The 139,985-nt window shown below is 49.5% G+C and overlaps 5 protein-coding genes across 14 annotated transcripts; all 5 read right to left on the bottom strand.

Moving 5' to 3' along the window:
* Positions 1–1,178: 1,178 nt before the first annotated feature.
* MEIS3 (Meis homeobox 3) lies at positions 1,179–11,439 on the bottom strand. Of its 5 annotated transcripts, none has more exons than XM_051989280.1 (13): positions 10,654–11,437; positions 6,151–6,344; positions 5,816–5,987; positions 5,624–5,674; positions 5,287–5,337; positions 4,994–5,164; positions 4,598–4,709; positions 4,341–4,489; positions 3,956–4,032; positions 3,477–3,535; positions 3,113–3,208; positions 2,816–2,891; positions 1,179–2,269 (listed from the first exon to the last, which is right to left on the bottom strand). In XM_051989280.1, the coding sequence occupies exons 1-12, from the start codon at positions 10,663–10,665 to the stop codon at positions 2,842–2,844; spliced, it is 1,194 nt and encodes a 397-aa protein (XP_051845240.1). In that variant the 5' UTR covers positions 10,666–11,437; the 3' UTR covers positions 1,179–2,269; positions 2,816–2,841. The 5 variants fall into 5 exon arrangements, with proteins under 5 accessions (XP_051845240.1, XP_051845239.1, XP_051845237.1 ...); XM_051989279.1 differs by having other exon boundaries at positions 1,757–2,273; positions 10,654–11,436; XM_051989277.1 differs by having other exon boundaries at positions 1,759–2,379; positions 10,654–11,436.
* Positions 11,440–45,493: 34,054 nt separating this feature from the next.
* SLC8A2 (solute carrier family 8 member A2) lies at positions 45,494–65,304 on the bottom strand. Its single transcript, XM_051989271.1, has 10 exons — positions 65,180–65,304; positions 61,166–61,868; positions 59,726–60,393; positions 57,880–58,302; positions 49,649–49,752; positions 49,201–49,218; positions 47,801–47,925; positions 47,459–47,558; positions 46,106–46,384; positions 45,494–45,994 (listed from the first exon to the last, which is right to left on the bottom strand). The coding sequence occupies exons 2-10, from the start codon at positions 61,838–61,840 to the stop codon at positions 45,618–45,620; spliced, it is 2,769 nt and encodes a 922-aa protein (XP_051845231.1). The 5' UTR covers positions 61,841–61,868; positions 65,180–65,304; the 3' UTR covers positions 45,494–45,617.
* Positions 65,305–67,745: 2,441 nt separating this feature from the next.
* KPTN (kaptin, actin binding protein) lies at positions 67,746–73,033 on the bottom strand. Of its 3 annotated transcripts, none has more exons than XM_051989272.1 (12): positions 72,447–73,032; positions 71,726–71,808; positions 71,203–71,287; positions 71,020–71,074; positions 70,615–70,690; positions 70,465–70,538; positions 70,122–70,231; positions 69,905–70,006; positions 69,632–69,710; positions 69,285–69,420; positions 68,460–68,657; positions 67,746–68,237 (listed from the first exon to the last, which is right to left on the bottom strand). In XM_051989272.1, the coding sequence occupies exons 1-12, from the start codon at positions 72,670–72,672 to the stop codon at positions 67,998–68,000; spliced, it is 1,464 nt and encodes a 487-aa protein (XP_051845232.1). In that variant the 5' UTR covers positions 72,673–73,032; the 3' UTR covers positions 67,746–67,997. The 3 variants fall into 3 exon arrangements, with proteins under 3 accessions (XP_051845232.1, XP_051845234.1, XP_051845233.1); XM_051989274.1 differs by lacking the exon at positions 72,447–73,032 and adding an exon at positions 71,970–72,440; XM_051989273.1 differs by having other exon boundaries at positions 68,030–68,242; positions 72,447–73,033.
* Positions 73,034–73,092: 59 nt separating this feature from the next.
* On the bottom strand, positions 73,093–90,844 carry NAPA (NSF attachment protein alpha). Its single transcript, XM_051989275.1, has 11 exons — positions 90,636–90,844; positions 84,055–84,134; positions 82,452–82,568; positions 76,572–76,618; positions 75,745–75,822; positions 75,589–75,644; positions 75,424–75,508; positions 74,679–74,783; positions 74,223–74,291; positions 73,719–73,769; positions 73,093–73,649 (listed from the first exon to the last, which is right to left on the bottom strand). Exons 1-11 carry the CDS (start codon positions 90,731–90,733, stop codon positions 73,548–73,550), a joined length of 888 nt encoding a protein of 295 aa, XP_051845235.1. The 5' UTR covers positions 90,734–90,844; the 3' UTR covers positions 73,093–73,547.
* Positions 90,845–93,003: 2,159 nt separating this feature from the next.
* ZNF541 (zinc finger protein 541) lies at positions 93,004–120,886 on the bottom strand. 4 transcript variants are annotated; one of them, XM_051989270.1, is made up of 16 exons: positions 119,550–120,886; positions 106,219–106,634; positions 104,726–104,969; positions 101,814–103,683; positions 100,938–100,996; positions 100,311–100,470; positions 99,755–99,928; positions 98,863–99,196; positions 98,382–98,445; positions 97,167–97,309; positions 96,713–96,816; positions 95,625–95,700; positions 95,331–95,419; positions 94,336–94,476; positions 93,890–94,071; positions 93,004–93,793 (listed from the first exon to the last, which is right to left on the bottom strand). In XM_051989270.1, exons 2-16 carry the CDS (start codon positions 106,523–106,525, stop codon positions 93,622–93,624), a joined length of 4,119 nt encoding a protein of 1,372 aa, XP_051845230.1. In that variant the 5' UTR covers positions 106,526–106,634; positions 119,550–120,886; the 3' UTR covers positions 93,004–93,621. The 4 variants fall into 4 exon arrangements, with proteins under 4 accessions (XP_051845230.1, XP_051845226.1, XP_051845227.1 ...); XM_051989266.1 differs by lacking the exon at positions 119,550–120,886 and having other exon boundaries at positions 106,219–107,074; XM_051989267.1 differs by lacking the exon at positions 119,550–120,886 and having other exon boundaries at positions 94,357–94,476; positions 106,219–107,074.
* Between the last annotated feature and the right edge of the window lie 19,099 nt (positions 120,887–139,985).

Genomic DNA, 139,985 nt, shown 5'->3' with positions numbered 1-139,985 from the left:
TCAGTGGGAACAGGCTGCATCCCGCGTGTAATGAAGGCCCGTTTGAGAGAAAGAAAGGAAGGGAGGGAGGGAGAAAGAAATAGAGAAAAAAGAAAGGAAGGAAGGAAAAAAGGAAAGAAAGAAAAATAGAAAAAGAGAGAGGGGGAAGGAGGGAAGAAGGAAGAAAGGAATAGAGAAAAAAAGAAAAAGGAGAAAAAGAGGAAGGGAGAAGTCAAAAGGATGTTACTAGAGACGTGGATGGCTGGCAAGAAGGGGCGCATCCTGTGGAGGAGAGACCTGGCTCCAGAGCCTTCCCCACCATGCCCTCAGATCTAGAGAAAGCTCCAATACAGCCTGCGTGGGGGCCCCTGCGATTAGTGCAAAGGTCAGAGTCTATATGCACAACATACACAGTCACACACAGAATCACACATACAGACAATCACACAGAATCACACACACTCACAATCACACACAGAATTGCAGACACAATCACAATCACACACACACAATCACACACAGAATCACAGACACACACACAATCACATGCTCACACACACAATCACACACATAATCACAGACACAATCACATGCTCACACTCACAATCACACACAGAATCACAGATACAATCACACAATCACATGATCACACAATCACGCACAGAATCATAGACACATACACTCACAATCACACACAGAATCACACAGAATCACAGACACAATCACACAATCACACACACTCACCATCACACACAGAATCACAGACACAATCACACAATCACATGCTCACACACACTCACAATCACACATTCTGAACCCGCTCTGTCTAGCTGACTCCAGCCCACCACCAAGAAGTCGGGGCTTCTCTTGCTGCCCCTGCCCCTCTTGCTCTGGACCCCGGCCTCTGGGTGAGAGCGGGCTCTGAGGGCTGGGACCCTGCCCTCCCGGCCTCCCTCTCCCTTTCCAGTGCCAGCAGCTTGAGAGAAGGGACTCGGGTCGCTGTCTCTAGCCCCACGTCCGGCTCCTGGCACACAGCAGGTGCTTAATAGAAATTTTTTCATTCTGTTTGTTCATTCCTCTATGAACCAGGCTCTAAGAGACAGCGTAGGATTCCACTAACTCACCCCCAACTTTTGAATCTGCCTCAGTTTCTCTTTCTAGAAAAGACCCCAAACTGCTCCTAAGAGAAACCCCACTGGTTCAGGGACCCCAAGTGTCTAGGGTGGGCCCGCAGGCGGATGGTGGAAAGAGCCCTGGCCTGGGAACTAGGCCCACTGATTTGCCAACGTCTCTCCCGAGCCTCAGTTTCCTTATCTGTCCAATAAAGGGGTGGGTTATTAATGGCCTGGGGAGACGTTGTGCTCTGGCATTCTGCCCCCCTTTACCCCAGTTCCCAGGTCCAGCTGAGAAGCCGATGAAGGGAAGAGACAGGGAGCAGGAGGTAGGGAAGAAGGAAAGGGGGGGTCAGCTTCCTTTGTTACCCTCTAACCTGGGCCCCCCCGTCCCACCCCGTCCCTCCAGGTCTGGGCCTCCCGGACCCAGTGGAGCCTCTCAGTCATCCCTGACTCCCCGGCCTCTCCCTCAGTTCTTGGGAGGCCTGGCCAAACACTGCTTGGGGGGGAGGGAGACCTCGAGAAGGGGCCGGGTACTGAGGCGGAGAAAGAGCCTCTGGGACAGAGGGGGGTGATACAGCCATGGGCCAGAGGCATCCATCCCCCTTATCCCCCTCCCCAGGGACCACCCCCCTCCGCCCCTTAGGCTGCTCTCCATTATTTACCAGAGAGACAAACACAGGGACAGACTGAAGAGGGAAAGAGGCTGAACAGAAGATTGGCTTTTTTTTTTTTTTTTAAGATTTTATCATTTTTAAAAAAAGTTTGAGAAAGAGACAGGCTAAGAGAGTAGGGGCAGAGGGGGAAGACAGGGAGAACCCCGGACCCCCGCCCTGTCTGTGCCCCAGACCTCTCTGGCCCAGGCCCGAGGAGGGGCCTGGACGTTCCCCCACCCCCGCCATTGGGCCCGCTCCCCGGAGTGGGGCACGAGGGGGGCCTGGGGCTCGGGGAGAAGCAGGGAAGGGGCCTGCAGGATGGAGAGGGTATCATCATCATCAGTGAGGGATGGATAGCTCAGTGTGCAGCGAGTCCCAGCCCAGGAGCCCGGAGAGCCCGGGGAGGTAGGCGTTGAGATGGGAGGGCGTCAGGCCCGGCCCGCATCAGGCGGGGCCCTGGCTGGGAGCCCCGGGGTGGGGGGCTCGGCTCCCAGGACCCCCCATGTCCATGGAGAAGGAGTCCTGGCTTTGGAGAAAGAAGGGTTTGCAGAGGGTCAGGAGATGGAGAGGAGCTTGGCGGTCCCAGATCTCCCTTCTTTGACTTTTCCTCCCTTCACGTTCTGTTGTCTTCCCTGATCCCGGGCATAGGAGCCGAGGACACAGAGAACGGGCGCAGAGAAAGAGAAGAAGCAGGGGGAGACAGTAAGAGATCATGGGGAGAGAGAGAGAGAGAGAGAGAGAGAGAGAGAGAGAGAGAGAGAGAGAGAGAGAGAGAGAGAAACAGAGAGAGAGAAGGGAGAGGGGGAAGGAGAAACAGGACGGGAAAGAGTCAGAAAGGGAAACTGAGAGACAGGGCACCAGGAGAGACCGAGGGGGGGAATGAGAAGCAGAGGTGGGCAGGGAAGGAGCCAGGCAGCCTGGGGGGGGGGAGGCTGAGGGGGACAATCCAGGCTCACCCCTCTCACTGGACCCTCCCAGACAGTGACCCAGAGACTGCCCCCAGCCTCCTCCCCTCCTTCCCTCCAAGGACTGGGGATACAAGGAGACCCGGGAGGGGGGGGCACTCACCATCAGTGGGCGAGGCTGCAGGTGCCTTACATGTAGTGCCACTGCCTGTCCAGGCTCACGCTCATGCCCATGGACCCTGGGGACGAGAGATGCGGGAAGGAGCCCCCCCAGCCCCCCTCATCAAGGAGGTGTGGGCCCTTTAAGAAGCGACAGTGGGTGGGACCAGGGTAGCGTGGCCTCCTGCATGCAAAGGAAGCTTATGCATTATTCATAAGCCTGGGCCCCCAAAGGAGGCTGGGGAAGTGGGGAGATCTCTGCAGTCTGGGAACGGGAGGAGCGGGTGGGGGGAGGGCTTACCGGTGGTCCTCATGGGGGGCCCGGGGCCCGGACTCTGGTCTGGCCCAAAGGCCCCCAGGGCTGCGCCGTGCTCGGGGCTGTAGGCGGTGCCGGGGCCTGTGGGGGGGACGACACCATTCCTTAGCGCGGGCCTCCAGCCCAGCAGTGACAGCCCAGGACCAGCGGGAGGTGAAGAAGGGGAAGGGGCTCCCGGCGCAGCCGTGGGCTTGGCGCCAATCACTCCCTTCCCCTTCTAGGACTCGGTTTCCCTCTCTGTCAAATAAGGAGACTGAGCTGGATGGTCCCTAAGGTCCCTCTCCTGCTCCAAGTCCTGTTTTTACACAGACAGACACACACACTCACACTCACACACACACATACACACCTGCCCTGTTGGACTGGTCAATCATGGGCTGCACAATCCGCCTCCTGGCATTAATGAACCTGTGGGAGAAGATTCACAGACAATAAACATGGGAGAAAGAGAAGGAGACCCGATGAAATCAGTGAGAGAAGCAGACATCCAGGTCTAGGGAAGCCCAGGGGACAGTGGGAGGGCCAGGCAAGAGCTGGGTGGGCAGGCAGGAGGTGAGGGGGGATGGGGGCAGAGAGAGTCAGAGGGAAGGGGAGACCCTAGGTACCTTCCCTTCTGTCCCTCAGGAACCCCCAGTTCCCTCACCTTCCTCTTCCTCAGGATCCCTTCAAGCCCCTTCCTCTTTTCTCCCCTCAGGAGCCCCCCAGCTCCCTCCCATTCTCTTCTTCAAGAACCCCTCAGCCCCTCCCTTTCTGCCCTCAGGAGCCCCCCTGCCCCCTCCCTTTCTCCCCTCAGGAGCCCCCCAGCCCCCTCCCTTTCTCGCTCCTCACCAGTTGTTGACCTGTAGGATGGTGAGACCGGTGTCCTGGGCCAGCTGCTTCTTCTGCTCCTCAGAGGGGTAGGGGTGCTGGGGGCAATACAGAGGGGGGAGAAGGACCGGGAGTCATCCCCACAGAGAGAAAGAGGAGCAGTGGCCAAGCTCAGGACCTCCCAGACATCTTTAGATTCCACCAGAGGAAGGGATGGAGGGCTTTTCTTTCCCCTGAGCCAAACCCAGAGGAGTGGGGGCTCCGGGAAGGGTCTGAGGCCGGGCCAAGCCTGGGGGGCACCTGAAGCGTGAGGAATACCTGGGGGGGAGCTCATGGGAGGCCCCCTTGCCAGATTCATTGTGGGCCTGGTGGCTGTGTCCCGCGCCTCCCTGGGGGCAGGGCTCACCGCCAGGTGCTGGAAGAGCCAGGCCCTCATGATGTTGGTGGCCACCTTGGGGAAGATGCCCCGCTTCTTACTCTGCCTCTGGTCGTGGTCGGGCTCGTCGTCTTCCGGCCCAGAGCTGGGGGAGGCTGCTCGGGTCTCCAGCCCGTCTCCTGAGGGGGGAGAAAGGCTGCTCACCTGAGCTGGAACCTGCCTGCTCCCCCAGGGCCCCGGCTCTTTCTGGGTCACTCCCCATCCCTGCCCTTGCGGCCCATCCTCACCCTGCTCGCTGGAGTTGTCCCCGCTCTGGGAGGCCAGGCCTCCGCTGGATGGACCTGGCGTGCCCAGGTGCACAGACCCGCTGTCACTGTGGTCCGGGACCCAAGAATGGTTCTGAAGGGGAGAGAATGAGGGGGGGCTGGAGCCTTGGGGTCCCCCCTAAAGCGGAGGAAGACACAAGGTGCTTCAGGCTCGCTGGCCCGTCCTTGCTGGGATCTCCAGCTCTCCCCAACCAGCTCCCGCGCTCCCTGGGGCTGAACGCGGCTGCGGGAGGAAGGAGGGCGACCACGGTTATCGGAGGGCGCCTGGTGGGCGGCTTTGTATGTGGCTGTTACCCGAGTGTGCGGCTGTGGGCGAGCTTGTGGCTGCACTGTGTTGGGGGGGGGAGGGGGCAGCACCTGGTGGGGCAGGCCGGGGCCGGGGGGCGGGAAGTCGTCCAGGTCGGCCTTGCAGGGCACGATGGGCTCGTCTCCGTCTCGGTCTCGGTCCTCGATGACCAGGTCGATGGGCATCTTCCCCTTGAGGCAGGTGATGTAGCGATGGCAGAAGTTGTCGCACAGGTCGTGTACCTGGGGGGAGAGGGGGCAGAGCAGAGGTGAGAGGGGGCGGGAGCAGATGGAGGAGGGGGCAGAGCAGAGGTGAGAGGGGGCGGGAGCGGCTGAGAGGGGGCAGGGGCGGGGCGGGCGCTCACCTTCTCCAGCTCCAGCAGATGAAACCGAAGCACCTGGATGGCCTGGATCATCTGAGGGGAGACACAGAGACACAGAGACGGGGGCAGAGAGGGCGAGAGGGGGCAGGAGGCGGAGAGACAGAGGCAGACGAGGAGGAGGAGGAGGGCCAGAGAGAGACATGGAGACATACAGAGACGGAGATGGGGGCTGTGGAGGGAGATCTGGAGCCAGGGTTGGGGGGGAGGGGGCGGCAGGGGAAGAAGCCCCGTGACTGTCTTCCAGCCCCTCCCCCAGGGTTATTGGAGGGGGGGCTGCCGGAGGGGCTTTGGGGTCCGAGCGGCTGTGCTGAGCTCTCACCAGGTTGTCCAGTTCTGGGTTAGAGGAGAACAGCGGCCTCTCCATGCGGACCTGAGACGGAACGAGGAGAGCATGGCAGGAGAGAAGGGGGGGGGGCACGGAGGCCTCACGGCCCCCCGCCCGAGGGCGTCTCAGTCCCCACCCCAAGCCCGGCCCAGGCCCGCCCAGCGGCTCCCGCCCGAGGGGCCGCACCTGCTTGGCGAAGGCGGCGATGTCCTCGTTGAAGGAGTCCGAGGAGCAGACGTCGGCCCCCGCCCCCAAGCCCGGGCTGCCCCCGGGCCCCGGGCCGGCCCCGTCCCTCGGGGAGCACGTGGCCAGCTCGCACTTCTCAAACACCAGAGCCAGAAGCGGAAACAGCGGGTGCCTGCAAGGCGCGGGAAGAGGGGGGCTCAACAGGCGGGGCGCAGGCTGGGGGGGACCCCGAGTGAGGCAAGAGCAGAGGGACGGCGAGAGGGAGACCCCCAGACAGACTGCACGGGGGAGCCCCGAGGGACCCACCGAGGCAGGGACCCGACAGCCTCCCTCACCCGTAGATCTCATCTTTCTCGCTCTTCAGTCCGTCTCCTCCTCGGGCCCGGCTCCGGGCCGGCCCTGGGGGCGGGGCGGAGCCGTAGGAGGCCTGGGGCAGCACTGTGGGCCGCCCGCTCCCCCGGGGCGCGGCTTCCGAGAAGTTGGCCAGGCCTGCGCTGTCCACGCCGGGATACTGAGACAGATCATCATACTGTGGGAGGGGAGGGATAAAAACAGAGGATCAGAGGGGTCGCCTCGGGACCCGGCGGGTACCTCCCTGTACCCCAGCCGTCGGGGACGAGTGCAGGGAGCCATGGGACGGCTTTCTCTTCTTTTCCCCTGGCCACCCCAAAGCCCTTCCCTCTCTGTGCTGCGTGAGCTGCTGCCTCAGTATCTGCGCTTTGTCCATCGCTTCCTATCGCTGTCTCTGGTGCTGGGTCTCCGTCTGCCCTGGGTCTGGTTGTCTTTGTCCCTACTTCCGGGTGTGCTCCGGTCCCTCCGGCCGCTTCAGTCTGTCTCTGAGATGTTCTGGTCTGTCCTGCTGCCCTTCCACCTCCAGTCTCTGCTGCTGTGTCTCGGCCATATCACTGTCTCTATCAGTAAGGAGCTGTCTCTGTCTCTAGTGCTGTGTCTCTGCGTAGAGGCGGTCCTCTCCCCCCCCTCCCCCATCTCCACCTCTGCTCTGTTAAGTTAAGTCTCTCTCTGTGGAGCTAACCCTCCTTTCTGCCTCTAGTTGTGTCTCTGTGCCCTTCCTCCCCTTCCTTTCAAAGCGTTCATAGAGATTGATTCATTATCCCTTGGGGATGGCTCAGGAGGGATCAATCAGGCAGAGTTTGGAATCCCCAAGCTCAGGAATCCCCTGAACCCCCCCCCACACACACACACAGAGTCTCACACACACACACACACACACACACACATACACACACAGAGTCACACACACACATACACACACAGAGTCTCTCTCTCACACACACACACACACACACACACACAGAGTCACACACACACAGAAAGTACAATATGGGCAAGCCTCCAGAGACAGGTGTATGAATAAACACCTGGCTTCTGAATGTGCTTCCTAGTGTGTGCGGTCTGAAGTGCTTTTTTCTCATTACATAGGTTAGGGGGAGGGAGAAAAGAAAGACTTTCTCTCCATCCTCTTCATTTCAGTTCAGTTCAGTTCAGTAGACTGTGTGTCCCAAACAACTTGAGCGAAGGCCCCTCTACTGGCAGAACACGGATACCCCACGTACTGGTGGGGAGACATGGCCTGGGAGACACACTCAAACACACAGACATATTATGCTTTCTCCTTAAACACACACACACACACACACACACACACACACACACACACACACCCCTCTGCTCCAAACTTTTCCTTTGACACCGGGAGACCTCAAGGAGTCTATTTCACCCCAGCACTCCCACCCCAATTATTCAGCTGAAGAACCGTGTCTGTCCCCTCCCATCTTACAGGATGAGAGGGGCAAAGCCTGGGGACTCGGAAAGGACACTGACTGACAGTCATCTCCTTCAGGGAGCTGACCTTCTGCTCTTCCCTTCTCTCTTCCTCCCCTAGGTGTTCCAGAGCTCAACCTGAAGTCTTCTTCCTGTTACTTGTCTCCCCCCACACACTCTTCAAAATCAGGGACAAACATGGAACAAAGAGATGGGGACTGGAGCGGGGGAGGAGAAGATAGAATGAAGGCAGAAGGATGATGGGACAGAAGGACAGAAAGGAGAGGACAGAGACGAGGGGATAGAGGGAAGGAATAGGGAAGACAGAAGGATGTCAGAAGGATGAAGGGAACTGGGACCGAGACATGGGAGACAGAGGGAGTAAGTTCAGAGGGATGGGAGACAAAGGGATGGGGACAGAGGGTTGAGGAACAGAGAAATAAAGTACAGAGGGAGGGGGGACAGAGCGAGGGAACACTCTAGTTGGAGCAGAGAGAGGAGAGAAAATGAAGAGATAGTGATATGGGGAATAGAAGAGGGATGGGACAAGGAGATAAGGTATACAGGTTGAGTGGAGGACAACAGAAGGATGGAGATAGAGGGATGAGAGATAGACTGACAGAAAGAAATCCATTCAAGGGAAATTGTGCCAGAGAATTGAGGAATAGAGAGGTACAGACATATGGGGGAGGGAAAGGGGGCAGAATTTTAAAACTTGGAGGAACATCAGGAGGAGACAGAAGGATAATACAGAGAAAGCGAAAAATGAGAAGAAATGGGGAAAAGAATGGGAGAAAGGGCTGAGGATTTATAGAATAAAAGAATAGGGGGAAATGGGATAGAGAATTAGGGATCAGAAGGATGAAAACAGAGATGAAGTTCTAATAGAGGAGGGCAGCAATCAGCCATTGAAGAAGGATGGGGACCATAGGTAGAAAGATAAATAGACAGGGACCAGAGGAACGGGGCCAGAGGAATATGGTATGGTTAATGGTCAAGTGGATAGAGGGATAGGAGTATAAAAAGGAGAAATGGAGACCAGAGAGGTGGATGGAAATAAGGTTAGAGGAAAAGAAGAATGGGGAATGGCAATGGAAAACCAGAAGGACTGGGGGAACAGAGAGGTGGAGAAAAGTGAGGAAAGATGACTATGAGGGTTAGAAGTAATAGATTGATGGAGGGATGCAAGAAAAACGAGAAATAGGGGAACAGAAAATGGAGAATTAGAGGGATGTGATAAAGGAATTAGAATAGGGGAATGGGAACATAAGGCTCAGAGACAGGAATAATGGACAAATAGATGAAGAACAGAGAGATAGAGATGGCGGGAAAGAGAAATGAAGGTATAGAGAGATGGAAATGAAGAGCAAAGAGGGACAGAGAGATGAGGATTGAAGGATGGGAGAGAGAGATGGAGGCTAAAAGAATGAAAGGACAGATCAAAGACAAGTGAGAAACGGAGTGATGGAGAACAAGAGGGATGTAGGACTAAAGGATAGGACTAGGACACAGAGAGAAAGATGAGGAAGGAGGAATGGGAATAAAGGGATAAGAATTGAAGTAAATGAGGAAAAGCAGATGAGTGACAAAAAAAATGAGACAAATAGACCAATGGGGCAGAGGTGGAGAAATAGAAATGAGAGGGAGATAGGAACAGAGGGATTTATGGGACAGAAGTATGAGTGACAATTCAACAGGAGGTTGGAGAAAGAGATTTGGACAGAGGATTGAAACAGAAAGGAATGGAGCAGAAAGATGGGGGACAGAGGGAGTATATAGAGAAAACTGGAGACTCAGAGGAACAAGAGATAGATACGTGGGGGAGATGGAGAGACAGCCATGGGGGGGCAAATATGGAGAGAAAGAGGGATTGTTGGGGAGAGACAGGAGAGAGACATTTAGAGGGAAAGAAGGATGGGGCATGAATGGGAGAACAGGGGGAAGGTTATAAGACTGAGTAAACTTTGGGAAAGGGGACAGAAAGTGGAGAAAGTTTGGATAAAGATAGAGATGTAAGACAAAAGACAGGAAGACAGAGGGTAGATGGAAAGGATGGAGAAAGGAAGGGCAAGCATAGAAAGATCTGAGTCAACTGACGAGATTGGGATAGGGGACAGAGCCTGAAAAAGAAAAGGGTGAAGAAAAAGAGTTGAGAAAGATGGGGACAAAGTCAAATGGTGATGGAGATACTGGGAAGAGAATGATGAGCATGGAGAGATGGAGAGATAGGGGAGAAAATAACGAGCACAGAGGTGTGAGCTGGGAGAGAGAAACGGGCATAGGGACGATAACGTGAGCAAAAAAGGGCTGGGGGAGAGTTAGAAGACCTGAGGGGTTGGGCAAATGGGGTGGAGGGAGGGAGGGATGGGGACCAAAGGGGAGGAGAAGAGATGAAATTGGAGAGGCAGAGGGAGCAGGGACAGAGAAAAGGGGTCCTATAGAAAATGAGGGGGGCAGAGAAATATGAGACAGATCTGGAGGGGAAGGAGGTAGAAGGGTGGAAAAAGAGAGGGGGGGAAAGTGTTCAGGGATGGAGGATTAGGGAATAAATATGGCATGAAATTAGCCGGAGATGGAGGGATAGAGTGAGTCAGAAGGATGATAGATGGGAAGATGGGAGGACAGGGAAGGGGGCAAGATTTCAGTGGGTGATAGGAGGTGGGGAGTGAGATGGAGAAAAAGGAAAGAGGACAGATGAAAGACAGAGCTAGAGAGACAAGGATGGGAGAGAGAGGGATAGGGAGGAGAGGGGGAACAGACAGAAAGCTAGAGATGGGGGAACATTAGAATGAGGGATAGAGGGAAGGGGGAACAGTGGGATAGGGGACAGGAATGGAGGAGGGAGTGATAGGGGTAGATAGGCAAGAGTTGGAGAAGCAGAAATTAGGAATAGCTGGAAGAAAAGAGGGATAGAGAGAATGAAGGATGGAGATAGGAAGATGGGATCCGAGCGGGAACAAGGAGCTGGAGAGCCGGGGAACGGAGACTGGACGGGGAGGAACGAAGGGGAGGCTCTCGGTGGTGCTGGCTGACTGGGGACATGCATCCATACTTACTCTCTGTGCCATGGGCCCCCAGAGCTGGGGCCCACGTCAGGCAGCTCCAATGTCTGTCCCTCGCCAGATCCGGGCCTGGGGGCTGGGCTGTGGAGGGCGAGTGGGGACGCGGGTTGCCCCCCAGGCTCCCCCCACAGCCCAGGGCCCCCTCTTTCTGCTCAGTGGTGGGCGTAGTGTTCTGTCATGAGGACACCAGAGCACAGTTTCCTGGCCAGCCCCCAGGGGTCAGTGCCCTGGCCCCAGGGGCATCCCGGGCTGCTGGAGAGAGTTGGAGGGTGGATCTGGACCCCAGGGTGGGGGAGAAAAGGCTCTCCTGAGCCCCAGTCACCCTACGGCACCCCAGAACTGGAGTCTCAGGGAATCCAGTAAGAGACAGTGAAAGAGAAAGATTCAAGGAGAGACAGGAAGAATGAAAGAAAGAAAGATCAGAGAGGGAAGGAGGGAGAGAGGGAGGGAAGCTGAGAGGAAGGGACTGGTGTGGGGAGACCACTGGCAAGGGGCTGGGCTGGGCTGGGCCCCTGGGTCCCTGATGTGGGGGCTGGTAAGCAGCTGAGTGGATGCTCAGCTGTCTGCCTCTGTGTGTGTGTGTCTGTCTCCCTCTGTCTCCCTCCTCTCTCTCTCTGTGATCATATCCGGAAGTTCCCACATCACCCAATCCTTAACCCACTGTCCGCCGGCTGCCGGAGGGGCCAGAGCTGAAGCCAGAGGGCCGGGGCGGGCCCGGGGCCGGGGCTGCTGAGAGGGAAAAGAGGCCTCCTGGTCCCCGCCTGCTCCTCCGCCCCCTCACCCCCACCCCAAGAGGTTCAGCCCTTGTCTTTCTGTATCCTCTCCGAGTCTCTTGCTCTCTCCCTTAGCATTCTTTTCTCTCTTCTCTCTTGTCCTCTCTTCTCTCTTCTTCTCTCCTTTCCTCTCCTCTCTCCTCTCCTCTTCCTCTTCTGTCCTCATCCTCCTTCTTCTTTCTGTTTCTTCCTCCTCCTCCTCTTCTTCTTCCTCCTCCTCCTCCTCCTTTTTTCTTCCTCCTTTTCTCCTCCTCCTCTTCTTCTTCTTCTTCTTCTTTCTGGTCCTTTTTTCCCTCCTCCTCCTCCCCCTTTTCTCCTCTTCCCTTCTCCTGTTACTTCTCCTCCTCTTCCTCTTCTTCCTCCATCTTCTTGTCCCTCTCCTTCTTGGCTCCCTGCCTTACCCTCTTTTGAGGTCTGTCTCATTCTCTATCTTACTGGGCCTATTTTCCTAATCCTCCTATCTTTCTCTTTCTCCCTTCCCTCATCGATTTCTCTTTGTATCACTTAGCTTTCATTCTGGGTCTGATTCTCTCTTCTCTACCTGTAAGACACAGACGGAGCTGTCACTGTTCTGGGCCCTTAGGGTGATATTAGAATGCCTTCTCCGTCCTGATGTCCAGCAATGGCCAGGATGTTCATTTGGGCATCTCTAGCTGTGCATGTATGTACCTTTGCATATGTAGATGTATATGGGGGAGAGGAGAGGAGAGGAGAGGAGAGAGAGAGAGAGAGAGAGAGAGAGAGAGAGAGAGAGAGAGAGAGAGAAGAGAAGAGAAGAGAAGAGAAGAGAGAGAAGAGAAGAGAAGAGAGAGAAGAGAAGAGAAGAGAAGAGAGAGAAGAGAAGAGACAGAGAGAGGGAGGGAGGAGAGAGAGAAAAGGAGGGAAGGCGGGAGGGAGAAAGAGAGGGAAGGAGGGAAGGAGGAAGAGAGAGAGAGAAGAGAGACAGAAGGAGAGAGAGAGACAGAGAGAGAGAAGAAAGAAGGAGACAACAGAGACAGAGCACATCTCGTGTGTGTGTGTGTGTGTGTGTGTGTGTGTGTGTGTGTGTATGTGTGTGTGTGTGTGCAGGCAAGCTAAGGGAAGAGTGAGTTTGAGGATGGAGGGACAATGATCAGATTTCGTCCTAGAGACAACCCCACTGCACTCTCTCCCCTCCCCCCATCTGCAAGGGTCCCGAGGGCAGAGCAGGAGCAGTGAGTGACAGCTGCAGAGAAGCCGACTTTGGCTCAACACAAGTAAGAACTTTGGACTAGTAGCTATTTCAGAGTCGGATGGGAAGTGCTGAGCTCCCCATCAGGAGAAGGCTGCAAGTGGAGGCTGAGAAGACTGCCTGTCAGGGACATTGTGGAGGGAACGCCTCCTCTGTATGGGTTGCTTCCCTCTAGCTTGAAGACTTTGGGGTCTCTGGGAAATATGGTGAGAACTGAGGGAAGGAAGAGGAGCAGGTGACTGAATCTCCTGGGTCCTAGACAGTCTCCCAGACTGAAAACCAAGACAGCCCCTTCAGAGGAGGAGGGAGGCAAAGCTTTAAGAGTCTGGGAGGGAAGGCAGATCGCCTGCCTCTGCCTCCCCAGCTGCCTCTGCCTCCCCAGCTGCCTGCCTATTTATCTTCCGGTTTGTCCCTCTTAGCTGCTGTCCTTCCTTCCTTCTTTCTCTCTGCCTGCCCACCGGCTTCTCTGTCTGTTTGCTTCTTTGTCTTATATACCTTTCTGCCTGTTTACTTGTCCAGTACTGCTTCCGTACCTCCTAGCTCTCTGTCTCTGTCTCCCTATCTCTCCATCTGTCTTCATTTATCTCAAACCATGTCTGTCTATCTCTTCATCTGTCCCTATCTCTATCCATGTCTGTCTATTCATCTACGTCTTTCTCTCAGACTCTGTGCCTCCCCCTTCTTCTCCCTCTTTTCCTCTCTCCTCTCTCTCTCTCTCTCTCTCTCTCTCTCTCTCTCCTCTCTCTCTCTCTCTCCCCTTCCCCTTTCCCCCCTCCCCCTGTCTCTCTCTCTCTTTATGTCTCTCTTCCTCTCTGCCTCTGTCTCTGTCTTTATGTCTCTCTGTCTCTCTCTCTCTTCCTCTCTTTGTCTCTGTCTCTCTGTCTTTATGTCTCTGTCTCTGTCTCTCTCTCTTCCTCTCTCTGTCTCTCTGTCTTTATCTCTCTTCCTCTCTCTGTCTCTCTCTCTGTCTTTATGTCTCTCTGTTTCTGTCTCTCTCTCTCTCTTTTCCTCTCCCTGTCTCTGTCTCTCTGTCTTTATGTTTCTCTGTCTCTGTCTCTCTCTCTTCTTCTCTCTGTCTCTCTCTCTGTCTGTATTTCTCTCTGTCTCTCTCTCTTTTTTCCTGTCTCTGTCTCTGTCTGTCTCTCTGTCTTTATGTCTCTCTGTCTCTGTCTCTCCATCTTTCTCTATTCTCTTTCTGCTCCTTTATCTGCCTTCCCTCCCTCCCTCCTACTCATCTGCTTGTCTTTTGTCAGCCCCCTTGTCTGTCCATCTGTCCTCCTCCTTGCACCTTGCCCACTTTGGAAGGATGGCTGAACACAGGCAGCTTCACCAAGCTTAGAATCTGGCCACTTTGTGTCCGTGGGATCTTGGGAAAGTCATGTCTCTGAGCCTTGGTTCTAAACCCTTCACATGTGAGCGTGGAACCGGATGAGCTGTAAGGAACCTTTCAGCGGTTCAACCCTGGCGCTGGGCCCCAGATCTGCTCGTCTGCTTGCTTCTCCCAGGAGGCAGAAGCCTCTGGGGAATGGGGGGTGAGCCGCAGAAACACAGGAAGCCACAGAGGGCTAAAGACCCAGAGAGGCAGTAGCAGGAGTGAGAGATATGGGAGGGGGAGAGCCCCCTCCACCCCTGCCCCCATGCCCCCACCTCCCGCAGCGCACAGCTGTTGGCCTGTGTCCTTCTCTGGCCCGAGCACGGATCCCCGCTGTGAGTGTTAACGTGATAATTTCCCAGCCCTTAATCAGGGTCCCTGCTGAGCTCTGGCTTCTGCCTGTTGTCCCCTGTGCCCCTTCCTCCACCCAGCCAGGAATTCCTGCGGGGTCTCTGCAGAAGCCTCGGCAGGGGTGGGGGGGAGTAGTGCTCCTGAAGAAATGTGAGAAATGACCAAGCCAGGGCCCACAGAGAGGCAGAGGGAGGCAGGGGCATAGCGGCAATGACCTCTTTTCTTACCTGTCCTCCCAATATAGAAATCAATATGAAGTGAAGTGAAGAAATGCAACTACCCTTTCTTCTGTCTCTGTCTTTCTCTCCTCTTTCTCTCTCTTTCTCCTCTTTCTTCTTTCTGTCTTTCTTTCCCCATCACCCACTTTCTTTTTCTCTCCATCTCTTTGTCTGTCTTCCTCCTCTCTCTCTCTCTCTCTCTCTCTCTCTCTCTCTCTCTCTCTCTCTCTGTCTCTCTGTCTCTCTCTCTCTCTCTCTCTCTCTCTCTCTCTCTCTCTCTCTCTTCCCCGTCTGTCTCTTTCTCTTTGTCTGAACGTCTCTCTCTTTGTGTGTCTGTCTCTGGTCTTATCTCTCCCTTCCACCTCTCTTTGTTTCTCTACCTCTTCCCATATCTCTCCCTGTCTATTTTCTGCTTCTCTTTCTGCCGCCTCCCTCCCATCTCTCCCTGAGCCTCCTCTCCATGGAGAGAGCTCGATTCCTTTAAGAATGGCTGGCAGGACCTCCCCTCTTTCTCTGTCTCTCTCTGCATTCCCTCCCCAGCCCAAGGGCTCGAGAGCAGGAAATTAATTTCAATCAACTTTCAATGAAAACATAAAACTAGCCTCCTCACCACCCCTGTCTCCCTCCAGCCCAAGCCCTAGGGTCAAGGGAGCCAGAAGGCCAGGCTGCTAGACTGCTTTGCCTGCTGACCTGGGGTGGGTGGGGGGCAGGGAAGATGGATGGGACTTCATCTGGCTGCTGTAGCAACGTCCAGTGTGTGTGTGTGTGTGTGTGTGTGTGTTTACAGGACTCATCCATCACCTGTCAGAGGCTCCTAACAGCAGGTGGGGGAGGTATCTCCTACCTAGAGAGATGGCCACAGGGAGAAGGAGAGAGAGGGTCACAGAAAAGAAACGGAGTGAGGGAGGAAGAAATAGAAACAATGAGATGGAGAAAGCATTGGGAAGAGAGAGAGGGAAATGAAAGAGAGAGAAAGAAAGAGAGAGAGAAGGAGGGAGGGGGGAGAGAGAGAGAGAGAGAGAGAGAGAGAGAGAGAGAGAGAGAAAGAGAGAGAGAGAGAGAAAGAGACAGAAAGAAAGAGAGAGAGAAAAAGAGAGAGAGAGAAGGAGGGAGGGGGGAGAGAGAGACAGAGAGAGAGAAAGAAAGAAAGAGAGAGAGAGAGAGAAGGAGGGAGGGGGAGAGAGAGAGACAGAGAGAGAGAGAGAAACAGAGAGAGAGAGAGAGGAGAGAGAGAGAGACTGCTACAGAATCTAAGAAGAAAACAGGGAAAGTGTCCTATATTAGCAAATATTGATTTGCCTAGAAAGGTCTCACCGATCCCCTCTATCATAAGAGACTGGGGGTGGGGAAACACCCTCAAATGTTTCCCTCCTCTCCTCTCTATACAAAAGCCCTCCATCAGAGCCAGGAGACAAGGAGCAACAGTCTCTTCTCTGGGCCTCAGTTTATTTATCTGTAACATGGGGGCAATAATGACCTCTTTTGAGGTGGTATTGTGAGCAAAGAATTTTGTAAACTTTAAACCAGGGAAATGGGGAATGGTGTTATTATTGCCTCGTTCTCTTCGTCTTTTTCTGTGGGTTTCAGATGGAAATGGTCCTGGGAGCAGTTACTATTCTGAAAGTATCATTTTATAGTTAATGTTCTATGGCTTATTGCATTGATGGATAAAATAACTTGGATTTTTTGTTGTAATGGTTGAATAAAAGCGTGTGTGTCCTTTGGACTACATCAGCATTTTACAGGTTGCAGGCTGGGCCCTAGGGTTGGCCTAGGCTCAGGGTACTTTGTAATATATTCCTAAAACTATAGCCCATGAGCCCCCACGGGTGTGCTTCCCTTTAAGAATGAGCCGGTGGGAACAACTATTGCAAAATTGTGGGATATAAAATAAACCCACATAAATCACTGGCATTTCTATATATTACCCACAAAGCCCAGAAGCAAGAGATGGAAAGGGGAAGTTCATTTAAAATAACTGTAAGCAATATACAATTTTTGGGAGTCTACCTTCCAAGACAAACCCAGGAACTATAGAAACATAATTACAAATACTTTTCACACAAATAAAATCAAATCTAAATAGTGGGAAAATATCAATTGTTCATGGGTAGGCCGAGCTAATACAATAAAAATGGCAATTCTACCTAGATTAGTTTACTTATTCGATGCCATACCAATCAAACCACCAAAAAAACTTTTTATAGAATTTTTAAAATGATAAAATTTATCTGGAAAAAGAAAAAGTCAAGAATATCAAGGGAATTAATGGGAAAAATGCAAAGGAAGGTGGCCTAGCAATGCCAGACCTAAATAAAGTGGCAGTCATCAAAACCATTTAATATTGGCTAAGAAATAGAGTGATAAATCAGTGGAATAGGTTGGGTACACAAGACACAATAATCCATGACTATAGTTATTTACTGTTTGGTAAACCCAAAGACTCCAGTTTCTGGGATAAGAACTCACTATTTGACAAAAATTGCTGGGAAAAATGGAAAATAGTATGGCAGAAACTAAGCATAGACCAACATCTCACATCTTATACCAAGATAATGTTGAAATGGATATTGGAGAGCAAGGGATAGTTTATCTGTCGGATCTTTGGAAATGAGAAGAATTTATGACCAAACAAGAAAAAGAGAGCATTATGAAATGCAAAACGGACAATTTTGATTACATTAAATTTAAAAGTTTTTGCAAAAACAATGCATTCAAGATTAGAAGAGAAGCAGAAAATTGGGAAACAATTTTTATGGCCAGTCTTTCTGATAAAAGCCTCATTTTTAAAATATAGAGAGAACTAAGTCAAATTTATAAAAATACAAGTCATCTCCCAACTGATAAATAGTCAAAAAAATACAATTTTCAGATGAAAAAATTAAAGCTATCTATAATCATATGAGAAAATGCTCTAAATCACTGTTGATTAGAGAAATGAAAATTAAACAACTCTGAGATATCAGCTCACACTTACCAGATTGGCTAAAAAGATAATAGTAACTATTGGAGGGAATATGGGAAATCTGAGATTCTAATGCATTGTTGGTGGAGTTGCGAACTGATCTAACCATTCTACAGAACAATTTGAAACTATGTCCAAAGGGCTATCAAATTGTGCTTACCTTTTGATTCAGCCCTACCACCACTGGGTCAGTATCCCAAAGGATCATAAAAGAGGGAAAAGGACCCATATGTACAAAAATGTAACAACTCTTTTTGCGGTGACAAAGAATTGGAAAATAAGTGGATGCTCATCAGTTAGGAAAATGGCTGAATAAGTTGTAGCATATGAAAGTAATGGAATATTATTATTCTATAAGAAATGATGGACAGGCTGATTTAAGGAAAGCCTGGAAAGGCTTATATGACCTGATGCTGAATGAAACGAGCAGAACCAGGAAAACTGTACGCAGCAACAGCAAGATTGTGTGATGATCTACTGTGATGGACTTAATCCTTTTTAGCAATTGGATAATCCAAAGCAACTCAATAAACTTTGGCTGGAAAATGCCATCTGCATCTAGAGAGAGAGAACTATGGGTACTGAATATAAATCGAAGCATACTGTTTTCACCTTTTTTTTCCTTCTTTTTTTTCTTTCTCGAAGTTTTTTCCTTTTGTTCTGATTTTTCTCTGCCAACATGACTCATAGGGAAATATGTAAAAAAAAATCTACATGTATAACCTAAAATAAATTTTAAAAAGGAAGAATAAACCAGTAGGCATAATTATCTCAAAGCAAAATAATTTATAAAGATGGCATAAAAATTAGCTACAAAATATTCATTCCCCCCATAATCCTCAGGCACACTCTCTCACTAAATACACAAAATATCACTGGATAGATTAGATGCATACATAAAGCATATTAGTAATCAGGCAGACATGAACTGAATACATATGGCCAAGGCAACTCATGTCTCTCCGGCATTGCCAGGGCCCTGATATTCTTTCTCTTGTCATGATGTCTTCATGCTGCTTCCTCATGGGAAAAGTATCTCTACTGGACAAGCCACTCATCTGGGCTCTGTGGGGCCATCATCTCTGCGGCTCTTTCTCTATACCTGGGCTAATTTTTACTTGAAACATTTTTCTCTGCTGCCAGGGGTTACTTTTCAGCATTGACTCCCCTTCAAGAAAAGTTTTAGGGGTTTTTTTAAGAGGCCATCAGGGTTGGAACCCATCCTTGGCCATTCAGAAACCAAATGTTCTAATTCCATCAAGAATTCTTTCAGATTTCCTAAGTGAGTATCAAAATGAAATCTCTTCTCCGTTACCTTCTCTTTCTAAGATTTCATCAATGGGGATGACATGGGGGTAAGAAATCAATTGGCCAGGAATATCGTGATCCATCCCCCCCACTACTACAAAAGAAGTAAGCTATAAGACCATTTTCTGTGGGGTAATTGAATGTACCCCCCGTACAATTTCATTAGCCACGAGACGACACAGAAAATAGGTATCTCATCTTGTTTCTACAAGATTTTTATTTCTTCTGTATTTTGAAAGCTTTGCATTTCATATAGCTTTGAGAATATGAGTATTTAATATGGCAACATTTACTTAAAACATTGTTCTTAAGGGTTTTTTTTTTTTTTTTGGTATGTGTGTGAATGTTTCAATGTTTCATTCAGGGAATTATGGGCAAGAGCCAAGGAATGATAACAATCCAGTTTCTAAAAGTGTCCCAAAGATAATTTGAAATCTTTATCTGTAGCATGAAGATTTCTTATCTGATAGTGGATAAAATATAGTATGCTTCTGTTGCATAATTCTGGCTCCAGGTCATATCTTCCTAAGGATTTGATAGGTACTAAATTTTTGCAGCCTTCAGTGAAGTCAGCTTTTCTTTTCATAATCTACACTGATCAATAAGTCTGGAGTCCTTAACCCTAGCTTTTAAGTAATTTCTTATGGCAATGACTTAGTCACAAATTGCTATCATAAACTTGTTTGTTCATAACAACAAATCCATTTGTCTGATGCTTCTTTATCTGCATACTGGGTTCATGCAGTTATCTCCCATGGTGGGCCTTTTGATTCCATTCTTGGATTGTAGCCATTTCACAGGCTTTATTCAGAAGTAAATCGTCTTGTCTCCATTGGACAAATCCAATGGTATGTGCCTCTCGGCAGCTTTAATGAAATGATATCTACTTATTAAAATGAACTTCTCTAGATTTTTGATTTATTACTTTTTCTGAAAATATCTATTAATCTTTTCTCTATTTTTTGGTGTGGAAATATTCATTATTCTATAGCTACCTTAAGGTGGTTGGCCCTATCTTTCATTAATATTCTATGATTTAGGAGGATACTTCACAATCTGTTATAATTCTGGAAATTATTATTTAGATGGGTTCTATGTAGATATTAATTGCTTTAAATGCCTTCTTTCCCCTCAGCCTTGACTCCAGAATACATGTAATACATTCAGCTTTAACTTTCTCCTCCATACTTCTATGTTTAGTGTGTCTTGCTTTGGAGGAGAGCAAAGTAGCTGTAGGTCATTAGTTTGACAGAATTTCTGGATTCAAATTCAAACTCTCCAGTTCCCATCTTTCCTTAATGTTTGTTAAGAATTTATACTTGTGAGGAAAAGGGACCCACATGTGCAAAAATGTTTGTGGTGGCCCTTTTTTGTGGTGGCTAGAAACTGGAAACTGAGGTGGATGCCAATCATGGAATAGCTGAATAAATTATGGCATATGAATATTATGGAATATTATTGTTCTGTAAGAAATGAACAGCAGGATGATTTCAGAGAGGCCTGGAGAGACTTACATGGACTGATGCTGAGTGAAATAAGCAGGACCAGGAGATACACGGCAACAACAAGACTATATGGTGATCGATTCTGACAGATGTGGCTCTCTGCAACAATGAGATGATTCAAACCAGTTCCAATTGTTCATTGATGAAGAGAGCTGTCCACACCCGGAGAGAGAACTATGGGAACTGAGTGTGGACTGCAACATAGCATTCTCACTCTCTCTGTTGTTATTTGCTTGCATTTTGTTTTCTTTTGTAGTTTTTTCTTCCTTCTTTATCTAATTTTTCTTGTGCAACAAGATAACTGTATAAATATGTATACATATATTGGATTTAACATGTGTTAAATAATAATAATAAATTTAACATATTTAACATGTATTGGACTACCTGCCATCTAGGGGAGAGTGTGGGGAGAAGGAGGGGAAACTTTAGAACAGAAGGTTTTGCAAAGGTCACTGTTGAAAAATTACTCATGCATATGTTTTGTCAATAAAAAGCTTTAATTAAAAAAAAGATTAACTAAAAAAAAGAAAAGAAAATTATCCATGCATATATTTTGAAAATAAAAAGCTTTAATTAAAAAAAAGAATTTATACTTGTCAAGTCCAGATGTCATTTTTGTATTGCTGGAGAAATCTCCCGTGAATTGTTTTAATATATTTTTCAGTGAAGAAATAACCCTAATTACAAGGAGATATGATTTTATTCTCCCTTTAATTTTGAAGCCATTCTTGGTTCTATTTAGGAGAGAGAATCTGGGTGTAAGACTTGGCAGAGTCATAATGAACTTAAACTGTCCCTCTGAAAAATGCCATATTTTATATTAATTGTATTCGTATATGTAATTGTACTCATTATGTTGGTGCTGTGTTTTAAATAGAGAATGGATTTCCATGTAGACATAAATATTCTGGGATTCTCACTATATCGGAGGCCTATTTTGTATGTTGGCCATACTTGAATGAGCCCGTAACTGAGTCAAAGGCTCTATGATAATTAGCAAAGATAGGATAAATGGTATAAGGCTTTCAGGAAGGTTGATCAGTAATTACTATTGGGTTTTGGTGGTTGCTTTTTTTTTGGAGAATGTGTCTTGATTTTGTCTAGGACGAAAATGCAGTGACTATGAGCTCCTCTTCCTCTGCACTTGGGGGGCTCATTATTTTGGTGCTGTGCTTAGTGAATTCATCTTTAAAATGCTGCACTTCAGAACTCCTGAGCCTTTGATCCATCAGCCCTCAGTGTCTGCAGAATAATTGACTAGAGAATAAACTGCTCTTCTAGCCCTTGGAGTTTTGGACATAGTCTTTTTGGTCCTCAGTAAATATATTGTTTTCTTGTAGGTACTTTTTAGGGCTATAGGCTGTGAACGCCATGTACAAAGTGTATAGAGAGGATAAGGTGTGCTAGATTTGAAGTCACAGGACCTGGGCTCAGACTCTAGCTCTTTCACTTTCTACCCATGTGACTTTCACAAAACATCTTATCTCTGTTTCTCCATCTGTAAAATTCAAGGTGTTCTTTTTAAACTCAAAATCTACAATCCAATGACAAATATATCATTTACACAGAATCATAGGATTATAGATTTAGAATTGAAAGAGATCTAAGAGGAAGCTAAGAAGGGAGGAAGAAAAAAAAAGAAAGAAGTAAACAAGTAAAGGAGGGAAAGAAAGAAGGAAAGAGGGAGGAAATAGAGGAAGAAAGGAAGAAAAGAAGAGGGAGGAAATGAAGAAATAAAGAAATAAACATTTATTAAGGGCTATTATGTGCTAAACATTTTACAGATATCTCATTTGATCCTCAAAGCAACACTGGGAGATCAATCTGTTATTATCCCCATTTTACAGAAGATTAAACTGAGGCATAGAGAGAGTAAAGTGACTCCTGAGGTCACATAATTAATAAATATCTGAAGCTGGATTTGAACCATGTTTTTCTATTTCTAAGTTTCATTCTATTTGTTTTCTAGACAAAAAATCTGAGGCCCAGAGGAAAAAATGAATTGTGATTAAAGATATGTAAGAACTCATAACAGAGTAGGATTTGACTCCAGGTTCTCTGACCCCAAATTCCAAGCCCTTCCACTATGTCATGCTAGCGATCTCATTTTTGGCAATAGATATATAATGCTCTTTGTTTGGACTAAAGAACTATATGAATTCAACTATAAAACTACAAAACTTATTATGGTTTTAGTAGTTTCAGTCACGTGCAACTCTTTGTGATCCCATTTGGAGTTTTCTTGGCAAAGATACCGGAGTGATTTGCCATTTCCTTCTCCAGGTCATTTTATAGATGAGGACATTGGGGCAAACAGGATTAAGTGATTTATCCAGAATTACACAGTGTTTGAGGCTAGATTTGAAGTCAGGTCTTTGTGCCTCTAGACCCAGTGCTCTATACACTGTGACACTTACCTGTCCTCCACAAAAATAAAGACAAACAACTGATTGGAGCAATCTGTATTGCTCATGGATAGGTCACACCAATATAATTAAAATGACAATACTTTTAAAATTAATTTACTTGTTTGGTGCCATATCAATCAAATTATCAGAGGACCACTTTATAGCACTAGAGAACATCATAAAAGCTTTCATCTGAAAAATGAAAGGTCAAGAATTCCAAAGAAAATAAGGAAAGAAGTAGGAAGGAAGAAGGTCCAGAAGTATCATATATCAAACTATATGGGACACCATAATAATCAAAATAATTTGGTACAGGCTGAAAAGGAGAAACAGGTTGATCAATGGATTAAATTAGGTACATATAATATACAGAAGCAAATAAATACAGCAGCAGAGTGTTCGATGAGCCCCAGGACCCAAGTTTCTGGGGAAAGAATTCATAGCTTAACACAAACTGTTGAAAACCTGGAAACTTATGTGGAAGAAATTAAATATAGACCAACACCTCATAGACAAGCTTCATATGCCTAAATGATTTAGACATAAAGGTGATATCATAAGCAAATTAGAGGAGAAAGGAAGAAATTACCTTTCAGATCTCTGGTGAGGGAAAGACTTTTTTTAAAAACATCTTTCTAAAATGTCATAATATTCCTATACAACATTTTTCAAATTCACAAAGCAAAAGATTATAAGTATTATACTAACATAAAACAATGTCGTCATGCTTACATGAACTGATGCTAAGCGAAATGAGCAGAACCAGGAGATCATTGTACATGGCAACAAGAAGACTATCCGATGATCAATTCTGATGGACATTTTTCTTTCTAACAATGAGATGATCCAGGCCAGTTCCAGTGATCTGGTCCAGTGATGAAGAGAGCCATGTACACCCAGAGAGAGAACTGTGGGAACTGAGTATGGATCACAACATTGCATTTCACTTCCTTTGTGTTTGCTTGAATTTTATTTTCATTCTCATTTTTTTCATTTTTGATCTGATTTTTCTTGTGCAGCAATACAATACATAATTGTATAAATATGTCTGCCTATATTGGATTTAATGTATATTTTTACCATGTTTAACACATATTGGATTATTTACTATCTAGGGGAAGGGATGGGGGAAGGAAGGAAAAATTGGAACACACGGTTTTACAAGGGTCAGTGTTGAAAAATTATTCTTGCACATGTTTTGAAAATAAAAAACTTCAATTAAAAAATAAAATTTTAAAAGTCATGAACTTAAAACATGAAATATGAAACAAAACTTATTGCCAGTGAGATAATGTTAATCTGAGTTCATGTCCAAATCATTCCATTAATCTCTCAGTTTCAAAAATCTATTTTAGTTCCATTGAGAAACCAGGAGAGAATAGTTATAACCTTTCCTCTTATAAATGCAGTATGTTTTAAAGCAGTATTTTTCCTAATTACATGTCAAGACAATTCATTCCTTTTTAGAAGATTTGTTCCGAATCTCCCCCCTCCCTCCCTTCCTCCCTTTCCCCTCTTCCTAAAATAATAGATAATTTGATATACATTATACATGTATTATCATATAAAACATTTCCATTTTAGTCACAATTGTAAAGGAAGAAACAGAGCAGAAAGAAAAAAAGAGCCATAAAAAAATAAAGTAAGTGAAAAATATTTCCAGCTGCACTCAGTCTTTCAGTTCTTTATCTGGATATAAATAGCATTTTCCTTTATGACTCCTTTGTACTTGTCTTGGATCATTGTGTTTCTAAGAGTTGAGTCATTCCCAGTTGATTGGATACAATGTTGCTGCTACTGCGTACAGTGTTTTCCTGGCTCTGTTCATTTCACTTTGCATCAGTTTGTATAGTCTTTTCCAATTTTCCCGAAAGCTGCCTATTTATCATTTCTTATTGCACGAGTGTTTCATCATGCTCATATATCATAGCTTGTTCAAACATTCCCCAATTAATGGGCATCCCCACAATGTCCAATTCTTTACCACAACAAAAAGAGCTGCGATAAATATTTTGTATGTATGGGCTCTTCCCCATTTTTATGCTTTTTTGGGGGATATAGACCTAGTAGTGACATTGCTGGATCAAAGAGTATGCACAGTTTGCTTGTCCTGTGGGCAGAGTTCCAAATTGCTCTCCAAATAGTCTCCAAATTGTTTGAACCATTGCACAATTGCACCAACAATGCATCAGTGTACTAACTTTCCCACATCCTCGCCAACATTTATCCTTCCCTCTTCATATCTTTTTTTTTTGGTCATTATAGCCAATCTGATAGGTATGAAGTGATACCTCAGCTGTTTTAATTTGCATTTCTCTAATTAAAAGTGATTTACAGCACTTCTTCACATGCTTATAGCTTTTCTTTCTTCTTTCTTTCTTTCTTTCTTCCTTTTCCCCTTTCTTCCTTCCTTTCTTTCTTCCTTCCTTCACTCCCTCCCTCCCTCCCTTATTTCTTTCTTTTTTCTTCCTTCCTTCCTTTCTCTTTCTTCCTTTCTTCCTTCCTTCCTTCCTTTCCTCCCTCCCTCCCTCCCTTCTTTTTTCTTTCTTCTTTCTTCCTTCCTTCCTTTCTTTCTTTCTTTGTTTCTTTCTTTATTCCTTTTTTCTTTCCTTCTTTCTTCCTTCCTTCCTTCCTTCCTTCTTTTTTCTTTTTTCTTTCTTCCTTCCTTCCTTCTTTCTTTGTTTCTTTCTTTCTTTTTTCTTTTCTTTCCTTCCTTCCTTCTTTTTTCTTTCTTCTTTCTTTCTTTCTTCCTTCCTTCCTTCCCTCCTTCCCTCCCTTCTTCCTTCCTTTCTTTCTTTGTTTCTTTCTTTTTTCTTTTCTTTTTTCTTTCTTCCTTCCTTTCTTTCTTTCTTTCTTTCTTTCTTTCTTTCTTTCTTTCTTTCTTTTCTTTTCTTTCTTTCTTCCTTCCTTCTTTTTTCTTTCTTCTTTCTTTCTTTCCTTCTTCCTTTCTTTCTGTCCTCCTTTCTTTCTTTCCTTCTTTCTTTCTTGCTGCGGCAATTGGGGTTAAGTGATTTGCCCAGGGTCACACAGCTACAAAGTATTAAATGTCTAAGGCCGAATTTGAATTTATATCCTCCTGACTTCATGGCCAGCATTCTATCCACTGCATCATCTACCTGGCCAATAGATAGCTTTTATTTCTTTATTAAAAAAAACTTCCTGTTCATATACCTTGACAATTTAACAATTGGGGAATAGTTTGTATTCTTACAGATCTGACACAATTCTCTACATATTTGAGAAATGAGACCTTTTTCTTTTCTTTTTTCTTTTTAAAAAAATGAAGCCTTTTTCAGAGACACTTGCTGTAAAAATTGTTTTCCAGCTTTCTGCTTTCCTTCTAATGTTAATTGCATGGATTTTTGTTTGTGCAAAAGGCTTTTAATTTAATATAGTCAAAATGATATATTTTAGATTTTGCAGTGCTTTCTATCTCTTGCTGGTCATAAATTCTTTCCTTCTCCATAAAGAAGGTATTTTAGTATTGATATTACTTCACTGTCTATGGTACCTTTAAGAAAGATGTAGTTTCCTCCCTTATCTCTTTTAAATAGGTCTATTTTTCTTTTTGCTTTGTCTGAGATCAGAATTGTTACCCCTGCTTTTTCTTCCCTTAAATTTCAGCTGAGGGACGAGAGGAAGGGGTTTGGAAATTGGAACACAAGGTTTTTCAAAGGTCAATGTTGAAAAAATTATCCTTGCATATGTTTTGAAAATAAAAAAACTTCAATTAAAAAAAGAGAGAAAAAAAATTCAGCTGAAGCATAATATATTCTTTCATTTCATCTTTATGTGTGTTTCTCTGCTTCAAATGTGTTTACAAGAAACAACATATAGTACTATTATTCTGGTTTTTGTTCCCCTTTGCTATCTGCTTCTGTTTTATGGAAGAGTTCATCCCATTCATGTGGCTATGGTTACTAACTGTGTATTTCCCTCTATCCTATTTTTTCTCCTGTTTGTCCTCTCTCTCCTTTCATCTTTTCCTTCTCCATAGGGTTTTGTAGTCTGTGCTTTCTTCTGTGAGCCTCCCCATTCCTTTACTTAATTTCCTCCCCTCCTACTTTACTATCAAGTAAGATTGATTTCTATATCCAATTGATTGTGTAAATTATTCTCTCTTTGAGCCAGTATTGATGAGAGTAAGGTTCAAGCTATATCCATCGCTCATCCTCCCATCTTCCCCTTCATTGTAATAGGTTTTTAGCATCTCTTCATGTGAAATAATTTACTCTGTTCCACCTCTCCCTTCCTTCTGTACCAAGTGAATGCCTCTTTTTCATCCCTTAATTATTTTTATGTCATTCCCTCATATATATTCCTTCTAGCTGTACTATTAGTGGTACAGTTTTGAAGAATTATAAGTATCATCTTCTCATGTAGGGCTGTAAACAGTTCAGTTCCATTAAATCCCTTACAATTTGGGGTCCTGATATTGGAGGTCAGATTTTTTTTGTTCAATTTTGATCTTTTCCTTATGAAAGCTTGAAATCCTTCTATTTCATTGAATGATCTTTTTTCCCCTTGAAAGATCATGCTTAGTTTTACCGGATAGGTGATTCTTGGTGGTGATCCTACTTCTTTTACCTTTCAGAATATCATGTTCCCTGACCTCCAATCCTTTATTGTTGCAGCTGTTAAATCCTGCATAATCCTGATTCTGGTTTCCTGATACTTGAATTGTTTCTTTCTGGCCACTTGTAATACTTTTTCCTTCACCTGATAGTTCTGAAAATTGGCTATAATGCTCCTTGGAGTTTTTATTTGAGGATCTAGTTCCAGGATATTAGGTTCGTTTTCCCTGATACTTTCTTAAAATAGACTTCCTTGTGAATGTAACTTTTTGTTCTTCCTTTTTTATTGTGGCTTTCAGTTAGTCCACTCACTTTGATATTGCCTATTCTGAATCTATTTTCCAGGTTAGTTGTTTTTCTAATGAGGTATTTTACATTTTCTTCTTCTTTTTTTTTTTTTTTAATTCTTTTGAATTTGTTTCATTGATTGTTGATGTCTCATTCAGTCATTAGATGCCATTTGACCAATTCTAACTTTTAAGAAGTTATTTTCCCTGGGACACTAATACATTGTTGGTGGAGTTATGAACTGATTTAACCCTTCTGGAAAGCAATTTGGAACTATGTCCAAAAGGCTATAAAATGGGGTATATTCTTTGATCCAGCAGTGTCTTTACTGAGTCTGTATCTCAAAGACATCTTAAAAGAGGGAAAGGAACCTGTATATGCAAAAATGTTTATGGCAGACCTTTTTGTTGTGGCAAGAAACTGGAAACTGAATGGATGCCCATCAGTTGGAGAATAGCTGAATAAGTTATGGTATATGAATCTTATGGAATATTATTGTTCTATATGACACAATCAGATCAACAGGATGATTTCAGAGAGACCTGGAGAGACTTACATGAATTGATGCTGAGTGAATGAGCAGAATGAGATCATTGTAAATGACAACAACAAGATCATGTGATGATCAACTCTAATGGACATGGCTTCTTCAACAACGAGATGACTCAGATCACTTCCAATGATCTTGTGATGAAGAGGACCATCTGCACCCAGAGAGAGGATTGTGGGAACTAAATGTGGATCACAACATAGCATTCTCACTCTTTTTGTTGTTGTTTATTTTCATTTTGTTTTCTTTCTCATTGTTTTTCTTTTTGATCTGATTTTTCTTGTGCAACATGAAATTATGAAATTATGTATAGAAGAATTGCACATATTTAGCATATATTGGATTACTTGCCATCTAGGGGAGGGGTGGGGGAAAGAGAAGGAGAAAATTTTGCAATACAAAGATTTGTAAGGGTAAATGTCAAAAATTATCCATGCATATATTTTGAAAATAAAAGGCTTTAATTAAATTTTTTTAATTAAAAAAAAGAAGTTGTTTTCCTCAGTTTGCTTTTGCTACTTCCTTTTCCATTTGGCTAATTGTGCTTTTTAAGAAATTGTTTTCTTCAGTGGATTTTTGTATCTCCTTCTTGAATTGGCCAATACTATTTTTTAATAATTTTTTTGCTTTCTTTAGTTTTCTGGTTATATATTTACTTTATTTTTAAAAAAATACACATTTCTTGGGGCAGCTAGATGGCACAGTGGCTAAAGTATCAGCCTTGAAATCAGGAGGACCTGAGTTCAGATCTGGCCTCAGACATTTTACACTTCCTAGCTGTGTGACTCTAGGCAAGTCACTTAATTCCAATTACCTCAAAAAAAATACACATTTCTTTATGAATAATGTTGGGAGAAAAAAATCAGTACAAAAGGAAAAGCTACAAGAGAAAAAAAGCAGAAGACAAAGGGGAAAAATGAACATAACATATATTGATTTACATTCATTCTCCATAGTTCTTTCTCTGGGATGCAGATGATGTTTTCTATCCAAAGTTTATAGGGATTGCTTTGGATCACTGAACTGTTGAGGAAAAATCAAGTCTTTCTTAATTGATCATCACATCATCTTGTTGCTACAGTGTATACTATATTCCTGGTTCTACTTGTTCACTCAGCATCAGTTTGTGTAAAATTTTCCAGGCCTTTCTAAAATCAGTTTGTTTATAATTTTTAACACAACAATAATATTCCATTATTTTCATATACTATAACTTATTCAGCTATTCTCCAGTTGATGGATATCTACTCACTTTCTAATTCCTTGTCACCACAAAGAGAGCCAGAACAAACAGTTTTGTGTGTGGATCCTTTTCCCTCCTTTATGATTTCCTAGGGATGCAGATGTAGTATTATCACTGTTGGATTAAAGGGTATGCAGTTTTATAGCCCTTTGAGCATAATTTCCAAGTTATTCTCCTGAATGCCTGGATCATTTCACAACTCCACCAACAATGCATTAGTGTTGCAGTTTTCCACATTTCCCCTAATATTTGTCAATATATTTTCTGGACTCTGTGTATTTGTTATAAGGGCTTCCTTTTGTTGTGATGGTGGTTGTTCAACTGGAAGAAGTGGGAAAAGTGAAAATAAATGCTGATTAGATTTTTTTAAATGAAAGAAAGGTGAAATCAGGTTTCACCTGATAGGGAGTCGGCAAATTGCTTAGGCCAGTAATTATAGATCTTATCTAGCTATATGAGTTTTCGGAGAAGCTGGAGTTTCTATCATCTCCCTTGCTGCAATTGCTTTGTTTAAGATGTTAAGGGTAGAGGCAAAAACTTACTTGAACTCTCCCAAATTCCCCTCCAATCAATTTTAAAACAACACCTTGAATCTAATTCTAGAGCAGAAGAGACAACAAAAGGTCAGGACGGAATAATTTCCCAGCCTAAGACAACTTAGGAAGTTGGCAGGAAAAGTCTGTCTCAGTGAGATGGTGAGCAGGGCTAGGGCAGTGGTTGGCCTATGGCAATGTCAGCAGCAGACCTTGGAAGCAGCTGTAACTGCAACGACGGGAGTTCTTAGCCCACAGATGGTAAAAAGAAGAAAACAACTGGTCAAAAAGAAATTACAGGGAATCTTTTGTAGGTACTTGGTTCAGGACCATGTTCATTCCCCAGATGCAGTTCTGGGTTATAGTTTAGTGGTGAAGAGGAGCAGCCATGGAGAAGTTAGGGATCCTGGGCAGATTTCCATCCCACACTAGAAGAATAACAGAAGTTGTGGATGCAGGGGAATAAGGTCTTTTCCCAGGTGAGATGGGTCAGAAGAGCCATAACTACACCTTTCCTTGGATCATACCATCTTTGAAATACCAAAAAATTTAACAGACCCTCAGAACTAGCTCTGAAAACAACAGCACAAAAAAAGCCTGAAAGTTTGGGAAGTGCCTCCTCTTTCCTCGGTGAGGAAAGCCCGAATTGAACAAAAAGTTAAAAGTCAAGAAATAGACTAGAAAATGAACAAATAAAAACAACCACAACAAAGAATCCAACCATAAAAAGTGACTATGGTGACAGAGAAGATCAAGATACAAACTCAAGAGGGAATGACAACAAAATAGCTACAAAGCCTGAAATTAAAATGTTAATTGGAAAAAAGTTAAACAAGAATCCCCAAAAGAGTTTTTTAAAAGAATTTAAAAAATCAAAACAAATAAGCAGAAGAAAAATTGGGAAAAGAAATGAAAATGATGCAAGAAAATTTTGAAAGATAGTCAACAGCTTGGTAAAAGAAACACAAAAAACTCATAGAAAATAACATCTTTAAAACAGAATTGGCTAAATGGTAAAAGAGGTACAAAAACACATTGAGTAAAAGAACTCTTAAACTAATCAAATTAGTCAAGGAGGAAAAAAAGGTCCAAAACCTCTCTGAAGAAAACAATTTCTTAAAAATTAGAATTGTGCAGGTGGAAGTTAATGACTTCATTAACATCAAGAAATAATAAAACAAAGTCAAAACAAAAAAAAAAAGAAAATTTGAAATATATCAATGAAAATAAATTAAGGAAATATAATTTAGAAATTATTGGATTGCCTGAAAATTATGATTGAAAAACAACCTAGACATCATATCTGAAGAAGTTATCAAGGAAAACTTCTCTGATATCCTAGAACCAGAGGCTAAAATAAAAATGGAAATAATCCACAGATCATCCTCTGAAAAAAATCCAAATATTATAACCAAATTTCAGAGCTCACAGGTAAAGGAGAAAATATTGTAAGCAGCCAGAAAGAAACAATTCAAATATTGTGGAACCAATCAATATGACAAGAGATTTAGCAGCTTCTACCTTAAAGAAGTGGAGGGTTTAGAATAAGAGATTCCAGAAGGCAAAGGAACTGGGATTACAACCAAGAATAACCCATCCAGAAAAAAATCAAAAACCAAAAACCAGAATAATACTTCAGGGGAATATTTAATGAAATAAAGGAGTTCCAAAATTTCTAATGAGGGAGGATTCTAAGAAAATAGTGAAGTAGATTGCTAAATTTCAAGCTCTCCAGATTTATTACACAAATAGACCCCAGGCTAGGGATTAACCTGAATGAAGTGCAAACATCTCCAAACCAGTTCTACAGAAACATCAAATGAGGACTCCTGGGACTAGCTGGTTTGGCTGGAGACTCAGCAGGAACCCCAGAAACTTAAATCTCCTGGACTGTTTGTGGAATCAGGGTCTGAATCTGGGTAGAGTGAGGGAACCTCGACTGATTAGGAACTCCAAGTTCAGCTGCAGCGCTGGATAAGAAGAATCCAGTCCCAGTGAGTGCAGAAGAAGTGGGCAGGGATGTTGCTGGATGCAGGCACTTGCTGGGGGGTGCAGCTCTTGGTTTAAGGTTCCTGGTCAGAGGGAAGACTGAATTAAAACCAGAGTCACCCCCTACTCCAAAGTTAGAGGTGCTTACATTGATATGTCTTATTAAAAAAAGTTAACTGTCAAAGAAGAACCCCATCATAGAAACTTACTATGAGAACAGGAAGACAGGGGTTCCTCTTCAGAGGAGGATACTGAGGTAAAAAGAATATCTTCTACTCCAAAGAGTAATGTAAAATGGCTCCCTGCCCAGAAGAGAATCTACAGAAGTACTCAAAAAAGAATTTTAAAATCAAATGAGAGACATTGAGGAAAAACTAAAAACTAAAAAGAAAAAGAAGATTATGGTGGGGGGGAAGTTAACCACTAGAAAAGGGGAAACAAAGTCTCAAAGATGAAACTAAGTCTTTGAAAATTAGACTTGGGCAAGGGAAATCCAATGAAGCTATGAGAAACCAAGAAATAACAAAACTAGATTCTAAAGAATCTAACAGAATGTGAAGCATCTTACAAGAAAAATGACACATCTGGAAGACAGATCAAGAAGAGAAAATATAAGAATAATTGGACTGCCTGAAAGTTTGACCAAAAAGAGAATCTTGATATAATAATGCAAGAAATAATCCAAGAAAATTGTCCTGGTGTGATAGAACATGAGAGGAAAGTAGTAATAGAAAAAATCCACCGATTATCACTTCAAAGAGATCCTATGTAGAAAACACAAAGGAATATTACTGCCAAATTTCAAAACCCCCAGATTAAAGAGAAAATTTTGAAAAAAAAAAAAACCAACCCAATCTCAATGGAGCTACAATTAGAATTGTACAAGTCTTATGAGCAGCCACAATAAAAAAAACTGCAGGTCCTGGAATTATATCTACTGACAATCAAAAGAACTAGGTCTGCAGCCAAAAATATCATATCCAGCAAAATCATTTCTAATATTGAATGAGAAAAAAATGGACATTCGATGAACATGCAGATTTTCAGGACTTTTCTATCAACCAAACCCTAATAATAGAAAATTTCATAGATAAGAGCCAATATCAAAGACCAATTTCAAGAAACTCAACATGAACAAATTGTTTATGTTTGTTTATTTTTTTTAACATGGAAAATGTATACCATATGTTTAAGATTGACATCAACAAGAGGGTAGCTCAAAAGAAAGATTGGGGCAGAGTTAAAGTAAAAATAGTAATTATGTTGGACAAATGAGGTGCAAAGGAAGAATAGACACAGAAGCATTAGAGGGGGGAGAAGGGCTCATTGTTCTGAAAACCTGCTCACATCAGGAATGGGTTAAATGGGTAACACTACATATACATCATAAAGGGTATAATACCTTCCGAAATATATAAAGAAATAAAGGGGGAGGGATGGGCAGACTGGGAAGTGAAGTGTGTGGGGAAAAAGACAAGTGAGGTATCTTTGGGTGAGGGGAGGTTAAGTAATAGAAAGGCAAGTTAAGGAGCAGAATTAAAGCAAAATGTCAGCAGAGATAGGAAAGTGTGTGTGTGTGTGTGTGTGTGTGTGTGTGTGTGTGTGTGTGTGTGTGTTTTGGTATGTGTATCAAAATATATCCTTTCTTAACTATAGTGTGCTTGAGGATGGTGATGGGGATTAAAGGGAGGTAAATAAAGTAAAGAAGGTGCACAACAGAGAACAAGGAAGTAGAGAAAAGATGGACAGAGAAAAGATGGACACGCATGAATAAAATTTCTTCTACTACTATATATACTTTCTTAAACTGGTATTTGTTGTTATATATTTTGAATCCTCCCTGATATTCTCCTGTGCACAACATTCTGTTTTGTTTTGTTTTGCATTTCTTTTCTGTTTTTCTTTTTCCATATAGAAATAAATTTTAAGAGGAATAAATAGAAATTGATTATTAATTTTTTTAAGTTTTAAAATAAAAAAAAATTCTGATGAGAAGGCCAGAGTTGAATAAGAAATCTGACTTTCAAATATAAGATTCAAGAAAGGCATAAAAAGTAAACATGAAAGAAAAATCATAAGGGAATCTATAAGATTAAATTGTATACATTCCTATATGAGAAGATAATACTTATAGCTCCTGAGAAATTTATAATTATTACAGTAGATAGAAGGAGGGATGGGAGGAGAATTGAAAGGAGAGAGGGAGGGAGAGAATTGGAGAGAGGAAAGAATTAACAGAGGAAAAATAGGATGAAGTTAAATACATAGTAATCATAACTGGTTTTTTTTTGTTTGTTTTGTGATTTTTTTTAAATAATAGCTTTTTATTTACAAGTTATATGTATGGATAATTTTACAGCACTAACAACTGCCAAATCTTTTGTTCGAATTTTTTCCCTTATTCCCCCCACCTCCCCCTAGATGGCAGGATGACCAGTAGATGTTAAATATATTAAAGTATAAATTAGACACACCATAAGTATACATGACCAAGCCGTTATTTTTCTGTACAAAAAGAATCGGACTCTGAAATATTGTACAATTAGTCTGTGAAGGAAATCCAAAATGCAGGCAGGCAAAAATATAGAGATTGGGAATTCAATGTAATGGTTGTTAGTCATCTCCCAGAGTTCTTTCGCTGGGCGTAGCTGGTTCAGTTCATTATTGCTCCATTGGAACTGGTAATCATAACTGTTGATGTGAATGGGATGAACTTACCCATAAAATTAAATAGCAGAATGGAGTAAAAAAACAGATTCAACTATATGTTTAGAAGAAAACACACTTGAAATAGAAAGACACATAGATTGAAAAGAGAGGGCTGGAGCAGGATCTGTTATGCTTAAACTGAGATTTTAAAAAATCTCAATAAAACCAAGAGTAGCAATCATGATCTCAAATAAAGCAAAAGCAAAAATAGACCTAATTAAAAGAGATAAATCAGGGAAACTACATTTTGCCAAAAGATAGCTTACAGAATGATGTGATATTAATACTGAAAACATAAGCACCAAATAGCATAGCATCCAAATTTTGAAAGGAAAAGTTAAAGAAGTTATAGGAAGAAATACAGTAAAATTATACTAGTGAGAGATCTTAACTTTCTCCTCTCATACCTAGATAAATCTTTTAAATTTTATATATTATATATATATATTTAAATTTATTTTCCAGTTACATGTAAAAAACATTTTTGGGTTATATATATACCTTTAGTCATCCATTTATTTATTTGACATATTTGCTTAGGAATCATGTTGGGAGAGAAAAAATCAGAACAAAAGGGAAAGACCATGAGAGAGAAAAAAAAAAAAACACCACCAGAAGAAACAGGAAAAAAAAAAGTGAACCCAGCATTATTGATTTATATTCAATCTCCATAGTTCTCTCTCTTGATGCAGATGGTGCTTTTCATCCAAAATTTATTGGGGTTGCTTTGGATCACTGAACCACTGAGGAGAACCAAGTCTATCATAGTTGATCATCCACACAATCTTGCTGTTGCTGTGTGCAATGTTTTCTTGGTTTTGCTTTTTTTCATTCAGCATCAGGTCAGTAAATATTTCCAGGTCTTTCTAAAATCAGCCTGTTCATCATTTTTATAGAATAATATTCCATTATTTTCATATACCATAATTTATTTAGCTATTCCCCAACTGATGGGCATCTATTAGAAACATTTTTACACAGGTCCTTTTCCCTTTATTAGGATTTTTTGGGGATACATCTGGTAGTGGCCCTACTGTATCAAAGAATATGCAGTTTTGTAGCCCTTTGGGCACAGTTCCAAATTGCTCTCCAGAATGGTTAGATTATTTCACAACTCCACTAACGATACATTTATGTCTTAGTTTCCCCATATCCTCTCCAAAATTTATCATTATTGTTCCTGTCATTTTAATCAATCTGAGAGGTGTGAACTATACCTAGGTAAATCTAATCATAAAAGAAATAATGAAAAAAATAAGTAAAATTTTAGAAAAATCAGATATGATAGCCCCCTTGAGGAAACTGAATAATAATGAAAAGGAGTATGCCCTTTTCTCACCTATAAATGGCCCCTCCACAAAAATTGAACATTTATTAGGTTTTTATAAACCCAACCCAAATGCAGAAAAGCAGAAATATTAAATTCATCCTTTTCAGACCATAATGCAACAAAAAATTGTTATGGGATGTGGCCAAAGAAGTACTTAAGGGGAAATTTTATATCTCTTAAACATTTACAGCTATAAAATAGAGAAAAGAGTAGCGCAACAAATTAGGTATGCAGTTTAAGAAAAAAAATAGAAAAAAAGCAAATTTAAAATTTCCAATTAAACACCAAATTCAGAACCCTGATAGATAAATCAATAAAATTTTAAGTAGGAAAACTGATGAAGTTAGTGGCAGTGCAGAGAGTTGTGAGAACCCTTCTTTGGTCAGTGCAGGTCCACTGTGAAAGAATTCACAAACCCAAAATATTAGACTGGCAAAAGGAAGTTTATTGGCGCTGAGAAGTCAGCTTTTGTTAGGAGACTGACTTCTTCAGTGGCAAGGTTCTGACAGAGAGATAAAGGTCCTAGCAGAGAAATCCTGGCAGAGAGATAAAGAGGGGTTAACGCTGAGAACAGAATGTCTTCACAGTCCTGGCAGGCAGCTATGCCAAAGAGAGGTCCCTTGGCCTGGCGTGGTCCTGCTATTTGGCCTCTGCAAAGAAATGAACCCCTAAATTGCCCTTTAAATAGGAAATCTGAGACTGAAGTTTCAATTGAATGAACTTATTGCAAAACCGTTGAACTCATAGATAAAACTGGAAGCTGGCTTTATGGGGAAAAGCAATAAGATAAACAAATCGTTGATTAACCTGATTAAAAATGGGAAAGAAAACCAAATTTCTAACATCAAAGAGTCAAAAGGATGAATTCATTACCTATGAAGAAGAAATTAAAGCAATTATTAGGAGCTAATTGCTTAGAAATCTGAAAATCTAAGTGAAATGGCAGAATAGTTATAAAAATATAAACTGCCCCAAATAACAAAAAAAGAAATGGAATACCTTATCTTAGAAAAAGAAGTTGAAAGGCAGCTAGATGCCACATTGTATGCAGTGGCCCTGAAATCAGGAGGGTCTGAGTTCAAATCTGGCCTCAGACATTTTTCACTATGCAAGTCTCTTAACCCCAATTACTTCACAAAAAGAAAAAGAAGTTGAACAAATCATAAATGAATTCCCTAAGGAAAAAATCCCAGGATTAGATGAATTTACAAGTGAATTCTACTAAACATTTAAAGAACACTTAATTCCAATGCTATATAAACTATTTGGAAAAATAGGCAAAAAAGTCCTACCAAATTCTTTTTATGAAGCAACTATAATGCCAACACATGGAACCAGGAAAAGGAAAAACAGAAAAAGAAAACTATCGGCCAATTTCCCTAATGAATATTGATGCAAAATATTTAAATAAAATTCTATCAAGGAGATTATAACAATATATCACAAAGATCATACACTATGACCAGGTGAGATTTACATCAGGCAGGCAGAGTTGGTTCAATATTAGGAAAACTATCAGTATAATTGACCATAGTATAAGATTATCCCAATAGATACGGGAAAAGGTTTTGACAAAAAAAAAATAATAATAATAATAAAAAAGAAAAGAAAAGAAAAAAGGAAAAAGGTTTTGACAAAATACAACACTCATTTCTATTAAAAAAAACAATTAGAAAGCATAGAAATGAATAGAGCTTTCTTTAAAATGATAACTAATGTCTATCTAAAACCATCAGGAAGCGTTATCTGTCATAGGAAAAAGCTAGAAGCCTTTCCAATAAGGTCAGGGTGAAGCAAGGATACCCATTGACATCACTATAATTCAGTATTGTTCTAGAACTGCCAGCCACAGTAATGAGAAGTAAAAGAAATGGAAGGAAAATCAGTTTGTAGGTTATTTAGGCAACCTCTGAAAGACAGGGTTGATGATGAGATTAGATTAACATTCCTCTCAGTCTTGGGTGAGACTCAACACAGTTGAGAAAACTTTGAATTGCTAGTCATTCTTCAAATATAGAAGTGGTCTGGTTGAGGTAATTTCCCTCTGTCTAGATTGCCCGAGGGCAGCTAGATGGTGCAATGGATAGAGCAACGCTTTGCTGATATGATGGCATACTTAGAAAATTCCAGAGTCAATTTTTAAAAACTAGTTGAAATAATTAATAACATCAGCAAAGATGCAAGATAGAAAAGAAATCTGTGGAAATTATTAGCATGTTTACATATTATCAATCAACAAGGTCCAACAGCAAGAGAAAGAAAGAGAAATTCCTTTAAAGTAACCGTAGACAATATAAACTATTTGGAGGTCTACTTGCCAAGACACACCCAAGAACTATATGAACACAATTACAAAACTCCTTTTACACAAATGAAAAAATATCTCAACTTAGAGAATCCTAAAGTCAACTTAAAAATAAAATCCAGTTGAAATAAGTAACAATGTCAGCAAAGTTGCAAGATACAAAATAAACCTACAAAAATCATCAGTATTTCTAAATATTATCAACAAAGACCAGCAGCAAGAGAAAGAGAAATTCCTTTAAAGTAACTAGACAATATAAAATATTTGGATGTCTACTTGCCAAGACACGCTCGAGAGTTATATGAACACAATTACAAAACACTTTTTGCAGAAATAAAATAATATCTAAACAAGTGGAAAAAATCACAGATAGGTCAACTCAATAATTCTACCTAAATTAATTTATTTATTAAGTACCATGCCAATCAAACTATCAAAGAATTATTTTACAGTGCTAGAAAACAAATTAATCTGGAAGAACAAAAAGTCGAGAATATCAAGGGAATCAATGAAAAAATGTAAAAGAAAATAGCGTAGCAGCATCATATCTCAAACTGTATTACAAATCTCCAAATGATCTGGTACTGGCTATGAAGAAGAGTGGTGGACCAGTAGAATAGTTTAAGTACACATTACCCAATAGCAAATAACCATGGTAATCTAATGTTTGATAAATCCAAAGATTTAAGCTTTGGAGACAAGAATTCACCATTTGACGAAAACTTCTGGGAAAACTAGAAAGTAGTGTGGCAGAAACTAGGTAGAGAATTTCTCACAGCAATATACTGAAATGCACAAATGGGTGCATGATCTAGACATAAAAGGAGATATCATAAGCAAATTAGGACAGCATGGAATCATTTACCTGTCACATCTGTGGATGAGGGAAGAATTAATGACCAAACAAGAGATAGAGAACATTAAAAAATGTAAAATTTTGATTACATGAAATTAAAAAGTTTTTGTGCATAGAAAACTAAGGGAACCAAGATTGGAAGAAAAGCAGGAACCTGGATGAAGGGAGTGAAAAAATTTCTTCTCTGATAAAGGCCTCATTTCTCAAATATAGATAACTGAGTCAAATGTATAAGAATGCAAGTCATTCCCCAATTGATAAAAGTCAAAATATATGAACAGGTGGTTTTCAGAGGAAAAAAAAAAGCTATCTATAGTCACATGAAAAATTGCTCTAAGTCACAATTGATTAGAGAAATACAAATTAAAACAATCCTGAAGTACTACCCTACACCTATCAGATTGACTATCATGACAGAATGATATTTGAAGGGATGTGGAAAATGAAGGACACTAAGCTGTGAATCAACCCAACTATACCAAAGGGCTATCAAACTGTACATACTATTTGATCTAGCAATATCACGATGAGATCTATACCCCAAAGACATCAAAGAAAAAGAGAACAAAAGGTCTGTATGTGCAAAAATTTTATAGCAGCTTTTTGTGTTAGCAAAGAATTGGAAACTGAGGGGATGGCCATCAATTGGGGAATGGCTAAACAAGTTATGGTGTATGAATGTAATGGAATACTATTGTGCTATAAGAAATGAGGAGCAGGATAGTTTCAGGAAAAACTGAAAAGACTTGTATGAACTAACACAGAGTGAAGTGAGCAGAACCGGGAGAACACTGTACACAGTAAGAGCAAGTCTGTAAATGAGGGGTCCTCAAACTACGGCCCGCGGGCCAGATGTGGCAGCTGAGGACGATTATCCCCCTCATCCAGGGCTGTGAAGTTTCTTTATTTAAAGGCCCACAAAACAAAGTTTTTGTTTTTACTATAGTCTGGCCCGCCAACAGTCTGAGGGACAGTGAACTGGCCCCCTGTTTAAAAAGTTTGAGGACCCCTGCTAAAGATTCATCTCGTCTCAGTAATACATCTGAAGGATGCGATCTGAAGGAATTATAAAGAAAAATGCTATCTATCTCGATAGAAAGAATGGAAGATTCTAAATGAAGATCGAAGCTAACTTTTTTTTTTAACTTTCCTTATTATTCTTGGTTTTTGTTTGTTCTATGATATTTTTTATTTTTCTGCAACATGGCTCATGTGGAAATGTTTTGTGTGACTGCACGTGTATGATCTCTATAAAATAGCTCGGCTTCTCAAGGAAGGGAAAAGAGAGGGAGAGAGAAAGAAAATTTGGAACTCAAAAATGATTTTCAAAGAACGTTAAAAATTTTTTGTTCATCTGTAACAGAGAAAAAAATTAAAATAAGCAACATGTGTACCAAAAAGAGAGAAAAATTAGATGTGATAGACCTCTGAGGAAAACTGAATGGGAATAGCAAGTAGGATACCTTTGTCTCAGCTGTACATTGCACCTTCACAAAAGTTCACAAATTTAAGATGTAAAAACCTTACAACCAAATGCAGGAAAGCAGAAATAGTAAATTCATCCTTTTCAGACCATCATGCAATAAAAATTATACTTGACAAAGGAGCGTGGAAACATTAAAAATTAATTAGACACAACATCATATAAATCCTAAAGAATGAGTGGGTCAAAGAGCAACTCATAGAAACAAGATGTCATTTCATTAAAGAGAATGACAACAATGAGATAATGTGCCAAAACTTAGGATATGCAGCTAAAATAGTAGGTAAAGGAAAATTTATATCTCTAAACATTTACATCAATAAAATAGAGAAAGAGGGGCAGCTAGATGGTACAGTGGATGGCTAGAGCACCAGCCCTGAAGTCAGGAGGACCTGAGTTCAAATGCGGTCTCAGACACTTAACACTTCCTAGCTGTGTAACCCTGGCCAAGTCACTTAACCCAAATTGCCTCAGGGGGAAAAAATCAGAAAAAATAAAATAAAGCAACATTAAAACAATAAATTAGGCATACAATTAAAAAACTAGAAAAACATATTAATAATTTCCAATTAAACATCATATTGAATATCCTGAAGGCCAAAGAAAAGATCATTATAATTAAAAGTAGGAAAATCAATGAACTAATAAGTAAAACCAGGAGCTGGTGTTATGGGCGAAAAAAACCCAATGCTTCATTCTTCAATGGTCAAATGGTTTCTTTTAGGGCTGATCTTGCATTTTTATTTATTTATTTTTTTGGTTGGGGCTTCTTGAAAATCTAGAACTGTCTAGAGCTTTTTTCTCTTTTTTTCATCTCTGATTTCTTGATTTTTTTTTACATCACTGTATTAAATGGTTTGATTATTGATGAGATTGGAGATGGATTCTACTGTAGGAGGAAAAGCAAGGAATTCAGAATTTCTAAATCAGAAATTTTAAATCAAATTTGGAGGAGAGTAGTACGTAAGAAAACTGGAAAGGTAGGAAGAGGACAGGTAATGAAAGGCTTTGGAAGCCAATCAGACTATTTTATAATTGATGCTGGAATTTTTTTTTTTTTTAATGGAGGATATAGGGTCAGATGCACTTTGGAAAAATCAGTTTGACAGCTGATGGAGGAAGGAGTGGAGTGGGGAAAACAACCAGCAGGCTACTGTCGCAAGCCAGCCTCAGTGTCAGAGGAGAGAAGGCTGCTTATAGTGGGGTTATTACAAAGACAGAATCACAAGCCCTTGATGACTGCGGGAAGGTAGAGCTGAGGTGTTGGCGAGTAGATAAGCCTTCGATAACTAATGGGATATTGGAGGGGGTGGAGAGTCAAGGATAACATCTGGGTTTTGAATCTGGCTGACTAGAAAGATGGTGGTACCTTCAACAGTAACAAGAGAGTTGGGGAGCAGAGTTAAGTTTTGAGGGGAGACAATGGCTTCGGTTTTGGACGCGGTGAATTGAAGATGTCTATGGGACATCCAGATGGAGATTAGAAGTGGAGCTGGACGAATGAATCTAAGAGTCACCTTCATAGGGATGATCATTGTATCCATGGGAGCTGATGAGATCACCAAGTGAGATTATAGAAGAGAAATGGGCTCAGGATAGGGTCTTGGGAGACTCCCACAATTATTAGTGGACGCAAGGAAGTGTGGTCAGGCAGGCGGGACAACCGCGAGAGGAGAGTGTCACAAAATCCTTGAGAAGAGAGCATACCAGAGAAGATGGAGACCAACTGGGTTAAAGACAAAAAAGAAAGGAAAAGGAGTCATGAAAGAATCACAAATGGGACAACGTTGAAAGTTACAGGTCGGATTTATTATATCCTTTTTAAAAAGCAAGCTCCACATGATAAAGATTCACATATAATTTTCCACACATAATCCTCTGTTCTACTTTGTATATAGAAACTTTTTTAATGTTTGTTAAATTGAAAATGATAAAAAACAGTGGTGAACTGAGTCAGAAGCACAGTAGAGAACTCCACAAGGACGAGGATTGAGAAAAAGGCATGGGATGTCACAATGAACACACGGATCTCCCTGATTCTTGTGGTCCAAGTGCCCTCTTGTGGGCTGGGAGGGAATGCAGCCTTGGGAATGGAATCCCAGGGGGGCCCCGGGTTCTGCCCCCAACCTCCCTCCCTCCATCCCTCCCTCTGGGGAGGGCTTTCCTTGAATCTGACCTGAATCCGGCTCCCTGCAGAGTTCCGTCTGCCTTGATGCTGGGATGAAACTCCGGTTTCCAGCCCCAACTTGAGCACCAGTGGAGCCTCCCTTTCCCTACCCTAATTGAACCCCCAGTCCCGCAACTGCTGGCCCTATTTCAGAGAGAAATCAGGTAGAGGCAGGGGCATGAGTGGGCAGCAGGGATGTCTTGGAGTCTGCTTTTTTTCACTGCTGGTCCAGTTCCCTGGTTCAAAGGTAGAAGAATGGATGTGGGACTGGAGGAAATTCAATGGCCAGACAAAAACTCCCGGAGCCCCACTCTGGCCCAGGCCTCGAACTGGCCCTGGGGACTGAAGATAAAGTGCCTTTGAGGAGCTTTCATTCCACCTGGGGAGGCAATGTGCTCGCGGAGGAGTCTGAAAAATCTGAACAATAAATAGGTCATCGGGGCAGGGTCCTGGCAGCTGGAAGGGTCAACAATGGGCCTTGAAGCTGAACTTGGAGGCGAGCAGGAGAGCATTCCCATGATAGGAGTGGGGGGACGGAGGGGTGCCCGGAGTGCCAGGGCAGAGACACCAAGAATGGAGAGGGAGGAAAGCTGGGCAGCTCAGCCCACATCACAAGATGGGTGTGGGAAGGTGGGTTGGAGCCAGCTGTAAGCGCCAGATGGAGGGATGGAAGCCTGATCCTAGATTCGAGAGGGCCATGGAGTATGTGCGAGAGACACAACTAGAGCTGTGCCTTATTGGCCACCGTGAGAAGGATGGATGAAGGGGAGGGAAGCCAGGAGGCCAATTTGGAGGCCATCGCAGTAGTTGAGTTGAGGAGGGCTCGAATCAGGGTGATCCAGATTGCTCTTCCTCCCTGAATACCACCAGGTGCCTCTAGGAGCGCTGAGAGCAGATGGGAAATTTTGACATGTGGGCCCTTCTAATGGGCTGGCTGCAGCTAGTGAGATCTGAGTGCAAATAGCGATAGTGGTGCACCGGGTCAGAAGGTGGACATGGCTTCTAGAAGGCGGGGCGTCCGACTAAACTGTGGATGGGAGCAGGGATGGCTGGGGAAGGGGGTCTCTACGAGGGCTTTTAGCCTTGACTTGGACCTCCAGCTCCCTCTTTCCTGTCCAGCTGGTAAAGGTTAGGAGTGCGGCCAAAAGGGGCTCCTAGTCGTCCCTTCCTGATCCTTGCCCTCCTCATTCCCACCCCCCAAAGATGGCACCTCACAGGCAGAATTCCGAAGTTTTATGTCAACTTTTGCAGAAATCATAGAGACGGGGAGGGGGGGAGGAAGGGTGGGGCACAGGAGCAGAGAGAAGCCAGAGGCAGCCCTCTCTCCAGCCCCCTACTCTCCCCTCTCGCTACTTTGGGGCTACTCTGAGCCCGGAGTTCTTGGGGAGGGGGTTAGAACAAAATCCACAGTAAGAAAATGCAGACCAGACAGACATCGAGCCTCCAAGGTTAAAGTTAAAAACAGGATCTCCTCCCCACCCCCAGTAGCAGGGACATGGCAGCTCTGGCTGTATGGTAGCATTGGTCCCTTTTGGCCCTCTGATTTTTCTTTGAGGACAGTTGTCAGGGAGGGAGCCTCTATGTATATGAAAGTGGGGAGGGGTCTCCTCCAGTTGAAGCCCTGTCTTTGGGCTTCCTTGTCCCCTCCCCCTGCCCTGATTTACAAGGGAGAGGAGACAGTCCTGGAGGCCTCCCTCCCTCCCTCCCTCTGCAGCAATTCTGTCCCTCCCGATCATGCAGCCCTCCCACCCACCCCGCCCCACACTATATACACCCCCCACCCCTGCACCCCTCTCCCGTTCCCAGCCGGGCCCAGGGGGAGCAGGACAGGCAGAGGCCACTGGAATGTTCGAAGTCGCAGGCGCAAAGGGCATTCCACTCCCCGGGGTCAAGGGGCCTGAGTCATTCCTGCCCCGCCCTGGCCTGAGCAGGACAGGGGCCAGAGGAGGGGCTCCTCAATGCCCTCGAGGGGAAGAGAGACTTGTCCCAGATGGCACGTGGAGTCTGAGGGACCCGAGCCCGGACCTCCTGGTTCTGGGCGTGGGGCTCTGGGCACCCACGGGTTAAGGGAGTGGGAGGGAGCCCGAGGAGTCCCAAGGCGCAAGGAGCGGGGCAGACCCAGGACCGGGGAGCTCTGAAGAAGGCAGCCCAGGAGGGGGTCCCCCAAACCTTGGGGCTATGGCTGCTGAGAGGGGGGCCACGACTCTTTGGAAGAGGGGTCCTTGGGGAAAGGAGCTTCTCGTCCCTCCAGGAGTCATTAGATGCACTCTCTGAAGGTGAATCCCCAGAAGACTTGGGGGCGGCAGTAGATTCTTGGACGAAGAAAGGCGGCGGAGCTCCCCGGAGATGGCGGCTGGCAGGGGAGCAGGGCGTGGGGGAGGCGCTGGGAGCTGCGGGCGAGACACGAGATTGTCGGGAGGGAGAGGGCCAGAGGCCTCCGCGGGCCCGGCGGCCTGGCAGTATTCTGAGGGCAGGGAGGTCTCCCTGCGAGTGGCAGCCCTAGGGAGGGGCGGGGTGGGGGCGGGCAGGCTCCCCGGCCCAGGCGGGATTCCCGGGGACCGGGGCTGTCTCTGGCGCTTGGGGTGGAGGCCCCGGCAATGTCCCAGGAGGGAAGGCGGAGGGGGCCGCCTGGGAGAGGCCTGGGCCCCGGGGCGAGGGCAGAGCCTTCCGGGGGGTTCCAGAGGGGGTGGCAGTAACTACCTGGGCACGAGGGGAGAGCTCCCTGGGATGGGACTGGGCCACCCCCCAGGAGCGTGGGCGTGGTCATAGATCCTTAGGGTGGGCGGGGCCGGAGGGCCGCCCGGAGGCGGAGCATCTCCTAGAAGCCCCGGATGTGGCAGTAGGCCTCCAGGCTCGCAAAGAGGATGTAGAGGAGCCAGAGGCCCAGGAAGAGGGCGGCGGTGGCCAGTTTGGGCCCCCGCGGGCCCCCCAGCTCGCCCCCGATGTGCGGCCGCCGGCGATAGAGCAGGACGGACACGGCCACGAAAGCGAAAATGGTGAAGAGCGTGACGGAGAAGGCCAGCGCCCCGGCCTGCACCTCGAAGGCCCGGCCCTGCGCCGCCCAGTACACCGCGGCCACCGACCAGGCCACGCCGAGGCCCAGGAACACGTTCACGGCGTTCGAGCCCGTCACGTTGCCGATGGAGGCGTCGGCACACTGGTCCTGCAGGGCCGCCACCTTGCTGGCGAACGTGTCTGCGGGGGAGGGGAAGAGGGCGTCAGGTCTCCGGGGGAGCCCCGCCCCCGCCCTCCCCCACCTTCCTCTCGCTCCTCATCCCCCGGCCCCGCCCCCTCCGATCCCAGTACCCGGGATGGACGTCCCAAGGGCCACGAAGACCACGGCGTTGACGGAGTCCTTGAGGCCCACGGTGCAGCCGAAGTGGGAAGCCAGGTCGCCGATGAGGGCGGTCAGGAGCCCGATGACCAAGATGGACACCCCGAAGCAGGCCCAGCCGTGGCAGTACTCAGTGGGGGGCACGCAGGCGAACAGCACCTTCCAGAAGACCGTCAGGAAGTGCATCACGTAGTCGAAGCAGGAGGGCAGCCGCTCCTCCCTCGTCCCGTCCTCCTCCTCTTCCTCATCCCCTAGGCGGCGGGACAAGTCTCACCCGAGGCCGGGCTGCGGGGCGTCCCTCCTCCACCCGGGCCCTCCTCACCCCCTCCCTCCTGCCTAAACGCTCTGTCTCCGACCCTGCCTCGGAGCCCCTTCTGGGAGCGTCTCTTCGGCACGAGCCGGCCTCGTCCGCTCCCTCGTCCTTACTACCCTCCTCCCCTGCTCTCTGGTCCCCGGGACAGAGGGTGACACTGCCATTCTGAAGCCTTCCAGGGGAGGAGTGAGGGGGAGGAGGGACAAGCGGGAAGACCACCGATCCTGATGCTCCTGCCGCAGGCGGCCCCCTGTCCCTGACCAGGTGCTCCTGACTATCTCCAGGCTCTGGTCCTCAAGAAACCTTCCTAGGGATTTCCTTCCCCTTATCGTGGCTGCCCCCACTTTGGTCTCCCCCCCCCCAATTCTGTCTGTACTCACAGAATGTCAGATCCAGGAGGAGCCACCACCAAGTCCAGTCCCTCATTGCAGAGAGAGAAACCAAGGCCCACACATAGATCTGGACCAAAGGGAGGTCCCAGCACGTGTGGGTAACATCAGGCAAAGGCAGAGCTTCGGGAACCTCTAGGTCTCAGACTCTCCCCACACACACACACTCTTCCTGTCTCCTTTCTGCCTTCTCTCCCCTCTCTTTCCTGTATTTTTTCTTGCACCTCTATTTTTTTTGTCTTTATCAATCCCTGTTTCTCTCTCTTTGTTTCTCTGTTTCTCTTTCTCTAATTTTCTCTCTGTCTCTCTGTTTGTCTCTTTCTCTGTCTGTTCTCTCTTTTCTCTTCCTCTCTGTTTTTGTCTGTCTCTGTTCCTGTCTCTGTCTTCTCTTCTCTCTTTATCTTTCTATCTCTGTCACTTTCTGTTTCTCTGTGTCTCTGTCTGTCTCTTTATCTGTCACTCTGTCTCTATCTCTGTTCCTATCTGTCTTCTCTTCTCTTTCTCTGTCTTTCTGTCTGTCTGTCTCTGTCTTTGTCTCTCTCCCCCTTTCTCTCCATGTTTCTATCCACTTCCTGCTCTGGGGGATGGGGTGAAGGAAGCAGGGGAGGATGTGCAAGCGGTACCTGCGCTGACAGTGATAGCTTCTAGAAACTGCTCCCTCCAGGAATGGGTCCCAATCACGAGAGCCAGGTTTGTTTTCTTGATGAGCTTGTCCACTGTGTTCTGCGGGAAGGGAGGCACCCTGTTGGTCCCAGACAGCTCAGTCCCTCCCCACTCCCCCTCCCACTGCCCCCAGTTCTAGCTTGGACCAGAAGGGGAGTGACTCCGGGCACTCTCCGTGGTCCTGATAGAGGCAGCCAGGATGGTGGCCTCCCTTCCAGGTTCCCAACTCTTCTGCCCCTTCACCCCCAGGCCTCCCGGCTTTTCTACCCGTGTCCCCAGGCTCCAGCGCCTGCATCCATCACCTTAAAGTCATAAGATTCCTCTATGATGACTTCGAGGCGGCAGTTCTCCCCCAGGACCGGCTTTCCCATCTCCGCAATTCTCCGAGCCTCCTCTTCTTCTGCAGTCAGCTTGCGGTCTCCATCCCCTACGGGACAGGTCGCAGGGAGGGATGGGGGATTCGGTGGCAGTGTGAAGGATGAAGGTTAGATTCTGGGAAGGCATGTCTGCTTCAGGCCCCAGGGAGGAGTGATCAGGAAACTTCTGATAATCCCTTGGCCTGGCTGTCAGAGCCAACGGAGCCCAATCCTAACCTCAGTCTCTCAGCTCATTAACAGTGCTCCCTTCTGCTCCCTCGGGATGGCATCCAAATACCCCAGGCTCCATTCCTTCTTCCCCCTCCTCCTCTCCCTTTTTTTCTGTCCTTTGGGGCCTTTACTGGAATCTCTCCCCAAAGCCTCTAGCTCTTTCTGATCCCACAAAACCCTCTCCGGAGCTCTAATGGCTTCCCGAATGAATTCCACACTCAGCTCCTGGGGTCTCTCCAACTTGGAGGACTTTTGGCAAGGTGGGAAGGGGGAAGCCTCCTCTCCCCAACCAGATGGTGTCATGTCATAGGCCAAGGTTTCAAACCATCTCCAGATCCTCACCTGAAGGAGAGCCTAGACTGAGGCTGACCTCGAGCCTCCCACAAAGTGGCTCATCTTCACAACTAACATATATTCAACTTGAATCAGGACTCCCTCCGTAATCTAGATCAAATCTGAAACCTAACTTTAATACTGACATCTTAAATCTAAGTCTGACCTGAATGCCATCTTCACACAAATATAACCCTAATCTTGATCTGGACTCAAATCGATGCCCCTTTCAATTTCAATTAGCAAAGTTCTATAATTCATGCTCGATTAAGTCGATATAGTCTCTTTTGGAGACAATTGGGGTCAAGTGACTTGCCCAGGGTCACAAGCTATATCTGAGATAAAATTTGAACTCAGGTCCTCCTGACTCCAAGATTAGATGTGTTATCCACTGCACCTTGAACACAGAACTAATTCTAACCATGAATCTGACCTTGACCCCTGACAGTAGCTGAATGAAATACCAACCCTAAGTTTATCTGAATCCTAAAGCAAATTTTGATCTTCTAACTTGAAGTCAAAGTTTGACCCCAACATAGAACCTGGATTCAATCTCCTATTTTTTCTTAATCCTGAACTGGAAACTGACCCTAATTTTAGAGTAATCGGTCTGAGCACAAATCTTAAGTCTTACTATGACCCAATCCTACTATCTATCAGTTGTAAACCCAACACAGCCTTACGTTTAAGGACAATCTCATCTCCAAGAATCTGAAAAAAAAAATTTGTCCTAATACTGCCCTCCTCCCAGTCTCAGCCCTTTGTTACCCAAGCCAACATACCCTGATTGAGCAGGAGAGCTGGAAGGAAAGACAAAGAGACAGAGAAAGAAAGGGCATTAATTGGGTCTCATCTGAGACAATTCACTTTCTCAAACACTCCAGCCATTTATTCCACCCACTCTACCCAGAAGAGAACAGAGCTTTGGGCACTGTCCATGGTTCTGATCAGAAGCTACTGGACCTATATTTGTTACTTTGGTTCCACGATACCTTGATCCTTCCTCTTCCTCTCAGATTCCCATCCCCCTTCGTCTTTCCTTGATTCTTCACACCCCATTGAGATCCTTGCCCACTAATACTTATGCCCCATCTGGATCTCCTCTCCATCCTCCCAGGCCTGAGCCCTCTATGTCTTCCTTCACTCAGTTACTAAAGAGAACCCTGTCATCTCCTAACCCAGTCCCTTTGACCCTCCCCTACCCACCAGACCAGCCACAGCCACAGCCACCTGAGATCCCTCGCTTCAGCCACTGGGGTTGCCCCAGTTCAATGAAGAAGTTGTCTTTCTTCTCATACTCCTCATCATCCACTATCTTCACTTGGAGAGTTTTCCTGGTTGGAAAAGGGAGAGACAGAGGATGGACTCCCTGTTGACCATAAGTGGGGAATCTGAGTCCTCTTGGGGACTCCCTCCAAGTCTCTAGTGCTTCCTCCTAGGTGTTTACATCCTCACTCTGACCCACCCCTAATAGCTCCTGGGTTTCATGGGATTAATTGGACACTCGTTGGTTTCTTCAGTATCTCCATCACCATGGAAACAACTCAGATTTGGGAAGGGAGGGAAATAGATAGAAAGCTGCCTCATACAGGCCCCAATACAAACACTTCAGTCACACAGCTGCATCACACACAAGTGTATGACATACACAAAATCACAAAGCACATAAAACAGACACATGCTATCAGAAAACATTGACAACTCATAAACAAAAACTGCTACAACTACACATCCTTGACATCCAGTCATATAGTACTGGCACTAGTCAGTCATACAGTTGCTCATCACACAGTCACAAACAATAAAAGCTATAGGGAAAATAATGATGGACACGGTGCCAGCAAAGACTTAAAAGCTTTGAATCCTACATCCATAACTTATGAGCTTTGTGACCCTGGCCAATTGTAGTAAATGGAAAGAAAGTTGATTCTAGAATCCAAAGACCTGGTTTCAAATCCAGCCTTGATGATGCTGGGCAAATCATTTAAAAACTTAACTTTTTTTTTTTTTGGTAAGGCAATTGGGGTTAAGTGACTTGCACAGGGTCACACAGCTAGGGAGTATTAAGTGTCTGAGACTGGATTTGAACTCAGGATCTCCAACCACTATATCATCTAGCTACCTCAACAGCTTCTCTTGCCATCTGTAAAATGAGAGAGTTGGTCTAGATAATATCTGAGGTCCCTTCTACCTCCATGCCTGTGATCTTATGGAATCTATTCTCAGTTTCCTCCTATGTAAAATGGGCAAGGCACCTGTGAGACACCTGACTCACAGGACTATTAGAATGCTTAAATGAAGTTCTGTCTATAAAAGTGTCCTGGAGAATTTAGAGCTTGACAGAAATAGTTGTTGTTGCCAAGCATAGCCATACATCAGCACAGTCACACAGCAAGCACACTGCAGACAACGGCCTATATATACAGTAGATATACAGATCTATGTGAAGATATAACTCAAAGATATACTTATATAAATAGATCACTATGAAGTTATAACTCAAAGATATACAGTATATATATATACCTGAAGATATAACTCAAAGATATACACTGTATATATATAGATAGATCTATCAGAAGATGTAACTCAAAGATATACACTATATAAACAGATCTCTGTGAACATATAACTCAAAGATATACAGTGTATATACAGATTTATCTGAAGATATAACTCAAATATATAGAATGTATGTATATATATGAAGACATAACTGAAAGATATACTGTATACACAGATCCATCTGAAGATATATTTTCAAAGATATACAATATATCATCTATATAATATAGATCTATCTGAAGATATAACTCAAAGATATACAGTATATCTATATAATACAGATCTATCTGAAGATATAAAGTATGTATGTATGTATGTATATATATATATATACACACACATATATATCTGAAGATATAACTCAAAGATATACAGTATATCTATATATACCTATATCCATCCATCTATATATAGATCTGAAGATATACGTCAAAGATATACAGTATATATATACATATATATGAAGATATAAGTCAAAGATATACAATATATCTGTATAATATAGACCTATCTGAAGATATAAGTCAAAGATATACAGTATATATATGTGAAGATATAACTCAAAGATATATAGTATATCTATATAATATAGATCTATCTGAAGATATAACTCAAAGATATACAGTATATATACAGATCTATCTGAAGATATAAAGTATGTAAAGTATACACACACACACATACATCTGAAGATATAATTAAAAGATATACTATATAGATAGATATAGATTTATCTGAAGATATAATTCAAAGATATACAGTATATACACACACACACACACACACATATATATATATGAAGACATAATTGAAAGATATATACTGTATATGCAGATCTATCTGAAGATATATCTCAAAGATATAAATTGTATATATAGCTTTATCTGAAGATATAACTCAAAAGATATACAGTATATATATATACATCTGAAGATATGTCAAAAATATACATTATATATATGAAGATATGTCAAAGGTGTACAGTATATATATGTGTGTGTGTATATATATATACATACATACACATATACATGAAGATATAACTCAAAGATATACAGTGTGTGTATATATATATATATCTGAAGACATAACTGAAAGATATACACTGTATATACAGATCTATCTGAAGATATACCTCAAAGATAGACAGTATATATAATATAGATCTATTTGAAGATATAACTCAAAGATATACATTGTATATATAGCTCTATCTGAAGATATAACTTGAAAATATACAATCTATATCTATATCTATATGAAGATATAAGTCAAAGATATACAGTATATATATATACATATATATGAAGATATAACTCAAAGATATACAGTATATCTGTATAATATAGACCTCTCTGAAGATATAGCTCAAAGATATACAGTATATATATAAGAAGATATAACTCAAAGATATATAGTATATCTATATAATATAGATCTATCTGAAGATATAACTCAAAGATATACAGTATATATACAGATCTATCTGAAGATATAAAGTATGTAAAGTATACACACACACATACATCTGAAGATATAATTAAAAGATATACTATATAGATAGATATAGATTTATCTGAAGATATAATTCAAAGATATACCATATATATATATATACACACACACACATATATATATGAAGACATAACTGAAAGATATATGCTGTATATGCAGATCTATCTGAAGATATATCTCAAAGATATAAATTGTATATATAGCTTTATCTGAAGATATAACTCAAAAGATATACAGTATATATATATACATCTGAAGATATGTCAAAAATATACATTATATATATGAAGATATGTCAAAGGTGTACAGTATATATATGTGTGTGTGTATATATATATACATACATACACATATACATGAAGATATAACTCAAAGATATACAGTGTGTGTATATATATATATGTATGTATATATATATATATATATATATATCTGAAGACATAACTGAAATATACACTGTATATACAGATCTATCTGAAGATATACCTCAAAGATAGACAGTATATATAATATAGATCTATTTGAAGATATAACTCAAAGATATACATTGTATATATAGCTCTATCTGAAGATATAACTTGAAAATATACAATCTATATCTATATCTATATGAAGATATAAGTCAAAGATATACAATATATCTATATAATATAGAACTATCTGAAGATATAACTCAAAGATATACAGTATATCTGTATAATATAGACCTCTCTGAAGATATAGCTCAAAGATATACAGTATATATATAAGAAGATATAACTCAAAGATATATAGTATATCTATATAATATAGATCTATCTGAAGATATAACTCAAAGATATACAGTATATATACAGATCTATCTGAAGATATAAAGTATATATACATATATATATATACATACACACACACATATATATGAAGATATAATTCAAAGATATACTATATAGTTAGATATATAGATATATCTGAAGATATAATTCAAAGATATACAGTGTGTATATATATACACACATATATCTGAAGACATAACTGAAAGATATACACTGTATATGCAGATCTATCTGAAGATATATCTCAAAGATATACGTTGTATATATAGCTTTATCTGAAGATATAACTGAAAGATATACAGTATATATATTTCTGAAGATATAAGTCAATATACAGTATATATATGAAGATATGTCAAAGATATACAGTATATATATGTGTGTGTATATATATATACATACATACACATATACATGAAGATATAACTCAAAGATATACACTGTATATACATATATATATATATATCTGAAGACATAACTGAAAGATATACACTGTATATACAGATCTATCTGAAGATATTCCTCAAAGATAGACAGTATATATAATATAGAACTATCTGAAGATATAACTCAAAGATATACATTGTATATATAACTCTATCTGAAGATATAACTCAGATATACAGTATATATCTATATCTATATATATGTGAAGATATAAGTCAAAGATATACAGTATATATATATGAAGTTATAACTCAAAGATATACAGTGTATATATACATATATATGAAGATATAACAAAGATATACACTGTATATATACAGATCTATCTGAAGACATATCTCAAAGATAGACAGTATATCTATATAATATAGATCTATCTGAAGATAACTCAAAGATAGACTATATATATACATACATACACACACATACATATATATCTGAAGATAAAACTCAAAGATATACAATATATCTATATAATATACATCTATCTGAAGATATAACTCAAAGATATATAGTGTGTATATATATATATATATGAAAATATAACTGAAAGATATACACTGTATATACAGATCTATCGGAAGATATATTTCAAAGATACACAAACACACACACACATATATATGAAGATAAAACTCAAAGATATACAGTATATATATATATGAAGATATAACTCAAAAGATATACAGTATCTATCTATATATAGCTGAAGATATAACTCAAAAGATACACATTATCTATATATATATCTGAAGATATAACTCAAAAGATATACAGTATCTATATCTATATCTGAAGATATAACTCAAAAGATACACAGTATCTATCTATCTATCTGAAAATATAACTCAAAAGATACACAGTATCTATCTTTATGTATCTGAAGATATAACTCAAAAGATACACAGTATCTGTCTAAAGATATAACTCAAAAGATACACAATATCTATATCTTACATATATCTGAAGATATAACTCAAAAGATACACAGTATCTGTCTATCTGAAGATATAATTCAAAAGATACATAGTATCTATCTTAGGATATAACTCAAAAGATACACAGTATCTATCTGTCTAAAGACATAACTCAAAAGATACACAGTATCTATCTGTCTAGCTGAAGATATAACTCAAAAGATATACAGTATCTATATCTATATATCTGAAGATATAACTCAAAAGATACACAGTATCTGTCTATCTGAAGATATAATTCAAAAGATACACAGTATCTATCTGTATATATCTGAAGATATAACTCACAAGATATACAATATGTATCTATATATTTCTGAAGACATAACTCAAAGATATACAGTATATATTGTATATACATATGTATATATATATATACACACACACATACATATATTTGAAGATAAAATTCAAAGATATACTATATATATATATATATATATATAGCTCAAAGATATACAATGTATATACACATATATATGAAGATATAACTCAGATATACAGTATATATAAACACACACATATATATATATGAAGATATAACTCAAAGATATACAATATATACAGATGTATCTGAAGATATAACTGAGAGGTACACACTGTATATACAGATGCATCTTTGAGTTACACTTCAGCTATAACAGGACACAGCCACGCCTTCGCCACAGGATCACAGCCTTGTAAGAACAGGTCCGGGGCACTCAGCAACCCCATCACCAGAGCCGGCCCCTGCAGCCGCGCCTTCCTATCTGCTGGGTCAGCTCAACTAAACCAAAGTTAACAGTGTCCAGGGCTCTGTGCCGAGGAAGACCCAGCTGCCATCGCTTCACAGGAGCCGTGTGAGCACGCCCACGCACAAACCTCCACTTCCCCACCCCACTCCCCACTCGGACCTTCTCTTTCCACTCCTAAATATTTTAAACTCCTGTAGTGGGGGAGGGGGAGAGGGGCGAAGCTACCCCCAGAAATCACTCTTTAAGCCGGGGAGGGGCTATCCAAGGTGCTGAAGCCAGATTTCTGAAGCAGTTTGGATTCTCAGAGCTAAGGAGACTCATCTAATCCAAGGCCCTCATTTTGCAGAAGAGAAACCGAGGTTCTGAGAGGTCAAGGAGCTTGACCAGTCCCACAGCTGTTAAGGAGCAAACCCAAGTCCCTGGGCTCTCCTCTTAGATTCTGTTGCTTCTAACCATATATGTTTTGGGTTTACAGTCTCATTCTTATTCTCTCTCTCTCTCTGTCTCTCCTCTCTCTTCTGTCTCTGTCTCTCCTCTCTCTTCTGTCTCTCTCTCTGTCTCTCTTTGTCCCTTTCTCTTTCTCCCCCTTTCTTTCTCTGTTTCTCACTTACACACACACACACACACACACACACACACACACACACACACACAGCCAGGGTGAATGAGGACAGTGAAGGGCCAGGATCATGAAACAGGAGGAAGGTGTGAAGTCTGACAAGATCCGGGCTCCCTGAGAACGCCCCTCCTGGGCTCCGTGTCTCCGCGAGATCCTCCCTCTGCCTCTCTGCATCTATGTCTGCAGCCACCTCGTCGGTGACACAGGGGCCCTGGTGCGAGCTTGCTGGGGGAGGATGGGGAACGGAGCTCTGCTGCCCAGATCTGGGAACAGAAGGCTCAGGCAGCAGCTGGGAGGGCTCCAGCTCCATCTCTGTCTTTGGAATGGAGGTGGAGGGAGGGGAGGCAAGGGCTGGCAGCTTCCTCAGTGGTAGTGCGAGGGCGGAAAGTGATGGATGGAGTCTGTCTGTGTGTGCGTGATCATGTTCATGTGTGTGAGAGAGGGGGGAGGGAGAGGAGAAGGAGGAAAAAGGGAGAGGGAAGGGAAGAGGGAGAAGGAGGGAGCGAGAAGGAGAGGGAGAGAGAGCAGAGGGAGAGGGAGAGAGGAAGAAGAAATGGGAAAGAGGAAAGGAGAAAAAGAGATGGGAGAGAGAGAATGGAGAAGGACATAGAAAAAGATGGGGGGAAGAGAAAGGGAGGAGAAAGAGAAGGGTGGAGAGCAGGAGGAGAGAGGCTCCCCCAGGAATTCTCCCCACGGCAGGGCATCTCCAAGGGCTTCAGCATCACGCTGCACAGTTGCACACTTCTCTGGCTCCCCTGGCCCAGGCTGTCCCCGCTCTTCCATATCTTCCTGGGTCTAGGTCTCTGTGGACACTTCTCTCAGGATCTCATCTCCTGTACACACATATAGCTGTGTTTTTTTTTCCTCAGAAGCACTTGGGGTTAAGTGACTTGGCCAGGGTCACAGCCAGGAAGTATTAAGTGTCTGAGACCAGATTTGAACTCGGGTCCTCCTGACTTCGGGGCCTGGACTCTCTCCACTGCACCCGTTAGCTGCCCCGAGCTGTGCATTTTTGAGAGGCCTACTGAAACACTGGGTAGAGGGGCCCCGGGGCAGAAAGTCTCAGGTTCAGATGCTCCCTTTGACACATTCTGGCTGTCGAGTGACTCAGGCATTCAGTGCTCTCGGCGGCTCAGACCTACATCAGCGAAGGGAACGTCTACCCTGGGAATTCCCTCATGTTGCTGGAGCCACAGATCCAGACCAAATCTGCACATTTACATTTGGGGGCTTTAGGGAGCAGGAGAAGGGGCTGGCTCGGGAATCCACCTCAGGAAGTCCTCCCATTCCTGCCTCCGGCGCACCTGCTGTGCCAACGGTTCCGAAAACATTCTCTGCCCACCCGGAGCCGGGCTTTTCTCTCCCACCGCCCTCCAGGCCCGGCCATCTGTACCTCGCCAGGGTCCAACGCTCTCCTCGGTTCCTCTCTTCTCCTCCCTGTTCTCCTTTCATCTCAATCCCTCTGCCAGCCCAGCCTGTGGTGAGTCACTCACCGGCCCCCTGTGGGGCCTATTGGCAAACACGGCTAATTAGGGGAGAGGATCCAGAGAGAGCGAAGGGAGATGATGTCCCGTCCCCAGTCGGTAAATCTCCCTGCATGGGAATGGCCTCTGGGCCCTTCCTCCCCCGGGGATCCGGCCCACCCCGGCCCAAAGCCAGCAGGAGGGCACTCTGCCTGCTTTGCGATTCCTGGCATCCCCTGCTGCCCAAGGAGGAATAACCTGTCTCCAGAAGCACAACCCTCTTGGCCCCCCGGGACCCTCCCCCCTCCCCTCAGCTCCCGGCCCCTCACATGGTCTCGTCGTCTCCGAACTCGAGCTCCCCGCAGGCGTCCTCGTAGTGGATGCCCCCGCCGCGAGCCGTGCCCTCCACGGTGCGATAGGGCAGGCGGACGGTGCCCCGCGCGCCGGAGCTGCGGATCACCCGGACGTCCACGGTGCCCATGCACTCGCTGACGTGCAGCCGCCGGTCCTGGAACGTGAAGATGCCCGCGTGGTCGTCGTCCAGGATGGTGACGGTGGCGAGCGCGGGGGACACGAGCCGGCCCTTGGGCCTCCCGCCGCCGTCGGGCTCGAACATGCCCTGGGCGTCCCCCACCCGCAGGTTCATCAGCCGCACGAAGAAATGCTCGTCTTCCTCGAAGATGTCGTCGTCGATGATCCCGATGCGCAGCTCCTTCTGAGTCTCCCCAGGCTTGAAAACCAGCGTGCCCTCGCTTCGGGAGCGCCATGGGAGAAAACCGGACGGGCCGGAGTCAGCACGCGGCCCGGACCTCAGACTGTCTTCCACCCCTCCCTTTCCAAGTGGGCAAAGTCGGGCATCTAGTCCGCAGTCTTAACCTAGCACCCAGACGCCTCCCAGAGTGCTTAGCGGGCTAGGGAGCCCGGGAAGGAGCAGCTTGGGGCTGAGCCCCCCCGCCTCCTCTCGCTGGGGAGGAAAGGCCAGGGGCTCGCAGCTCCCAGGTGTTGACAGCACCTTTCCCTTCCCTTCCCCCTCTGCATTCTCACTCTGGCAGATTCCCCGGCCTGGATTGTCTCCCCAGTTCCCTTCCCCAACCCCTCCCGGGGCTGCTGGGGGCCCCTCACTGATCTCTCCTGCCCGCAGAGGTCTCGGAGCTTCCTCACGGGGGCTGAGGCAAAGCCCCGTCTCCCCAGGGAGACAGGAAGCTCCCTCCCTTCCTCTCCAAGAGTCAGGCCGGGGCTCCCCGTGCTCGGGGACGCCCCAGTCAGCAGTCACATGACAAGCAGACTCCCTGGAGGGTGGGGGCTTGCTGGCAGAGCCGGCCTTGAAGGCCACAAGGCCCTCGGGGGGAGAGCACCTCCCCCCCAGATCTGGGAGTCCCAGTCCTGATGAAGGGGGCGCTTCCTGCTGGTGACGGACTGATTTTCATTAACGAGCCGGTCATTTGGATAGACTAGGGGGCTGCTCCCAGACTCAGGTGGAGAAGGATTCAGTCCCGCCTCTCACACATGCTGGCTGTGTGGGCCCGAGCGAGTGATGTCACCTCGGAGCCCCCTCAGCGAGCTAACACGGTGGGAGAGCACGGTGATTTGGAGCAGGAAGGGGTTTCCTCACAGGGAACTCCCCACCTGAAGAAAAGCCTCCGATTTATGAAATAATCTGCCTTTTCAAGGCGGTCGCTCCCCTTCCCCACCCCACCCCCTGCACTGGGCCGGGGTCCCTTGGGAACACAGGATCCTAGCGACCAGAATTCCTCTTCCACCCTAAAAATATCTCTGTCACCATGACTCTCCTTCAGGCAGATGAGCTTCTCCCCCACCCCCGGCTCCGACATCACCCACCCGGAACAGAGCCGTGGCACAGGGGAGCTGGGCAGGGGGCCCAACGGCGGACCAGAGCCCGGGAGAGGCTCGGAGACGGCTGGGCCCGAGGGGGCCGGGGAGGGCAGGGGGGCCCGATGGTGGGCCGGAGCCCGGGAGAGGCTCGGGGACGGCTGGGCCCGAGGGGGCCGGGGAGGGCAGGGAGGCCCGATGGCGGGCCGGAGCCCGGGAGAGGCTCGGGGACGGCTGGGCCCGAGGGGGCCGGGGAGGGCAGGGAGGCCCAATGGCGGGCCGGAGCCCGGGAGAGGCTCGGGGACGGCTGGGCCTGAGGGGGCCGGGGAGGACAGGGGGGTTCACCTGTACTCATAGTCGGAGCCGGCCTTGGCCGAGCCGTCCTCGGTCCGGTAGTCCACGTAGAAGGTGCTGTTTCCCTCCCCGCCTTGGCAGGCCACGGAGAGCAGGACGGAGCCGCAGTTCTCCAGGCAGTGGTAGAGACTGGGCTCAAAGAAGATGTGGCTGGCCCCGTCCTCCTCCTCCTCCTCGGGCCCGTCCAGCAGGGCCGGCTTCCGGGAGGCGTCGGCCACGTGCTTGCGGAGCACGTTGCCGGCCCCGGTCATGAGGCGCGTGGCCTGGATGCGGTAGAAGGCCCGGCTCTTCTGCTGGTGCAGGAGGGCGTAGTAGTTGGCCATCCCCACCAGCTGGTCCAGGCCCTTATCGGGGTGCTTCTGCTTCAGGTCCTTGAGGATCTGGATCACCTCCTTCCGGCTCTCGTCCAGCTCCCGGTCTTCGGGGCTCGGGCCCGGCCCGATCCCGGCCTCCACGCGGTGGTGGTCGGGCCCCACGAAGGTGCCGTCCATCTCGATGCCCTTGGGGTAGTCGCCCTCGGCCCCGATGATGACCCCGCTTCGGGGGTCGGCCCGGTAGCGCTTGTAGACGTACTTGTAGAAGAGCAGGCGCTTGTCGGCCATCCAGGCGAAGACCACGCAGACGGGGAAGAACACCAGAGTGAGGAGGGCTTCCCACACCTGGGGGCCGACAGCCGGGGAGGGACGGAGCCAGGTTAAAAGAGCCGCGGGCCCCTCCTGCGCCCCCCTCCCTGCTCCCTTCTCTCTCTGCCGCCTCCCTCCCCTGCCTTCTCTCCAGCTCGGTCTCTGTCGCTCTGCCTCTTTCTCCATCTTTTCCCTCATCCCTCCATCTCCTCCTCCTCCTCCGGCTCTGGCTCCTCAGTCCTCCCTCTGGTCTCGGGCTGCCCCTCCCTGCCTCTCTCCACATCCTCCTTCCCTCGTGTGTCTCCCTCATTTCCCCTTTTTCTGCCCCTCCCCCTCCATCCATCAGTCCGTCTGGTGCTTTTCCTGACTGTTCCTCCCCCTCTGGGGCCCAGCCCTCTTTGCTTGGATGGGGCAATAAAAGGGCAACGAAATGAAGCTGTTCAGCCTGGATAAGCTCGCCAGACCGGGGAGATGCAGGGGGACTCGGGACCCCCGGGCTCTCTTTCTCCCCGCCGGCCTCTGCCGTCCCCCTCCTAGAGGATTCTGCTGTCCCCTCCCCCCCGGCTCGGAAAGTCTCTAAAGGCGGGCTCCGAGTTTTCCGGCGGGCTCGGGGTCGGGGCTTTGGAGGGAGGGGGGACCCGGCCGCAGGGAAGGGCAGGGTCCGAAGCACAGATCTAGGGAGCGTCCCCGAACCCACTGGGAGACCGAGACCCATATGATGCGGCGCCAGGTAGCGCACAGGGAGAGGCTAGGGGCTGGGGCTCGAGGCTGGGGGCTGCGGGGGGAGCGTCGGGGGCCGCAGGCTCACCTGGACCACCCCGGGCGAGATCACGGCCAGGATGAGGTAGAGCCAGATGTAGGCAAAGATGCTCCAGGAGGCCGTGACGAAGAAGACCCTCAGGTGCTTGATGCGCCGGCTCTCCCCGGGGGGGATGACGTAGATGCAGACGGCGATGACCACAAACATGTTGAAGGCGGCGCTGCCCACTATGGTGCCCGGCCCCAGCTCCCCGGCCTGGAAGTTGTGGCCACACACCTCGATGACGGACAGCAGGATCTCCGGGGCCGAGGAGCCCAGGGCCATCAGCGTCAGGTTGGAGACGGTCTCGTTCCAGATGCGCACGGTGCCCACGCTGGTCTCGCCGTTGCTCTTGGTGACCGTGACCTCCTTCTCCTTGGAGGTGATGACTTCGATGGAGGTCATGAAGCGGTCGGCGATGATGGACACTCCCAGGAACATGTAGACCATGGCCACGAAGTAGACCACGGCCCTGGCAGCCTTGTCCCCCAGCGACGGGTCGTCCGGCTCCCACACGGGCAGCAGGACCCCGGGCTGGCAGCGGGTGGAGCCCGGGCAGCTGCTCTCCTGGCTCGCGTTGGGGCTCGCGGTGGGCGCCGGGGAGGCCGAGGCAGGGGTGTCCCCGGAGCAGGGGAGCACGCCCGCCAGCAGGGCGGCCCCGGCCAGAGCCAGCGAGGGGGCCATGGAGAGGCGGGCAGGGGGAGCGCCCGGGCTGCAGGGGAGAGACCGAGGTGAGGAGGTTATGGGAGGGCTGAGGGCGTTGGCGAAGGGATGGGGGCCCAGGCAGAGACCCCCTGGCGGGGAGGGACAGGAGTCAGAAGGAGGACCCGTCTAGCCTCCTCCCAAGCCCGAGGTCCTGAGGGGAGATGGGGGGGCAAGTATCCTCCCCGGCCTCCAGGCTTAGGGAACAGAATCCGGCTCCTCACCCACTCACGGGGTACCGGGTTCGAGGGGGATTCTCCAAAATGGGCAGATGGGCGCACAGAAACAGGAGAGGGACAGAAAACCATGGCCGAGACACAAAACAAATAGGGAGGGACAGGACACCGGGGAGAGGCAGGGAGACCAGAAGAGGGATGGAGAAAGGGGGACCCAAGGATGGGAGGGAGACTCACAGAGGATGACGGACCAGACGGGTGGAGTGAGGGAGCCAGAGAGGGGGAGACCCCGAGAAAGTGGGAGGGGAGACCGAGCAGCCGAGGGACAGAGCGACAGAGAGATGAGGAAGACAAGTGGGGGGAGACCCAGGCTCCAGTTTGGAACCCCCTCCCTCCCCTCCCCCACGACCCCCCAGGGGTACGATTTGGGACCCCTCTGGGCTAAGGGACTGGGGACAGTAACAGCCATGGCACAAGGCACAAGAGACAGAAGCAGCTCCCACCTCCTCCCAGCTGTCATGGCAACCGATTCCTGACTATTAAAAGCTGGGGTGGGGGGGGGGAGCAGGAGGAGGGAGGCCAGGCCAAGACTAGGTGTCCCCTGAGCACTCGGAGACAGCGCGGCTGCTCCCCCTCCCCTCGGCGCCCTGCTCCCTGCTTGTGACGTCCCACCTTCCTTCTTCCTGAGTCATCGCTACCCCTGCTCCTGCAGCAGGAGGGAGGGTGGCCAGACTGGCAGGAGGGACTTCCCAGAGGCGGAATGGGGGCTCCCCGGCACCCCGCCCCGGCGGCCAGCCCCTCTGCAGCCTCCCAGAGCCCAGGGCCCGAGGTATCCCTGACATCGACCTGAAACCCGAGCAGGGCTTCGGGCCCCGGCCGGCGGGTGCAGGTCATTCAATCCGAGGGCTGGCCGGCCTCTCCCTGTCAGGGCCTCCCAACTTTCCCAGGGCTGTCGGGAAGGCTCTCCCGGGCTCTGGCCCCCATCCTGCGCTGCCGGTGGGGCCGGGATGGGAAGGAAGTTCCCCCTTCCCTCCAGGTGTGCAGGTATCCATGGGCACGCGCGTGTGAGAGGCCGGAGGCAGCTGAGGAAAAGTGTGTCCGGGTGTCCGTGGCCTGAAGGCGTCACCCGCCCCCCGATGGGTCTGCTAGTTGTGGGTGTGAGGAGCACGGCCCCCCCAACACACTCACACCCAGACACATACACAGGCCCCGCAGACACACAGACACACACTCACACAGACACACTCACACACACACTCACACTCACACACTCACTCACACTCAACTCACACACAGACACTCACACAGACACACACAGACACACACACACACTCACAGACACACACACACTCACACAGACACTCAGACACACACACTCATAGACACACACACACACTCACACACTCACTCACACTCAACTCACACACAGACACTCACACAGACACACACAGACACACACACTCACACTCAACTCACACACACAGACACACACACTCACAGACACACACTCACACACACTCACACACACACACACACACTCATAGACACACACACAGACACTCACACACAGACACACACACTCACACACTCTCACACACACACACACTCACTCACACACTCTCACACACACACACATAGACACTCACACTCACACAGACACACACACACTCACACAGACACACACTCAACTCACACACACACAGACACTCACACACACAGACACTCACACACACAGATACACACTCACACACACACAGACACACACACACACACACCTCACCAACTGTGTTCATGCCCAACTTTGGTCACAGTCACACGGACACACACATTCACCAGCACCACCAGAGCAGGTGCACAACCCCCCCCCCCCAATTACACAACTCCATGGCTGCATGTATAGAATACCCATAGATAAATACATATATATATATATATAATACACTATGTACAATAAACACAATATATGTAAGAACATATATACACGTCAGCCACCCATGGAGCTGCCTGCGGCCTCACCAGGCACCCACAGCCGCCAGTCTGAGACACTTGGCCAGTCGCCGCCGACGCCCCCCCCTCCGGCCCTCCTCCCTCTGCCCCCATCTCCTTACCCACCCCCCAATCGACCAAAGCTGGAGAGGAGTTAGGTTTCATGAACTGTCTGGGGCAAAGCCCCGAGGAAATAGACCCTGGCCCCGGGCAGGAGAACAGATGGTTCATGGAGCCTCCCCCCCACCTGTCTCCTCAAGGCCCTCGGCTTCCGCACCCCCCTCTTGGCCACCCAGATCCCAAAGGGAGGGGGGATGGAGGTCACACTATGGTCAGGACTCGTGGGGGGGCCTGGCTGTGAGGGGGGGCTGGGGGACAGACGGGACAGCGAGGGGTGGAGAGGAGCAAAGGATGGAAACCCTTCCATCTGCCCATGGTGTGAGCTCAGGTAGTGGGAACGATCTTGGGCCCCCCCCCCCAACAGCTCGTTTCAAGCCCCTCCCTCCTGAAACCCGCCTCCGCAAGCGGGGGTGGAGATGAGTGTGTGGGCGGGGATTTACCAGGCTCTGGGGGGAAGAAGGGAGAGATGGAGAAGGGGATGGAGAGAGGCAGAGAGAGAGACAGACAGACAGAGACAGAGACAGAGACAGAGAGAGACCGAGAGACAGAGACAGAGACAGAGGGTGGAAGAGAGAAGGAGAGAGGGAGAGAAAAAGAAAGAGAGACAGATAGAGATACACACAGAGAGACACAGAGAGACAGAGACAGAGAGAGAAGAAAAATAGAGCCTAGAGAGACAGGAGTGGCAGAAACAGAAAGATGGACAAGCACGAAGGGGGAAGATGGATTCTGTGCTCCTAAATCCCCAGAAATCATGCTTTCCCGAAGGGAGGGGGTCAGAGCAGCAAAGCTCTGGGAGCCCATGTCTCCCTCACCTAGCACACATCACTCAGCCTTCGCTTCCCAGGACTGACCAGCTGAGGGCCCCTGGTCTCGTTACAGATCGCTCTGGGGGACTCAATCACCCATCATATAGACAAGTGCTGGACACCACCCCCACCCCCAGCAATCCCCGTCTAGGGGCCTGGATCCCCCCAAAGTGACCAGTAACCCCCCCCCATCCCGCTCCCATCTCCTTCCCCAGCTCGGGGGCTCCTACCTGCTGGTTCTCCGGTCACAACGCTCCAGCAGACAGCAAGAGACAGATGGAAAGAGTGATTTGGGGGAGATTAAAAGAGGGGGTGAGACACAGGGAGACAGAGGAAGCCAGGGAGAGATGGGGGGGGGGAGAGGGAGAGAGAGAGAGAGAGAGAGAGAGAGAGAGAGAGAGAGAGAGAGAGAGAGAGAGAGAGCGAGCGCTGAGGAGAGGGAGGGGAGGGACAGAGAGGGAGGGGAGTAAGGGAGAGGAGGGGGGGAGAGGAGCAGGAAAGCAGGAAGAGGGACCGGGAGAGGGGAGGAGAGCCAGGGAAGGAGGAGGAAGCTGGGAGGAAGACGGAGGAGGGAGAGGACCAGGCTGAGGGAGGCAGCTGGGAAAGGAGAAAGGAGGGGAAGAGGGGCAGGCGGGAGGGATCAGGGAGGAGAGGGAAAAGAGGGGATGGCTTGGGGAGGAGGGAAGAAATGAGGTGGGCGGGCGAGAGGAAGGTGGGGAGGGCAGGGAGGAAGAGGACCGAAGGAGGTAGCAGCCCTGAGAGGAGAGAGCAGAGAGGAGGGATGGCTAGGTGTGAGAGCCTGGAGAAGGGGGAGGAGGAGGGGCTTGGAGGGAGGAGGAGGGGCCCGAGACCCTCCTTTGTCTGGGCGGGTGGGGTGCAGACTGATGTTCAGCACCAGGGAGAGGGCGAGCACCAGTGAGGGAGCGGGGAGGATGGGAGTCTGGGAGGGAGCGGATGGGGGTCCGGGAGCGGGGAGAAAGGGGGTCCCGGAGCGGGGAGGACAGAGAGGAGGATGGGGGTCCGCGCTTCTCTGGGGAGCTCCAGGCTCACCCAAACACGCACACGCAGTCCCTGCTCCCCACAAACTCGCACCCAGCCTCGGGCACACGCTTCCAAGCTCACCCGTCAGTGGCAGGTTCATGATCCCAGCTCGGATACTCCTCTCTCCCCGCCCCCCCCCCACTCCAGAGCCCCTCCCCAGGGGGAAGCAGAGGGGGCAGACCCGCCAGGGGCCGCGCCAGCTCTGGCCCGGGCCCTCCCCTGGCACAGGCTGCCCGCTGCTCATTCCCACGACCTAAATCTGGCTGCGCTCCTGGGGGGTGGAGGGGGGAGCTCTAAAAGCATCGGCCCCTCCCCCAGGACCGGGCTTCTGCTTCCCCCGGGGAACGCGTGGAGGGAGGAGAAATTCTGGCCCCTCCAAGCCGGGCCACAAAGTAGAGACTGAGGACTTCTCTCATTAGCTTCCCTGTCTCCCTCCCCCCCTTCTGGGCTCCTGCTTCCTGGGTCAGGAGAGGCAGCCATGGCCGGAAAAGTTATGAGAAGGGGGAGGTAAGGACCGCCCCACCCCCACCCCCCCAGCCTCCGGCCAGCCCTCCATGACCCAGCCCTCTGCTCTGGGTGAGGATGCTCAGCAAAGCAGCCCCTCCCTCTAAGTTCCCAGAACCCCCTGGAAGCAAGTCACCATGGGGGGGAGGGGTCTAAGGATAAAATTCAGACTCCTGGGGCTGCCCTTCCTGATCATTGGGGGGGGCATCATTATAGGAGTTTTATTGATTTGGGAAATTCCCTCGGATACAGATTACAAATGAACCAAGGCCGAGGGCCAGGAGGGACCCCCAGATTTGCACTGTGGGGACGTCCCCGGAACCCGGGCCTGGGGGAGAAGCCGCTGGTGGTCACCAGATGCAGGGGCCCTTCCGGGTGTGTGAGGGCATTTCACAAATCCCCTTCCTCTGTATATCTGTACTCTACTGTGCCTTTGTGGCAAGGAAGAAGTGGGGGGCAAGTCGTGGCCGGCTCAGATAAAGCTTGGAAGGCCGGGGAGCAAAGTGTGTCAAGGGAGCACCTTGACGATGATGGCTCCCGATCCTCCAGCCTCACCTTGGACTCGGTCTCCTCGAGGCCGGCATTCGGGGCCCCCGATCTGGCTCCCGTTGCCCCCCGTCCCTCACACGCTGGCCATCCTGGGCGTTCCAGCTCCCATTCGAGTCCCTGAACGGGTCTGGGTCCTCCCCCCCACCCTGGGATCCCCAGCCCCCTTTGAAGTGGGTCCTGCACCCATTTCCAGGACCCCCTTAATTCTTCCAGGCCTCCCAAAATGATGCCTCCCTGACTCGCATCCCTGCGCTGGGACCCATGAAGAGCTCTTCAGAGATCGTCCAAACTAACCCCTTTATTTGCAGTGGAAGTGGCCCAGAGAGCTCTCGAACCCGGTCCCGAGCCTGAAACTCCAGGAGGGGAGGGAGCCCCCAGGCGGGGCTCGGGAGGTGGTCAGGGCCAGACCAGGGGGTCGGGGCCACTTGAGGGGCCCTCCTCATCCCCCGGCTGCAAAGGGGCTCCACCCATTCCCTCAGTTTCCCTCCCAGGGGGAGGAGCAGTGGGCCTGCTGAGGAAGCTGGGCAAGTCTGGCCCCCGTGGCTCCTCAATCTGTGAGCGAGCGTGAGCGTGTGTGTGTGTGAGTGTGAGTGTGTGTGTGTGTCAGTGTGAGTGTGTGTGTGAGTGTGAGTGTGTGTGTATGTGTGAGTGTGTGTGTGTCTGTGTGTGTGTCTGTGTGAGTGTGTGTGTGTGTCTGTGTGAGTGTGTGTGTGTGTCTGTGTGTGTGTCTGTGTGAGTGTGTATGAATGTGTCTGTGTGAGTGTGTGTATGTGAGTGTGTATGAATGTGTCTGTGTGTGTGAGTGTGTGTATGTGTGAGTGTGTATGAATGTGTCTGTGTGTGTGTGTGTGAGTGTGTATGAATGTGTCCGTGTCTGTGTGTGTGTGTGTGTGTGTGAGTGTGAGTGTGTCTGAGGGGAATCACCCCCACTTTACAGACCCTCCAGGTCCCAAATCAGATCCGGCTCCTGCACTGAACAGCCAGGTCGTGAGAAAGGAGGCGGCGGGGCTCTTCCCAGCCTTGTTCCCGGGCCCTTCGACCCCCAAGAGTTCCCAGACTGCCCCGGGGGGTGAGGGCCCTCAAAGGCCGGGGAGCTCGGCCGTCCGGGGCCCTTCCTCCTCTCCCCGTGGCCGAGTCTGCCGCTGGGCCCTCCGCCGAAGCCGCGTCAGGAGCAGGCGGGACGCCTGGCCCAGGCTGTGCTGTGGGCAAGACGGGAGTTAGAACCAGCGGGGACGCCGGGGCTCACTGAGGGGGCACCATGTGGGGGGCCGATGGAGGCCAGATCAGAAGGCGAGGGACGGAGGCCAGGCCAGAGGAGGAAGGGGAAGGTCAGTCTGAAGGGAGCCAGGAGGCTCCGCCAAAGAAGCGGGTGGGACGGGACCGCCGGGGGCAGCCCGAGGCGGGCGGCGGGATCACCTGGAGGATGTGCAGGCCCTTCAGGGACACCACGGCCAGCTCCCGGAGGCCGTCCCCGGTCAGGTCCACGTGTTCCATGGCCAGCAGGGGGCTGGCAAAGCTGCGATGCCACAGGAGGCGGAAGCTGGCGTCGGCCTCGGCCTGGGGGAGGCCCGGCCTCGGGCTCCCGGCCTCGCAGGACTTGTAACAGAGCAGCTCCTGCAGGGGGGGAGAGGGCGCGTCAGGGAGCCTGAGCCCGGGTGGGGTGGGGGTCAGAGACGGAGAGATAGAGACAGGAAAGAGACAGAGACAGAGATGAGAGACAGAAACGAGAGACAGATAAAAGTCAGAGACAGACAGAGATAAAAGTCAGAGATGGAGAGACAAAAGACAGAGAAAAAAGGTAGAGACAAATGAGAGAAACAGAAACAAGAGAGACAGAGATGACAGAGACAGACACAGGGAAAGAGACAGAGATAAGAGACTGAGACAGAGAAAGAGATGAAAGATAACAGAGACAGGGATGAGTGACAGAGACAAGAGAGACAGAAATGAAAGTCAGAGAGAGAAGATAGAGGGACAGATGAGAGATTGAACTACAATGAAAAGTCAGAGATTAGACCAGAGTGAAATCAGAGTTTAGAACAGTGTCAAGTCAGAGGTTAGACCAAAGTGAGAATCAGAGGTTAGGCCAAAGTGAGTCAGGGGTTAGACCAGAGCGGCGAGCCAAGGACTGGACCACAAAGTCCGGAGGTTTGTCCACGAGGAAGGTCATGTGAGGACCTCAGGGGCAAAGGTGGGGGAGGCCCAGAGTGGCTGACCCGCAGAGTGGGGGACGAGGCCCACCTGGCCGTAGGTGCCCAGCAGAATCTCGGGCTTCCCGTCCAGGTCCACGTCGGTGACAAGCCCGCATAGGACGCTGTCAAACTGGTCGCTCCCGGGCAGCAGCACCTGGTCCTGAAGCCCGCGGGACAGGACGTTCCTAGGGCCCCGGGGGCCAGAGGGGAGGGCTCGGCCTCAGTCCAGGGGGGTCACCTCTCATCTGACCAAGTCCCGGCTCGTCGGGGTCCCGGCCCAGCCCCTGCTGGGCCCTGATGGCTCCCCAGAGGCCATATCCAGCCCGGAGCCCTTCCCCACTGATCAGGAGAAGGGTCTCGGCCCCCAAAGTCCTCCCGCAGCCACGGCCCTCTCACCGATACACCACGGCCGGCTCCATCATGCTGGTCACCAGGACACTGTAATCTTCTGGAGGCAGGGGAGCCCCTTTGGCCTCTGGGGGGAAAAGGGGAGGGAGCTTCACCGGGGGGCCCCTGGCCCACACCCACATCCTTCCAGCCCCCACCCCAGGGTGAGGGGCCACAAAGCAGGGGAAGGGGCTGCGAATCGTGGGTTCTGGAAAACCGGAGCTCAGGAGGGAGAAATGTGGCCAAGGAGAGCCTGGGGGGGTCCTGGAGCCAGCCGCTCACCTGCCTCCCCCTCCCCGGGGTCTCCTGCTGGGGGCCAGAGGCTGAAGACAACCACTCGGGAGATGGGCCCGTCCTGCTGGATGGTCCAAGTCTGCAGCACAGCTGGGAAGGGAAGGAGGAGATGGCCCGGTCCCGCCTCTGCGCAGTCCCCGCCCCCCACTCGTGCCACGCCCCCTCCCGCCCCTCCCCTAGCCCTCCATCCCCCCATGGCTCTTACTTCTGCTGCTCTGGTCAACGTGGGCCACACGGACGTAGCCACTCTGGCAGCCGAGGGCCGTGAGGCGCCGGCCCGAGCCCGGGATGTTGGAGACGTGGAGCCACAGAACGCTGTGGAGAGCCGGCAGCCCCGGGAACCCCACGCTGACCTCCTTCAGGACCCCCGGGGCTGCCCACCCTCCCCCCCCCACTGACCTCCAGGACCCCCGGGGCTGCCCCCTCCCACGCCCCCACGCCCCCACACTGACCTCCAGGACCCCCGGGGCTGCCCCCTCCCACGCCCCCACACTGACCTCCAGGACCCCCGGGGCTGCCCCCTCCCACGCCCCCACGCCCCCTCCTACCTGCTGCTCAGCTCAGTGAGCTCAGGGAACAAGTGCTCCACAGGCTGCTCCTCAAACTGGTGCAGACCCTCATTCTGGTGCAGACAGAACAGGCTCAGGAGGGGGCGACAAAGGGCTCCCCACGGCACCGCCCCCCGGGCTCAGGCTCACCTCTTTGTACAGATGAATGGCGGGGTTGTTCCCACTGAGCAGAAACACTGTCTCCAGCTGGTCCCCGACCTGGACCCTGGGAAGAGAAAATCGCAGGGGAGGGGCTTAAAACGGAGGGGGGGGGAGGGAAGAGGGGGGTGTCAGGGTTGGAGGGACCCTTAGAACAGGGGGTGTCAGGGCTGGGAGGGGACTTAGAACAGGGGGTGTCAGGGCTGGGGGGACTTAGAACAGGGGGTGTCAGGGCTGGGAGGGGACTTAGAACAGGGGGTGTCAGGGCTAGAGAGACTTCAGGGATCATTTCACAAGAGTACTATGCTCAAGGTCACCCGCAGGAAGGAGCCAAGGGCAGAACTTGAATCCAGAGCCCTGCCCCCTTCCTGGGGGCAGGAAGGGGGCAGGGCTTACTCGGCGTGGCCCAGCTGGAAGGGGGTGAACTGCAGCTCCAGGTTCAGGCAGCTCTCTGAAAGCGGGAGGGAGAGGGTCCGGACGTGAGCCCGCCCGCCTGCCCCGCGCCCTGGCCCCGCCCCCCCGCTCCCTGGCCCCGCCCCCGCGCCCTGGCCCCGCCCCCTCTCAGGCCCGGGGGCTCACGTGCGATGGAGTCCAGGTTATATTCCGAGCCGGGCTCGTAGTCACAGTAAATGTTGAGGAAGGGGCTGGCCTTGTCTCCGGAGTCCTGGGAGGGCCATAGTCCCCAGGGGAGGGAAGAAGCATCGATTCAGCACCTACCGTGTCCCAGAAATCGTGCTACACTTTGAGCGATAGTATTTCATTGGGTCCTTAACCCTGGGAGGGGTCCTCGCTTTACTGCTGGGGGCCCGAGGCAGACGCGCTAAGCGACCGGCCCGGGGTCACACAGCTGGAAAGGGCCACAGGGGCTGCCGGGAACTCGGGGGGCATTGGGGTTAGGGGCCTGAAACAGCCACACTGCGGCGGGAGGGCCTAGGGGGAGGAGGGTCCAGACCCGGAAGGGACGTCCACAACACGGTCTACACTGGGCTTCCACACTTCCCTCGAGCGAGGTCTCACGCTGGCCTCGTGAGGCTGTGACAACCCCATTTCCCGAGGAGGAAACTGAGAGATGGGGGGGAGAGGAGGAGGGGGGCCCGGGCACCTTGATGAAGGTGATTCCCACCACCAAGCCTCGCTTGGGGGGCGACTTGGTGAAGGTGTCGATGGACACGATCTCGGCGTCCACTGCAGGGGGGAAGACAAGGGCGGGGTTGGAGGCTCTCCCTGGGCCAGCATTCCCCTTCCCTGCCCCCCTCCCGGAGGCTCCTTTGTCCAGCATTTCCCTCCCTGTCTCCCCCCTCCCCCAGAGCTCCCAGAGGCTCGGAGTCAGCCCGCCTGCCTCCTACTTTTGCCTCAGTTTCCTCATCTGTCAAAGGAGAGGTTGGGCTTCATGGCCCTTAATGGCCCTCCTGGCACCCGCTGGTCCTGTTATCCAGCGCTGCCTGAAGAGCTTGTGGCGCTTGAGCTTCACTACAAATCCATTTAAAAGACGAGGAAACTGAGCGGCTTGAATCTCTGGTTAGTTAACCCCAAAGGTAGGAGTCGAACTCGGGTCTTTTGGATCCTAGTCCCGGCGTCCCAGCCCCCGCAAACCGGCCCCTCTGGGTGAGCTCATTGCCTTTCCTTCTCCGCTCCCCATCATATCCTTCGACCCTCATTTGCTCGCTGAACCCACTTGGGGGGAGGGGGGAAGCGAGCCTAAATCTCAGCCAGGCTCGCACGCCCCCTCCCGGCCCCCTCCCCCCTCACAAGCGCAGCAAGCTCAGGAAGAGGGGGAGCAAGGAGGGAGAGCGCGGCCCTTCAGGCGCATGCGCGGAGCAGACCCGGGATGTAGTTGAACTGCAGCTCCTTGGCCACGGGGCGGATTTTCTGTCGGAGGTCCTGGTAGCGGAAGCCCAGCACCTTCCCTTTAAGAGTGGCCGCCAGCAGCTCCCCGCGACCCTGGGCGCCGCGCGCCAGTCCGTACACGTTGCTCTGCGACGAAAAGCGCGTGAAGCTGTCCTCTCCCAGGGGACACGGCCCCGGGGCGTCCGCCGCGCCACCCAGCATCGTCTCCGCCGGGGGTCCCGGAGCAGCCCAGCAGCCCCAGCTGGCCCCGGGACCGGCGCGGCGTGATGGCGCCAGTGGGGCAACTACGACGCCCTTTACCAAGATGGCGGCTCCTCCAGCCTGTCGCGACGGCGCGCTCCGATGACGCCGGAGGTTCCCTTCTTCCCCTCCCCTCCCCCAGGCTCGCCACCCTCGGTTTACCACAAAGCTTGCCCCAGCAGGAGAGTAAACAGGCGTGCCCGCGGGGGCGTCCGCCGCCGGACTCGTGGAGCAGCTGCAGCCCTCCTCCCCCCCCCCCGTGGGTGTAACCCGCTCCTCTGCGCGGGCTTCCCACGCACGCCCCTCCCCCCCAGCTAGCTCCCCTCTCCACCCCATCCGTGGCCACGCTCACCCCACCCCAAGGGGAAAAACGAGGCGTGCTCATGCAAAAGTGTTTATTGTTGCTCTCCAGTCCTCCTCCCGTGGGACCCACTAGAGAAACATGCACAGGGCGGGAGGGGGGCACGGGAGGGGGAGGGAGAGGCATCCTGGGCCAAAGGGCCAAACCTGAGAGGTGGGGGGGCCTGGGGGAGAGGATGCATAGAAAGGGGTCAGAGCCTGAGCAGAGGGGACCCCCGGGCCCCGGCCTCCTGCTGAGGGGCAGCCCAGGCTGCAGCCCCGGGCTGTGCAGTGGGCTGGGACCTAAGGGGGCTGGGCTAGACTCCCCAGCCCCTCTTGGCCTCTGACTGGGCGCAGAGACCCCCGGGGCCAGGCCTGCGGGCAGGAAAGGTCAGCCCCACACCTTCCTTCCCCTCCATCCTACAATCTGCTTAGCTCTGGAGGGGGGAGGTCAGAGGGAGCCCAGTGGGGGAGGGGGGCAGGAGCCGCTGGGGGGGCTAGCGCAGGTCTTCCTCGTCGCCCTGGATGGTCTTCTTGATGCGCAGGAGCATGGTGGTGAGCCACTGGTCCAGCCGCGAGATGGTGTCGTACTCCTTGACCTGTGCAGGCAGAGGGGGCCCTCAGTGGGGGTCCACAAGGAGCCCTCCCGTTGGGGGGGAGTCACTCACCGACTCGGTGTAGCTGTCCACGTTCTGTTCTTCATGGGCATCCAGGAGTTTCTGTTGGGAAGAGGCAAGATGGAAATGGGGCTCGGGTCCCAGAGGACCCCAGTTCCAGGCATCTCCAGGCCCAGTGTGGCCAAAGGAGCAAATGGGCAGCCAGCCTGGGCTAGGGAGGGGATGCCCTGGGTATGGGCAGGAACCCCCCAGGGAGGGCAGCCCAGAGCTCAAATCCTGCCTCAGACTCTCACTATGTGAACCTGGCCAAGTCACTTCCCCTCTGCTTCAGTTTCTTCATTTGGCCAAGGGCGCCCCCTGGGAAGGATCCATGAGACCCCACTGGTAAAGCCCTCCCCTTGAGGTATACAGCAGGTACCCCATGTATGTTAGCTGTTATTACCACTACTGCATGAGGAGGCCAGTGAAGAGAGGACCAGCCTGGAAGACCAAGACCCTGGGTTCGAGTGTGCCCAGCCCCCACCCGCCTCCAGGAGGGGAAGCCCCTGAACTCACTTTGACTAGCTTGCATTCCCGGGAGTCAGAAAAAGCCGGAAACATCTCTTCGTATTTCTGCACGGCCAGCTGGGCGAGGGACGGGAGGGTGGGGGAGAGGAGAAAGAAATCAAGGCCAGAAATGGGGTGCAGTGGGCCCAGGAGCACAGCACCCCCAACCCAGGAGTGTGGCACCCCAGGCCCAGCCGCCTGGCCCAAGCTCCCCAACTCTCGGCCCAGCTCCACCTCCAGGGAGATGATTCTTCCCCTGGGAGAGGGAGAGGTTCAAGAGGGGAAGGGGGAGGGGGCATTCCCATCTATCCTCTCCCCTGAAACCCCACTTCCCCTCTCTGGAAACTGCCAGAATTTCGCTCTAGAATAAGGCAGGGCCTCCTTAGAAAGGCTGGAGAACAGGCTGGATTGGGGGCCCAAAGGGGGGCCCAAGAAGGGGGAGGATTGGCAGCCAGGGACACTGACCTTGGCGTTCAGCATGTCGATGCAGAAGTGGCACAGGGCGGCCTTGAAGAAGTAATCCTTGGCGCTGTACTTCAGCAGGGGGCTGTCCATCGCATTGGTGCCCACCTGCAGACCACACCAGGGAGAGGCTTGCCCGGGGGCCGGGCCGGCTCTGGGCCACAGCGGCCCCCTCCCCAGGTTGCCGGCATCCCCGCGGGGCGGGCGTGGGAGGGAGGAGGCTGCAGAAGGCAGCCTGTACCTTGGATCACCATGGGGACCCAGCTGCCCACCCCACACAGAGCCTGCTCCATGAGGGGAAGCACGGGGCCCCGGAGCGGGGCGCTGAAAGGTGGCTCGCCAGGAGCCTCCTGCCCGCCTCTCCCAAATGCTGACCCGTGCCCCACAGCCCCTGGTGACTTCCTGTCCCACCCTGGAGAAACTTGGGGTGGGTCTGCACCAACCCGCACGAGGCCAGCTGTGCCCTGAGAGGGGGCGAGTCCTGGGTCACCTCCTGAAGAGCAGGCACCTTGCTCCATTCTGGGTGCTACTGGGCTGCCCACCCCCACCCCCCGCTTGGGCCTCTGCCGCCCTCCCCACAGGCTGGTTTCAAGGTTCCACAAGTGCCCCCTGCCCTGTGTGACAGCCCCTCTATGCCCCCTGTGGTGCCCCTCCCTCAGGGGACCCGAGTTCTCCCCAGCCTCCCACCCTGCGGTCATCTGTCAGGGGATGGAAGAGGGGCCCTCGGAGGGGCCCCCAAGACGCCCACCTGCTCGTAGATCTCGATGGCCTTCTGGTACTGCTCCAGCTGAGCGGCGTAGCCGGCCACCTTGAGCAAGCACTTGTTGGCAGAGCTGTGGGGAGAGGGTGTGATGAGGGCCGGGAAGCGGACACTGGCGGTTGGGGCAGGGGGCATGGGGGGAGTGGGGGTTACCTGTTGGATTCTTCCCCCTTGTAATAGTCCGCCGACTGCTCGTAGTGAGCTATGGCCTGTGGAGAGACACACTGGCTGCAGGGCTGTCCTCGGGGTGGGGAGGGGGACGGGCCTGCCCTTCCCCGCCCCGGGAGGCCGACCCCGGCCGCTGCTGACCTTCTCGATGTCCACCAGCTCCGTCTCGTAGATCTCGGCAATGGAGATGTGGTGTTTGGCGGCGATCGTGAAGCGTCCCTGAGAGAGACAAGGGTGAGATGGGCATCCCAGGGCGAGCAGAGCTCAGCGAGGACCCGAGGGCAGGGCCAGAGCCTCATCGGGCCCACGAACCCCAAACCCGATCTGTGCTGGCCAGATAGGAAACGAGCACCCACAGGGGGCGCTGCGCTAAGGCCGGGCAGGACTAGGAGGGCCAGCACCTCTGCCCGCCGCCGGGCCCCCTCCTGAGCACCTTCCCAACGGACCTCACTTGATGCCCACACGTCTGGAAGGGAGGGACTGTTGTGACCCCTCCTGCTGCCACGCCCTGTGAGGGGACACTGCCCGGGGAAAAGCAGAGATGGGGGACCAGGGTTTCTAAGCCGGGAGCCACCCTAACTCTGAACATCGGCTGAACCCCAGGGGAAGGTTGGCCCATGGTCTGACTTGGCCCACCTTCAAAGGGCCCCGGCTGGGCTATGGGGAAGGGGAGGGCCGGAAAAGGGGCCCAAGTGAGGGAGGCTGCCCATTCTGCATAGGCACCCGGCGCCAGCAGAAAGGGATTTTCTCCTCTCCGCCCCCCAGCCTGCCAGCAGGACCCCGCTGGCCTGGCCAGGGCTTCACCTGGGCCCAAGCTCGGCGGCCTCCCCACCTTTGGGGGGACACAAAAGCCCCTTCTAAAAATCCATCAATACCCTGATCACCTAGTGAGCGTGAGGGAGGTTGGGATGAGGGAGGCAAGGCAGCAAGTGGGGGGGAGGGGGGGAAGAGACCCCCGCACATCTTACCATGTCTGTGTAGATCTCAATTGCTCTCATCAAACAGTTTATTGCCTCTGGGGAGAGAGAGTGGGGGGAGAGATGAGAATGGAAGGTGCTTTGTGACCCTCCCCTCCCCCCAGCTAAGGAACACTTCAGGGGGCTGAGGGAAGGAGGCGGGCACCAGAAGGACAAATGACCTTGAGTCCTTCCCGACACTGCCAGGGGCAGCAGAGGATGGGGGGGGGGGGGGGCAGGAGGCAGCCACCCCCCACCCCTGGGCTGGTCCTGAACCGTCCCAGCAGCGGGGAGCCCAGGATGGCATCTGGGGGCAGGGAGCGGGTTCCCCTCATTATACTCTCTCTCACAGGATTTCAAATTCTTTTTATTTATTTTTGACAAGTTCTCCGGAGGAGAGAAAAAGACAAGTGAGTGGGAAGTATTTTCTCCTTTTCTAGCACATAAAGCCTTGAGTTCTTGAGGCAGATATTTTTATTTTAACTTTGCCACAGCTATGTACCACCAACTCCCAGGAAGAAGACAGGAGTGGAGGAGGAAGCTGGGGGTGCCAGGATGCCCTGAGTATTCCTGACAACAACAACAACTCATTTACAGGGTACTTTCCTTACAACGCAAGGGGAAGCAGATCATGACAGTGTTCCCATTTTACAGATAAGACAAATAAGGCACCAGAGCTGAACTAATTTGCCCCGGTTGTAGATAAACCTAGGGCCCCAGCTCTTCCCACAATCTCCATTAGTGCCTCAAACCAAGGCAGATGGGATCCCCCCCATTTGGAGTTTGCCCCTGGGGCGTGGGGTTGCCTGCCCCAATCTCTGGCTCCAGCCGTGAGATACAGCTGCCCATAGGGTGGAGGACGAGCTCCCCACCACAGCAAGGCAACTTCAAGCAAACTAACAAAGCTTCCATTAAGGCAGCTGAAGTATACGATCTAACGCTGGACAGAGGTTTCGGTGTGGGAGAAGTGGGAGGGGGAGGCCCAGGAAGAAGGGGAGCGCACCATTTGGGGGGAAAGGAGGACAGGAAGAGGAAGGAAGGAGGAGGAAGAGTAAAGCATCTCCTATCTTGGGCCTGTGCTGCTGGGACCCACTGTGGAGTTGGGGGATGCGAGCCCCGAGCTCTGGCCTGGGGTCCCGGCTGGCTTCCATCACAAGCTCTCCTCTCGGCCCCATTTGCTTCCCGACAGAAATGAAGGCCCCCGCAGAGAGGGAGGGGCTCCTTCCAGAACCGTGACCATGAGGGCGGCAGGGCCACGGGGGGCCTGGCAGCAGAACAGGAGGGAGAGGACATTTCTCTTCCCTCTGGGCCCCAGCTCAGCACTCTCTGGTCCTGAGGCAGGCTCTCGGGCAGCGTCTGGCATGGCTGTCCCAGTGTCTGGGAGACTGGGCACTCTCTGGGGAAGCCTGGGGGAGTGGGGGTCAGCCTTCTCAGGACTCCGGAGCCGGAAAGCTCGCTGGCCCCCTGTTCAGGCGCTCCTTTCCCCCGGGTCAGGAGGCTCAAGAACAGCAGCAGGAGCCAGGACGAGGCGGACCAGCCGGCCTGTTCTCCCAGACGCTGCTTCCCCTCTCTCTCGCTCCCCGGGGGGGCTCTGGCAGCCAGCCCGTCATCAGTCCCCCACAGGAAGGGACGAGACTCCTTGTGGGGTCTGGGAGCTGACTCAGAGGGCCTGGATTCCAGGGTCACGTGGTCCCCTTGATCGCCGAGATACGACACCCCCAGAGTCCCTTTCTGTCATCACAATCTGTCTTACAGACCAGAACCTGAGGCTCAGCAAGGATCTGCAGGGTGGCAGCGGGGCCCAAGCTGCCCCAGAGAAACCACCCCAAGAAGGCAAGCTGGCCTAGCAGCTTCCACAATGGCGGCAGCGCATCAGGTGCCACCCCAAAGTGTCCCTGACAAGTGCTGTGAGAGGCAGCCCAGAGGAAAAGGCCCAGAGGAAAGCGAGCTGGCCCACAAGGCAGGAAGTTCTGGGCCCAACTCCAGCTGCGGGTGCCGGGGCGAGGCCCTGAACCTCTCCATGCAATCCCGGCTCCCCGGGCCTGAGCTGCAGGGAAGGTGGATGGAGAGAGGGGCGTCCCAGCAGGGCAAGGACCGGCTGGCTCAGGGAAGAAATCCCTCTGCCCATGAACTCTCCAGTGCCAGGCTCTGGGCTGGGGCTGGGAAAGGCGGCAGAAGAGAAGGGACAGAGACAGTTAAAGGGATCAAGAAAGGCCAGAGGCTCTGGATGGGGAAGGAATGACAGGATTCCAAGAAGGGGCTGAGGAGGGGGGCAGCCTGGGGAAGGGGCACACTCATCACCTTGGGAATGGATAGACAGACTGTGCTGGAATACTACTGTGTTGTAAGAATTGAAGGCTCAGATTGGCCAAGATGACAGGAAAAGACAATGACACATGCTGGAGGGAACATGTGAAAACTGGACACTGATACATTGTTGGCGGAGTTGTGAATGTATCCAACCATTCTGGAGAGCAATAGGGAACCCTGCTCAAAAAGTTATCAAACTGTGCATACCCTTTGATCCAGCAGTGTTACCACTCCCAAAAGGATCTTAAAGAAGGGAAAGGGACCCACATGTGCAAATGTTTGTGGCAGCCCTGTTTGTAGTGGCAGAAACTGGAAACTGAGTGGATGCCCATCCATTGGAGAATGGCTAAATAAATTGTGGTACATGAGTGTGATGGAATATTATTGTTCGGTATGAGCAGCAGGATGATTGCAGAAAGGCCTGGAGAGACTGACACAGACTGATGCTGAGTGAAATGATCAGGACTACGAGGTCATTGTACATGGCAACAAGATCATGTGACTGATTACGATGGCCTTGGCTCTTCTCCGCAGTGTGGTGATCCAAGACAATTGCAATAGACTTGGGATGGAAAAGGCCATCCACGTCCAGAGAGAGAGAGACTGAATATGGATCAAAGCAGAGCATTTTCGACTTTCTTTTTTGCTTTTTCCTTTTGATCTGATTTTTTTGGTACACCATGACGAATACGGACGTATGTTTGAAAGAACTGCACATGTTTAATCTATGCTGGGTTGCTTGCCGTCTCTGGGGGGACGGAGAAAAATTTGGAACAGCAGGTTTTGCAAGGCTGAATGTTGAAAACTATTTTTTGCACGTATTTGGAGAAATAAAATGCTATTAAAATAGAAAAAGAAGTCACGAGGTGGGCAGATTCAGAAAATTGGGCAAGACTTACACTAACTGATACAAAATGAAGGGAGCAGAACCAGGAGGACAGTAGATACAGGAAGGGCAACGCTGTGAGGATGAACAACTGAATGACTCGGCTACTCTGATCCAGACAATTCAGAAGGACCATGAAAAATATGGCATCTACCTCCCGAGAAAGAAGCGAGGGACCCAAAAGCAGATGGAAGCCGAGCGCCTTCTTTGCTGTTCAGGCATTTGTTATATCTGCCTTTCTGTGATCCCATTTGGGATTTTCTTGGCAAAAACTCAGGACTTTCTAAATTCAGGCCTAGAGCTTGATCCACCGCCCTACCACAGCGCCCACACTTCCTTAAGGGCAGATTCTATTTCTCTTTTCCGCCTTATACAAGCATCTCCTAGTACAGGTGGGCAATTTGTGACTATGTGAAACTGTCGTTCACTTTTCTTAATCCAAAAAAAAAAAAAAGTGGCAGCTAGGTGGCGCAGTCGATAGAACACCAGCCTTGATGTCAAGAGGACCTGAGTTCAAATCTGATCTCAGACACTTAACACTTCTGGCTATGTGACCCTGGGCAAGTCACTTAACCTCAATTGCCTCAGCAAAAATCAACAACAATAATAAAAACATGGCTCAAAATAGGGAATTGGTGGCAAAGTGTATAGAGTGCTAGGCGTAGAGATCAAAAGACTCCTCTTTCTGAGTTCGTAGTTACATGAGCCTGGGCAAGTCACTACACCCTGTCTGCCTCAGTTTCTTCATCTGTAAAATGAGCCTGAGAAGGGAAGGGCCAACTCCCCCTGAATCCCTGTCCAGAAAATCCTGAATGGGGTCACTGAGTCAGATCGACTAAACAACACGAATTATGTTCTGGCACATGTGTTCCTGGTATCACGTTGCTTGCCTTCCACAAGTGGGAGAGAATCAGGAACAGAAAAAATTTTTTAATTAATTATTTAAAAAAAACCACTGATGAAACCCGAGAGTCTGGGGCGCCTGCCTCTGGGGCTGCTCCAATGGCCGAGCTGGGAAGCCAGGGTGCCCTGGGCTTAGGGAGAGAGAAGTGGACAGAACCTGAGAGGAGGGAAGAGAGGCTGTGCGTGGGGAGCTGAGCTAGAGAACAAAGCAGGGCTCCTTCACATGATCCCCTCAGGGCTCCTCCACAGACTCTCCTCCCGGCACAAATGCCAGGCACTGCCCCCAGCTGAAATGTTTGATGCCCAGGGAGACAGGTGGGCCCTCATCGCACAAGGGCGGCCCCAGGGCTCTGCGCCAACACGCTAAGTGCTCCAGTGTGACAAGCAAGGGAAGCGGGGTGGGCAATCAGCAGATTCCTCCCCCGCATCCCCCTGCCCCTCACACCAAGGACACATACCCTGCTGGGAAGAGAAAGGGGCAGGATGCCATTAAAGGCCAGGAGAGCTGGCTCCCGCTGCTGCCCCTTCAAGGGAAGCAGCTTGGTGGCAACAATGGAGCCCAAGGTCCTCTCGGGGCCTGTGGGGAACGAGGGCCGGAAGCTGCGCCAGCGGCTCGGAGCCCGGGGGATAACGAGTCTCCAGATGACAAGGCTCGCTGCAGGAGGTTTCGTCACAGGCTACAGAGGCTCATGTAGAACCTCCAGGGAAGCCCAGAAGAAATCTGGATACTCAGAGTCTGGCACAAATGTCTCTCACTGACCGAGGAGCCCCCTGGTTTCTCCATAGATGATCTCTGCTCACATGAGGGCAGCAAGGCGACTGTCGCCGTGGCCGCAGTTGGCGGGGCACAATCAGCAGGCACAGAGGCTGCTGGACCTTCCTACTCCCCTGGGGGAGAGGAGGAGAGTGTCTTTTCTGCTCCCCCCCGCACCATTAATTCACCTGGCAGCCCAGCTTCTCCCAAGAAGCCTTTCTGGACCAGTGCCCTTCAGCAATCTCCTCTGAGCACTTTGGGGCCCCTGCCCACGGTCCCTGGGGTCGGCCCAGAAGCCCTTCTCCGGCTCTGGCGCCGCCCGGGGCAGAATGACTGAGAACACCCTCTCCGCCACAGAACCAAGTCCCCTCCGCAGCACACGGGACACCATCGGGACCTGCCGCCGGCCCTCGGTGCCTGTGGCTTCAGGACACACTCTGCGACAACCTGAAAGACTTGTTTCTGCGATGGAGACGAGCGTGAATGGTGCCGTTTGCCCAGATGAGTCAGGTTCAAAAACCAAGCAAACAAATTAAAACCCACCGTCACCATGAGAAACTCTGAATTGCCTGTGTTGTTCTAATTATCTGGATAATTAGCTCCCTTCTCCATTTTAACTAGCACTGTCAGCCCAGGAGGAGGCCGTCCTCTGTAAACACGGACCCCACTGGCAGCCGGGCGGATGCCCACGTGCTGCTGGGAGCAGCTCTGACTCGGGTTTGAGGCGCGGGACCCCCTGCTCCTCATTACTCGAGGCCCCTGTGGACCTCGGCTTCCAGAGGAGCTCTGGACCAGACTTGGTGGCCTCTGAACCTGAGATTTGCACTCCTCTGTGACCTGTGACCCTTCACCTTCCCAGGGGCCCAGTCTCCGATGCCCCTTTCTTTATCCCTGGCCTTCTAAAACAGGGTCAGTCCTCCCTCTGTGGCCCACTCACGGAGGCCCCCTGGGAAGGAAAGGACCGCATGGGGAGAGGGCTTGGGGTGGGGACCATGGGGGGAGGGCAGCCGGCCCTGCCCATGGATCTTGGGGCCCTCACCTTGAGGGTCCGCTTTCTTGAAGGCGTTGCCCGCATCCACAAAGCTGGTGGCGGCGTCGTGCTTGCTCTGCAGCTGGAGGTGCAGCTGGGCCGCCTGGCAGAACGCGTTTCCAGCAGCTGAAACCAAGCGCAAGAAGGCCGTCACACCAACGCAGCCCCTCCCACTACCCCTCCCCACTGCTGGCTCCTGAGACCCAGCAACAGAGGGAGCCATCATCACGACTTTTCAGCGGATGGCTGAGGAGGAAGCTCGTGACCTCCGGACCTCCGGGGGACCCAGGGCCTTTGGCCAAGCCATGCTGCCTCCGAGGCACCCAATGTGACACCTCCATTGCCAGCCTGGCCCTCCAGCCCTCCAGCCCCACTTCCTAAGGATGCCCAGGAGGCCCTGGGCCTAACGGACCACTGGGCTCCTCAGCCAGCCCTCCCCTCGTTTTCAGCATCCACTCACAGGGAAAGCATCTGGCGGCTGCTGAGGGCTGAATGGAAGCAGGGAGCAGGATGTGACACACTGCCCCCCAGAATCCCCTTCCCCACTTCTGTCCACTGACCCCCCCTCCCACCCACCCTCCATCGAGGAACTTCCTTTGGGGGGATCCTGCCGCACCTGGCTCATCACAGCAAGGGCAGAGGGGAGGTCTGGCTTCCAGCCCCCTCACTCTGGGATCCAACAAGTTCCTACCTCCTCAGGATGCCCCCCAGCAATCAGCTGTCTATCCCCAAGCCCAGAGAGAGCTCTAAACCACCCGAGCCAGAATCCCACTGTGTGCAGCCCTGCTTTGTGGCAGGTGATCATCCACAACCTTCCAGAACTAAGGCTGAAGAATCCAGAGACCAAGAAGTGGTCAGTGATCCGAAGCCTCCCGGCCCTCCGCCACAAAAGCCCCTTAACCTAAACCCCAATCCCTGGCACCAGTCCATCGGAAGGAAGCTCCCTCCCCCATTGTGGGGACCGCTCCAACAGCATCTCTCTACAAAGCCCGCTATTTCCTCCCACCATTCTCTGTTCTCCCCTGGGGAAGAGGGGGAGAAAAGACACCCAACCCTTCCTCGCCGTGTCCCTCCCAAGGGAGTCCGCATGCCGAGTGTCTCTGGCCCCTCCTCAGGCCCCAGCCTGGCCACACCAGTCATTTGGCGGTCCCGGTTCCAACATTCTTCCTCAAGTGGGTGCCCAGAATGAGGGGACAGCGCGATCTATCGGCACGAGCCTGCCCCGGATGGAGAAGGCCTCCCCAACACCAACCACTGAAGGACCTTCCCGGTGGGACCGGCCTCTGCTGAGGGTGAAGTCTCTCCTACACACTAACACCTGAATGTCACCGCTGCTGCCCCTCCTCCGTCATCACAGTCTAAGTGGAGCCGGATTAAAGGGGCCTCTTGAGCCCTCTTTACAAAGAGCCGGCACTGAAGGGCAGCTCTCACAGCCCGGCACCAGGGAGGTGGGAGGCCCTTGGGCTTCCTGACACCGGCTCTTGCCCCTCCTGAGCCTCAGCTGTCTCCGGTCCCCCGACAGAACACTGGAGGTGGCCTGCAGAACCCTGAAGTCATGGAGGAGTCCGGGAGAGACCCCAACCCTAACAGCAGCAAACGGGATGCTACTCACCGCTCCAGCTCTTGGCCATCTTGAACATGTTTGCGGCCCTCGAGTAGATTTCACAAGCCTCCTCGATTTTGGATGAGCCTCTGAGGACAGAGAAAATGATGGGCAGTAAGGAGCCAGCAGAGGACAACGGGCAGGAGGGGACAGAATGGCGCTTTGGGGAAGGAGCGGGCGCGACTGCACTCTGCCCCGGTGCCTGCACAGAGCCCACCCTGTCGGACGCACCGCTGACCCCATCAGCAAGGGGGTCTAACACCCTAACCCTAACTATCTCACAGAGCGCACCTAGCGATCTGCGCCGGGGAAAGCTTCTCGAATGCGCTTCCTCTCTTGCCTGGCCCAGGGCATCATCTAGTGCCACGGAGGAGCTCAAGGCCAGGTCCCGTGAGCAGCCGAGGCAGGTCTAGAAGCCAAGGATGCCCTCGCACCCAGCAGGTACCTAGTGGGAGCAGCCTTGGAGCGAGCTCGCTGGGGCTAGAACTCATGTCTCCAGTGCTCTGCGTCCCCCAGATGGCACGGGCAGTGCCCAGGACACAGTAAGGGCTCAGTAAATATCTGCTGAATGACTCACAAAGCGTGTTCTCCGACCAGCACTGCTGGGGCAGCACCTGTTTTCCTTGAACACGGCTCCGACTCGGCTTAGAAAGGATGCCAGCCCGCTCAGCTTTGGGCCCACAGGTTTGTTCTTGGCACAATTGGGTAATAGGGCCCCGTGGGGATGAAGTCTGGGAATCCCTTCCCCAGGGACCAGGCTGCCTCAGGCCCTCGTGCTGAAAAGATCCAGACAGCGGAGCTGAGGGTGAATGCCCTTCAATCACCTCCAGGATAAATGGGAAACAGCTTCGGGTCAAGCCCAAACCCCTAACCCTCAGCTTCCTGGAAGCACCTCCCTGGCTCCATACAGGGATGCCCAGACTCCAAAAACCGTAGGGGCAGAAGAGGCCCAGAAAAGCCTCCCCCAGGGAGTCCAGCTCAGGCAATCCCCCCGGGCCCACCAGCTCCAACGGGTCTCACTTTTGGGGGGGGGGGTTATTCCTTCCTTTGGGTGAAGGCCTTGCTAAAGACGTGTGGCAAAGCATAAAGAATGCCGGACGCTTGGGCATGGGGGCATCAAACCTTGGCCTGGGCTCTTCCTGGCATTCTTGGTAAAAGGATGTTAAAACACTCCACAGTCCACAGACCCAGGCCCTGGCCCTCTCCTCCAGGCTGCCGTCCCCTTGTCCCGTGACTTTTCCAATAAAAGACCCCAGATGTGATCAGATTTCCATATGCTTTTCCTTTCAAGGCCCAACAATGAACATCTGCATCCAAAGCAACTCCCACAGGCTTCCGTTACGTTTTAGGAGAATCCATTCCATCTTATATTTGAACACGGGGGAGGGGCTGCTGCCTGCCAATTCATCTGAAATTCATGCCTGCTTTCAACCAGGTCCTCTGAACACGCCCCAAATCCACCCCTTGGAGAACAATGCAAGGCCTGTGGCGGGGTGACGCAAAGGGAGCCTGGAAAACTCCCCTCCTGTCCCATGGGGGAGACAAGCTGACTGACCCACAACCCCCTCCCCCCCCCGTCCCAGAGACCCCCTCCAGCTCCACTGCGGCCACCCCTCCCCCCAAGCCGACCCTCATCCCTGCTTGTTCAGTCCATCAGCCGTGAGCCTCATGGGTCCCCAGAAGGGTGTGAGCATGCTCAGATTCAGAGGTCAAAGCAGAGGGAATCGTTGCTCCTCGCAGCCATCTAAGGTCAAGGCCCTGAGCGGGTGCTGAGGTTCGACAATTCCGGAACATCGTGATTCTAAATGAACAAGGACCGGGTTCCTCTGTCCCTGCTGCCCTCTGAACCCCACCCTTGGCCTATCCACGGCTCAATGTGGGCCTGGGGCCACAGCCCAGCGGGCACAGCAACAATGCCCCCCGCTCCACGGGTCCTGGAGAGGCCTCCTCAGGCCTTCCCTCCTCCTCCAGCCTCGGGCTCTCCTTTCTCCTGCTCTCAGCCATAACTAGGCAACTCGTTGACACGCAGCCCTCTGGAGAGACAGAAGGGCCTCAGGGGCCATCTCATCCGAGGCCTCCCCGAGCCACGAAGGCCCCAGAGTCAGCAGCGGGGGCTCGAGGGGGGGCCCGGGTCTATTGCCATCCAGCCCACTGTCTGCCAGGTCCTGGTGCCTCTGTGAGACGTGTGTCCCCTGCAGCATCCGGCACAAAGGTTAACCCGTTCTACTAACAGCTGGAAGCACTTGCCTCTCAATAAAACACTTCCGCCTGGGAAGGTGGCGATCTAAGGGACGTGAGGTCGGCGAGGTAGGAAAGGTTCTCCTCTCCCAGAGAAGGAAACCGAAGCTCAAATAGCATGGTCGGCGGGCCAGGAGATAAGGGGGCCCGGGGCGGACCAGCCCGTGTGTCCCCCTCCCGTTCCTGCGCCTCCACGGGCACAGTCAGCGGGGCTCCCAGAAGAACTGGGCCGGCCAGCTGCTGCCCTCCCACCGCCATGTCTCATGCTCACCCCGTGCACCAGCCCCCAGGGCCGGTCCCGAACCCTCTGCTCGCAGACCGGATTAGAGCAAGCTGGCCAGGCCAGCCTAGCGTTGGGGTGTCTAAAATTACACGCTCTGCCTCTCTACAGCGAACAGGAAGGGAGTCTTCTCAGGTCTCCCTGGCACAGGCGCCAGCTGCCAGTGGCTGCCAGATGGAGGAGTGAAGCTCTGCCAGGAAAAAGCCTGCCAGGGAAGCAACAGACGCTTCGAAGGGATGAGAGCCAGCTGAGGTCCCACCAGAAAGAGTCAGTGTCCAAAAAGGGGAGGCTGTGGCTTCCACCGCGGGCCTGGCGGAGATGTCTGCCCGTTATCTCCCCCCAGACTGTGACCTCTCGAGGGCAGGAACTGTCTCCGGCTCTTTTTTGTACGATGTACAGTGTGCCTGGCACCGAATGACAATCGTGCCAACAGCTGCCTCTCATTCTGTTATGAGGGGCACAGGCGATCCTGCGTGGAAGGCGCGAGGGGCCTGGCACACAGCAGGAGCTACATAGACACTAACACCTCCCGGTCCCTTCGCCACTACCGGATCAGACTGGATCAGACCACAGCTAGACTATCGAGTCCGATCTGAGGAAGGGACGCTGCCAAGCTGTAACACGTCCAGGACGCGGTGACCGGGATTCAGGGAATGAGACAGAAGAGACAAGCACCAACCCCAGGAAGAATCTTGCCCCTGGGGAAGTGCGCTGGAGCCAGAGGCTGGCTGAGGGTCTGACAGTGGCAGCCGAGACCCAGCCGCCCTTTATACAGACGACTAGGCCAAAGTCAGCCACAGACTGGAGCCACAGCTCGGGGACACCCTCCCTGACCAGCGCTCTCTCTACCAGGACACACCCAGCATCATCACCACGGGAAGTCTGGCGCTCGGGAGCCAGGGCTGGGCTCGCCCGCAGGAGGTCAGGGAGGCCCAGCTGGGCAGGCTCTAGATAAATGCAAAGGCTTAATGGCAGCTGGTGCAGCAGCCGACAACGGAAGCACAGCCCCGCTTTCAGTCCCACCTACAAGGGATGGAAGGGTTTACACTGGGCTGCTCTGAGAACAAAAGCATCCAACATTTGAACAGACTGTCCCACTAAAGAGCAAACCACTGCACAAGGCTCAAAGCACAGAAGGCTAGAAGAAAGTCTTGCCCTCTCTTTTAAGGATTTCCTAGGAAGGACTAGGATTGCTCAGTAGCCAGTTCCTGAACTGGAAGGATGCTTGCAAATAATGTTTTGTGTTGGGAGCAGCCAGGTAGTGCAGTGGGTAGAGCCCCAGCCTTGAAGTCAGGAGGACCTGAGTTCAAATCTAGTCTCAGACACTTAACACTTCCTGGCTGTGTAAGTCTGGGCAAGTCACTTGATAGCCCTAATTATCTCAGCAAAAAAAATATTATAATAATGCTCTGTGTCCAATCTCTTTACTCAGTCACAGGTCCCTGGGGAATGACTCCTTACATCAGGGCAAGAGGAGAAAACTGAGCATCTCCTCCTCAAGGCCCAGGAGAGAGCAGCTCTCCCTGCTTCCTACAGCCATAGTGAGCAGTTTGCCACCTGGGATAACCAGAAACTCTGCATCATCTCAGAAACATCCCCTTCTACAAACACGTGCTGACTGCCCTGAGTCAGGCAAGAAATGCCACCTTTTAGGTGACGAATTTAGGGATCCAATATAAACTAAATGAATCACCAGAAGATGCAAACCTTCTTCTGGAAAAACAACATGAGAATTAATTCTGTGTAGAAGGAAGATTCTACGGGTCCTAAGTTCCTCAAGTTTGGACACCAAAGGAAGTCTGGAAGCTAAAGGGGGTGTCCATCTTTTCCAGTGCCTCGGCTATGAAGGCCACGATGCTGGAAGTATTTTTTAAAAAATACAATACAAAGCAACACAACCCAAAATGGGGTTCCTTCCCCAAAGCACGTCAAATAAGGCCCGAATGCAACAGCTGCCACGTGAACCCAGGCAACGGCACAGAACGATGGTGCTCACGTCTTCCCCTCCAGTTTGATTTTCTGTGGCCAGCAACGGGAGGCAGCTCTGAGAAAGAGCCAGCATGTGGCAGCAGACACGCAGGGCAGGGACCCGGGCAGGACATTTGCAGAGAGGCCCCTCCTCACCCAACAACTTCAAACTGATCTAAGACCAAAAATGTGGAGGCAAAAAGCGGGACAGAGAAATGGCTCTTGAAGGTTCCCATTTACTTCATCTGAAACCCAGAAAAAAAGAAAAAGCAAGCAAGCACCTGGAAGTGAAGAGGGCCTCTGGGTCTGCACAAGCGCACCTCAGCGGGCCCAGGGTGGCGAACATGGGGCCACACTGACAACAGATAGGGTGAGAGTTGGGAGACAAAGTGCCCTCCAGCCATCCTTCCAACCCAGACCCTAATCCCCCGAGATGGAAGGCCAAACACGAGGCCTCCAGAAGGAATCGGAAAGACGGCTCTTGACTTGTTATGGTTGGCTCTATGAGGCACAACCAGGAACAACAAGCAGAAATGGAAGACAGGCTCAATATAGGAAAAATATAGTCCCTCAGCAGGACTTTTCCAAAATAGAGAGGGCTTCCTGTCACCGGATGACCGTGTCGGAGAAGCCGTGGAGGACATTCCTTTTCAAGCACAGGTGAGAATCGACGGCCCCTGCCAAATCAGAGTCTGGGAAATGCCCAAGAGCCTGGATTGGAAAGCACTCTGACAGCCGCCACATCGGAGGCATCCACAGGACACCCCAAACGCATCCATCTGCAGGGCTTGTCCCTCTCTGCCCAAGCCTCACTATCCACAATGGAATGGGATGCCTCAGAAATCAACTTGCAACTTGCTTCTCTCAGTTCTTCTGGTACCGAGTCACAAAATCACAATCTGTACCTAGAAGAAAGCTCACTTAGGGCTCATCTAGCCCAAAACTGCGGCTGAGAGACCCCGGGAGAGTCCTAAAATCCAGGCCACTTGTTGGATTTAATCACACGCTGCCCTCGTGGGGGCAGTCCTGCCTGGGATTCGAGGTCCTTGGGACGACTGGTGTCTCCTTCCCCCCAGTACAGCCTGGCACAAGCAGGGCTGACCACAGGACAGGCATTTAGTCAGGACCCCCAGAAATGGACCTCGCACCGCTTCTCGGGCCACAAGGGCCCGACACTCAGAAGCAAAGGGTCAAGAAAATCCTCCCAGATCCATTCCCTGCGTGTCTCTCCCGCAAGTTAAACTCTAGCCAGTTCTCTTGGGAATTAGTGGGAAAACAAACCCCTGTCCAAACAGGCCAGGACACCAACTGTCCCGCTCCCAGACCAGTAACTGAATATTCCCTCCGGACTTGCTTCAGGCCTGAGCCTTTTGGCCCAGGCCGCCCCCATCTAGTTATCCCTTCCCGTTATCCAAGGCAGTTCCCAGAATGGCAAGATTAAAAGATTAAAAGAATTTGACCGCAAGGGGCCTAGGAGGGACACTAACAATTCCGTCACTTCCCTTCTCATTCCTGCGAGCTCCCCACTCCCCTCTTCCCCTCTACACTCTTAGTTCGGGGCTTCTCCTCCTCGTCGCCAGCCCAGCTGCTACCCCAGCACTCCCTCTCACATCCTTCAGTCCAACCTTCCCCTCCTTAGTCCCCCGATGTCTTAGGTTTACTGCGGGAAGGAGCCTCAGAGATGGCTCTATCCGATCCTCCCATTTTACAGGGGAGGAAACTGAGGATCGCAGAAATTACATGGCCTAAAGTCACACAGTCAGTGAACAGGGGGACCCTGGCCGGGACAGGTACCACCTGCCTCCCAACGTGGTCGCCTTCTCCAACAGCAGAGGGGAGCGCGTTGCCCTCCTCCACTGCGGGGTCCCCTGGAACCCCCTCTGACCGGGTGTTCCCTCGTTTCCCGGGTCCCCCGCTCCTCTTCTCCCCGGTTCCCACCCCGGCCCCTCGGCCCCCTTCTGACCAGGGGCCCCCTTTTTTGTTCTCCCAGCACCCCTCTGGCCAGGAGCCCCCAGTTTCGGGGGCGCTTCTTCGGTGCCGCTCGCCCCTCCTCTCGCCGGCCTCCGCCCCGCCCCCTCCCGGCGCCCAGGCCGGTCTCTCTCACCCAAAGAGGCCGGAAAAGAAGGACTGCGAGTTCTTGACCTTGCGCTCCGCCTCGGCCAGCAGCGCCTGCGCCTCTGCCTCCTTGCCGGAGTTGTCCATGGCGGGGAGGCGGCTCGAGTCTCCCGGGCAGCCCGGCCTCGGCAGTCTAGGACAGGGAAGAGCCGGGAAGCCACAACAGAGGAGGGCCAAGACGACGGACGACGACAGAGGACGGCGGCCGACGCGAGAGCACGTGATTCGTACTAGCCTATCACCGACCGCTCGAGACCGCGGGCTCCGCCCCCCAACGCACACCCCCTTGCTCACCTCCAGCCTCGTGTCGCCGCGTGACTCGTATTCACCAATCATGTCCGCTTTCATCTCTTCGGACCCGCCTCCTGCCGGTCTTTCAGCACGTGACTCGAGAGATACCTAGCATCAGGTGACAGCTACCTAACTTTTGCCCTGCCTATTTAGATACCCCGCCTCCTGCCCATCTCCTTGCCCCGGATGTTATGGTTACCAGAAGAAAAGGATCTTCCGCCTAGAGCGCTTGCGCAAAGGGAAGATGAACGTGAGCAGAATAAGGCCGTGCGAAGACGCATGCTCAAGCTGCTTGGCCAGTTTGTTCCAACTCTCCGCCCCCTGTTGACCAAACCCGGGAATAAAGAAGAGACTAGGTCCGAGACGGCCGCAGGGCGCATGCGGAGTGGCGAGCCGCAGTTTTCTTAGTGCTCTGCCGCGAAGGACTTAACTCCCCGCGGTCCCCTGGGCAGGCGGCTGGGTCTGGGGGCAGTAAGTCTCCGTGGTCACGTGGCCGGGTCCCGGATAAGGGGCGCTCGCACGCGAGGTGTGGGGAGTCCGAGCGGGGCATAGGTCCCCCTCCGCTCTCCTGTCGCCTTGCTCTGGGGAGCTCTCAGTACCAACAGCTCGGTCCTCATCTGGCCTAGCCCCCGAGCACTGAAACGTCCTCAAGCCCAGCCCCTTTCTCTCCCAGAGGGTGGGCGTGGGGTCTCCCCCAACAGAGCAAGGAACAGTGGAGAACGGAAGGGGCCGCCGGGCCACAGACCCCCAACCCCTCTGCCTGGGAGACAGGCCGGCATGGGGCTCATGGCGAAGTCTGGAGCTCCCTCCCCCGTGGAGAAGAGCGGGGCTAAGGGGCACACCCTCCTCCCAGCTCATCCCCCTCCTGATCTTCCTCTAACCCAGCACCCCCAGGTGTCCTGGGAAGGGCCCCGCTTATTCTTCCAGCTCTTCTCCTGCCCGCCTGCCCGTGGGTCGCGGCTCTGCAGCTCCCTCGGTTGGCCTGGCCCAGGGTGGCCTTTGCCCCATCCTCATTGTCCCGGCGCTCTCTGCGGCTCCTGCTGACCACTCTCCTCCTGAGAGTTCTCCGCCCCCATTCCCCCCACCCAGCCAGATGCTGCCCTCGAATCCTGAGTGACCTCCATGGTTGGCCTCCCCAGCTCTCAGGGACCGAACTGCCCTCATCCCTGTGGAGCCCCTTGGCCGCTACACCCCAAGTCACTTCTGACACTTTCTAGCTGGATGACCCGGGCAGGGCAGGCACCCTGTTTGCCTCAGTGTTCCCATCTGCAGTATTTCTGCCAGGTGCTCCACAATGAACAAGGCGCCGGCTCTTCCACCTTTCCCACCCAGCCTCTCTGCATTGTCCAAAAGCAAATTCCTGGTGCCCCATAACTTCCCCTCCTCCTCTCAATCCTTTGGACTTCCCACTCATCCCCTCCCTCCATCCAAGCTGCCTGTCTCATCCAGTACCTTCTTGCCTCTGCCCCTGCCCCTGCCCGGCTCGTTACCACCTCACACCGGGACTTCTGCACGAAAACTGCCTCCGGTCTTCCCCCATTCCAGTCCACCCCGCATTTTGATCCAAGTCTGATCCCACCCTCTCCCAGAGTAAATCCCAGCAGCTTCCGATGCCCTCCAGGCGCCAACCCAAAAAGCTGGCGGACCTTGCAAGTCCTCCAGAACCTGGCCCCTTCCTACCGTCCCAACTTAAATCTTTCTCTTGGCACACAGGGACCCCTGCCCACCCTCCCATCTCTGAGCCAAACCCGCACTCCTGACCTCATCTCTATCTCCCACCTTCCCTGAAACTAAAGTCCCATCTCCTCTAGGAAGCCTTCGCCACCCTCCCCGTTGCAGCGCCTTTCTATTCTGTGGGAAATACTGCTTCTTGAAGCTGCTGGCAGGTCGTCTCCCCCGTGAGCTTCTTGAGGGCGGGGGCTGTCTGGGGTTCTGTCTTACATCTCCAAGATCCTGCACGGTGCCTGGCACACAGTAGGTACTTCATAAGTGCTGAACTGAACTGGATGAAAAATGGCAGGTCAGGAGGCCTCTGTTGCTTTAAGAAGTCCCCGCAGCACGCCAAGAACCATTCAAAAACCCAATTTAATAAGCTATACAGTAGGCACGTACAAAAAAACCAAACAATGTACAAGTCACCACAGGACCTTGGACTCAATGCAGAGGGCCCCTCCCTGGGTGAGGGAGGCCCTGACATGTCATCGTTATGAAGGTATTTTCCCACTGATTCTCTGAAATCTTGGCCTTTTCCAACAAAAATAACAAATCCCAAAACTTAGGCAAAGATTTAAGAGCTACTCAGATCCAACTTTTTTGTCTTTTTTTCTCCCCCCTCCTCCCAAAGAGATATGATTGGAAAAAGGGGAGAGGTCACCCCACTGGATGGTACAGAGCCTCCGACATCCACACCACGCAGACCGAGAAGCGTGTGATGACTCTGTGCTTTCCCTGCCCCGCTCCTAATTATGACCCAACCTAGGATGTGGCTGCCCCATCAGACCCCGGGGCTATCCAATGGGGCAGCCAAGACAAGACGCGGCCACGTCGGGGGCACACTTCCCATCGGACCAAGCCCGGGAGAGACGCCGGTGCCCCCAGCGGCCCCTCCGGGCCCGTTCACCAGCTCTCCCCAGGTCTGAGGCCCCGGCCGGGCAGGCCCCCCCAGGATCCTGGCCTTCTTCCCATCACCACCGGAGGGGGCCCCCCTCCGCCCCAGCTTCCTCCTCCTCTTCCTCATCTCGTGGCTCACTCCTAAAGGGCTTCACGGGCCACTTCATTCTGACCAGAGGCTCCACGTGCTCCTGCAGGCGATGGCGCTTCATGTGGGCGTTTCGACTCTTAATCTTATCGAACACCCTGAAGAGAAAGCGGGGAGCACGGCACGTCTGAAGCCCTCGGAGGACAAAGTGACAGAGGGCAAGGGGGGTTTCTGGGGGCAAAGGGGATAAGTACCTCTCACACTCCCGGCAGGGGAACACGCCCTGGCTCTCCGCGCTCCCTGGCGGCTCCGGCGTCCTCTTGGGGCCGATGGTCGGGCTCGAGGTCACGTTGGCCTCTCGCTTGTAACTCTTCGTTTTGATCTTCAGCTCGGGGGTGGGTCGGTGACTGAGCCGGTCTCGGGGGCTGCAGCTTACCTGAGGGGAGGAGAGGCTCAGGACCCTCCCACCCCGTGGAGCCCGGGCTCCAGAGACATAAGACCCCTACCAGAGGAAGCCCTAACAATGGGAGCGACGTCCCAGCAGTGGCAAGGGGGGGATGGGGAGGGGCTTCAGGTCACGAAGCAGGGTCCTGCTATCCCGTCCCTTCTGGACCCCCCCCCACCGGGGACAGTAGGGAGCCTCTGAGCCCCAACACGTCAGGGCTGTACTTGGGACAGGTTTCCCAGAGCATCCTTCTACCTTTTCTTCTGTCCTTTCTACCTCATCCTGCTCTCTCTTGACCCTCTTTTCTAGCCCTGGGGCTCGGCCGCAGTCAAACTTTATCATTTTTTTCCAGATATAATAATACTCAACACACTGAGCCACATTCTTTGTCTGAATCTAGTAAGAGAAAAGAGAAGCGTGTCACAGAATGTTCACGAGCAGCCGCCCCCACAACACTCTAGATGCCGGCCCACCGGGACCTGTCAAGCCACCAGTCCATCGACCCTCCAGGAGGGCCCAGGAAAGAACACTGGCTCCGTAGCCAGCTTTGTGGTCAAGCTGGGCCCGGTTCTGTGGCCCCGACTGGGGCAGGGACACTGGAGCAGTTTGCTTCTCCAGCCCATTTTACAGAAGAAACTGGGGTAAACGGTGGGGAAGTGGCTCTCCCAGGGTCACCCAGGCAGCGTCTGACCACCGGCCCAGAGCCCTGCACCATGGCCGCTGAGAATTCCCGAGCCCCCCATGACAGCTGGCGTTGGAGGCTACTTTCCCCCAACTGATCTCTTCCTATTCACCAATTTTCCAGCTTTGACTCCTTGAAGGCAGGGCCGGTGCCAGGGCCACCCAGAGGCCCTCATGAAATAGCTATTTCTTGCCCATTTGTGTCATTTCATTCTGGAATGCCCAGAGGTGAATGCAGAGAAGGGGGAGATGGGCAGCTGCTGATGCAGTAGAGCCCTGGAGTCAAGAAGACCCGAGTTCAGACCTGCCCTCAGATACTCAGTAGCTGCGTGACCTGTCTGCACCTGTCTGCCTCAGTTTCCTCAACTGCAAAATGTGCCTGGAAGGGTTGCTGGGAGGGTGAAATTCTGAGTTCTTTGTGGGCTCCCTTTGTGGGGCAGTGGCCAAAGGGCCAGTCCCTGCCACCTCTTCCGCCAGCCAAGCAGCCCATCCCCCTGTTATGAAGGCAGCATGGGGGGGGGGGGGAAGGAGTGATGGTGGCAGGTGCCCACATGGGCACAGGCCCTTACCGTCTTGTGTATCAGATAAAAATCCTTCTTGTGGGCACAGAAAGCCTTCTTGAACAGTCTCTTCTCCACAGGAGTCCAGATATCTGAACCTGCCAAACACGGGGGAAAAAGGTGATTCTCCTGTGGGCCAGAAGGAAAGGCCCGGCTCTGAGAAGACCGACCCCAGGGGGTGCTCCCTCCCACCCCTGTGCCGGGGTCTCGCGACCACACCCTGGCCCATCTCCCAGCCCCCAGGGAACGCCAGGGCTGCCTTGTCCCCAGCAGGGACCGGACCCCTGAAGACATGGCACCTGCCTGTGTAACGGTAATCAGCCAGAGGATGAGATGGAGCCTTCTGGGGTCCTCTAAGTAACAGGGTCTCCAGAGCATCCTAGAACCAAGGCAGATCACCTGGTGAGGCTCCACCCAGTGGGGACAAGGCTCCCCCTTCACTTCTTTCTGAGAGCTTCATTTTATATGCCTCTAGCATATAAGACTGGGTATTTTTGTTAGCTCCCCTCCGTTAAATTCAGCCGTCACCCCGTCACCCTGAGCCCTGGCACTCAGTAAGTGCTATTTGTTATCCTAGGAGGTCAGGCATTCCCTCAGCAGCTCCGTGGACTTTCCAAAGCCAGGCATAATGCTGGGGGCACGGAGGAAAGGGAGAGGCTCTGCCCTTGGGGATCTGATGCTCTATCAGAAGGAAAAGTGCGTCTTTGCACCACAAAGTGGTTTGGGGGGGATCCTGAATAGCAGAGGCTAGCAGCAGATGAGCCGGGGGGCCGGCCAAAGCAGAGGCAGGAGGCACGGCGTCCAGGGGCTGAGCCAGGGCAGGGGTCTGGAGCCAGCCTGAAGCCGGCAGGTGAAAGGCTGTAAAGGTCAGAGGATGACCTCTTGCCTCCTTGAGGCAACGAAGCTGCTCCTCCAGCAGCAAAGTTCCATGCCTGGGCGTGTGAAGGGTGGGTCAGGCAGGGCAGCCCCTCGCAGGGGAGAGTCCAGGGACAAGGGGTGAGAAGCCTTGACTAGCGAACTCGCCAATGGTGGAAAAAAGGGATGAGGAGAAGAACCCTAAGACGTGGCCACTGAGTGTCTGTGGGGTGAGAGAGGGGAGAAGGGGAAGCGCTGATGACTGGGAGGGGAACGGGAAGGTGTGACTTCTGTTCTGGACCCCAGGGGTGGCCGGCTAGCCAATAGCTGGTAATGGAGGTGAATTCAGGAGAGAGGAGCATGGCCCTGAGTTTATTTTCTGTCATTGTCACAAGACACAAAATTAGGCCAAACGTGAGCCCACATTTGGGTACTTTCAGGGATGTCCCCGGAATCTGGGAGACTAAGTCCCGCTTAAAGCCGAGGTTGGGGTGTCGTGGGCAGGGAGGGCTGCCCCCCGGCGGTCAGCCCCTTACCCGGATATCCCCCTGGGCTTCATGCAGGCAGTGGAGAGCGAGTTCCAGATTGGTCCCCCCTCCTGGCATCACACTGGAGCAGGCCACGTTACATAGCTCAGTCACTATGGTCCCGACGAGACACGCAGGGAGTGGGAGGGGAAACCAAAGATCATTAAACCAGAACCAAGAACGGGGCCTCTCTTGACTGTCCCAGGCAGGTCCCTGGCTACCTCCCGGGACCGGGCGCCCAGATTAACGAGCGGGAAGGAGACCAAAAAGAGAGGAGAGGGTCTCTGGTGCCGTGCCCCCGGTGGGCTGGGCAAGGGGGCCCCCCTCATTCCGGAGCGGGCTCCCAGCCAGCCAGACGTCTCAGGGGCCACTGGGCCCTGCTTTCCAGCCGAGGGGAGAGGTGTGGGACGCCCTTGCCCTTGGGAGTGGGAGGCAAACGGGGAGACCCACAAGTGGCAGCCACCTCTCTCCTGCGTGTCTGGGTTGGTCATCACATCTCCCCATGGCTTCCACACCAGTGAAGCGCCATGCTGGTCACCTTCTGCCAGAGAAATCTCTCTGGGCTTTGGGATCTCTGCCTGAAACCGGCTCCCTATATTGATGTGTCTGAAGTGGGAACAACGCACACAGTGACAGAGAATAACTGAAAGGCACCGAGAGATCAGAGAAAGCGCATGGGGTCGGCGATTCGGCCAGGGGCCCCTCGCTGTGGGCAGGGACTGTCTCTAGGGCAGTCACCCTCCTTCTTGACCCTCAGGCCCTCTGGATGTCGAAGGCAGGGGAGGTGCCTCCTTAGGGACCGCCCCACCTCTCATTGTGTCCCTGCATTGCCGGCCTCCGGCCTCCCCAGCCTCCATAACCCGGCTCCCTCGCCTCCCCATCTTCTCTGTAGAGAGCCCTACATACAAGCCAAATGGAAACTCCCTCTTCCATCTTGGAGGCTTTGCCCCGACTTCCCTGATCTGCCTCCTGTCCGGGCACCTTTTTAATGGCATTTATCACATCCTGTCTTGGGTTGTTATAGCAAGCTCAGCAGGAACCATCTCCTCCTCATCTCTGCCCCTCCAATCTGTCCTCCCCCAGGGCCTCAACAGTAGCTCCTCCTGCTCTCAGACAATAGCCTTTTAAAGCTGACCAGGGTCCCCCTGGAAAGCTGCCAGCTGCCCGTAGCCTCGTTCCTCATACTCTGCTGTCCCTGAAGTCGAGTACAGCCCTTCCTTCTTCACCTCCGCTTGATGGAATCCCCCCCTTTCTCTGAGAAATAGCTCCCATCTACATAAAGACTTCTCAACTGCCGGTCTCTCTCCCAAGTGACCTCTTCTTGTCTCACTAGTCCCTATTTACTTATTCTGGGCCCCCTTCTCGTCGGCATCTCCGGCAGCCCCCAGCCCGGTAACTGACGCCCGAGGCAACGTGCTCTAAGTGCTGGTGACTGGCTGACTGACCCACAGGGCAGCGCCCCCTCGTCACTGCAGCCGCGGCCAGCCGGAGATCACCTGCTCCTGGCTGTCGGACACTCTCCCTGATGAGGAGCAATGCCTGAATGGGCCCACTCCAGCCCCTGGGCTCAGGCCTTCTCCCAGAATCTCTCTTGGATGACACAGGGTGTCACACAGGGTTACCAGGGTGGGAAGAGGGTTCTCCCTGCCCCCACCCCCCATCGCCCGCTCTCACTCACGGCTCAATGCTGATCTTGGTGTCGTCTTTGACCACAGCGATTCCAAAAGAGCCATCCACTTGGTCTAGAAAACACAGGACCACAGACGTTACACGGGGAAGCCGAGGGTCCCAGCGGTCCTTCTCCCCGGTTCTCGGATGACGCTTACAAGCCTTCCTAAACTCAGAGACCACAACTGATTTCCTCCTTTACAAAAGAGGGGCTGGCCGGCATCGCCTCGAAGGCCCCTTTCCCAGCTCAACATTAAGCGTTCTATATCAAGCGCTGATGTTCTAGGCCCTCGGGTTGCTTCTGACACAAACATTCTGAGTTCTAAGGTCACCTGCGGCTTTATTAAGCTCCAGCTCTACAAGCAATCTAGAAGCACATGCTGAGAGGGGCCGAGAGGGGCCGGGGCCTCGCTGTGCCCACCCGGATCCCAGTCTAACGGCCCCAGACACAAGGGAGGGCTGGGCGCGTGCAGAAGGTCCTTCTCCCTCACCCAGGACAGCCCCGTAGAGCCTCTCGGGACCAGAATGAGCGGACGTGGAGAAAAGAGTGTTGAAGTATAATCCTGACCCTTCCCGGATCGGGCTGAGCATTGGCGGCGGCGTATATGGAGAACACTGGAATAAACCCTTCAGGAGATGGTCGACCAGGAACACGGGGGAGCGCAGACAGCTCTGATAGCAGCCTCCCGGGCCTGGCTGGATCTCTCCAAAAACCGAAGGTGGAGGAGGGATAAATAATGCCTTGGGCTGGGGGCGTTTTTTTCTTTTTCTGTGTTGACTGGTTTCCTTAGTGTCTCTCTCCTCTCGGCCAGCCCTCTCATGTCCCTAGAGGATGAAAACATCGAGAGCCTCAAAGGACCACCTGCAGTGAACAGAAACTCATCTCTCCACAGTAACTGAGTTTGTGTATCCATTTCGCTGACTCAAAAACTGAGGTTTAAGAAAGGTGAACGCAACACCCAAGTTCAGAGCCAGTCAGAGTCAGAGCTGGGATCAGGAATCTTTTTGACTTTTCCATTATTCCAGCCTGTCCTTTGGTTACCCCATGACCAAAGGCAAGAAGGAACCCCCAGAAGGATTGATGGGCTGCATGCTCCAGGAGCCCTTGGGGCGCCGCTCACCTCAAGGCTGTGCCCAGAGAGGAAGGGGCTGGGCACAGGAAGCTGGCTCCAATACAGAGAAATTCCCAGACCTGCACCCTCCCCTCACTCGGCTGCCCACTGTGTGCAAAGTATTCCTCGCCCACTCTTGGTGCCACGCAGCTGCCCATGAGTTTGCGTTTTCCTTTCCCCTCTGATAAAAGACTGACAGGGTCCTTGGTCCTACAGCATTCCTGCGAGCCCACCCTCCAGACCGGCAGCACGCACCCCAGTCGCCACCCACCTTGGTCAGGCTCCCTGGAGGTCGGCTCCCAGCTGGCACAGGGACAGACACGGGGGTCACCAAAGGCGCTGCGGCCAGGTCTTCCAAAGGCCTCTTGGCTCCCGGTGGACTCTGTCCGTCCCCCTCTGGCCTCAGGACCAATCTCTGGGGTTTGCAATATTCTGTGTTATACACCTGAATCAGGGACAGGGAAGACGCAAGGTGAATATGCATTCAGGGCCAAGGCAGAAGTTTTCTCTCCTCCATTTGATGCTTCACAAGCCACCAAGGGACGACTCCTGTTTTCTAAGGGAGCACAGTCCCAGGACTTAGGCCCAGCCCAACGATGGGGTTTGCATTTCGCAGTTAGGGCCCAAAGTACCCAAACTCCAGTTCACCACTATCAGCCCTCCTCCGCACCCCCACACACAAACTGTGTTATCTGCCAAAATTTCAGACCCTTTGAGGTCAATGACACCTCTCCTTTCAGGGTCTTTCTTTAACCCGAGCCCTGCAGCCCTCCCCAGTAAGAAGCCTCCCTGGAAGGGAAATGGCCAAGATCCTGCTTCCTCTTTACCTGCTGCTCCTGCCTCCCTCTCGGTGATGGCCACTGGTCACTGTGAAAACACATGTGACTGCTCAGCCCCTTCTCAGTGTAAAACATCTGGCTGCAGTTCTTGCAGACGTAAGTGCTTCTGGGCTCCGTCCAGTCCGGAGAGACACCGTTGAGCTGGTTGCTAAGGGCAGAAATCACCTTCAAAGTCAGGCCACAAGCTTTGGGAATGACCTCAAGGGGGAGTTTAAGACCTAATGCCCCTCACCCTTTTCTTTGTTACTTTTTCCTCCCTCTCCCTCCCTCCCTCCCTCCCTCCCTCCCTCTCTCTCTCTCTCTCTCTCTCTCCCTCCCTCCCTCCCTCCTTCTCTCTCTCTCTCTCTCTCTCTCTCTCTCTCTCTCCCTCCCTCCCTCTCTCTCTCTGTGTGTGTTTCTGTCTCCCACCACTCATTTTGCACAACTTCATAAACATTGATTTTACTGAAACCTAGTGTGAAAGCTCCCTGAGGGCAGGGATGGCTTCAGCACACAGGTCATGCTTCATACATGTCTGCTGAATTGGACGGACTTCCAGGTCCGGTTCTTGGCTCACCAGGCCCGCCCCCTCCCCACGCCAAGGCCACACTCCTGGCCCAGAAGGCTTCAGCTCACCATCCGGTCACCAGGCTCTCGTCCCTCACTGGGTTGGGCAACCTGTAGATGTTCCCGCCCTGCAGATCAGAGAACCAAAGCACCTCAGTGAATGTGTCAGAAATGAAGGGGAAGAGATGGCAGCCAGAAAACACCCCAATACTCCCGGAGGAGGCAAGATGAGGAGGGTCAGCCACTCCTGGACACCATTCTGAGATGGGTTTGCAGTCCGCACGAAGGCCCTTTCCTCGGCAATCCTGCGCGGGACGGGGAGCTCAGAAATGTAATCACCTGAGGGGTGAGGATTGCATCCAAAGAGGTGATTTTCTCTCTCTGTCTCACCACTGGGTTTGAACGAAGAAAATCACATCTTTTACAGGCATCGCGATGTCGGGGAAGCGGAGTTTCCCTAAGCTAGTGGGTTGCCTCCCTTCCATCCTACCTTCTACGGGAAGCCTCCCCCAACTGCTTTTAATTCCAGTGCCTTCCCTGTTAATCACTTCTACTGATCCCATACAGAGCTCGCTTTGTGTACAGTCCCTCCCCCATCAGATGGACAGAGGCCGTCTTCTGCCTCTCTCGGCAGCCCTGCCACTTGGCACAGGCCCTGGCACATCGAGGCCTTTCACTGATGATGACTGAATTGAAGTTTCCCGTCTCTGACCCTTCAACACAAGTATGCTAAAGCTCCCAGGGATGTCACAAATAAAAAGTTCCATAAAGCCTGAAGCTCGGCAGAAAAGGGATTATGATTATACTGTTAGCAAACGTCTGCAGGAAGAGCTAAAGGAAAAAGGCGGGCAGGAAAAGGGCAGGGAAGTCCTAGGAATTCTGGAGAATCACACCCCTCCACCCCCAGGACTGTGGCCAAGGAGGGGGAGGGAGAGGAGCAAGCACCTGGATCCTGTTGAAGATGGTCAGCTTGGACTTCATGTCCCGCGTGGGCTCCGCGGAGGCTCCGGCTGAGGAGAAGGAAGCCATGGCCACCTGGCTTGGAGAGGCTGCACAGCACATGTCCATCTTCACTTTGTCCTTGCGGAAACCAGAGAACCGCTGGGCTCTGGTGCTGCCGGAGAAGAGTCGATAGCCCATTTCTCTGGCACAGGTCTGACTCTTGTCCCCTTTGGAGGCCGAGGGCGCGCCGTTCTCTGTCTGAGACAGCTTGGAATGGAACTGGCCTCCGGCTGGTTCTTCCACCCCCGATGGAGACGGCCGAGGATGCGCTGGGGAGAAAACATCCCCCAGACCTACGCTCCCTTTGGCCGACCGCAACTGCTTGGTCATAGAAGCGTCGGGATTCCCGCAAGGGTCCAGGGACGATCCAAGGGAAGGCAAAGCAGGGGCCACTTTGGGCCCTCCCTTGGGGTCCCGCCTCGTGCTCCCAGGTGAAGACTCTCTTGGAAACAGGGCCTGGGTCTTTCTCCTGCGGGCCGGCGACCCCTCCTGCTCGGGGTTTCCCGGGAGAGCATGGAACGAGTCAGCCCCTGGGGCCAGAGGCTGCTGCCACACGCCCTGCAGTGGTTTCAGCAAAGCCTGCTTGGTCTCTGGGAGTGGGAGCTGAGAGGGAGCTGCTGCTACCTGGGTGTGGGAGAAGATCCGCTGGGACTTGGTGATCATTTGGAACACCTGCATCTGCTCGTGGCTCACCAGGGACTCCTGGGACTTGAGAAAGAGCTGCCGGAAGAGCGGGGTGCTCTCCGGGGGGAGCCCGCTCGGCTTCTGCACATCCTGGAGGCCCAGCTCCCCAGGGTTCTGCCAAGGGAAGGGCTCGCACTCGTACTTGTTCCTCTGGGCAGGCCACGAGCTGTCCTCCCCACCAGCGAACCTGGCATCACTCAGGGTGTCCCCCGGAGCCTTTAGCAGCGTGGGAGGGAAAGAGAGCACGTCCTCCGGACCAGCGCCCGCCGGAGCAGCTAAAGGGTCCAGCAGGGGGGACACAGGCCCGGGCCCGGGCCCCGGCTCGGAGCCGTCCCGGGCAGGGACCGGAGCCGGCTTGTGGACCACATAGACACTGTTCCCTTTGCTCTTGGGGCAGCCGGGCAGGTTCCTGACCCACTGGAAGTTGTGACTAGATGGCTGGGAGCTGGCTGAGACTGCCTGGCCTCGGAAGAGAGGCAGGCAAGGCAGGGTCCCCCCATCGGACCAACTTTCCAGCCCAGCGGACGGGAGTGGGAGAAAAGGCAGTTCTGAATCGGCTGGGTCAGAGGCTCCATTCTCTCCCCCTGGGGCCATGGCTGCCAGGTTCCCCGAGTGGATAACCGTGAACATGTCAGAGGGGGGCGGATCCTTTCTTGGGGGACGAGGCTCCTCAGGAGGCTCAATGCCCAGGGCTCCCGTGGGTGCCAGGGCATTGGCAGGAGTACAGGAGACAGAGCCTGCACTGGGTGGACAGGGGCACAGTGAGCCCCTCCCATCCACATCTGGTGCCCCTGCAGTGGCCGGGCCAGGTGAGGGGAGCTTCTGGTGGACAATGCTGCTCACAATGCACCGCAGGAGATCTCGGTTGGGCAGGAGGGAGCTGGGGGAGCGGGCCTCGGAGGGCACCAGGGTTCGGAGGCTGCTGGGCCCGGCCTGGCCGGCGGCCTCGTGGGCATGGGGGGAGTCCCCACAGGCTTCCTCTTCTGGAGGGGCCTCTTTCAGGATGCACAGGCCATGCTGCACCTCATAGTGTCGGCGCAGGGAACGATAATCACAGTAGCTCTTGCTGCAGCCCTGCTCAATGCACACAAAAGGTTTGGTTTTCTGATGGGTCAGCATGTGTCCAGTCCTGGAGCCAGAACACAAAAGGGACAATCGGTGAGATGACTGGGACAAATTTCATGTCGTCCCCCTAGAGAAAGGGCCGGATCTCCCCCATCTTGACCGTCTCCATCGCTAGCCACGTCTGAGCGCCCTGGGCAGACTAGCTATCTCGGCACATAATTGTGGGCGCCTCTTTCCTGAGGAGTCTTCCAAACGGTTCCCCTGGGAGGACACAACTCCTCCCCGACACGTCACATGTGGACAAGCAGCCGGGCCCTGGTGAGCACAATCAATCTGTGGCCACGGGACCCCGGGGAGAGGTCGAGCGTCGGGATGAAGCCCCCCCCTCAGCCGCTAGTCCCAGCTCTGACTGCACTAGTCTTAGCCCCATCTTTGTTGGACTGGGAGGACACAGCACTACCCCATCCACCAAGAACAAAAGGAACGTTTCTGGGATCCATGGAAAAGATTCCCTTTGGAAAACTAATTAATCGGGCACAGTGGGAAGAACTTTTTCTGATTCCCTGGGGAGATGCGAGGGTCAGGACCCCCCAGTCTCCTCCCAGGTTCAACATGGGAGCCTCCGAATGGCTCGGGGCTTCCTTGGTCCTGGCGCTCTCCTCCTTCAGACCCCCACAGCTGGCGTTTCCGGTTCCCCGGCCATTCCCGCCCGCACTCCCATTTTTCACAGCAGCCTGTCTAGCCCTCTCTTCCTCCCTCTTGTCGTGGCCATTGGCGCACCTGTCCCCTCAGCGGGCTCTCCCGCCTAACCCGCCGAGTGACCGAGTTGGCGCCGCCCCCAGCAGGGGGCTCACCCTAACAATCACTTGCTACGAGGCCAAATTGAGCTTCTGGGCCTCAGGAGCCAGATGAAGCCAGAGAGGCTGCGACCCTCCGGGCCCGCCTGAGGCGCCTGAGCAAGGGTCACCCGTGGCCTCCCGTGGCCTCGGACAGCATCAAACTGGCTCCTGAGGGGGAGCAAAGGGGCGAACCCTAGAAGACGCCGCCCTCCCCCGCCGCCCGGCCTCCCTCCCCAGGGCGCGGGGCCTCGCCAGACTCCCACATACAGGTGGTCCTGACGCTTAAAGGCCTTGCTGCAGATTTTGCAGACGTGTTTCCTCTCCTGGCTGTGCGTCAAGTAGTGTTTGCTAAGGGAGCTGGCGCTGCTGAACACCTTTCCACAGAGGCTGCAATCCAGGAACGGGTTCTGGGGGGAGCTGTGCTGCCGCTTTCCTTTCCTGGCACTGCCCGAGCTGGTCCGGCCTCCTTCGTCTGCCTCTTTAGAAGCCTTCAGGACGCCCAGCCCCAGGTCTGAATGGAGAGAGAGAGGAACAAGTTACATTCAGGGGACCCCAGGGAGGGGAGTCAGGGCTCTGCCCTTGGAAGGGGGCTCCCCGCGCTTCTGTCGCTCTGGCTCAGGGCGCCTCCTTTTCCCCATCTGCAGAATGAAGCGCTCAAAGGCCACGGCCTGTAGGACTCTCTCTGATCAGGGTGCGGACTCTTGGGCCACACTCAACAGCTTTTCCAACTCCTCGGCCCAGTGTGAGGGAGCGGGGGCCAGCCCACAGCAGTGACCGACTGCACCCGCGGAGCTGAGGTGCCCGACAACTGCCCGCTGCCCAAAGACACGCTCGCCAGCACCCACCCATCCTCTCTTCCCCCCCCCCCCCCGTCTCTGTCTCTGTCCTCTCCCACTCTCCCTCCCTCCCTCTGATTATGTTGAAGACTTCATCTTAAGATGATCACAGTCTGTTGGTTCAGCTTAGGTACATTTCTGGAAGGTGTTTCAGATTTTCTGTCTATGGAAAACCAGCCAGAGAAAGAGAGGCAGATAGTCCCCCAAATGCTGTCTCTTTCTCTTTGAGCCTCGTTTCCTTCAATTTTCCTAAGAGAAAAACATTTCTCTTTTTTTTAAAAGCCTCATTAATGATAGTGAAGTAAACCAGTAGGCAAATCGTGTTCTTTCCAAAGGCCTCAGTTTCCTCATCTATAAAGTTAATGGATTCTATTCGATGATTTCTGAGGATCCTTCTAGTTCTAGATTTAGGATCCTCTAAGTATGTCATGGTAGGCAATGAATGAGTTCTGTGAAGTTTATTCAAGCAAAGCATCTGAACTTCTTTAGAGACAACAGCAGCAATTCGCACTGATAATTTTTTCCCCCAAATAGAGGTATTTAGAAGCAACTTCTGAGAAAAACAGATCGAGTACTTTTTTAAGTCTGATGCATTCAGATTTTCAACTTAATTTCCAAAGAAATCATTAAGTGATTTTAATCAAATGCTTGATTTATTCTTTGGCGGCAGCTGGCAGGTGAACCAGATTATTATTTAAACTACATAATTTTAAAATGTGCTCAGTTCTTCCCTTTCAACTCTTATGCAAAAGAGAAGGACGTTGGCTTGAATAATAGACTATCTACACAAAAGTGAGTTTTTAGTCTCTGATGGAATGGGGAGAATTTTTCAGCCCCCAGAGATAACTGGGGGTCCCACCCCTACCCCTGCCATGGCATTCCCACAAGACCAGTGGGTCCCCCCTCGATCTCTCTCAGGCTCACCCTGCAAGGAAGGCTGTGAGTCCGAGTCAGCATATTCCTCCAACAGCTTTGCTGAGTCTCCCTCCTTCCCTGAATACAAGGAGAGGGCATCAAGGTTGTCCTCCAGAGCCTCACTGGCCATATCTGGTGTTGGGAGGCCCGGGTCCAGGTCTAAACTGCTCAGGCCAGCATAGAGCAGGTCTCTTGTGTTAGGGCACAGATCCCGATTGAGGGTGTCACTGCAGTTCAGCCCCTGGCTCTCTGAAAATCCAGGAAGATGCATCTCTGACTGAAGGGCACCATCATCCCCAAGGCTGTACTGGTCCATGGTGCTCCACTGCCACGTCTTGGACAAAAGCCACTCTCTGATTTCCAACAAGCTGACCACGTGAGATTTGAAAGTGGGCAGAAAATAGCCTTGAGGTCCAATCCAAATCCTAAGGATAAACATGGAGCAGACAAAACTATAAGAAACCCTAAAAGGCATCAACCAGCTTCTTATCATGCACGTTGGAGTCATTTTTGACCTTGTTCTCCTCGATCCCACAAATCCCATCCATTAGGAAGTCCTGTCATTGCTTCCTCTTCACACTCTCTTGAATCTTGATCCTCTTCTCAGCAGCCCTCCCACAGACACTTTACATTCTAGTTAAATTAAATTACTCAATAACTATTCCCACCCCTCCGAACAGTTGACTCATGGCCAGCATCTCCAGTTGTTCAAATCCCTTCTTTCCTTCACTTCAGTCCCTCATTCAAGGAAGAGGAAATGTGAAGGCAATCTTCCTTCCCCAAATGTCTCACAGTATTTTGTCTGGATCTTTTTTATTTATGAAACTGTTAAAATAGTGCCTGGCACATAACAGGTACTTAATAAATGCTTATTCCCTCCATTATCTTCTTGGTATCCCAGTTATTCATATATATCCTTTCCTCCACTAGATTACATCAGATGATCCTAAAAAATAAGGTCTGGGTCCCATTTATCTTTGTATCCCTGCAGAAATCTCTTTTGTGAATGAATAAATGGAGCGGTCCAGCCCACTGCCTAGTCTCACAAAACAACAGAGGTGGAAGAGGCCTTAGAGATAAATTGTCTAGTTCAGTCTCCCCTCGTTCTATAGAGAAAGGTCCCTGTCTATGCCCAAGGTCCCAAAGAGAGTTAATAATGGGGCTAGGACTTAAATCCAGGCCTTCAGACTAGCTCAGGCTTTCTGCTTAAAGTCACACAACTAGACATCAGTCACACTAGCTTCCTTACTTTCTCCAAAAGAGGAAAAGTAAGACCATCTCCTCACTTTCAGGGCACAAAGTTCTCCTCTTTCATTTGGCAAATCGTCACAGGGAGCTTTGCAAAGTAAAGCACTTCATATAAGTTCACTCATTAAATCACAGGCCTATCATATTCAGTTTCCTTATCTTTCTAAAATCACCTGATGGGCCAAATCAGGAGTGAGGAACCTTTTTTCCACCAATGATGATAGGAAAAAAAAATATGCATAAAGGCTTGCAGACACATACTGTGCATTTCACTCCACAAGCATTTGTCATGCATCCACTAGCATAAGGCACTTTGGGAAGACTGAAACAAAAATGGCAGACAATACCTGCCTTCAAAACCTGTCCATTCCCCTAGAGAATACAAGTAAATAGATGAGCAAGTACAAGACATTTTGACAAGAGTGGTTCCTCCCCAGAGGAGGTGGCCCCTGAGATGTACCTGGAAGAAATGTTAGGATTCTAAGGACAGAAGAGAAGCTGGTATATTCAGATTCTTCATCAAGAGAGAGAACCACTTTCTAAAGTAAGAACAGGAAATACATTCAAAAAGATGACAATACAAATATAAACTTAAGGCCTTGTTAAATTTGGGAAACTGCAGCAATTCTTCGATGATCCCCCTAACCTATCTTCTTCATTAATATTCTTTTGCTGATATTACAGAGCTGAGTCACAGAACACTGACCTCTGACCTCACTGATCAATACTGCAGGAAGCCCTTATAGCAAAGGAAAGACAACCGGCACAGGGGACAAGATGCTACCATATTATAAATGATGGCTTGAAAGCCGGCCAAATGTGACCAGAAAACAGTGTTACAGTCCTCCCTTGGCACCCCTGAACATTAAAATAATCAGAACTGGGCTTCTAGCACACGAGTTGGATTTTCTTCTACAGAGGACTCAGAATTTCATAGAATTAGAAGGTTGAGGGGGGATGAAGGAGAGAAGAGAGTGAAGATGTTCCCCAAGATGGAAATCTTTACTGACAAAGAAGGTCCTCAAAGAGAAGAGACCAGAGCCAGGTCCAGAGGCTTGAGGTCTGCATCATCTGAAGAGAACTGTTCCCCTACCCTCCCGTGGTTGTCCTCCCTTTAAACAGAAGGCATATCAATCATCCTGTAGTTGAATAGAGTTCTCCTTGGTTGCTCTACTTAGCCTTTCAAAGTAGATTTTGGAAGATGAAGGTTTAATTTTCTACAGGAGTTTGGTGGACTTCAGTGTCCCTCCTGAACCGTGCTGCCTGGCCATCAGAGTCCCAGAAGGGCCCCTGGGGGCCACCTAGGCCAACCACTGATGGCTGACCCCAAGTCTCCTCTGCAACATTCCCAGCAAGTAGATATCCAACCTCTGCTTGAAGACTTCTAGGGAGGGTGCAGAATTCATCTAATTGTTAGGAAACTAAGCCTTGTAGCAAGTCTAAATCTGCTTCATTTTCATTCACTTTCCTCACTTTACACGACCAAGCAAAACAAATCTAAACTTTCCAACAGTCTCTTCATCTAACCATTCCTGGATCAGACACCAGAATTGGCTTCATTTCATTTAATTCATTAAAAAAAAAATTATTATCCTCCTGTTGTGTGTAAATCCCTGCCTTAGAGATAAATTTTGCCTTCAGGATACTCTCGGGGTTGGAGGAGGCCTGAGATGAGGTCACAGACAGCTGAAGTTGAGAAAGGGGGGAACATTTTTGGGGGTGGGGTGGGATGGAGAGATGAGAAGACCCTCCATGAAGGCAGGCATCAAAGGGCTTGGAGCGGAGGGAAGGATTGCCAAAGGGGAAACCACTTCAGGAAGTCCATATAGGTCTTAAGATGGAAGCACAGAGGAGCAACAGGATGCAGAGAAGTTCTCAGGGGCCTGTGACAGTAACATCCAGCTGAGCATAAAGCACAGAATGAACTCAGGTTAGCAATGAATGTAGAAGACCCCCCCAAAAAAAATAAAAGGCTTTGAAAACTCTTTTGGAACAAGGGAGAATCAAGAAAGGGTACAAGGCCGGGAGTCAGAACCACTCGCCTTTTTGTTCTGTCTTCTGCGACAAAGAGAAGGATCTTGTGGCTATGGGAAAACACTTTGCAAACTTCTGTGCCCTTATCAAATATGAATCCTTCTGATTCCGACAAGTTAAGTGGTGAGAGCTCTCAGGCCCTAAGCCTTCCCTTCTACAGGCTAAACTCCTCCAGGACAAGGCAGGACTTGAGGCTCTTCACTATTCAAATCATCCTCTTGGGGACATTTCCTAACTTATCCATGTCTTCCCTAAAACATGGCGCTCCACCCATAATGCAATACTGCAGATCACAATGGTTGATCAGGGTAGAGTATGGTAGGACTAGTAATGTCCTTATTCTAGACTTCATTCCTCTATTTACAGAGCAGAAGTCAGCCTTTTGGCTGCATCACCCTTCTGACTTAATATTAAGATTATATTAATTCCTATTAATCTCATTTTACTCCATTCAGCCCTAAATTTGAGCCTGTCAACACTGATTTGGATTTTGCCATCTGGCACGGGTTATCTGCAGACTTAGTAAGTAAGCCACTAAGCCTTTATCTAAGGCATCATTTTAAAAATGATAAACGGCAGGAGATCAAGCACAGATCTGTGGGCTCTTCTACAAGAAACAACTTTTCAGGTTCACATCAATCTACTCGGATCATTCAGACAGTGGGTTCTACTTCACTGTTCTACCTTCTAGCCCCCTTGTCCATTTTCTCCACAAGGGTAGTAGCATTAGTGACCGTGCCAAAAATGATAATATTTACATCCCCCTCATCTACTAGTCTTGTGACATTATCAAAAGAAAACCGAGGCTGTTCTGCCACGAGCCAGTCTTTGGTATCACTGCTCCCCTTTCTAGATGTTCACCAGCCATTCCTTTTGCAAGATATCCTAGAATGCTCTGAGTAATTAAAAGCCAAACTCTTTGGCCCTCAATTTGCAAACTCTTCTGTTTTTTCTTTAAAACTCAGTCCATTTAATCCTCTCCTCTTCTACTTCTCCCCATTTTTTCAAGGACCATGAAGGTGGCTCAGCAGTAATATCCTCCAGTACTTCCAATTTCCTAGGCTTCATCCGAGCCTGGTAACCTGAAAGGGCCACGAGCTGTTTTAATATCTCCCTATTCACGGGGACCCGATTATTCACCATTTTTGGTTCTATCCTTTAGAACTCATATTTGAATGGAGCACAGAGGTCTGCCAAGTGTTTTTCCCACAGCCACTAGGCTATGTCAGGTGGCTTGGAAATCTCTCCAAGATCCTTCTCTATGTCACAGAAGGCAGAACCAAAAGGTGAGTGATTCTGGCTTCTGGCCCTCACCCTCTCAATCCCAGAGCCTCAGCCCTGTATTCTTTCTTGATCCTCCCTTCTTCCAAAGGAGTTTTCAAACCCTTTTTTTTTGGGGGGGGGGAAGAGGGAGGGGTCCTCAGCATTCATTGCCATCCTGAGCTCATTCTGTGTGTTATGCTCAGCTGGATGTTACTTTCACAGAACCATGAGAACTTCTCTGCACCCATGCTTCCATCTTCTCATCTCCCCACCCCACTCCCACTCTTCAAGACGCTCCCCCCTTTCTCAACTTCTCTCTCCTGTGCTTCTAACTTGTTTCATAGCCATCTGTGAGCTCATCTCAGGCCTGCTTGTAACCTGGGAGCCCTTTGAAGCCAAGAGTCAAGCTTTGTTTCCTTTTAGTATCACTAGAGCAGGGTCTCTAAAATAGGGGGGTAATAAATTTTTTAATATATTAAATGAAATAAACTCAGTTCTGGTGGCTCTAATCTGGGAATGGCTAGGGGAAGGAAATAAACATTTATATGGCTTCTACCATGCCCCAAGCACCATGCCAGGTACTTTTACAAATTATCTCCTTTGGACCTCACAACAGTCCTTTGAGGCAGATGCTCTTTTATCCCCATTTTACTTTTGAGGAAACTGAGACAAACAGAGAGTAAATGATTTGCCCAGGGTCCCAGCAGTGAGTGAGGCTGGATCTGAACCGGGGTCCTCATGAGTGCAGGCCCAGTGCCACTTGACATGAACAGAACCAGGAAAACAACACACATGAAGGGAACAATGTAAACAAAAAGACCCATGCCACTAAGCCGAACATTGTGTAATTAGGAGGACCAAGCTTGGCCCCAAGGAGGTTGAGAAACAAGGAGGGGTGCAGGTCTGGACTGTGGCACCTCCACACTGACGGGTACCACTGAGGGGTTAGTGGTGAGCATCTAGCTCATTCTCCTCTGCCCTTACTAGACTCACTGGGACACTGGTTTCAGTTCTGGACAACCCGATTTAAAAACGGCTGGAGAGAGTCCAGAGAAAGGCAAACCAGGACAGTAGAGTCCATGTCATGAATGAATGGAGCATTTACTAAAGACTCACAGTGCCCAATGATGTAGATACAAATAAAAAGAAATGCTTTTTGTTTTCTTTCTCGTTGTTTTTTCTTTTTGATCAGATTTTTCTTATGCAGCATGATGATTGTGGAAATATGTATAAAAGAATTGAATATGTTTAATACATGTTAGATCACTTGCTGCCTAAGGGAGGGGTGAGGGAAGGGAGAGAGAAAAAAATGTGGAACACAAGGCTTTGAAAGGAGGAATATTGAAAACTATGCATATATTTTGAAAATAAAAAGCTTTAAAAAAAAAAAAACAGAAAAGCAAACTGGGTCTGTATCTCAAAGAGAGCATAAAAAAGGGAAAGGGACCTGCATGTGCAAAAATGTTTGTGGCAGCCCCTTTGTGGTGGCAAATAACTGGAAAGTGAGTGGATGCCCATCAGTTGGGGAATGCCTGAATCAGTTACGGTATGAATGTGATGGAATATGATTGTAATGTAGGAAATGATCAGTAAGATGATTTCAGAAAGACCTGGAGAGAATTACATGAACTGATACTTAGAGAAATGAACAGAACTAGGAGAATACTGTGCACACTAACAATAAAATTATGTTATCAAGTAATGAATGTGGCTCTTTCCAACAATGAGGTGACTCAGGCCACTTCCAATAGACTTGTGAAGGAGAGAGCCTTCTGCATCCACAGAGAGGACTATAGGGATTGAACGTGGAGCACAACAGAGTACCTTCCCCTTTTTTGTTGTCATTTTTTCTCTCATTTTTTTCCTTTTTGAGTTGATTTTTCTTGTACAGCATGATAAATGTGGGAATATGTTTAGAAAAACATGTTTAACTTATGCTGAATTACCTGCTGTCCAAGGGAGAGGGGAGATAAGGAGGCAGGGAGAAAAATATGGAACATAAGATTTTGCAAGGATGGATATTAAAAACTATCTTTGCTCATATTTTGAAAAACAAAAAGCTACTATTATAAACAGAACAAACAAATAGAAAAGCAGGTGGCCCAGGCTGCCCTCAGGAAGCTCCTATTCTTATGAGGATATAACACCCACAGAAGGTTGCAGGGATCATCCAGATAGAAAGGTCCCTTGGGGTATGGTGGCAAAATAGAAGGTGCTGCCTCTTCCTGAATGTCATCCCCACTGAGATAATCCAATCAATTTCTGAAGCTGATGCACTGGGCAGGACCAAGGCATTTGGTGACAAGACCTTTCCTTTCTGGATCTTCAGGGCAACGGCCAGGCTGCATCTCCACAGGGGCAGCCACCTAGGGTGAGGGCATCAGGCACTGGGCTGGAAAGCTGGTTATCCCCAAGGTTCTTGGGTTCAGTATCTTAGGCTGTCTCCATCAGAAATGGTGGACCTGATGGTGGAGATGGTGATCAAGCACATCCTGCCTCTCGCTTCTCCTTCAAGGTGCCTTATCCTTCAGGGACAGTGGCAGCTGGTGAGGCTGGTTGGCCAAAACCCTTCCCAAAAACTGCCTCCCTGGATGACATCTCTGCAGCCTGGGCTGGAAGCAGGCCCAGGTTCTTATGCCTATTACAGGGGCACTGGTTAAAAGTACTGGGTATACTGAAACTAGAGAAGACTTGGGCAGAATAGAACAGCTGTAGTCAAGACATGTGGGAAAGAGATTAAACTTGTTGGCTGGCCTCAAAAGGCAAAATCAGCAGATGCAGGAGAGGCTCTATCAGTTAGGACAACTGTCTCCCCAAGCAGACTGGGCCGGGCCACGCCATCATGGCCTCCCAGCCCTTGGCAGGAAATGGGCTTGAGGATCCCTTTCACAGATGGGCCAGCTGCCGGCTCCCCCTCATCACCAGGCCTGTGATGCTGCAGTTTGAATGCTCGCTTGTGTTTGGTCTGTTTGGGGGTTTTTAAACACTGGGCATGGAGCAGGGAAGAGTCTGTTCAGAACCTAATAGTAAAGACTGAAGGGCATCAGTCAAACTTGTCTAAAAGTGGGGCCCATGTCCGTCTCCTTACTGGTTCTCTCAGTGGGGCACCTTCTGCTCCGATTAGACAAGTCCATATGTATACATCTCAACATCCCCAAGTATAATCCCAATACAGTTGAATTAGGATGCGGGATACAGATCTTCAGAAGCTTGTCTGACTTGATGTTTTGATGTTTTAAAGTTCTTTTTAATCCCATGGTACTGTCTTTAATTTTTTTTCTAATGCACAAAGAAGAAATCTTATTTCCTTCTATCTTCCTACTTAATTAGTGGAAAGATAAAAAGAATAGTGACCTTCCCCCTCCACTCCTCAATGGTTTGACAACACTTCTGGAGGTCCTTGGAGAACTAGTCAGGAAAGGAGCTGGAGCCCATGGTTGGGGCACAGGTCCAAACCCCTAACTGAACTTACTCCCACCTTTTCCTTATGGTTAAACAAAATGAGCCAAAACACTAAAACTGTGCCCATTACCTGGAAATGCCTAACAAATCATGGTCCACAAATGCAGTGGAGAAAGGTGAACAACAAAGAGGAGCCTGGAAGCAAGCTGAGCCAAAGTCACAACAGACTGCATGACTACCAGTGAGGTCAAGGACTGCCATACCCACTCCAAAACTCAAAAAGTGCCCGTTGTGGAATTATAAAGCTCAACAAGACTTGGGGAGATACGAGAGGATAGACTCTCATTCCATCCCTTCAAGAAGGTGGGGGTATTACACACGAAAAAAATTTTTTTAAACTTTTTTCAACAGACTCATCCATTGTGCTATTTTTCTCCTCTTTCTAAATCTTAAATAAGTGCTATTTGTTATATGGGATGGATTCTGGAAGAGGGAGAGGAAGGATACTAGGGAAAGCCAAGATGATGTAAAAAACAAAAGCTATCAATAAAAATGTACTTAAAGAGGAAATAGTTATCCCTTCCACATTGTAGGGGGATAGTAAGACACAGCATCCTTATGATCAGCATAAAATTGGTCCTCCTTTCTAACCAAAACAACCTGAACTTCTTCTTTTACAGAGTGTTTACAGTAGCTCAGGGTAAAACTGAGGTTAAGCATTTGGTCATAGGTCCCAGATTATCTGCCAGTCTTTGCATGTCATCTGTGACTCCCACAAAATCTCTCCCTACCCCCCAATTTCCATTTAATTTCTTGCGCCGACCTTAAATATATCAAAACTAACATGAGGAGAGTTGCCCTTGTGGAAGGCAGGCCTGTAGGCCAGGAACTCAGGTAAAGAAAGAGACCCAAGCCGTCTTGGCCGCCAGGGGGTGCCAGTGGGGCGAGAGCTGGGAGCCTAGAGTCAGGAAGACTGGTCCTCCTGAGTTACTACAGCCTTAGACCCAGGTGGGCTGGGTGACCCTGGACAAATAAAAACTTGATGCTATCTGCCTCAGTTTCCTCATCTGCAAAATGAGCTGCAGGAGGAAATAACAACTCCAATTGCCTCTGCCAAGAAAACACCATAACAGGGTCACGCAAAACCAGACATCAGCTTCCTGGGCCCCTGCCTGGGAACCACCTGGAGGGGGAAGGGTCCCTTCTCTCCTGAGACCCCGCCTGCCCGCCACAGGTTCTCCCCAATGTCTGTGCAGTGGGCAGGGCAGGAAAGAACTTCTGACAGCTTCCCCACACGTGCTCCTTCTGTGGAGATCACCTCCCTCCAGGGGCCTGGAGGTGACAAAGGGACCATCTTCCCTCTCACCCCAGACTAGCCACCAAGTCTCGCTGCTCCCTACTGCCACTACGCCTCCCGTGGACCAAAGGCCATCGGCCTCTCACCTGGAGCACCGCAGTAGCCTTCTCATCGGCCTCCCTGCACCCCATCTACTCTACTTGCCAAAGAGAGGCCAAAGGAACCCTTCTGGGCTCCTCTTTCCAAACTTATTTCACCAACTGCCCCTCCTTAATTCTAGGCCTTCACCCCTACCTCTCTCCAGATCTCGGAAAGCTCAGCTCGGTCGGCCTGTCTCCACAACTTCTCTATTTACCTGCGGAACCTCACAGAAGTTGGGATCTCTGAAGGCTTGGTCTTGTCTTTGTCCCTAACATCCTGCACAAGGACCTGCTCACAACTGGCACTTCATAATGCTGACTGGACACTAAGATGGGGAAGGTCCGAGGGCAAGTCCTGAGAGTGGACGCCTCTCTTTTTAAAATAGATTTGCCTTGATGGCTTTGTTTTTAGATCACCTGAATTTCCCTGTTCCATTTAACAAAGCTGCTTGATATTTTTAAGAAAAAAAAAGTCAAAGCGGAAATAACCAATAGGACCAACAATACATCAAAAAAAAAAAAAAAAACTAGTGTTCCACTAATTGAGGGGGGTGGGGGGCTATGGTGTGGTGTGTTATCCATCATCTATGCAAAGGAATGGAGGGAAATTTTCCTCTCTTCTTTGGGAGCTGAGCATGCACTAATCTTGTAGTATCCTTTCTCAGTTCCTCTCATGTCCCTTCCTGTGGTTTCACAAGTATGAGAGAGAAAAGGCAGTGTGATGCAATGGAAAAGCCACTGAGTCACAGGGTTTAGGCTCCCTATCATCAACTCTAGCATTTATTTGGAGTTTTCAGATTTGCAAAGGGCTTTATAACTATGATTCCATCTGATCCTCACAATAACCCTAAAAGAGCCATACTTTACAGGTGAGGAAACTGGGGCAGGGATTCTAAGTACCTTGCCCAGGAACACTGGGTTAGTCGGTGTTGGATGCTGAATTTGAACTCCACTATTTCTAACTCCAAGTGCCCCATGCACTCCAACACCTGGCGGTCACCTATGTCACTTAAAACAAATCAGGTCCTCTCTCTGACTTTTTATTTTCTTTTCAGTAAAATGAAGACACTGGACTAGATGATATATTCCAAGGCTGTTTCAGGAGACGGTTCACCTTGTGTTGCTAACACTAGCTGACATTTTCACAGTATTTTATGTTTTGCAAAGTGTTTTATATTCCATTACCATGCAACCCTCATAACTGCCCTGTGTCTTGCCATTCCCATTTTGCTGATGAAGAAACTAAGGATACTGAAGATCAAATCGGGGCGGGGGGCAGGGGAGGGAAGCTGGCTCTCACTGGACCTCAAGCCTCTCTATAGAGTGGGACCTATCCGGCATTCCTGCCACTCAGCCTGGCCCTGGGAGAATTCCCCAGCCTGGTCCTAAAGCCCTTTTCTGTACCAAGGCCCCTCCCCAGGTGGCCCGGAGGCTTAGTGGCTGGCAGTGCCCATTCTCTGAGGATTCTGCCGGCATCTCAAGCTGCCATCTCTAGCACCACCCTGTGGCGCTCACCACAAACTACCATGTGGCATCACCCCTTCCTGTCCCTTTCATCCAGAGGCTCTGGCCTGACAAGACTGGGGGGCTGCATGATGGGCCACCTTCTCTCCTGCCCCTCTGCTGCACAAAGTCCCACCCAACTTTTAAAAAGAAGGCGCCCTTCCTCGTGAACCTTCCCAGATTCCTCCTCCTCCAGAACAACTTCCCCTTTGGCCGGAGGTGATGCAATCAGGAATGACTGGGAATGTGGCTTTTCTGGGTGCTCGTGTCTTGCTCTCCCTTCCTAGATCCACGCTCCCATCCGGCAAAGGGCCACGCCTTTGCTCAGATACACTAGGCAGAAACAATAAAAAATTGTGGTCTGGCCATTCTGTGGTCACCATCCACACGAGCATTTTCCTCATGATTCTGGGAGGTTAAAAGCTGCCCCCATCTCAGCTCAGGCACTCCCAGGTGTGGACTGATGGGATTTTTTAACTTAGGTTTCATGAAGGCTTCAAACACTTGCCTTTTAAAAAGTGCTCCTGAAGCTTTTCTGAGGGGCCCTGGTCCCTTTCTCTCTGCAGAATGACTGCTCCATCAGGAGCACTACCAGGATGATAATGGTGGGGCCGGGGCCAGCTCTCAGTGGTGGGCAACAGGAGAGATGGGAAAGCTCACTTGGTGCAGCGGAAGGAACAACTGGTTCAAATTCTGTTTCTGCTCTGAGCCCCTGGGCAAATTTCACCCGCTTTCGGGGGGCTGTGTGGCCTGTAAAATGAGGGCCGACAGCCTCACACGTGTGACTCCCCCACCCTCTCCTCCAAAGCCTCCCAGTACTCTTCCCCCATTCCTTATTTAGACCTAAAGAACACATATAACTGTACGTATACACACATACAATTTACTATATATGAGCCCGTGTACATATACACATATTTACCATGTATCTACATATAGGCATACACACATAAATCTGTTCTTTTTACTTGTGTTTTAAGCTATGTGCCTCATAAAAGGAGTGGCCTAAAAAGCCTAAGAGGGACACGTGTGACTGGAAAAGCAGGATGAGAATCAGGATTCCTGATAAGGACGACTTGCTAAGCCTCCATTATGGCATGTTGTGGAGTTTTTTTGGTTGTTTTTTTTAATGAATGTGGACAACACTGGAAGAATTTCAATAAAAGAAGAAATGGGAAAATTTAAAAGGGCAATTTCCATCTTAAATGACTTTTTTCCCACTCATCACAAATATTTTTTGGTTTGGGTGATTGCAATTTTTTTTTTTAAACGGGGCAGGATAAAAGGCTGGGGTCACTTGGGAAAAATTAATGGGTTTTCAAGCATGTCTAAGGCATGGGAGGGAGAAGCAAATGCTTCCCAGCCTTCTTCAAAATGAAACACTAACCTACACCAACCTATCTGTCCCAGAAAAACTTTAGTCTGATAAGTCACTGTATTGGGGGATCCCAAAATGGGAGCACTCATTCTGCTCTCGTCACTCCCGCGCCGTCTCTTTCAGTCAGTTTCTTCAACTTTAAAATTGCAAAGTTGGACCACCCTTTGAGGTGAAGGTAAAGTGAATGGCACACTGAACTCAGAGCCTAAGATGTGGGTTCAAATTCTGCTTCACTCTTTCTAGCTGTTGACCTGGTATACACCTTTTAAACTCAGCTTCCAAATCTAGAAAACGGGAGTAACAGCACCTAGGGTTATTCTAGGGGCATAGGAAGAGGCAGTGAGGACTGAGGGAAAACACCCCGTAGTGTTTTGCCAACATGTATACATGCCAACTGTTATTTAGGTTGCAAATACTGGGCTTCCTCTGTCAGCTTTTCCAGCATCCCAAACAATTCCCAAACAAATTTTCTCCTCCCTGACACACCTTAGGGCCCAAACTCAGTATCAGGTGGGACCCTCACCCTGCAGTCTATTGTTATTCTCTCTGGCTTTTTGCACCTGACTAGTCCAGGGACTCCCTGAGACTCCCTTCCGTGAGGTCAGATGCTCCATCCAGATTTACTGAAAGGAAAATCCTCCAGGAGGAAAACTCTTCCATTACGTGAGGAGAGGGTTAGGGGCAAAGTGTGCGTCCAGTCTGCAGGATGGTGCAATTCAATTAAAGGAGGCATTGCTCCCGGACCTGGATGTGCAAGACCTTGAGGGTCTGAAGCACTGAAGGGGTAAGAACTGGACCCTCAGCCCCAAGGGGCTCCCACTCCCTTGGGGATACCTGCTGCTGCAGGTTGGTTTGACAAGGGGGCGAGGTGGTTGCCCATGGCAGATGGCACCCGAGCCATCTTCTCAGAAGTGAGGAAGCATCATTGGCTCCGCAGGTGGGGAACCCGGCTCTGCCACCCACTCAGTCCCTGGGTGACCTTCAGAAAGCCACAAAAACCTCTCGGGGCCTTGGTTTGGGACAAAATGACCTCGACGGGCCACAAGTCTACGATCCTATGAGGAAGGACACTCACCAGGAGAGCCAAGCCAAGGCTCTTGGGGGGTCAGTTTTAGGCACCCTTGGGGGGCTCACAAGACAGACAGGCCGACCATCAGGGGCTTTCCTCCAGGGTGCTGGGTGCCAATTTCAGACACAAATCCAATTTCTTTTGCCTGCTCAACAGCTTTTCCCTCTGGTCCTGGAAGCGGGTGGTGGAAGGAAGGGGAGGGGATGGTCAAGTTGGGGGAAAGGGGCAGCTGGTGGGAAAATCAACAGGGGTTTTGGAGGCTGTTTCACTGGGAAGGGAGATGGAGGCAGAAGGGGCTTTTGCTCAAAGGGAGGCTTAATTGAGGAAGAATTTTTATTGGGGCTGGAATTTTTGCTTGGGGGGAGGGGTGGCCTGGATGGGAAAAAGGAATATTTGTGAGAAGAGGTTAAATGGGGGTGCCTCGGGTGGAAAGGTAGGGATTTCCTGGAAGGGAAGTTTTTGCTGAAAATGAGGGATCTGAGCTAGAGGAAGAGGAAGGTGCTGGGAGGAAAAGGATTATTGCAAGGAGTGGAGATCAGGGCAAGAGAGGGATTTTGCTGGGGGAGGCCGGGTTCGGGCCAGGACTTGTGTCCCGAGAAGCCTTTTGCCAGAGAGCAGATCGAAGGGGGACAAAGCTGGGGGGAGAGAAAGGGACGAGAATTCTTGCTGGGAGAGTGTGCTGGGGGGGATGGTTTAAGTATTGAATTGGGGGAGCCTGGGTGGGGAGGGGCGTTTGCTGGGAGGGAATGCTAAGGTGAGATGCTAAAGGGGGGGGTCTGAGTCGGGGCAAATGCTGGGGTGGGATGCTCTACACCGGGAGGGAAGGCGCATTGAATGCGGGAGGATTGTGCTAAATGGCGGGCAAAGAGAAAAGGGCATTTGCTGGGAGGGGGTGTTAAGTGGAGAGAGCGGAAGAGGGGCATTGGTGGGGACAGGATGCTCTGAGAGGGGGAGGGGATGCTCGGCGGGGGACCGGAGGGGTGCTCCGGGGGTGGGGAGGGGATGCTCGTTTAGGGGGCGGGTGGGGAGGGGATGCTCGGCGGGGGGCCAGCGGGAAGGAAGGGTTTTTTGCTGGGAAGGGGTGCTCAGAAGGGTCGGGGTGGGGGGGGCGATTGCAAGGCCTGGGGGTGCAGGGACGGGGATAAGGCCGCCTGAGGGAGGGGGGCCGGCCTGAGGAGGTTGGGGGGGAGGGGGCGGGTCTGAGGAGGTCTGGGGGGGGAGAAGTCGGGGGAGAGGGAAGGGGGGAGGGGGGCGGGGGCGGGGGCAGGAGCAGCAGCAGCAACCGGGTTTTACCCGCCCCCGGGGGCTCGCGCGCCCGCCTCGCGCTTCGTGCCTGGCGCTCGCCCGCCTGCCTGCCTCTCTCTCCCTCCAGGCTGCGCGCGCACACCACCCCCCTCGCTCCCTCCCTCCCCGGCCCGGCCCGCCCGGGCCCAGCGCGCGCTGCGTGCATGCGTGCGTGCTGCGCGGCGCGCGCTGGCGTACGTCGCCTGCAGGCGCCGGCCTCTGCCCCTTAGCCCGTGCGCGCGCCGACGCCTCGCCCTCTTCGCATTCGGTTCCCACCCGGATTCCCGCGCGAAGCAATGGGGGGCGGGGCTGCGTGAGTGGGCGGGGCCTGGGAAGGGAAAAGGAGTTTGAACTTCGCCTGGGGCGGGATGATCACGTGACTGCCGCCCGCTGCCGCCCTCTCGCGTGCCGGAGGGGCGAGGCTGAGTAATGCATATCACGTGATTTTTCCCTGTCGCTGGCGGAGGGAGGGGAAGCGATGGGTTTGGTCACGTGACTGACTCCGGTGCCTTTCCGTGTAAGGAGGAACAGCGGAGCGTGGGGGGGAGGGGAAGAAAGGGTGGAACGGGGGTGGGGGGGGCGGTGAGAGAGAGAGAAAGAAAGAGAGAGATAGAGAGAGAGAGGGGAGGGATGATCACGTGACAAGGCAGGGACTCCCTGCCAAGACGGGAAAGGAAAGGCTCGGTGGTCACGTGACAGGCCCATGCCGCCCACCTGCGAGGATGGGGGCGGGGCAACGGGCGGGCGGGGAAACCGTTGGGCGCCATTTTGTGTGGGTTGTGGGGACGAGGGGCGCGGCCTGGAGGAGAAGCTCCCTGAGGGACTGGGCTGTACCAGGTGGGAAGCGGAAAGACTTCGAAATCTTTCATTGGAGGACTTCCCATCCCTTCTGTTTCCCGCCAGCGTGTCCTTAGCCCATCTCTGCCTCGATTTCCCAATATGTAAAATGAGGGCATTGGGCCAAGACGGCCTCCAGGGACCTTTATGTCTCTGGAGCTGACATCCCTTCCTGATACCGCTGCTCCCTGTGTGACTTTGCTCAAGCCCCTTACCTTCTCTGGGCCTCAGTTTCCCCATCTGTCAAATGAGAAGGGGGGTGGGCCAGCTGGCCCCTGAGGCCCCTCGTGGGGGCTGCCTTGTAATCGAGGCAGCCCCTCTACCTACAGTCTAGTCGGGGAGGGGGACCCCAGCGTCAGTGCCGAGAGCTGAAGGCCATCCAATCCAGGGAACCCCCACCTGTGACCCCCCAAATTCCCGCCAGGCCCTGGCAAGATAACCTCAAATCCTCGTGCAAGTCCAACATGATCTTGGGAGTGGGGGGGAGGGCGGGACGGTAATAGAAACGGCAATTCGGGACTTTTCTGAAATGCCATCCGGCCCGGGCCTCAAAAGGTGCCCAACTCCAGGAAGAAAGGGGAGGGGGCGACACTGATGGTGTTTATAGCATAATACCCCACCCCCCCAAATTTCCCCAAATCACTTCTGAGGGGTAAAGCAACTTTGGAAGGCCAAGGATGCTTCCTTCCTCTTAGCAGAGAAGTGGGGGACTCCCGGTAGGGAGTGAGGCATGCTTTTCCGCGTGTGACTTTGTTATAGGGAGACCTGGGGAGGAGGAGTGTAGATGGAAAGGCATTGGGAAGTAAAGGCCCTGCAAAAACCTCAATACACGGCATGATCCTGTTTTTATTGAGATCTTGTTTTTGTATCTGCTTGGTTCCCCAGGACAGCCCTTCCCATTGTCCTGCCCAAGTAGCCATCACCTTTAACAAAAGGGAAACGGTTCAGCACCAAGCGGCAGAGCCCTGGTAAATGTCCCCGCTTCTGCAAAAAAGGGAGGGAGGCCGGGAAATGGTGGTTTCAGTTTAACATTGTGAGGAGAGAAGATAGATGACTTCTCCGTGCTTTGGAACTCACCAAGAACATCTTACTACCTCTCAGCCCTTTTTAATTTTGCCTTATCCTGTGTTTATTTGTGTCTGCGGTTTCTCTCATGTTCCAAATTGCAAACTAGAGGGGCAGGACAGGAGCCATCAGTAGGGTAGGTGCTCAGATGCTAATTTTTTTCTTTTTTTTTTCCTGAAGCAATTGGGGTTGACTTGCCCAGGGTGTCCCAGCTAGGCCGTGTTAAGTGTCTGAGGCTACATTTGAACTCGGGTCCTCCTGACTTCAGGGCTGGTGCTCTCTCCACTGCGCCCCCTAGCTGCCCCTGGTCATTTCTTGATGAATGAATGAAGCAGTAGGGTGGGTGACAGAAATAACTACAGCCTGCCTTATTAACCAAGGGAGAAATGGGGGCTACCGCCCTGCCCCAGATAGAATTTTGTGAAGACCTGGCACGGTGTTCCGCGCTAAGCCGGCCATCCGGAGAAGAGGGTCCTCACCCACTGTTTAGCCAAGCACAGAGAACTAGGACAGCATTTCCCAGGCTTAAAAAACAGTGTGAAAATGAGAAGAAAACGGAAACACACATAGTGATCCCCTCAGGGGACCCCTCAGGACCGCCCGTGGAAGGCCAACACGGACCATGTCATTGATGGCATTTTGTGAGCAAACGCTAAAGGACGCGTCTCTCCCCTGAACTTCCCAGCAGTCACACCTTCTACCAAGGTCCTGTACTGCTAAATTAGGGATATAAAAAGTGAATTAGGTCCCTGCCCTAATAACGTGTACAATCTCCCCGGGTAGGGAAACAAGACTTCCATTTGTTTAACATTCAACAAATATTTACAGAAAGTAAATGTGTGTAAGAGTACTGGGCTAGGTTGGGGACATGAATGTGAATATTATAAAGACCCTACTGTCCGCCTAATGAGGGAGACAAGAAATACATTAAACACTTGACATAGCACTTTCTATAAGTCGGTGCTCCAAAGTTACAAAGCTAAGTAGGAAACGGCCCCTTGGACGCAGAAGTCTGGGAGAGGAGACGAATTGCCTTTACAAAGAACCCTGATACATTGCTGGATGCCGGGAGAAAAAGACCATTTTCTGAATTTGGGAAAAGAGCTCCCTGGTTTTATAAAGGAGAGTGCATTTGGGCTAGAACTTGAAAGATGGGAAGCGTTTGAATGGGGGACAAGGGGAGAAAGGCCTATATATAGGGAAAGAACTGCTAGCATGGTTCTCTGAGAAGGAAAAGGAGTAAATCCAGTGGAGAAGTGGAGAGGAAAGAAAAAATGATTGAAATAAAAAGATTTTTTTTTTAAAATATGAGACTAAGTGCCAAAGGAGTGAAATAAACTCTTAAATGCTATAGGAATTCAGGGGAGGGATCAATCATGGGGAGCTCTCGTAATCCAAGAAAGTTTTATGAAGAAAGGCTTCATGACCTGGACTGATTTAAATGGACATCAAGGTTTTTTTGTTTTCTGGGGGTTTTTTTAATTGCTTTTTATTTTCAAAACACATGCAGGGATCATTTTTCACCACTGACCTTTGCAAAACTTTGTGTTCCAATCTTCCCCCTTACTCCCCCCCCCCCCCATTTCTTCCCCTAGATAGACGTCAAGTATTTCTGGAAATAGGCTCCCAGGCTTCCTTGCAAGTCGGCTCCAAATAGAGCAGACTGTGCATGCCGGAAGGACTAGCTGGGCCTCTGTTGCCTATCCCCTTTTATGTATGATATGGGAATGTCTATAGTGGGAGAGTTTGGGGGGGGGGGGTATTCCATTCTGACTCACTTCAAGAATCAGACCAGCTACATCATCCCCTTCAGAGGTCTAGGGGTTTCCCAAAGGGTTTGAAGATAATTCTGTCAATGACTCAAACTTCCACCAGTTGTGCTGGTGATACCATTAGGTATCCGTGATCAACAAACTCCCCAGTTCCATTTAACCACTTAATTAGGGATATCTCCTTCCATGGTACTATGGCAAAAATACAATTCCCCCATCCTTCAGGGAGGAATTCTTTATCCCGCCTCCATTGCTGCATAGCATTGGTCCCCCTAAGTTTACATCAGATGAGTCCTCTCAGATACCCCTAAGCTGAGTCAGGGCATCAGGGCTGAGCTGGCTGCAAAATCCCCAACAAAACCCAAACAACTCACCTGGCCACATGCCTGCTCTCCTGTCTTAGAAAAACAAAGTCAGAGCCTCTAAGAAAACAGAGGTCAAGAGCCAAGACCCATTTCAAAGGATCACAAAAAGGCCCAAGACTTCTCCCCTTGCTGTATGGTTTCTCACTATTAGCAAACGATCCCAAGACTTCTCCCAGAGAGCAAATGGCCAACCTTCTGCTTACTGGTCCTCCTAGAAGGCTCCTACCGTTCATCAAAGAGCCTCCTGTTCACCAAGAGACGGGCAGATCGGAACCAGTTACAGAGTGCCTCTGGACAGGCTCTGTCCCTCCCAGGCATCTCTCTTCCTGGAAGCTCCCTTCCTGCCTCCACATGGAGGGGCCATCCTCAGATGCTTTCCACATGTGCTAATCCTCCTACAAGCATGGAGGGTCCTCAGACTTTTTAAATAGGGGGCCAGTTCACTGTCCCTCAGACTGTTGGAGGGCCGGATTATAGTAAAAAAAAAAAAAAAAACTTTGTTTTATGGGCTTTTAAATAAACTTCATAGCCATGGGTGAGGGGGATAATCGTCCTAAGCTGTCGCATCTGGCCCGTGGGCCGTAGTTTGAGGACCCCTGAATTGTAGGCATTTATCACTAAACAATATGAGAGGGCATAAATGATTAATGAAATATGTAATCAGTGCTATGGAAATTCTCCTGAAGAAATTCTCTTCAGGAGAGAGAACTCCAGGTGGGCCTCAGGGTTAGGAGTCAGGAAGCCCTTACAGAGGAAATAGGCTTTAAGCCAGTCCTGGAAGGCATATGCTCAGTGCTCAAAACAGAGCAGTTGGGGTCCAAGACCAGAGCAGAATCGCTTTCCAACCGGAGGATTTTGTGCAACTTGCGGCTGAGCCTCAGTTGAAGGGGCAGCGATATTGCCGGGAACCCGAGTTGAGAGTCGGAGAGCCTGGACTTTGGTTGACTCAACCTCTGATGTGCTGTGTGAATGTGCCTGAGCCTTTCAGCATCTAAGTTTCCTCTTCTGTAAAAGATGTTTAGGGAGACATGATGGCAAATACCTGTAATCCCACCTACAGGCGCTTAGAAAGATCTCCTGACTTAGAGTTCTAAGCTATGGTGGTCTGTACTGATCAACTGCCACACAAAGTCCGCATCAAGATGGTGAGTCTGGGGAGTGGGGAACTACAGGCTGCCGAGATGCTGTGAGCCAGGCCAGCTCCAGGGTCGGTAGAGATCCAGATTGGGGTCACTGAGAAGTAACCACCGTACTTCTCAGTCTGGTTTAGACAGGAAGAACCAGTGTTTTAAAAAATGATCAGACCGAATGGTACATAATTTCTTTCCTTTCCTTCCTTTCTCCTTCCTTCCCTTCCTCCCTCCCTCCATTTCTCCCTTCTTCCCTTCTTCCTTCCCTCCCTCCCTCCTTTCCTTCTTCCTTCCCTTCATTCTTCCTTCCTTGCTTCCTTGTTTCTTTTTCTCCTTCCTTTCTTCCTTTTTTCCTTCCTTCCATCACAATTTGTTGTAAAGGAACTCCTGAGCTATCTAGTCCAACTCCTACCTGAAGAAGGATCCCTGTGAGCTATACATTAATTTAGAAAACCACAAACTAACTTCTCTGTTGTGTTTTTATTTTGTTAAACATTCCCCAATTACCTTTTAATCTGGTTCAGAGATCACCCTAAAAGATTTTGAATGTGTAATCCATGTCAAATTGCTTGCCTTCTCAAAAAAGGGGGAAGGAGAGGAAGAGAGAATTTAGAGCAGGGGTCCTCAAACTATGGCTGGGGTCCAGATGCGGCAGCTGAGGACGTTTATCCCCCTCACCCAGGGCTATGAAGTTTCTTTATTTAAAGGCCCACAAAACAAAGTTTTTGTTTGTACTATAGTCTAGCCCTCCAACAGTCTGAGGGACTTTTTAAAAAGTTTGAGGACCCCTGATTTAGAGCTCAAAATCTGAATAAAAATGTTAAAATTGATTTTTACATGTAACTGGAAAAAGAAAATTTTTTTTAAATGTTAAAAGATGCTTAAAAAAAAAAAACCTAAACTGTGTTTGATACACACACCACTACTACCCCCTCCACAACACACCCAAAAGATTCTGATACAGCCTTTACTTGGAGATCTTCAAGGAAGAGGAACTCACTACCTCCCAGAGCAGCTTAAAAGAACTCTAATTGTTAGATTTTTCCAAATATCAAATCTAAATTCACTGCTTTACACCACTTATGTCTACCCTGTGGTTCTAAGAAGAATAAGAGTAATCTCTTTAACAACACAGCTGTTCAAATATGCAAAGACAGTTATAATATTCCTTTTGAGTATTTTGTTCCTTCAGTCCTCACATGAGATGTTTTTAAGGCCCATCCTGGTCCCTCTCTTCCCAATATTCCCCAGTTTTTCAATGTCACCAGAGTAGAGTCCATCTCTCTAGTTTTGAACATTAACTATGGGTGCAGCCTAACATTACATCCATTTTTTGCTTGCCATATTACACTATTGACTTAGATGGAGTCTGTAATTCACCAAATTCCCCTCTCCTCAAGTTTTTCAGATAAAATGCTATTTAAATCAGTGTGTGTTGGAGATTCATCTCTGGCCTCAGATATTATAGTGCCCGTGTATACTTTCCATAAGAATAACTGTAAAATACAAAAACAAACCCTCAGAAAGGCCTTCAAAAGATGATGCATTGAGAGGAATGATGTATATATCAAGACACAGGATCATCATGAAGCTGCCCCAGCAATTGCTAATTCAGCAAAACATGCTTTTAATTCCTCAACTATTCCATGTTCCATATATTTCAAAATACATGAGATTCATACTCTGTTCACAAGAACATCTAATGGGCCTGATGAGTACACAAATTACATGGAAAGAGTGAGATAGGAACAAAGGAGAGATTCATGAAAAGACTCAGAGTGTGTTCAGAAAAGAGAATGTTCCAAGGCAAAGTCTTTGGTATGTTCTCTCAGTCAGTGGGTATGAAGTGGATAATGAATTTGTGAAGAAGTCTGAGAAGGAATGGTATGACCCAAGAAAGGAAAAGGAAGCAAGAACAGTGTCAACAGGACCTACAAGGACAAGGTGGTATAGTGTCAGAATCTGCAGAAAAGTCAAAGGAATGGGGACTGAAAGGAACCATTAGACTTGGGAATTGGGAGAGCTCTGATGATCTTGGAGAGAGAAACTTTAGGTAAGTGCTGAAAGTGGAAGCCAGATCGAGGAGATTTAGAAGTGGAAGAAGTGGAGGCACTGAATGTAAACAGCTTTTTCAAGAAATTGACTAAGAAAGAAAAGATATAGAATGATGGCCAGCAGAGGTAGTAGGATATAATAAAAGATTTGTTGTTTTTTTTCAAACCTGGCAATAGACACTGCTGCTGAGCCCAAGGGACTGGGGCACTTGCCCATCGCTGTTCTCCACTAAGGTGGCCTTCTCAAAAGACCCACAAACTCGTAAACTAATTTCCCGTCCTGAAAGAGCATCTTGAGGAGGGAGGGTCAGATTTTTTTCCTTGGATTCTTTGGATCATCATTTATTTCATTTTGGGAAAATTAGCTTGGATTGTAATCCTTGTCTAGTTCTCCCTAAAGTGAGAAATAGAAAGGTATTCGCCATATACAACAATTCAAGTAAGAGACAGATATTTTCTCTTTTTTTTAACTTTAAAAATATTTATTTTTATCAAAGCTTTTTATTTTCAAAACATATACATGGATACTTCTTCAGCATTAACCTTTGCAAAACCTTGTGTAATAATTTTTCCCTTTTTCCCCCCACTTCCTCCCTTAGATGGCCAGCAATCCAATGTATGCTAAACATGGTGAAAATACATGTTAAATCCAATATATGTATACATATTTATACAATTATCTTGCTCCACAAGAAAAACTGAATCAAAAAGGAAAAAAAAAATAAAATGGAAGCAAACAACAACAAAAAGAGTGAAAATGCTATGTTACAATCCACACTCAGTTCCCATAGTCCTCCCTCTGGGTATAGATGGCTCTCTCTATCACAAGATCATTGGAATTGGCCTGAATCATCTCATTGTTGGAAAGAGCCATGTCCATCAGAATTGATCGTCATATAATCTTGTTATTGCGGTGTGTAATGATCTCCTGGTTCTGCTCATTTCACTTAGCATCAGTTCATGTAAGTCTCTCCAGGCTTCTCTGAAATCATCCTGCTGGTCATTTTTTATAAAACAAAAACATTCCATAATATTCATATACCATAACTTATTCAGCCATTCTCTAACTGATGGGCATCCATTCAGTTTCCAGTTTCTTGCCACTACAAAAAGGGCTGCCACAAACATTTTTACACATGTGGGTCTCTTTCCCTCCTTTAAGATCTCTTTGGGATATAAGCCCAATAGAAATACTGCTGGATCAAAGTATATGCACATTTTGATAGCCCTCGGGGCCTACTTACAAATTGCTCTCCAGAATGGTTGGATGGAGACATATATTTTCTGTATAAAAATGAAATGTTAAATTCACTCAGAAATGTGTATTGATAGGAAACAGGATTCAGCAACTTAATTTATAATTACTCTTACTACAGGTTGATTCTTTAATTTCATCAGAACATAAAACAGTTTGTGAGACTCCTAAATAATTATTCATTCTGCATTTGACCTTGGCAGTGCACGGTCCTCCTCAGAGTAAATGCTTTCTAGCAGACTAGGTGAGGATTTGGGCTTTTCCTCAAGTTTAATAATCTTTTGATGATCACTGTTCTCAAAAGCAGTACAGTAACTACTAGGGATTCCTTCCAAAATGCAACCAGTGCTGATTGAGGAAATAGGATTTCGGAACCTCTTCAGTTGATAAGGTTACTTACAAGCCTGGACTCCTCCATGTCAAGATTAGTATTTAGTCACCAGCAACAGAATAAAAGATACACACAAAAGAGAGGAGGCAGCCAGAGACCCAGGCTCAAACTCTCCTCGCTGAGCACCCTCCCCCACTTCCATTCTGGCTACCACCCTTTCCCACCCTTCTCAGGAAGTCACAGATTACACAACACCCCTCTCAAAGGTTGAAGGAGGAGATCTAGGGGCAGAATCACTTTTCTCAAGTCACTGACATTTTCCACTCAGCAGCTCATCTGCTGGGGGAACTGTTTCATCATCTCACATTTTCAGATTCCTTCAGCCCTGATTCATGTACGTGGCTCACAAGTAGTAACTCTCCTCTTCAACCTTTGGTCTCATAAGGATGAGAGAGATTTGAATGTGTTTGTAGGAAGAAGGAAAGTAAGCAATAAGTAGGGAGAGATTAAAGATTAGAAAGGGAAAGATAATAGTTCTGAGTAGAGTCTGCTGGAAAAGATGAACTAGGATTAGATAGTCTATGTAGAAGTTGTGACATGCAATTATATGAAGAGCTTGTTAGGCTTGTATAGAATGGATTGATTGATATAGATATGGGAATATATATGTCTATGTATACATGGCACTGTGCTCTAGGAGCAAGGCAGAATTGTAGTAGCTTAAAAGAAATGTGCAAATGTACAAATGTAGAGACATCTCCACTCCAGTTGTTCACGTGAACTATCTGTGCCTGATCTTTCGGAGTGTCTTCCGAGCTTATATTGGTCTGATCAGTCACAGTCATTGGACACACTGTACCTTGACCTCAATATAATGATGTCATTTTGGTCTTTGTCCAGAACAAAGGACAGCCACCCTAAGCAGGGCTTCAGCTAAAGTCAACGAGGAACATCAAAGAAGAGGAACAAAAGATGTCATTAAAGAAACACAGGCTAGGAGGGGGAAAAATGGTGTTATCAAAGGCAAGATGACAGGTGAGTGATCCAAGTGCTCTCTTACTGATATCCTTGCCATGTCAAGAGAAATCAAGGAAGGCCTTCAACACAGAGTGAAGTACACAGAATTAGGGAAACAATTTACACAACAACATTTATAGAGAAAAACAATTTGGAACACCTGGAGAAGCCTGGTCAATGCAGACAAACCCTACCCCAGAGAACGGAAGAGGAATCATAATACTTGCCTTTTGCTAGTGTGGGGATAAGCTTAGAATGACCCAATGTGTTGTGATAAACTTATGGGAGGACATGAACAGAAGGGGCATAGGGGGCAGATGTGGAGGGGTCATAGACCCATTTAAGCATTTTAGCAAAAATGGGTGTTCTATTTTTTTCAAAGGTTTCTGTTTTCACATATATTTAGATAATCATATAGTTTTTGTTTGTAGCCTATGTATCCAGTACCTCATGTTCTAGACTCACATGGACTGGGTCCAGTCTTGGAAACTACACTAAAAAGGCCACGATCTCTTTAACTTGTATTGTCCCTCCCAAAGATTATTCAAAATAATATAATTCACATTTAGGTCTCTAGATATCTGCTTAGATTTTCCACAAGGTCCTAAAGTCCTCTCAACTCACAACAACCCCTGATTTAAACTCCCCTTGGAAGAAAAATAAATTTGGGATTGCCAGCCAGAGAGCACCTCCATCCCATTGGAACCTTATCTTCCATATAACTCAGTGTAATAAGGTTGGAGGTATCTTAGAGCCCTCTTGGTGGAGCTGTGAAATGATGGAGCCATACTGGAAGGCAATTTGGAACTATCCCCAAATATTATTAAGTTGTGACCCAGCAATACCCTTACCAAGACTATATCTCCCAAAGATCAAAGAGTAGAAAAGGACTCCTCTGTACAAAAATATAACGTTTCTTTTTCTAGTAGCCCCAAACCAAGGAGCCTATCAATTGGGGATGGCCAAACAAGTTATAGTATAAGCATATAAAGCACAGGAGATCTCTGTGAAATAATGCAGAGTGAACAACAACAACAACAACAAAAAGAATACGGAATGAAGTACACAGAATTAGGGAAACAATTTACACAACATTTATAGAGAAAAACAATTTGGAACACCTGGAGAACCCTGGTCAATGCAGACAAACCCTACCCCAGAGAACTGAAGAGGAATCACAATACTTGCCTTTTGCTAGTGTGGGGATAAGCTCAGAATGTAGAACAAGACCCAAGCTCTTGGATGTGGGCAACGTGAGTATGGGATGTGGCATATTTGGTACAAGGATCCAATTTTCATTTTTAATGGTTCATTTGAGGTGGGACATCAAGAGGAAGAAATAAATGCTTGTAAAATTAATTTTTAAAATCACTGTAATAACAGTCAACCTGACATAGTGGAAGCAGAATCTGCTTCAGAATCAAGAACACCTTTCTATTGGGCTTATATCCCAAAGAAATACTAAAGAAGGGAAAGGGACCTGGATGTGCCAAAATGTTTGTGGCAGCCCTGTTTGTCGTGGCTAGAAACTGGAAATTGAATGGATGCCCATCAATTGGAGAATAGCTGGGTAAATTGTGGTATGTGAATGTTATGGAATATTATTGTTCTGTAAGAAATGACCAGCAGGATGAATACAGAGAGGACTGGCGAGACTTACATGAACTGATGCTAAGTGAAATGAGCAGAACCAGGAGATCATTATACACTTCGACAACGATGTTGTATGAGGACATATTTTGATGGAAGTGGATTTCTTTGACAAAGAAACCTGAGTTTCAATTGATAAACGATGGACAAAAGCAGCTACACCCAAAGAAAGAACACTGGGAAACGAATGTGAACTATCTGCATTTTTGTTTTTCTTCCCGGGTTATTTTTACCTTCTGAATCCAATTCTCCCTGCGCAACAAGAGAACTGTTCGGTTCTGCAAACATATATTGTATCTAGGATATACTGCGACATATCTAACATATATAAAACTGCTTGCCATCTAGGGGAGGGGGTGGAGGGAGGGAGGGGAAAAATCGGAACAGAAATGAGTGCAAGGGATAATGTTGTAAAAAAAATTACCCTGGCATGGATTCTGTCAACATAAAGTTATTATTAAATAAAACTTAAAAAAAAAAAAAGAATCAAGAACACCTGGTTCAGATTCTATATCTAACCCACTCTGGCTGTGGGACCCTGGTCAAATTTCAGTGCCTCAGGAAAGTCTCAAATATTATAAACTGCAGAACAAGTAAGATTTTAAATGAATGAATGGACAAATGAATAAATGAACAAAAGAGCAAATGAATGAATGAACATTTATTATATGAAAGACTCTGCTAAGTGCCTAGGATACAAATATAAAAAGTAAGACTGCCTTCAAGGAGATGATAATCTAATAAGGAATCAAAATTGGTCTGGAAGATCACACAAATAGGGAGTTGATCCTCCCTTTTCCAAAACTATTGAATTACTGTGCCCAAAGTAAGCGGTGGAGTGTAGAGTGTGGACAGGGAGGAGGAAGTGGGCAGATGCCAGCAAAACTTGGTCCCTGGGTAGATGAAGTCCCTTAGAAGTTGAGGGCACGGGTTGGAGAGCCTTGTGCAAAGGGCACAACAGCAGCAGGTTGGCAACAAGCTCTGGCAAGATGGGGAGAGGACGGCTGGGTCAAATGGGGAGCAAGGCCTGGACCCCAAAAGACAGGCAGGTATGTTTTGAGCTGTCTGATAGGAGAAGCTGTTATTGTTTTGTGTTTACTCTTTCCTGATTTTAGGTGAATGAGTTCTGGGGACCGTGGTTGCAGCAGAGATTCTGGTAGAGAGATTTCAGGGAGATCTTGTGTCCTTCAAGCCCAAGGGAGGAGAAGAAACCCACCAAGAAGGATCCCAAAGAGTCTACTAAAGGCTTTGGCTGATTAATAATGGGGAGCCCATAAGTGGGGAGCTCAGGAATCTTGTGTTATCACCCATAATCCCTCAGTGATACCTTAGACCTCTGAAGGGAAAAGTCATTCTTCCAGGCCTTCCCAAGACTTGCCCTGAAAGTCCTTTTCTGGCTCCATAGAGTCTCGCTCCATGTATCTCTCTGCTGCTGGACAGGATACTCCTTGCTGGGCCAGCCCCTCTGCTGCAAGGGGGACTTTTCCCCACTTCTGCTCATGAACTGGGCGCTGTCCCCTGGCTGCCATGCCAACTCCTTGACTGGCTCCATCATCTTGTATCTCCTGAAGTTCCCTGCGTTCTCCCATTGCGGAATACTCATTTACCTAAGCATAGGAAACAAGACACCAAGTTAACAGAGGTTCCTGTATGTTCTGGACACACAGAGGATGTGACCAGCTGAAAGTGTACCAGCCTCCCGCGCCCTGGGGAAAGCTGGAAGCCGAGAAATTGGTAGGTTCTACTCCCATACTCGGGGAGGGGTCAGCCGCAGTCTAGGTCATCAGCTCCTGCGGTTCTAGTCAGTTGTATATAAGACTTCACCATCTCACAGGACCAGCCACTCAGGACTGGAGGTGGGCTTGAGGAAGTTTCCATGTGGCTCTGTTGGGGGTAGGCTGAGAATACTGGAACGCTCCTCAAGAACGGGATGCAGCTGGCCAGACCTGCCCCATTGCCTTAGGAGGATGGATCTCTGAAGATAGGCGATAGCTGGAAGAGCTGGAAAGATAGGAGTGCTGGAAGTAACTGAGGGATCAGCAACAACCTGCTCATTTTACACATCAGGAAAAGGAGGCCCAGGCAGGCTCATCCAGGAACCTTCAGCCAGTAAGTGTCTGAGGGAGGGTTTGAACCCAGTTTCCAATTCACTCCACCAAAAGGCCTAGGAATTACTGAGGGCTACTCCTGAAACTTGTGTTGTCCAAGAATCCCTCCCATTTTTAACTAACTGGGAGGCTGGGGTTCTAGAACAGCACTGAGGAAGAATCCCTTCCAGGCCCTGTGGAAGAACAATGACCCGTTTCATCCACAAAAGAGGCAATAAGGATGTTTGAGGCAAGGAAGCTTCCTTTCTCCCCAATTCAGCTGGTGTACTTGCAAACTCTGGAAGGAAATCAAAAGGAAAATGCCTGAGTTTACAATGATGACCCTTTTATAATTTTTTTAGGTTATACATGCTTTTATTATTTTTTAGGTTATACATCCTTTTATAATTTTTTTAGGTTACACATGCTTTTATTATTTTTTAGGTTATACATCCTTTTATTATTTTTTTAGGTTATACATGCTTTTGTTATTTTTCAGGTTATACATGCTTTTATACATTTATAATTTTTAGTTTATACATGCTTTTATAATTTTGGGGGGTTATACATGCTTTTATTATTTTTTAGCTTATCCATTTATAATTTTTAGGTTATACATTTATTTTTACATATTTCCAAGAGTCATGTTGGGAGAGAAAAATCAGAACAAAAGGGAAAAATCATGAGAAAGAAAAAATGGGGAAAATAATACATGTTGATCCACATTCAGTTGCCATACACCTGTCTCTGGATTTGGAGTCTTTTCCAGCCAGTTTATTGGAATTGCCTATAATCACTGATTTGCAGAGATGAACCAGTCTGCCATAGCTGATCATCACACAATCTTCTTGTTGCAGGGTACAATGATTTCCTGGTCAGGCTTGCTTCACTCAGGGTGAGTTCATGTAAATCTTTCTAGGCTTTTCTAAATTGATTATCCTTCTTTAAAAATTAGGCTCCTGAAAGGTAGCAGTGATCTAGAAGCCAGGATTTGAATCCTCCCTCAGACCAGTGCTACCGTGTCCACCTTGGACAAGTGACTAATCCTGTATCTCCCCTACCTCATTATTTAATTTTCCCCCCGAGGCAATTGGGGTTAAGTGACTTGCCCAGGGTCACACAGCTAGGAAGTTGTAAGCCTCTGAGACTGGATTTGAACTCAGGCTCTCCTGACTTCAGGGCTGGTTCTCTATCCACTGTACCACCAAGCTGTTCCTTAGCCACCTCATTATTTTGAGGGTCAAATGTGATATATATCTAGTAGTTTATAAAGATAAACCCCTATAAATATCAACCATAGCCCCCATCAGTGAAACCCTGCATATCAATATATGCTAATGAAAATTATTCCCATATGTGGCACCTACTGTTTGTCAGACAGTTACTAAGAACTTTACAAATACTGAGGCTCCCAATAACCCTGAGGGGTACATTAATATCTTAAAATTCTAATGGTTTTCCTAATTTGAAGTATCCACGAATTCCTGGTATGAATCTCACTTGGTCACAATTTGGGGGGAGCATTGTTATACTCTCTTGGTCGGTGTAAGGGAGGGGGCTCGCCCTCCCCCCCATATAGTCACCAAGGCCCAGAATGTCATCAATCATAAGGTATTAATGAGGTGTTAAACTGACTCTAGAGAAGCTTCTATTCCCTGATCTCTTTATCAGGTGTTAACACTTCTCTGAGTCAAGAAGGGAACAAGATTGACTGAGAATCAGCCCTGTCTCTAGGGGCTTTAAATAACTAAATCCCGAAGAGCTGAAAGCTGTTAAGGCTTAGGGAAAGTGTGGGGGGAGATCCCGGTTTAAGCCACACTCCCGGTCTTTTTGGGGGGCTCAGGGGTTCTCTTGGTCCTTCTCGAGGTCCCTCTCCCCCGTGGAGGGTGGATGTATGGCTTGACACTTTTGTAAAAGCGCAGTTGACATGTCCTGATTGGTTCCAGTGACTGGCTAGCATGGAGGCTGCCTGGGGCTCAGGAAAAAGCAATCTTGTCACGGATGAGAGAGGGTGACAGAGCACGCTTGGCCCTTTTGGGGATTCCCTGTCCTTCTGTTGCTGGGGGAGAAAGAGAGAGAGGAAAGAAAAGCAGAAAATTTGTGTGGCTGCCTTAAGCAAGAGAACACTGAAATTATGTACTCGGTTAAACTTTTAAAAAAAAATTGTCAACTTTTTGGATCTTTTTTTTCTTTTTTTGCTGAGGGGATTGGAGTTAACTAGCTTGCCCAAGGTCACACAGCTAAGAAGTGTAAAAGTGTCTGAGGTCACATTTGAACTCAGGTCCTCCTGACTTCAGGGCTAGCATTCTATCCTCGGCACCCTCTAGCTACCCCCACATTTTTATTTTTACATCCCCTTCATTTTTCAAAACATCCTTCCCTCATTCCCCATCCAGAAAGCCAGACCTCTTAACAAAGAAGAAAGAAAGGGGAAGGAGCGTGCAATCAGTTCAGCAAAACTAAGAAACCAATCAAGTTTAACAGTCTATACAATGTTCCACATCTTTAGTCCCCCACCTCTAAACAAAGAGTGAGGTACATTCTCATATTCTTTCTTCAAGGTCACTCTTAGTCTAATTAATGACTGAGCATTCATTTAAAAAATTTTTTTGATAAAAGTTTTTTAGTGTCAAAATACATTCAACATGTATTTTGACATTCAACATTCACCTTTGTGAGACCTTAGTGTTCCAAAATTGTCTCCCTCCCTTCTCCTCTCCCCTTCCCCTACTCAGCAAAAAATCCAATATAGGTTAAACATGTGCAGTTCTTCTAAATGTATTTCCACATTTCTTTATTTATGATCCACATTCATTTAAACATATATTTTTACTTAATATCTTATTTTTTCCAATTACCTGTAAAATCATTTTCAAAATTCGTTTTGATAAGATTTTTGAATTTCAATTTTTCTTCCCCCCTTCCCTCCCCAAGACAGCAGGCAATCGGATATAGGTTATATAAGTGCAATCACGGTAAACATTTCCACCTTAGGCATGCTATGAAAGAAGAATCCAAACAAAGGGGAAAACCATGAAAAACCCCCACCACCAACCAAAAAAAAAAAACCCAATAAAGGTGAACATAGTATGCTTTGATCTGCATTCAGACTCCATCCGGTCTTTTTCTGGCTGTGGATAGTCTTTTGGAATTGTCTTGGATCATTGAATTTCTGAGAAGACACCAGTCTATCATAGTTGATCACTGCACACAATGTTGCTGTGACTGTATACAATGTTTTCCTGTTTCTGCTTACTTCACTCAGCATCCGTTCACGTAAGTCTTTTCAGATTTTTCTAAAAACCTAGCTGCTGATCATTTCTTATAGGAAAAAAGTCATGTAAGGTACACAATCACATAGCACAACTTATTCAGCCATTCCCCCAATGGATGGTGGGCCTCTCCACAATTTCCAATTTTTTGCCACCACAAAAGAAGCTAGTATTCACTTTTGATCTCCTGCAGTGGTAGTTCTTATTTACATTATTATAATCATTATAGAAATTGTTTTCCTTTTCTTTGCCCTTTGCTTCCTAAGTCTTATAATCATTATAGAAATTATTTTCCTTTTCTTTGTCCTTTGCTTCATATAAGTTTTATAATCTAAGCCTCTGTTCACAGAAGTTTATATAAATCTTCCCATGAATCCCAGTGTTCCGGTCTTGTAATCATATTGTCACAATTTGTTAGGCTTCCACCATACTGTTACAGAGCACAAATCAGAGACTGGAGGACCGAGATCTTCAGAAATAACAGCAGTTGGGTCACTGACAGAATTCCTGCAGAAGCACATGGCAGAGGGTCCGGCTTGTACACATTGTTCCTGACCCCCTAAACCCTCATGGAGAAAAGAAGCCTGATCCCAGAGTCAGATCAGGAAGATGGCTCCAGCAGCCCCAGGACTGAAGGCTTTGAAGGTGATGCCAAATTTGAGAGGTTTCAATTTGGAAAGTTAAGCATCAGGGGTGAGACGAGACTTTCCAGTTGGAGAAAGGGGAGACTCACTCACCCTAGGGAATCCAAGGAGTCCAGGGACTGGGGAAATCAAGTGAATTTATTACAGTGAATGGAGAAGGAGTCCAGGGATTGGGAAGTCAAGTGAATTTATTACAGTGAATGGAACAGGAGAGTTAGTCCTGTGGAAAGGGGTGCTGCTTATTCATCAGTCTGAGATGTGACTGCCTGCCTTATGGCTGTGAGGTTATGGGCTGCTTGCGTATTTTTGAATTTGCTTGTGTGTTCTGTGGGATCTTGGATACCTTTGAAAAAATCTTCTGTTTCTTTTCATGGGTCACGAGTCCTTTACATTGTCTGCATTTTCTATGGGGTGATATAAGTAGGCTACTCTATATCCAACCGACTTTTATTACCCTGAGTTCTTATGTAGGAGCTGGGGACCCTGTAATCTCTTCAGTTGACCAGCAGAGCCTGGAAACAGGTATATTTATATTTGTATACCAAGTACCCAATACAGTGCTCAATAGTAGGTACTCAATAGAATGCTTGTTGACTGAATGGTTGACAGATTTCCTGATATTTATTGCTCAAATGTAATCTCTTTATCTCAGCACTTCTGGAATTTCCAATTACTTTTTCTTTTAGAGCTTGAAAAGCCAGAGTCCTCCTGCATCCTGTGTTTCCAGAGTCCAGGTTTTCAAGCCAGGAAAATTGTTCCTCGAGGAACTCCCTTTTTGGGAGCAGAAGCAGAGACTAGTGGTAGCTGGCCGCCATGACATAATCCTCCTAGGTGCTACTAATGCTATGTAGGAACTGAACTGAACTTTGAGCCCAATTCAAAACTTTTCAGAGACTGAAGTGACCAGAGCAGGGGTTATGCTCCCAAGTGTTGTAGGGAATGGGGGGGAAGGATTATATTTCGTCTGATGTTAAATGTTCCCTAACTGTTTTCACTCTTTTTGTTGCTGTTTGCTTGCATTTTATTTCCTTCATCATTTTCTTTTCTGGTTTGATTTGATTTTTCTTGTACAGCAAGATAATTGTATAAATATATTGAATTTAACATATTTCTACCATGTTTAATATATATTGGACTACTTGCCATCTGGGGAGGGGGTGGGAAAAGGGGGGGAAACTGGAACACAAGATTTTGCAAGGGCTAATGTTGCAGAATTATCCATGCATATGTTTAAAAAATATAAAAAAGCTTTAATAAAAAAAAGTGGCGGGCCGTGGGTAGGTACATCACAAAAAAAAAAAAATATTCATTGTAAACACTATCTGGTGTTAAGTGAGTAAATGGCTTTGGCGTTCTAGCTCCTGGTCCCTAACAAATGAAAGGAACACAGTCAATGGAAGCAGAGAAAAAAAGCCTCCTGGTCTCTTCAGAGGAACCTGGAAGCTGGAGGTACAACGCACAGCTTGGCCCTGGGAGGGTGAGGCTAGAAAGTGTCTTCTACACTGTACATGGCGCTGTAGAACTGTGGGAAGAGGTTGGTGAGATCATGGATGATGTCTTCTCTTGCAAGTGCATTGGATTTAAGGGAGGCCCCCTTCTCTCTATCAGAGCCTAGGGGCAGGCTGGCTAGTCATGGCCCAGAATGCTGTGGGGGCCCTTGGAGGCTTCCATGTCTGACG

The sequence above is a fragment of the Antechinus flavipes genome, chromosome 3 (assembly GCF_016432865.1).
Source record: "Antechinus flavipes isolate AdamAnt ecotype Samford, QLD, Australia chromosome 3, AdamAnt_v2, whole genome shotgun sequence".
NCBI lineage: Eukaryota > Metazoa > Chordata > Mammalia > Dasyuromorphia > Dasyuridae > Antechinus > Antechinus flavipes.
This window is presented reverse-complemented; position numbering and strand designations above follow the sequence as displayed.

Excerpts from the sequence above, each read along its gene's own strand:
- NAPA (XM_051989275.1), bottom strand. The coding sequence starts at position 90,733 with ATGGACAACTCCGGCAAGGAGGCAGAGGCGCAGGCGCTGCTGGCCGAG. Across the intron at positions 74,292-74,678 it reads TCGACATGCTGAACGCCAAG|CTGGCCGTGCAGAAATACGA; the intron begins GTCAGTGTCCCT and ends TCCCTCGCCCAG. Across the intron at positions 73,650-73,718 it reads TGGACAGCTACACCGAGTCG|GTCAAGGAGTACGACACCAT; the intron begins GTGAGTGACTCC and ends CTGCCTGCACAG.
- SLC8A2 (XM_051989271.1), bottom strand. The coding sequence starts at position 61,840 with ATGGCCCCCTCGCTGGCTCTGGCCGGGGCCGCCCTGCTGGCGGGCGTG. Across the intron at positions 58,303-59,725 it reads GGCTCCGACTATGAGTACAG|CGAGGGCACGCTGGTTTTCA; the intron begins GTGAACCCCCCT and ends GCGCTCCCGAAG. Across the intron at positions 47,559-47,800 it reads AGGAATCTTATGACTTTAAG|AACACAGTGGACAAGCTCAT; the intron begins GTGATGGATGCA and ends CCCTTCCCGCAG.
- ZNF541 (XM_051989266.1), bottom strand. The coding sequence starts at position 106,753 with ATGGGATTTGTGGGATCGAGGAGAACAAGGTCAAAAATGACTCCAACG. Across the intron at positions 95,701-96,712 it reads AAGCCCAGGGGGATATCCGG|GATGCTCTGGAGACCCTGTT; the intron begins GTAAGGGGCTGA and ends CCTTGGTTCTAG. Across the intron at positions 95,420-95,624 it reads GGCTGATTACCGTTACACAG|GTTCAGATATCTGGACTCCT; the intron begins GCAGGTGCCATG and ends CGTGTTTGGCAG.
- KPTN (XM_051989272.1), bottom strand. The coding sequence starts at position 72,672 with ATGCTGGGTGGCGCGGCGGACGCCCCGGGGCCGTGTCCCCTGGGAGAG. Across the intron at positions 70,691-71,019 it reads TTCCAGCTGGGCCACGCCGA|GGTCCAGGTCGGGGACCAGC; the intron begins GTAAGCCCTGCC and ends TTCTCTTCCCAG. Across the intron at positions 70,232-70,464 it reads CTCACTGAGCTGAGCAGCAG|CGTTCTGTGGCTCCACGTCT; the intron begins GTAGGAGGGGGC and ends GGCTCTCCACAG.
- MEIS3 (XM_051989276.1), bottom strand. Across the intron at positions 4,710-4,993 it reads GCCCCGGCCTGCCCCACCAG|AACCATTCTTGGGTCCCGGA; the intron begins GTGCTGCCCCCT and ends TCTCCCCTTCAG. Across the intron at positions 3,209-3,476 it reads TGACCAGTCCAACAGGGCAG|GCCCCGGCACCGCCTACAGC; the intron begins GTGTGTATGTGT and ends TCCCCCCCACAG.